Consider the following 144179-nt stretch of genomic DNA (forward strand, 5'->3'; position numbering starts at 1 on the left):
GGATGATAAATCACGTTGAAAAAACTGTAAGCGCGTGGTTTTGAGCAATTTTTGATATTCTCTATCACATTCCTTATACCGTTGCCAGGAAACAGCTAATATACTTTTGTCAGCTTGTCTGTATAATCTTTTCTTCTTGTTGTTTAGGCGGCGAAGTTTCTGTGAAAACCAAGGGGCAGTATTATCGGATTTAATAGAGATGACCGGGATGTACTTATCAATCAGATTAGTGAGGGCGTTTTTCAGTAGTAACCAGTTTTCTTCGACGGTCCGCGACAAGTTATCTGTTAGAAAGTCAATGGCAAAAAGTGATAGTTCGTGGTTAATACGATCGAAATTGGCTTTCTTGTAACATCGAATGAGCTTGCTAAATGTTTGCCGCTTGATAAGAGGAGGAACCATGCGACCGGTTAGCACGTCATGATCGGGTAAACCATTAAGATGTGTTATATCAGAGCATATATCTGCGTTGTTAGTCAGTACCAAGTCAAGAATATTCGAACAGTGGGTTGAACGCCGTGTTGGGCTTGTAACTAATTGGGTGAGGTTGAAATCAAGACAACATTGTAGAAACGCATTAGACTCGGATGGTGTGCTAGAAGATATTTGATTAGACCACGCTATGTCAGGGAAGTTGAAATCCCCAAAAATTATTATGCTTGACTGCGGAAACCGATGAGCAAGTTCGGCAAGAATACGATGGAATTCTGCAGTGAAACCGTGTGAACAATCTGGAGGGCGATAAAAAACGCTAACAATTATACTACTGGTTTTGAATTTTAAAGAAATTACTACACATTCCAGAAAAGTACTGATAATCACTGGCACAACCAAGTACTGTCTGCTTACCGCAAGAAGGACACCGCCACCCCGGCGGTTTTGCCGATCACAACGAAAAATGTTAAAGTCTGTTTCACACATGAATATGCTATTGCTAGGAACAGAATCATTTAACCAAGTTTCAGTTAAAGCTATAATGGTTGCAGATGTTGAGTCTATTAATGAAGATAATGCGACATTTTTACTAGTAACACTCCTAATGTTAGTGTATAAAAAGTGACAACTATGATCGGTACTAATATTGTTATTTGATGTTGCTCGTGGCAGCTTAGCTGAGGATGAAGGGCTTACATCACGTCAGTTTGCAGAAACCACAGGGGAAACAAGTTTTGCACAATTGAGTTCGGTATCCCATATGTAAACATCCTTGTTAATTTTTAGCTTATTAAAGACAAGGTTGACGCGGTCTTTTTCTTTCTTTATGGTCTTTGAAAACTGCCATAATTTTCTTCTCTTTTCACGAACTGCCTCAGAGTAATCTCGCGAAATCCCAAATTCTGTATCTTTCAACTTGTGGCCATTGCCTAATATTGTGTCAATTTCTTTTTCATTGAAAAACTTCACAATTATGGGTCGAGTGCGATCGCTCGAAAATCGACCAAGGCGATGAGCACGTGCAATTGATGCTGCTGTTACTTCCAGCTGGTCTTCGCAGAATTTTTTTACTATTTCCTCGGACGTTTCCCACCCTTCTGTCTCGCCCGTGTCTTGAATACCATAAAAAAGAAGATTAGAACGCCTGGAGCGGTTTTCCAAATCGTCAATCTTGTCATGCATTAAAGCAATGTCACGCTGGCTGCTGCTGGAAGGGGGAGTCGAAGCTCCTGATGAACACTTTGATTCTAAGTCTTTGATTTGGTTTTGCATTTTCGTAAGACTAGCATCCGGAGTCGATAGTGATGCCTGGGCGGTCAATGATTCTAATTTACCTTCTATTTCGTGTACGCGTTTGGTAAGCGATTCAATGTTGTTTTTAAGTTCAATGTGAGTGCATAGTACTTTGTTAACCGATTCCAGTAGGTTAACATTGCTTGCTTCCAAACGTTGCATAGTAGTGAACACCATATCAAGTTTTTCCTCTTGCGCTTTGGTCATGGGACCCGGATTGGTTTCGATGTCGCCCCCAAGCAACAAAAGGCGCCAAAAGTACACTGCTCTACGTGCCAACCCCGTGAAGCGGTTGGACAGGTCATGGGGCCACGACACCGCAATAAGGCAAACATTGTTGCTACGGTAACATGAAGTTTCAAGGTAACAAACCTGTGCAAGCGCAAGCGGTGAGTGCAACATCCCAACTGCGGTGGCGTGGCCCGAAGTGCCGAAGAAGGTTGCGCGATTAAATGCAGCCGGGTCAGCTGACATGGTTCCGGGTTGCCAACCGACTGGTCGAAAATCCATCACGCTTGCTGGCACGCCATCTGGTGGATCTCGTCCGCTTGTTATGGTCCGTGGCTCGGCGCTTGTATCCTTGAAGTCGCACCATCCGCCCAGTTGACAACCAAGCAGTGGTGCCGGTGATGATGCATACGGATGACCGAGTATCCACACGAACAGGACCTGTGCAAGTGCAAGCGGTGAGTGCAACATCCCAACTGCGGTGGCGTGGCCCGAAGTGCCGAAGAAGGTTGCGCGATTAAATGCAGCCGGGTCAGCTGACATGGTTCCGGGTTGCCAACCGACTGGTCGAAAATCCATCACGCTTGCTGGCACGCCATCTGGTGGATCTCGTCCGCTTGTTATGGTCCGTGGCTCGGCGCTTGTATCCTTGAAGTCGCACCATCCGCCCAGTTGACAACCAAGCAGTGGTGCCGGTGATGATGCATACGGATGACCGAGTATCCACACGAACAGGACCTGTGCAAGCGCAAGCGGTGAGTGCAACATCCCAACTGCGGTGGCGTGGCCCCATTCGATGTAGTCGATTATGACACGTAAGTCGGGGTTGGCACGCTGCTGGGCGGCTAGGTCGCTCTCCGTCACGACTCCGAAGAATGCGCAGTCTTCGTCAGTCTTGTCCTGGTGGGTCGACGGGAGCGCGGGACGGGCAGTCGGCGTTGGAGTATTTCCTGCCGGATTTATAGACCATTGTAACGTCGAACTCTTGGAGGCGCAAGCTCCACCGCCCAAGACGGCCTGAGGGGTCCTTGAAATTGGCGAGACAACACAGCGCATGGTGGTCTGTCACAACCTTGAATAGTCTACCATACACGTATGGGCAAAATTTCTAAATGGCCCATATAATCGCGAGGCATTCTTTCTCAGAGGCTGAGTAGCTTTTTCTTCCTTGGACAGGCCACGGCCGGCATAGGCGATAATGTTTGGGCCCCTGCTTTGCTTTTGGACGAGCATGGCACCCAAGCCTATATCACTGGCATCCGTATGCATTTCCGTTTCGGCGTTTTCGTCGAAATGCGCAAGCACGGGCGGGCTTTGCAGGCATTGCTGCAGCTCGCAGATTGCTTTTCCTTGGACGTTTTGCCATCTGAAAGGGGTGCAATCTTTTGTCAAGCATGTGAGTGGCTCTGCAATGCGAGGTCGCGGGTTCCATTCCCGGCCGCGGCGGCCGCTTTTCTGATGGAGGCGAAAAGCAAAAACGCCCATGTGTACGAGATTTCGGCGCACGTTAAAGATCCCCAGGTGGTCAAGATTAATCCGGAGCCCTCCACTACGGCGCGCCTCATCGCCTGCGTTGCGTCGGCGCGTTAAACCCTACAATCAATCAATCAATCAGCTCTGCAATGCGTGAAGATTGCGACGAAGCGCTATTAGTATGCGCACAATCCGAGAAATCTTCGCACGCCCTTCTTATCTTTCGGTCTTTGGAAGTTCGCCCTGGCTGACGTTTTCGCCGGGTCAGGCAGGACTCCCGCGGCGTTACCGACATGGCCCAAACCCTTAACCTCCTCGTGCGCGAAGCAGCACTTTTCAGGCTTCAGCGTTAACCCCGACGTACGGATGGCCTCGAGTACAGATTCTACGAACACCTTGCAAGGTGTTCGTAGAAAGTCCGGGAGAATGCCACAACGTCGTCGAGGTATACGAGGCAGGTGTGCCACTTCAGGCGAGCTAGCACAGTGTCCCTGACTCTCTGAAACGTTGCTGGCGCCGTGCATAGCCCAAACGTCATCACCTTGAACTCGTATAGGCCGTGCGGGGTTATGAATGCAGTCTTCTCTCGATCTCTCTCGTCCACTTCAATTTGCCAGTAGCCTGTCTTCAGATCCATAGATAAGAAGTACTTCGCGTGGCAGAGGTGGTCGAGGGCGTCGTCGATTCGTGGCAGGGGGTACACGTACTTTTTGGTGATCTTGTTCAATAGCCGGTAGTCAACGCAGAACCTCATTGTGCCGTCTTTTTTCCTCATGAGTACGACCGGAGCAGCCCAGGGGCTTTTCGATGACTGTGTAATGTCATCGATGAGCATGTATTCCACTTGTGTTCGGATGGCTTCCCGCTCGTGTGAAGACACGCGGTACCGTGACTGTCGGGTAGGTCGTGAGCCATCTTTGGTTATGATTCGGTGCTTCGCTAGGGGTGTCTGACGTAATTTTGAGTTCGACGAAAAACACTAGCTGTAGAGTAGTAGCAAATGCAATAATCTGTCCCGGTTTTCGTGCGGCAGCGCCGGGTTCACGTCGAAACGATGAAGCAGTTTGAAAGCATCTGCGCGTGCGCGTTCAAAGTTGTGGACCGCGATCACTTGACTTGTTTTTTGTGTTTCTTCGAGGAACGCAATTGCACCGCCTTTGTTTGATGCTGGTACTCCTCGGTGAACTTAGTGACCAACACGTGGGATTTGCATTGCTTAAAGCGCGCACTGCCTTTTGCGACGGAGACACCGCGGTCGAGAAGCAAACTTTGGTCACTCTCTACGATAACGTTGATGTCAGGAGCAGCATCCTCACAATAGACGGTGATCATCAAGCTTGCACGGGGCGGAAGGGTGACGTGATCATCGGCGATACTTACAGCAACACCGTTTTCGGAGTTCGGTACCGGCGCTGTGGAGTGATCGGAGGCAAAGGTTATCGACCTTGTTTGCAGATCAATTATTGCAGCGCTGTCAAAAAGTCCATTCCAAGAATTACATCGCGGGAGCAGTTAGGCAAAATGACGAACGTAGCAGAGTACGTGGTTCCACCTATGGTGACGCGCGATGTACACGTTCCACTTAATGTTATGAGATGGCCTCCATTTCTGCGTATGTGGGGACCACCCCATCTTGTCGTAAGTTTCTTCAGCTTGAACTCGAATTACCCGCTCATTACTGAGTAGTCGGCTCCCGTGTCAATGAGGGCGACTACGTCAAAGCCGTCGATGGACAACTGGACATCGGACGCCGCTTTCCTCGAGCTTCGGGTGCGTTGGAGAGGAGTATCTCGGCTTGTGCGTGTTTATGGTCGGACACTATGCGTCGTCATTGTCGAAGTCTTTTCAGCGGCAGACGCTGTCATTTCGGGTATACGTCGGTTCGTGTACTCGTGTTCGGGAGTCACGTCCGGGTTGGATCGGATCGTCGGGCTGAGGGCATGTCGTGAATGATGGTCTTCGGCGAGTCGTAACGTCGTTGTAGGATTTTGATTTTTCCGCCGTCATGCAACTTTACCTCCAGAAGTCGCTGCTTTTAGTTTCCCCTACGTGGGCTTGGGGAACTACCACGCCTGAAGTTTGCATAGCTTCTGCGGCTTGGTGATCGGTATGGGTAGGGTGACGGCAAACGGTCGAAGCGCGCTGGGCCTCGGTTGGTGTTTGACAGGTAATCTTCGATTTCAGTAGGGCGCTGGCCGGGTTAGGGGCGTTGAGCGTCGTCGGAGAACCCTCGCAAACCGAGCCTCTTGTAAGGGCAGCGACGGTATGTGGTCGGCCTCTCCGCAGTTGTAACACAGCGGACGATTATCTGGCGTTCGCCACACGTCGGTCTTCCTCGGGGCAGGGGTTGTTGCACCGCAGGTGGTCGGGCCGTCGACAGGGCACGACGGTATGGAGCCTGGGAACGATAGGGTGCAGGTGGGCGATGTAGACGGACAGCAGCCGCGTATGCCATGGCTTGCGGCTCGCGGGGTGCTTCGGGCGTCGTTGAAGTTCCCAGCGCTTGCTGCTCTTCTTCCCTAATGACTTTGGTAAGGGAAGCGACCTTGGGTTGCGGCGGCGTTGGGAGAAGTTTCCGCAGGTTCTCCCTCAATACGGCGAGGATAGTCTCGCGTAGGCTGTCTGCCGGTATCCGCATGCTGACGATGTAGTTTGCATTGGCCGCGGCAACAAAGTTGCGGTCATACTGCTTAGCACGCATTTCGAGGGCCTACTCAATTGTGCTGGCTTCGGTCACAACTTTGGCGACGGTTTTGGGTGGATTGCGGACAAGTCCAGCAAACAGTTCCTATTCGCACTGTGCTATAAGAATCGCAACTTCTTTTCTTCCGCAATTCAAGGGTCAGCACGCTTGAAAAGCCTCGTCTTCTCTTTGGCCAACACAACGACGCTTTCGTTAGGGTGTTTTGCCCGCGTTTGCAGCAAGACCTCGGCCCTCTTGTTTCGCACAACCGCGGTGAACGTTGTGAAAAATTGCGTTCTGAAATCGTTCCAAAATTCCAGGGAGCTTTCATGGGTTTCAAACCAGATCCGTGCTGAATCTTCAAGGTAGAAGAACACTTGCCTCAGTGTCTCAACGTCGTCCCATTAGTTAAACAGCCTGACCCGTTCGGCTTGCTCCAACCAGTCTTCGGGATCCTCCGAAGGTGAGCCATGGAAGGTAGTTCCCTGGGTTGCTGAAGAACGAGGGCAGGATTGGTAGCGCTGGTCATAGTGCCTGCGTTGATCATGGTGGTTTTCACGACGTCTTCTTTCTTCAGTTTATCCGGAAGCAGTCCAAACTCTGGCTGAAGTCCTTGCTGTCGGCGGCTGACACGAGTTGGGCTTGCTTGTCCGCTTGACGAGGGCTTAGGGTGCATGTACCCCGCACCTCCACAAGATGTCACGAAACCAAAGACCACGCAGTTGTCTTCAAGGAAAACAAGTTTATTGGAGCGAACTTGTGCTCCCCTAACAACTCAAAGAATACAAGTGGCGAAGCAGCAGTCAACAAAGTGACGTGCGAAGGCGAGCGTTCGACGATTCGAATGCCGCGGCATCTGCTCTGCGGGAATTTATCACTCGGCGCGAAAGTTTTTCGAATATTCTAATTGTATCCAGAACACTGTAGATCAAAGAAGATTATTGTACGCTGTTTACGTTAGTTCGGAACGCTGCCCCTGTCAGAAGAGGTAACACATACGGCACAGAAAGAAAGAACGGAACACGGGCCTCCCTCGGCACACAAACAACTTCGATAACACAGACCGCGCAGCCGGGCGGCAAAAGCAAAACACAAATAAACAAACCCAATGCATGTTTCGCGGCAATATAGTAAGGTGCGGGGCAGTTCAATCATGATCATTTTCAAATTGTCAGTACATAGTAGCGGTGCGTCGTCATTTCGTGCACGAAATCAGAGAAAAGAACTTTTGCTCTGGGCAAAGCATTCAAACAACACGAAAGTCGTAGTCCCAGCCCAGGAACAATTATTCCCGTTATTAGCAATTGCATTTCTTACGTCTCAATTCTAATACCAGAATACAGCCCAATGTTTTGGGCGTTATGTAGGAAGCCTAGTTTCACGAAAAAAAATGGCGCAGCTTGCACCAGTCATGACTGACTGCGGAAGCACTGGAGCTGGAGGTTCCTGTTCGACGTAGACCTGGCGGTTGCCCCTCACGGTGGTTGCACCTCACATGGGTTTCGAACTCGCCGCTGAAAGTTCTGCATGGCTGCCAAGCCCGAGTCGTATTATCCGCATGCTTTCACACGTCTCCCAAAGTGGACTGCGCAAGCACAGGCTAAAACTGGCGGCAACAGGCTTCGCGAACTCGGTGTCTGTCGCGCGAGGCGTTCTATGCGCCCAATTTCCTACCTGAACGCACGTGAGCTGGCGCCAATAAAAACACAAAATAGATCGCGCCCCGAACGCTGGTCAGAGTGTTCTTCAAGGTCAAGCGGTTTCGGCGTGCGGGATGACGCCATAGCTATGCGAGGCTTTGCTCCGCCTACGCGGCAGTGCAACGGTCGCGCCGGGCGTTGCGCTTCGGAGGAGTTTTTCTTTGTGCTTTTTTTTTTTTGCGAACTCCAACGGACCAAGCTAAAACTTAAACTCGGAACATTGATGGCGCTAGGCGGGACAAGGACGACGAATTACACACAAATGAAGCGCTTCATTTGTGTGTAATTTGTCGTCCTTGTCCCGCCTATCGCCAGCAATGTCCCGAGTAAGAAACCAACTAGCCCCATTTCAAGCTCTGGTAAAGCTTAAACAGCTCAGCTGTTTAAAAAATAGTGTGACCTCGATCTTTTTGCCTAACGCGGGTCCACTGACTGTCGTAAGTATAACATAATTCAGCATTTTTATTTATCTCTGGTGTTGGACGGAACGTGTATCTCGGGTATAGCTGCTGTTACTTGCAAGTGAGCAATTTCCCCTTATGTGCGGAAATTTAATTTGCGGGGAGCAGTTTTATACTCCTAGATCCGACATTTCTACGGGTATTCTTGTACACACATACGCAGAGTCTGCAGAGCGCTCAAGTCAGCATGTTTTGCCAACTGAGTTTCCAGAGCGCCAACTATTTGGACATCCCTGTTCACACTCCACTGCAACTGAGCCGGTGCAACGTGTTGGTGATCGACAGTGAGAGAACCACGCCCACGAGGAACGGATTGGTGCGTACGCGAATCTAGCTCCACAATAGCGCAGTTTTACACGGTACTGTGGCGTCCAGCGCCGCCGCCCCCCTTCCTGTTCCTACCAGGTTTATTACAGGGACTGAGCAATGTGCACGGGCGATCCTACCTTGTGTGCGGCAATCAAACAGTTCATTTCAGCCAGTAGACGCATTGCTTTTTGAGTGTGGCCCTGTTTCTTCACTTTCACCTCAACAACTACCAGTGCTTTGCAGTAAAGGGTACATTTACAGATAGCATGCTCTCGACATGTGTCTCGCCATCTGTGCACAGCCGTGTACGAAACAGCGTGTTTGTGCAATGTTACAGTGCATGCCCCGGTGAGCACACAAGTCCAAAAAAATATTTGTGCTACTTCGAAGATTCGGTTTTGGATCCTGAGCCCCTGTACTTCTGAAGCGTAAGTCACGACAACGTCAACCCATTTTGCGAAGTGGCGTGGGGCCAGAGATTTACCAGCTACTATTCAAAGTGTGCGTTATGTAAACTCTCCTCGCAAAATTCCTTTATTGCCGCTTCCTGCATGCCGCTGAACACCACCGTGGTGTTACCTACACATACAAGCGATGCGCACAACGTTATAGAACCACGAGAGGCGCTAACAAGGTGTCACTTGGTTGCGTGGAGCGCTGAGTGACTTACCGTTGCCATAGCAACACAGATGGACACGCGGTCGGCGGTAATGGGACTGAGGCTGACGGCGGTACCTGGTGGTACAGCGCGGCGGTGTAGCAGAGAAACGCCCATCGAACGCATCCGTGCTCCTGGCAAAGCACTATGCAAGCCGCCAGAGAAGCGGCAGCTACACTCGACAGGGCCTTCTCAGTCACATGCCGCTCGGAACTTGTTTCGAAGATTCTCGCCAGGTGCAAACGTCGTCTACTCAAAGCTACTTTTAACGACGGTACCTAGTGTGCTCAGTGTTTACAAGACGTAAGGATTATCAATGGTGATTTCAAGAGGATAAAGTAATTATTTGAACCATTTTTGGGCAAAGAAAAATTTCAGTGCAGTTGGCCTTTGGGCTCATAATCCAACAAGCAGATAAAAGGGCGATGATATAAGAGGTTGGGGACACTGACTAAGCCAATGTCTCATGGTTGTACCGGTAGAAGGAACCCGGAGAGAGAGAGGAGAAAGAGGCAGACGTATTTACCAAACACTCAATTTCACAGCTCCGGCAAGTGTTCTTGAGCAGTACACCACTAATCGGCACAAATGGCACTGTTGTCTATAGCAAGAGGACTTCATGTCACTGCGGACCATCACAAATGTGGCCAGAAATAAAACCAGATTCGCCATGCCATGGCTTTGAGTTTCTATGGAATGTCGAGTGTGTGGGTTTATGCTTTCTTGAACTTCGGGTAGGAGGTAGTGGCGAAAGGACCGTGTCACTGATTCTGGTTGCTAGGGGATTGTCCAAATTCAGTACATGTAGGTATCTTGTTATGACCGGCAATATAATGTGCAGTGTGCCTTGCTGTTCGTGGTCCCGTTATGCGTGTACAGCGGTGTCCCAACATGGTCGCCTAGTCTACATTTCCCAGATATCCCCACATGGATAACTCTGTCAGCAGTTTTCTTCCAAATAAAAAATTGTTGTCTCCCACTTAACTGGGAGAGGCTGGCGAGGCTGCATCTCGCGCCGATCTTTTCAATGCTTTGCGGTTAATGGAGCGATATGAAAGACAAATCTGAAGAAGAACACGGGTAAGTTTCTAGCGGCGATGTAGACGCCACATCCCGAAATGGCTCGCTGCAGAAACCGTTTGGTTGCAACCCTCCCTCTGGGAGTGTCACATGCTGCGAGATCGTGTGCTTGAGACCGTACTCCTACTCCTACTCGTATCCGTACTCCTACTAAATCACGTACACAAAACAAATACGATATGAAAATGCAAGTGAAGATGCTATATTGCGAGATAAAATGCTGTAGTGAATGTTTAGTAGCGTTGTCATGTCCAGTGGTCATTGGTCGCTTAGGAATGCTGAGCAGATTCTGTACCGGGGAAATATTATCCGGAGGGTTCCTCGTGTCTCATACGGGTCCACGAAGTTCAGTTATTACTTGTACCAACTGAAGAAGGGGCGGTGTACGTTTTTAGCGGCTACGTCGGCGCCAGATCCCATGAGACGTCTGTCAAACATCCGAGTTGAAAAAATGCAGTCGTAATCTGGCGGAGAAAAGTCCGAATTGTTTATTATTTAGACTGCAGAGGGTTAACGCCGAAGACATGCGCAGCCTTGATGACATTGTCGGTTTCGCTTTTATGGGTCAGCCAAAGCGACATGTTGAATGTCTCTCTGGATTTCAAGGATGTATGCAACCAAAAAACACTTTATTTATTTATTCAATTGTTTATTGAAGATACCATTATGGCTCCCAGAGCCTTGTTTGGGGGAGTGGTACATAATCAGTACAACTCAAACAGCCATAACAAATATAAGTGAACATCTCAATGCCTCCACAAGGCAAAAAGAAAAAAGGAAAAAGAAAGCAGAAAGAAAGCAATACAGCGAAAAATCTGAAAGCGTATCCGTACTCCTACTAAATCACGTACACAAAACAAATACGATATGAAAATGCAAGTGAAGATGCTATATTGCGAGATAAAATGCTGTAGTGAAATATGTTGCACATTGTACATTTGCGTTTATGAGAACATGGGCGGACAGAAAAAAAAATAAAATACGTAACAAAGCTGATAGATCGCAGATTATTCAAACGTTTTTTGTATTAATCAAAATCATATAAAAGCGCCAATGATACTTGTAGATCGTTCCCCTCTGATGACCCATGAAGGAATACACGGAAATTTAATGAAGATCTCGATCGACTCTTTACCATCTCTGAATTGTGGGCAGCCATAGATGCAAGCAACAAGAAAAGTGCCTCAGGAGAAGACGCTATTACATATATACTGCTATCAAATACGTGTGGCCGAACAGCAACGGAGCTACTGCAACATGTAAACAGGGCGTGGAAAACAGGAACATTACCGAAAGAATGGAAATCGGCAAACATCAAATTCATTCCTAAACCTGGCAAGTCACCATCCATCCAGAACCTAAGGCCTATATCCCTAACATCATGTGTAGGAAAGGTAATGGAGAGGATGGTCCTGCAGCGTCTTCAGAAACACCTGGAGGCCACGGAACAGATGCCGGCCACCATGTTTGGCTTTAGAAAACATCTAGAGACGCAAGACGTCATGATCCAGTTGAATGAGCTGGTGGTTAAACAGGCGACAAGAGCAAGACCGAGGGCCATCCTCGCACTCGACTTGAAGGGGGCCTTCGATAATGTAACACATGCCAGTATCCTACGTAACCTAAACACAACAAAGTGCAGATAAAGAACCCTTAACTACATCAAGAGCTTCCCGGAGGACAGAACCGCGGTCATCACCATCGGGAGAGCAAAATCGGACCCAATAACATTAGGAGAGTGGGGCACACCTCAAGGATCCGTCATCTCGCCCCTGCTATTCAATCTAGCTCTTCTGCCCCTTCCGAAGCTCCTGGGACAGATCGACGGCCTAGATCACGCTTTCTACGCCGATGATATTACGGTCTGGACGAACAGAGCAGGATCTGAGAGGTGGATGGAGGAAACTCTGCAGAGAGCAGCGACTACGGTGCACGAATACGCCAAGTCGTGTGGCCTGAGCTGTGCCCCCCAATAGTCCGAGCTCTTAGTAGTCCAGCCTGGCGCCAACAAAAAGACCAGAAGCCAGATCACGGTGCAAGTGGATGGAATCGTGATCAAGCCAATACAGCAATGCCGAATACTGGGCCTACTGCTCAGGAACGACGGTAGAGCAGACGCGGCCGTATCCAAGATCTTAACTTCATCTGAACAAGTCCTCGGCATGCTGCGACGAGTCGCCAGGAGAAACAGGGGAATCGAGGAGGATGACGCGGTACGCGTGGTCCAAGCTTTCATAATATCTAGGATCACATACTCCGCACCATACCTCCAAATGACCAAAACTCAGAAAGAGAAAATCGACACCACTATTAGGAAAGCCACTAAACAAGCTCTGGGGCTTCCCATCTACACATCGACCAAGAGACTGTACAATATGGGAATGCACAACACTTTGGACGAGCTCGTGGAGGCGCACCTCTCAGGCCAAAGAATGCGTCTCAGCGACACCGAGCACGGCAGGAGAATCCTTCAAAAGATCGGATGGAAAATAGAGCCCAGACCGACAAACATGCCCATAACCGACGAATGGCGGGACGAAATCATGACGAGACCCCTTCCACGCAACATGACACCGGGAGAAGATGAAGAAAGACGGAAAAAAAGAGCAAGAGCCCTAGAAACTAGACTGGAAGACAACCCCCACGTCCTTTACACAGACGCATCAACAGTACACGGAAGTGACAAGGCGGCAACAGCAGTCACAACCAAACACAATCTAGTCAACGCAGCATCAATCAGGGCCAAAGAAATCGATATAGCGGAAGAAGCGGTATCGCCATGGCGTTACTCCACACAGGAGAGAGGACAGTGGTCACCGATAGCAAGAAAGCGTACAGTAACTATAGAAGGGAAGTGATCGCTCCCTGTTGCATTGTCCCCGATCGTCCCACGAAGACCGATTATTGTCACATATTGTCAAATATTATTAGCAATTCGCTGACTTTGTTCTCTTTTCCTTAAAAGCTCCCCCTCCCTCCACCTACCACCCGATTTGCCGTCCAGCCCTCCGCCGTATCGGCTTCATACAACTCAGCCCTCCCCTCAAAATGTTGCCGACCCGTGAGCTATAGAATATGCAGCAGTACGACAACGCGGAATGCCAACCTTGTGTGTTTAATCAGTACGTCGTGAAGTGTAAGTTGGCACGCTTAGTAGTGCATTTTCAGGCCTTAATCTGGGGCTAAGTTTAAAAGAATAGGCAAAGACGTGCTACCTATAGGCGCAAAGCAAGATAGGCTAATGATAATGCATTTTTCAAGGCGGTGGCACTAGAGAAACAGTTATGACTACAAGAAATAAAAACAGCGGCACGGTTTTGAACAGCTTCAGGTGCTTCAGCTAGTGATTTAATGTGCGGGTCCGAAATTTGGGGTGCATAGTCTAATTTAGACCTTACTAAGAAAGTTCAAAGCAGAAGCTTCGTAGGGAACGTTGCAGCTTTGCAATTTCGTTTCAAATAACCTAGCAAGCGGTTAGGATTCGCGATAATGTGCGTTACATATTTGTTGCAGGAAAGATTAGAAGTTAAGAACACAACAAGATATTTATAGTAGGTAACTACGATACTGTAGTGCTACAACTATTGCTCCGAGATAAGCCAGGAGAAAGATGGCACAAGGCAACAAGCTAAGCGTATCAAAGATTGCAGGGCTATGTGGCTGGCTCATGACAGACATGCTCCTAGCGCTTGCCGCTAACGATGAAGAGTACGAGGTTCGGTCTCGTTTTTATCGCGGCCAGCTTGCCCGACCTGACGAGAGTCCTCCTGCTTACCTATTGTAGCCTAAATACCTGGAATACACCATCGTTCTCGCATCTTTCTTGTAATATCTTATGTTGGGTGTTGTACCGTGCTCCCCGTCGGCCAGCGTCCCCAACAAAAAGCTACGTAGCGGACACGACATCGGTCTTGAGACCATGTCATCCAACGGAGAATTGGCACCGGTCAATATTCTGTCCCAACCCCGAACCCTGGTACGTTCCATGCCACAGATGATGTTGACGTCGAGGATCGGCTTCGTATGTATAGGCGCATAAGCTCCCATAACCGCTGGGACTGCAGAGGGATGCTCGCAAACGTTTTCTGGTACCTGAGGGGCTCCGCCAGGGTCTAGTTCAAGACCGACGAGCCAGCTGTGACCAGTTGGGACGGCTGTTAAGGAGAAACTTCGCGACGTGTTCGGGCGAGCCATCAGTTACCAGACTGCTGCAAAAACGTAGCTAGCGTCACGCGTGCAGACATCCACTAAACCATATGTCGCCTCTCACAAGACGTCCTCTCGCTTTGCCATAAGATCGACAATCAGATCGCAGGTCAGTAAACTGTTCTCTTCACTGATCTCCACCACTGCCCATTCGACCTCATTCTCGGTCCCGATTTTCTCTCCACCCATTCTGCCCTGATTGACTGCGCGGTCGGGCTTATTGACATTGAGCTGCCATATCCTCACGTCGCTATTGACGAAAGTGATCGCGTGTTCCACTTCTACGCCGCAGACCATACTTGGTTACCACCCCAAGCTGCTACCTATGTACCATTGGTACCATCCCCTCCTCTTCCACACGGCATATACATGGTTTCACTGCAGTATTCGATGTACTCCGCTCCCGCAATTTGGTGCTCCCTCCCGCTGTCATCGCGGTTACTAGCAATCACGCGGTTCTGCCTTTCATGTGGTCTTTAGGACGGATTTTTTCTTGCCGCCCTCAGTTTTTTGTTACCCTGTAGCAGAAAACTGGAACAGAGTATGACTGATTGATGAATTTTGGTTCCTAAGCACGGCTTCTTCTGGATGGCATGTCTCTTGCACCGATTTGCCTTCTCGACGAGTACCGCGTTTCAGCCCTCTCCATCGACAATAACCCTGATCATTTCAACGACCATCCACCGATTCCAGCTCCCGACGACCGTTACGCTGTCATGATATCTACCAACCGGCCACCTGCACCAGCCAGTGCGCTCCTACAGCTCCTGCCTTCTTGATCAGACATTTTTGATCTCAACAACCGTTCACTAGGTAGGGCAAATACTGTAAAACATCGCAACAACGCCGGCGATTCCAGCCCCAATCCCCGAAAGCCTTACCGTGTGTGCCATGCTGAGCGTAAAATTATTCAGGACGAAGTAGACGTCATGCTCCGCAAAAACATAGTGATACCTTCTTCTACTCCTTGGGCTATTCCCGTCGTTTTAGTCCAGAAAAAGGAGGATACCGGCAAATTGCAATTGACCACCGCGACCGAGAGAACATGTCATTTATCAATTCCAAATGATGCCCTTCGGCCTCTGCAATGCGCCCGCTCCCTTCGAGCGCACGATGAACAGTGTGTTGCATGGCTTGAGATAGTACGCGACCCTCTGTTGCCTGGAAGATGTTCTCGTTCCGCCAACTTTAGGCAGTCACCTTCACGGACTTGTTGACGTACTCGCTGTGTTTAGACGGGGGGTGGGGGGGTTGTCTAGTTCAACTCGAAGAAATGGCGCTTTGCGCGCCGCGAAATAAGAATTCTTAATCACCTTGTTGACGCCAATAGCGTGAGACCTGACCCCGAGAATATTCGTGCGGTACAGCACTTTCATACGCCGCAGTCGAACAAACATGTGCGCAGCTTTGTTGGCCTGTGGTCCTATTTTCATCGGTGTATAGGGGGCTTTGCGAGTATCGCCGGCCCCCTTACCGAGCTTCTTCTCATAAAAACGACTTTGTATTGGGGCCCCGAACAAGATGGAGCATTTTTAACCCTAGTTTCACTACTCACGTTATCCCCTCCTTTGGGACACTTCGACCCGTCGGCCTCAACAGAGGTCCGCACAGACGCCAGCCGCCATAGAATAGGTGCTGTTCCGTCAAAACAAAAGGATGGTCGAGAACGCGTTGTTACATACACGAGTCTTTTGCTGTCCGCACCCAAGCGAAATTACTCGAGGACAGCGCGAGTGTCTTGCCTTGGTGTGGGCAGTCGCCAAATTCCGCCGACGGCCGACCTGCTCTGTTGTAACAGATCACCATGCACTATGTTGGCTTTCCTCTTTGAAAGACCCGACAAGACGACTTGGCCTCTGGGCTTTAACCCTTCAAGAATACACATTCTCAGTTACGTACACGTCTGGCCGTCTAGATCAAGATAGCGACTGTCTCTCTCGCAAACCCGTCGATCCACCTGATACGTCTACAGTTGACTTCGAGGCATGCGTCTTGGCAATATTTGACTTACTTCACATAGGAGAAGAGCAACGTCGTGACCCTTCGTGGCAACACATAATTGAAAGACTTGAGTCTGCAAATGCCCACCTTTAGCTTCACACCTTCTTCCTCCAGAATGATGTGCTCTACCGCCGTAACTTTCACTCGGATGGTCCAGCATTGCTTCTTGTCGTTCCAAAGCACACATCCGATACCACCAGTACCCCTAACACAACTCCATAACGAACTCACAGCTTGCCGCCTCGGGTTAACTCGCACCTATGGCCGCGCACGCCGCCGCTACTGCTGGCCTGGTCTCTACAAGTCCGTGCGGCGCTATGTAAACGCATGCTACTCGTGCGAACGGCGCAAACCTCCATCAGCACTATTGGCCTATCAGCACGACGAGCACTATCAGCACTGCGACTGATAGACATCCCAGCTGAACCATTCCATCTGGTCGGCGTTGACTTTTCAGATTTTCTGAATCGACGTTAGGAAACAAAAGGGTCGCAGTTGCTACGGGTTGTACATCACGTTTCGCCATTACTCATGCCCTTCCAACAAGTTGTGCGACTAAAGTTTCAGATGTCCTCCCCCGTGATGTCATTTTGCACCACGGCGGTTCTCGATGGCTTCTTACCGACCGAGGTCGGTGCTTTCTCTCCCTAGTTGTCAATGATATACTCCCCTCTTGCTCCCCTACCCACAAGATTTCAACCGCTTACCACCCTTAAAGTAATGGTCTCACGCAACGGCTTAAGTAAACACTCACGCTAATGCTCTCGATGTACGTGTCAGTTGACAACTGAGATTGGGACCATGCGTTAGCTAACGTCATCTTTGCCTACAACTCTTACCGCCACGACACAGCTAGATTCTAGCCTTCTATTTCGAAGCAGTATATGTCTAACCCCTCCTCGCCCCCTCCTCCCGTTTTATCCCGGTGAAGCCGATCTACTCGGCGCCGCTATGGCGCTTTTCCTCGCCGCCGCCGATCGCAACGGTGATCCTTTACGGTTATTACGCTCGCCACCACCGATGCCTCTTTTAATAGTTGCGCAGTGGGCTGACGCGTAGGTGAAGGTTTCATGCCCTTACTGATGACATGTACGTTGTGTCGGCGTGAAGAATAAACGTAGCCGTCAATCAGCCCAATGCGAGCGGTCGGGTATCCTCAGTGGTAGAGTGTATTAGTAGAGTGTTACACAAATAATATGACGCCTATAACGCGGGAGGGAAAAAGACAGCTCTACTTTTGTCCGCTAGGATAAAGCTAGGGTTTTTCCTAATTTCATTCAGGCTAGGAAGTAAGCTCAGTCGTAAATTACAAACAAACGTGTTTTGTTTCTTGCACTCTGTGGAAGGTGTGCAGCTTCGTAGGCCATCCGTTTTCACAGAGTGGAAGGGCGCCAATTTTATAATCTTTATTACGGACACGAGCCGACATTACCGATGGACACTTCGCTTCCTCCCTGCGCAGTTGCAACAGAATACGCCAATGAAGATATCACATGGGCCCAATTAGCACGGCAAGTCGCTTTTGTAAAACTATCAGCGCCACACACGTCCCACAAGACGCGTTACGATAGTTGCCACCGGAGCATTAGCTATTCCCCTGGAGCACTCGTTTTGTTATGGTCCCCTACTGGTCACCCGGGCCTGTCTCCGAGACTTCTTTCGTGTTACACCGGCCCGCACCGTATGCAGCGCCAGGCCACAGACGTGACCTGCGAGATTTGTCCAGTACTGCCATCGGATCCGCCAAGCCCCGACAAACAGATCGCTCAAGTTGCAAGGCTTAAGCCCTGTCACTCGCCCACTCCTCTTCCTGCTCTCTAGCACCGTGACGGGGCGTTTCCTCACAGAGGGTTATGTTTCGAGACATGCCAGGAGAAATATGGCGCACGGCCACAAGCTAACCGCATAAAGATTATGCGGCTATGTGCTTGGCCATGCCAGCCGTGCTCCTACCGCTTGCGGTGAAAGATGAAGAAGACGAGGTTCGGTCTCGTTCTTGCCGCAGCCGGCTTGCCCGACTTGTCGAGGCTCTTCCTACTTGCCTGTTACAAATACCCGGAATACACATTCGTTCTTTCGCCTTCCTCGTGACAATATTATAAGCGGGAGCTCTTGACGCCTCTCGACATGAAAAATTACACAACTTTGCATTTTGTTGAGTTAAGACCTAGTTTTTATTTGGCCGTGTCTGGAGTGCCATCCGAGGGTATTATAAGCAATTCGCTATATCGACGTCCACCGGCATTTTTAACAAAACTACCGCGTCTGGCACTACGTCGCCCTGGATAACGTAAAGCTAGGCAATCTAACTTAAACATAACATAACATAACCTAACGCACAAGAAGAAATCATTTAAAACACCAAAACTAACCTAAGTCATAAAAATTATAGTTGAATTTAAAGGCAAAAAAAAACGAGGCATGAGCCGGTCTCCAACCACCCTCGTTAGGATCAGGAAGCTTAGACGGATCCTCTGCACTACGACGACTTCTTGTTTTTATTACATGGGAGAATACGCTCATACGTTGCAGTACGAGGAATAAAAGCAAACATAAGACGCTGAAGTTATGAGATGCACATATACATCAAAATTCAGGCAAATACAGACAAGCGTTCAAAAGATGGAACCAGTCTGGTGGTTGGTCAAGCGAACTATACACACTGTGTACAAATGCCACAGTTTCTCGGAAATACGACTTAGTTGATCTTGGTGACTCAGCATGCCTATCACATAAGCGGCATCGCCACAAACTGTACAGACCAATCAACAGAAACATGTCATAAGGTGGCTCACCAGGATAGTCGAATGGCGAAAATCGGATAGAGAAAGGCGTAATATCCATGTCTTTTCTGAGCGTTCACTGTAAAATGTCCCAGAAAAAGACAGCATATCTCCAGTCTACAAAGCAGTGATCAATTGTGTCTGGTCGAGTACAGAGCCGGTAGTCTGTCGACCAAGCTATAAACAGACCCCGGTCTTTCATCCAAGTTTAAACAGGGAGCGTGCCGGTGTGTCCGAAGCCCGCGAGGTTTCCTCAAAGAAGTGGTTGACACGTTTCGCTTCTTACAGGCTCGGTATAGCCTTGAGTACATATTTACTGCTTCGCGCGAGTCTATTTTTGATGTCCTGGTTTTTGGGCATTCTCCCACGCCTTTATATCATGCTTCGTACCTACAGTGTCCGTACCCGGATGTCCTCAATAGAATGTAAAATGTGTGTTCCGCCAGGTGTTAAAACATTTTTCTTTAAATTACACACTGGTACGCTCCATGTTAATACTTGGATGGTAGACCGGGGTCTGTTTATAGCTTGGTCGACAGAGTGTCGGCTCTACGATAATTGTACTACGATAACTACGATAATTACTATTGTACTACGATAACAGACGGCTCGAACAGTGCTAGCCTAGTCTTAAATATTCGAATGTCGTAGGACGGCACTCTAGCCATGCCTGCAGCGATCAGCTAGAGTGCCGTCGGACGGCACTCTAGACACTGCGTTTTTATTTATTGCACGAATACTAGATGTGGAGAAGATCACCCTGTAGTAGAACAGTGCGAATATTAGTTTGGCTTCACCGTAAATTACGCATTCATCAGCAAAACGTCTAATTGGTATGGTAATAGCATTCGGTAAATCATTATTTTTGACTAGAAGCAGAAGAGGGCCTAATACCGATCCTTGGGGTACACCTGACGTAAGGGATATAAAAGAGGAACAGTGATCGTTAGGAAGTACATACTCGGAGCAATCAGTGAAAAAGTATTCTATCCACGTCATTGTATTGGGGTCAATATTCAAGGCTTTTGATTTGGCATGAAGCAAGTTATGCAGCACTTTATCAAAAGCTTTGCTGAAGTTTAAATAAATGCAATACACTTCCGAACCATTGTTTAAAATGGGTAACACATCATCAGTAAATGCTTATAGCTGTGTTTCACAAGAAAAAGACTTTTTTAAAGGCATTATTTAAATGTCGCTATTCTTCAGTAAGTGTGTCACCAAAACATGCAATTTTAGTTGCTTCATGCGCACAGGAGCCGCCACGGTGAAGAACCAAGCACTGGATGCTCTTTACCATAGAGTCGGCTTCAGGAACAGCGTCTTGACAGTGCACGGCCATAATCAGGCTAGCACGGTTAGAAGAGAGAGAAGGGGGAGGGTGTCATGAAAACTAGAATATAAACTAGACACAGCTGTCTCATTCGCAGTTTTATTTGTCTTCATATAACCGAGCGTTTGCTCTTAGCACTGTAATTATTCTTGAATTCGTCTTTTGTATTCCTTCACATGCCTTTTGTTGCCAATATGCAGGTCCACGCAGAAGTAAACGGAGCACGCGAGTGGTGGTGAAACGCATCTTGGCGCCGCCTAGAAACACCAACGGGAAGCAACGAGCGGTGTTCTGGGGATGCGGGCGCACTGCCCCCGCCACCCTACGTGGTAAGTTTAATCGTCGCTCTGCTGGCGTGTCTGACTGTGCGTGTCCGTTTTCAAGGGACAGCGCTTGGCTGTAGAATGGCGCTGATTTAGTTTTCCCTCTCCGAAATCAACGGCGCCCGAAGCCGCTGCTTTCGAGTCGAAGAAGCTACATACTTAAAAGCTTTCTTTGTGGCGCGCTATTAAGCGCAGCAGCCATGGATGACCTAGTCGCGGGCCGCATTCTGTTGGCTGCCTACCATCGGAAATTTTTACGGGCGCACGTATTTCTATTTACCTTTCTTCAAAACACTCCAGAGCTAATTACTGAGAGCCATTACATAGGAGCAAACGAGGAAACCCGAAATATAAAAAAGACCACCTAAGCAGCTAGGAATATTTAAAACAAACAAGGGATACATCCTAGAGATTTATTCTTAGTTTTTGTTGGCTGTATTCCGAAGCTACATTTTTTTGTCGGTTTATTTGCACTGCATTCCTATGGCAGGCAGATAATAAAATACCACCAGTAAGCAGAGCACCAATGGCGGCGCTGTATTGCCAGTAACAAGTAACAGTTTTCAAGCGTGCAGCTTCATCGAATTCCAAAGAGCGCATTTTGTCGCCGCTGATTGCACCGAGCGGCAATGTAACCAACGCCGTTCTACAGCGACGCGCTGCCCCTTGAAAACTGGCACGCACAGTCAGACACGCCAGCAGAGTGACGATTAAACATATCATATAGGGTGGCCGACACAGTACCCACGCATACCCTGAACGCCGCTAGTTCATTCCCGTTGGCGTTTATAGGCGGCGCCGCGATGCGATTCCGGCACCGCTCCCGTGCTTCGTTTACTTCTCTGCCGAACTGTACATCGTGCACTTCCTTCAAACATGTAATTTTACGTAGCATAACCCCTGATTTCTTTGTGAAATGTTTTAAAGCAAAGCTTTCTACCTCTACCAGCCAACGGTTCTTTCGCGTAGTGCGAGACAATAAAGTCCCAATGTGGCGGAGGCGGCGGTGGAGGGGCAGAGGGTTTCCCTCACGGAGCACACGGTAAATGGCGCGGCGATTTTACCCAGCGTTCCCCACGCGGAGGTGCCTGCTCGCCTGCGGGCGCGTCGGCGTTACGGCGTTGTCATCTGCTTTAGCGATGGTTGTTTTGGGCCTGTTTTGGCGCAGCCCCGCGTCCATTGCGCGCTTCATTCGCACGGCTTGATTAACTTGTTCGACAGAACCTCCTGGGTAACCCGAACCCGACGGAATTAAGTGGTCGTACGGGAAAAATACATTAGGATTAGTTTAAAGGGCGGAAAAACAAAATGTAGAGACTGCAGACAGACATCTGGCCCCTACTTTTTTGCGCACTGCTTGCGGCGAGTGGGACTCCGTTTTCTAAATTGATGAATACCAATTAGGTTGTGTTTAAGAGACATTACAAAAGGCGGCCGGTGCAGCTGGTCCTGATAAGTGGCGATTTTAAAGTTCCCTCAGCTTTCTCGCAATCCTCAAACTTGCTAAAATAGCTAGTTTAAATCGGTATAAACGGGAATCACTAAGCTAAACATGTCGAATTCTTTCGGGGTCTACGGTTATGTCGCGCCGTGGTGTGGCCCCGAGCTAGCACATCAGGGGGGCTAGGTTCCGCTGTCTAACACTTCGAAAGACGCTCTTCTCCGTTTTCTTTCGTTCGACGCACGGCCGTACTACGGCGGTAAACTCCTCCGCTATAGCCCGGCCGTAGACGACGCTGCTGCGTTCGGGACTCCGCCCTTATGAATTCTAAGCAAAGGCTGGCAGAACCTCTCGTTTCAATCTTTGTAGAGCAAAGTGTGTGAATTCAAGTGACGTCGCATGGGCAATTGTGGATGTCGTTTAAAGCTTTGCTTTCCAACCACCTACACAGCGTGGATTGGAGCCATTTTTTAATGGATCCATTACTAGCAAACAGGATAAGGATCGAGACATTCATGCATGTATTAGGTGTAAATGAAAAACACACAATAAACGAACTTCAACTTGAACGTGGTCATCAGCGATTTTGAGAGCAGTATGTCGATTAAAGCTCTAGTTCGGTACCATGGCGTGATCGACGGAAAAAGTCATTGACTTAGCCTGCAGAAGAATCACTTCAGCGTTGCGAAACACTAAGTGCAGGGCTAGAGTCACCGCAGAAGTTGGAAAGAATGGCTAACGCAGCAAGGGTGTTGTTTGTTGTGACACACAATGTACGCCTTCGACTTGGCATGACGAGCTGAACTTCTGCCGTAAGATGGGGCCGACCACCCCAACTTGTAACTTTTGTTCAGCTTAGACGCAAACGATTGATGGCAACGTCGGACGTTGTTGTCTCCGGCTTAAGGTGCGTCGGGACATCATGTCAGTGTTGGCTCGCGTTGCTGGTTGGTCGCTTCGTTTTGTTTTGTCTTAGTCATGTCGGGCGTGGGCATATTAGGTACGCACCGATACACGTAGTCAGGAGCTTGTTTCCGTGCACGTCAGAGCTATACCAGGGCGCCTAGCTGTGCGCGTGCCATGGGTGCTGTTATTCTGGGAATTGTTGCATCGTGGGGTCATACTGCATTTTGTCATAGACCGGTTTCACTTCCAGAAGCTGCTGCTTTCCGTTTATCCTGTGGGCGGTGGGCGACGTTGTTCTTTCTTTTGCAAAGCTATCAAGCCTTGCCGCATAAAAATTTAGGACCGTTGTTTTTCACTGCTGAAGAATGGAACTTCTAGTCGATCAAAATTATGCTGTTCAACGAAAGGACGGTTTCGCTTACAGATTGCTCTCTTTTCTCCTGGTGTAGGCAGTCAAATACGATTCGAGCAACTACACGTTCCGCCTATGGGCAAGGGACAACAAGTCGTCGATATGCGGCCAGTGTGGGATCATTCGGAATCAGGTCAAGCTGTACACCAAGCTGGACGGATTGAACCTGAGCGTGGGAGCAGTGCATGTATGTCTCGTTTCACTGCCCTTTTCGTATTTACTGTTCGCATGATTATACGCATAAGCAGCGTTACCTTAAAAGCGCGAAAGCCTGGTCCATGCCGCATCAGCGGTAAACTTGACGGCATGAGAGTAGAACGTAGGCATGCGGAGGAAAGCTGACGGTGGGACACCTATCGCATGAACTGCGGCCGTCTGCCTGTCAGAGTATTCCGCGTCGTACACGGAAACCAAAGCGAAGGAAAAGACCCGAACATGTTGTAGCAGCAAAGAAGTCTTTGATAACTTACCAGCTTTCGCATTCGAAGCACGTAAGCCGACGTATGCTGCTCCACGCTATCTTAGCCCTCAACCCAACGCCCCGAATAATTCTAAGGCATGGGCGAAATCCTCCTGCGGTGACGCTGGCGGGGCAACATTTAGTTTTAATTGCCACAGCAGCGTCGCCGCCATCTTGTGCTTGGGGGTGTAACAATTCTCCCCGCCACACTGCAAAAAGGCGCAGGCCGGGTGGAAGAGTGGGGGGGAGAGGAGGTGCTGCCTCTGTCCCTTCGCTTCACCACGCCCTTTTGGCACAGCTTCACCGGCTACTCAGACGGCTGTAGTTGTAGATGCACAGTACTTGTTCGGTTTGTTTTTGGTGGTGTTCTGAATCAAAGAGTGCATCAGACGTGTTCTGCCACGAACAAAGTGTTCTTCTTAAAGCAAAGCTTCCAACCTCGGTCAGCCAACGGTTCTTTCATGGCGTGGGGGACAAGAAACTCCCAATGCGGCTGAGGAGGCGGAGGGCGCTTTTCACTCACGGAGCACAGTGTAGACGGCGCGGCGATAGGGCTCTATTACCCATCGTTTCCCGTGCTCATCCCGTTGGGGGCGCGTCGGCGGGATCCTTCCGACGGGTTTGTAGTGTGATTTAGCGACGGTTGTTTTGGGCCTGCTTTGGCGCAGCTTCGCGTCCATTACGCGCTTACTTCGCACGCCGTGATTAACTTGTTCGACAGCACCTCCTCGGTAACCTGCCCCCGATGGAATTGAGTGGTCGCACGGGAAAGATGCGTTAAGTATTCGCTTGCAGAGCGGGAAAACAAAATGTAGAGACCACTCACAGACCTCTGGCCGCTACAGAAACGCCACCTTTTGCGCACTGCTTGCCACGAATTAGACTACGTTTTCTAAATTGCCGAATACCAATTCGGTTGTGTCTTAACAGGTATTACAAAAGACTAATGGAGCAACTGGTTCTGATAAATAGTGATTCTGAAGTTCCGTCAGCTTTCTCGCAAAGTATTCAGTTTAAATTTCTATCAATGCGAATCGCTAAGCTCACATGCCGGATTGTTTCTGTCTGCGCTTTTGTCGCGCGATGGTGTAGCCCCGCGCTAGCACGTCAGGATGGCTAGGTTCGGCTGTCTCACCCTTCGAAACACGCTCCTACCGTTTTCTTTCTGGCGACGCACGGCTGGGCTACGACGGTGGCCTTCTCCCTTCTAGCCCGGCCGTGGCCGACGCTGCTGCGTTCGGGCTGGCGGCCACGCTAATTCCAGGTAGAGGCTGACAGAATCTCTGATTTCACTCTTTCAAGAGTAATGTGTGTGAATTCAAGTGACGGCATATGTAGAATTATTGTGGGAGTCGTTCACAGCGTTGCTTTACAACCACCTTCACAGCGTAGATTGGAGCCATTTTTTTTTTCATCTCATAGTATCTGGTTACCCTTCGCGAACAGAATGCTCCACATTGGAGGCTGAGGGACTTTCCAAGACACCACGGCGCAGAGTCCCGCTTGGGCATTGAGCAGGCGTACGTCATCACATTGAGTCGGCACTTTAATTTCACGTAAGTACGACGCTCAGGCCGTAGCATGCTCGTGTTTGCTTTCAATGTGTTTATACGTGTGGGTGGCTGTTGTAAAGTTAGCATTGATTCATTTATTGAAAAGGCCCGATCGAATCTTTCTTTCTAAAAAGTATACTCTTCTTTGTGATACTGAAACCCGAAAATTTTTGTCTGTCTATCTGTCTGTCTGTCTGTCTGTCTGTCTGTCTGTCTGTCTGTCTGTCTGTCTGTCCCTCGATACAGCCACCTGGCCAAAAGTTGGCAGATTTTCTGAACTGAGAACTTTTTATAGCCAAAACATTCCAAACCCATAAATCTTGTACCAGGCTACGTCCTTGTCGAGATTCGAGCAAAAGGAGATAATGGTTTTTTTTTGCGGCATAACATCAATAAATATCTAGTATACGCAGTGTTCGTTTTTTAATATAAATGTGTGCCTGATATAAGCAATAGCAAAAAACCCGGCGTTAAAAACAATCTTGATTCGAAAACACGACAAAATTGGCGGCGTATCTGCGCACTACGGTGCAAATGTCGTCTAAAGACGATAGTCTTCTTCGCCTTCCACATAACAGCATCTCTTCTTTCCCGGGTCACATCTTCTGCTCCTTCTCGTCCGTCTCGCTGCTCCCACGATAAGCACGGTAGAGGTTTTCTCAAGTCAATTCAATTTTCTCGCGCGCCATTTATTAGAACCTTGCATCAGTGTTGGGCTTAGAATACCGCTACAAGGCATAGGTTCCGGCGCTAGATCTTTTGGTGTTGTTTGCGAGAAAAACGGCTGCCGACCTAAGGGACCGCCATGAAACATGACGGGGAGATCGTAGTGAGGTGTCTACTGCCGTTTCATTGTATCCCTTTAGTGCTAAAGTACGGTTGACACACTCTGTTTACTACTCCCCCATATTGCATCACTTATGTGACATTACGTAACCGTAGCTTGAAATTTGAGTTTCTCAACATTGCTTGCATTTCTTTCAGTTTAAAGACGCATTTTACGGGCGAAGCACGTAAGGCCGAGGTTTATCCGTCCGGCGTCCGGCGTCCGTGCTCACGGCACAGCACCGTGGAAATGGAAACAGCTGTGAAAAAATGTTCACAAAAGGTTAACAAGAACAAAATAAAAGGTTCACAAAAGGTTAGAGAGGGAGAGAGCGAGAGTGCTCCTGGAGAGCCGTGCCGCACATGCGCGAGGAGTATTGGATTGGATTGGATTGGATTGAATTGAATTGGATTTGATTTGAATGAATTGGATTGGATTGAAATGGATTGGGTTGGATTAAAATAAATTGTATTGGCTTGGATTGGATTGAAAATCTTTTTAGAAGCAGTAAGCCCTCTCACGGGTGATTTACGGTAAGAACGATCCCGAGAGCTTCGCCACTCGTTATAATTCACTTAGTGAGAGAGAGAGAGAGAGAGAGAGAGAGAGAGAGAGAGAGAGAGAGAGAGAGAGAGAGAGAGAAACGTTTATTGAAACAACAGGGACGGGGTAGCGGAGGAAAAGAGTTAGGAGCTGTGGGCGGCCATCCTATTCCGGTAGGCCGCTTGATGCGTGAACTTTTTTTGGCTGTAACGGAGCTTTATCTGAAAGGATGCTTCTTTAAAGTTGAACAAAGTCGAATTTTGCCCCCATGGCGGCTCATTAGTGCACTTACACCTTGCAGTTACTATGGCGGCTCCATTGTTGAGGGCACCGCCGGATTCACATCGTCGCTTGCGTGATTGGGAGCGCGCCCACTACTATACTCGGTGACAACTTAAGAACGGCACCGGAAGTTGCCGCTGTGTCTTACCACCGTAGCCGGATGTTCCTCCGCGCGGCACAAGTAGGGCGTCACTGGGAATATTTTGAACATGGCGTGAGCCGCTCCCGTGATTTTTTGGACTTAATATGCTTATAAACGACTCCAGTGACGACAAACAAACTGCGTGAGACAAGGCAGACGATATCACGTATTCATTGCAAACCCCTTTCAAAACGCGCGTGCACTGACGTCACGTGTCCGGCGCTTTAGCGGAGTGATACACTACGTGAGGTGGTGCCGTTCTTGAGTTGTAACCGAGTATAAGGCGAGACGGTGGGAGCGCCGCTGCCTTAGTATGTGCCATGATTCATCTGAGAAATTGCCACATACGCCGTCCCCGAGACGCTGTAGGGGCCCCCGGTGTACCCCACTGGTTCACCATTCACGTTGGAACAACCACCGGCACCCACACTGGAACCACCCTCGTTGCGCGTATCTCACACCGGCGCTCAATAAATTAAACCGCGTCGCATCAGACACGTGACGTTCCGTCACCACTCCTGTACAAAACAGAGAGAGAGAGAAATAGAGAGAAATAGAAACGAATGTTTACAACAGTAGTGAGCAGAAGGTAGCAAAAATTAAACATTACGGGTCAGCCACTTTGTACCGCACTCTAAATAGGACAAAAAATACAAGTTTTGAAATATTTATACGGTGGCGGATTACACAGCAAAGCTGTTTCGGTTTCGTGTGGTTGAGCATATTAACGCGGAATGATCATTTCCTCCCTGTATGCCAAGAATTGACGGATATAGAAGCTATAATACAGCATTTGAGTCTAAGACCCCATTGAAGGCACCATTAAAATTATACAAACCGTATATGAAGCACTGGCGGAAAGAATATTAAATTATAGCAGTAACCTTGTATGGTTACTCCTCGGATTATGAGAAACAGTGTATAAACCGAGTAATTAGGAGAACGGCAAATAGTATTGCCCATGAAACAAAGATTTAGTATGCAAAAATAGTGGACAAGTATGATTATTCAGGACTACTCGAGGTGCGCCAGCTGTTTCGGTACGCGGTATACAACCATCCGATATTATTAATGCGGCCAGTTCGCAGTTTTAGTTGAGGAAAGTAGAACGCTAAGAAAAACATACAGGTCAGTGAAGCCACTAGCGTACAGAAACTACGGGAGAAAAATGAGGAAACATTAGGTGCCGGACCTTTTTATGCTCACCAAAATGGTTTATACGATATAAAAACACCAAGGAAAATGTTGAAGAAAATTAGAGAATATTTTATTTCAGATAGGTAACATTATTTGTGCTGTTTACAAGAATATCTTTCTCGCTTTTTATGTTGTGTTGCACGGCATAATTCTGCTATGGGATTTCTAAGCTAGAAATATTTGTCACGTTAAAATTTGCGAGTATACTTACTTCATTTTTGTGTTTCCACCAGCTGCCTGGAAAGCCAACAAGCATTTAGTGCTTAGTCAGAGCAGGGACAAAGACTTCAACAAAAGTGGATAAGGCTGGATGAATGAATGAAGGAAGGAAGTTAGGAAGGAAGGGAGGAAGGGAGGGAGGGAGGAAGGAAGGAAGGAAGGAAGGAAGGGAGGAAGGAAGGAAGGAAGGAAGGAAGGAAGGAAGGAAGGAAGGAAGGAAGGAAGGAAGGAAGGAAGGAAAAAAATTAAAGCCGTTCCCCTCAATGTGAAAGTTGTCAGAAGTGCAGACAAGTGATTCGCCATAATGAGGGGTGGCGCCGTTATCCACTTACTGCTACCACCCCATGTAATTCAAATTTCCCGCCTTCGCAGTGCTGGCGCGCCCCCTGCCTGAAACTGCGCCAGCGGGAGTTTTGTTCATTTTGTGCTTGCTTTAATTTCGTATGCTGGAGCTGTTCTTGCGTCATTTGGAACGCGGTATTTTTTTCTTGCCGCCGCCGCTTTTTTTCGCTTACTATCGTAAAAACCAACCCAAAGAGCGTTCCTAACTGAATGAACGTGGGCGCTGCCGGTTAGTTACCTATATTTTGCCTGAGATGTACCTATAGTTTTCTTTGCGCTAAACAGCGAGGAGAAGTATGACAAGCGGCAGCGGTTCACGAGTTTCGAACGCTTATGACTTTATAAGCCGCTTGGCTTTCGAAGACTCTTGTGTACGCCGCGAACGACGGCGCTACCACGGGATGCCCCAGTTGCTCTACTTGGGTCCAGCGAGCGAGTTATGACGACAAGGCGAGCGCCTAAAGTTCTCTGCACTTAAGAGTTGATCGGTAAATATGAACTTGGTATAGGTTATGAATGCGAAAGCTGGAATGTCAAGAAGAACGTCTGAGACGCCTTGCTTCCTTATCTCACTGTGGAGCGTCTTAAGACGCTTTGGTTCCCGATCTGCTCGAAAGCTTTCGCATGGCTTCGATCTGTTTCTCAGGAGTTGCGCTGCTTCTCGTTACTGCCTCCGGGCGATGGGAGACGCGACAACAGCAGGTGAATCTCGCTGCTTGTCTCTTCCATCGCTTGGCTGCATTCTTCCGCTCCCTTGACCTTCAATGTCCTGCTGTAGACGCCACTTGTGGCTGCAGAGAGCTTTTATGCTGATGCAATGAAACGACGCATGCTATGAAACCTCACCGTGCACTTTGTCATAAGCTTGCACACCCTCCCCATACCCCGGGAACCCATGCGGCATAAGGGCAAGAAACTTCGCTGTAACTTTGAAACATTGAAAAAAGAAGCGTAATGTTTCATCGCCCTTCCAGGTACCACGTCGTTCCCGACGCTGACGGCAAATTCGGTGGCATGGACAGACAGGAGTGGATCGGCATGATTGGCCAAGTGCACCGCAAGGCAAGCTCACTTGTGCTTTACCTATACGCATACATACGGCATCGCAGTTTAGAGCCACGAGCCATAACGAGCAAAAAGCGTTGACTTAGAACGTCCGGCAGTGCTTGACCATGTAGTCATTGACGCGTCATTCAAGACGACGGCCGATTTCAAACTTCTTTCCAAGCGAAGGAGTTTGAACCTTCTTACGTAGTAGTATTGTTACGTGGGCCCGGCGCAGCCAGGCCGGGCTCGGTTATGGCTTGATGTAAATAGTTCTTCACCATTATGCAAATACATCGCTTCATCGCTACATGGTTCGTGCCATCTTCCGCCACGTTCAGTGTGCGGGTTCGTCATCCCCATCCTGGCCCCAGCGTCGCATAGCATCTGCGTGGACGCAGCCGCCAAGGACAACTAAGTCGCGCCGGGCCGCCCCAGTCCAGTCGAGACCAGACCAAGACATTGTCCCCCGCCCCGAGTTCCCCAGCCCGAAAGACCCGCATGAAGACCAGACGAAACGACAAGCCGCGCCCAGACAAGCCGAAGATGTGTTCCCCCGCCCTTCCGGCCGACGTGGCTCGAGGAGCGTTGGTGCTTCGCCACGGTTTTAGCCATTGTTGTTGCTGGGTCAGGCATCATCAACACCATCATCGTCATTCGTGGCGGAAAGTAATTCGTCACTGCATTTTTCATCTCAACACTCTCATCCGCCTTCAATCGCCGACTTCCCTCGGCGTCGAACGGGACCGTCGTCATCGACCGGGGAGGTGATGTCACGGGACTGTACCATCCCCGTTGCGCGATGACCCACCACGAAGGATGACGACGAAGAAGAGGTGTGGGCGCGGTGCAGCCAGGCCGGGCTCGGTTATGGCTTGATGTAAATAGTTCTTCACCATTATGTAAATACATCGCTTCATTGCTACATGGTTCGTGTCATCTGCCGCCACGTTACAATATTTACGTATTGCACTGTCAAACCAACCGTACTGGCTCGACGTGAGTGCGCAAGCGGCAACAAGGAGAAAACGCGGGATACAGCCGATGCCGCTGTCAGGACTTTCGTTTACGTAATATCGGGAAACACTGGCAAATTTATGTGCATTCTTAAACTGCTCTCGTCAACAATGAAGGTAAAATGGTGGAAGAATAATTGCCAGATTGTATGCCACGTTCCAATACATTCCGTCGCGTGTGCCGGAAACGCCAGGAACTTATATTTTCCGTGCCGATATCGAGAAGAACTGAACTAGGACACATATCTCAAGCCAGCACAGAATCTTCACGGCATCCGCTAAACCTGTAGTACCCTATCCTGCACTCAAATATTTTCTATGCTTGAAGTTGTCTGCAAACCCCGACACGCGTGCATTTCGGGAAATATATTTTTTACCGTGCTGGACACATCGGGCCATTGTTAAGCCGAGAACAGCATGCTGCTCACGCTCTACAAAAATCAAATGTCTCCATTACAACACACTGTTGGGCAAGTAGGTGCATATATTTGGTAAAAAATAAGAGCGCCACTCAACAAGGGCACCAGAAAAGCCACAAACACAAGCGCCCACACGCAACTAGTTTCATTGGATGCATCGTCTCATATATACAAAAACCTTCCCTGGTGCATACGTTAACACCACAAAAACACTGGTGAGATAGCTGCAATTAGAGAGCGGCTTCCAAACAATGAAATTCACTGGCACGCAGCAACACCGATGCCTCACTCACGCACTGGTCCGCCTTCCTCGTGATATGAAAGGCTTCTAAAAGCTCCCTGACAATTGTATTTTAAAGGGACCCAGCAACACTTCTTTCAACTTTTTTTGAAATCAAATGCTTTCAGAACGTAGTTACCCAACGTACCCAGAACTTAGATTAGGGGGTCACAAAGTATTTCAGCCAAAAATTACTGCTCTATGCACATCAGATAACTTGTAAACTGGCTCAAAAAATTTTTCTCTCTTTCCCGGTCTTGGCGTTATTCGACAGCTCGAATCACGTCACTGAGGCCACGTAGTGCCTGTTGGCCGCTTTTCCTTCAGTTGCACCAATGAATACTGTTCGGAGTAGCTTTTTGAAAAAAAGCCACAAAAACAAAGTAGAAATGGAAGGCGTTACTGGTCCGACGAGCAAATCACAGCAGTGCCGCTCCGTGCTGGCGATAACTCTAGCTTTCGCAGTGGTAACAGATGCGAATGAAAGAGTGAAAGCGGTTATAGAAACTGTTGCAGGGTCACTTTAATCTCAGCCTACAATTGTAATCTTCCCTAAGAAAGCAGAGGCGGCCGCTTTTCTGATGGAGGCGAAAAGAAAAAACGCCCGTGTGTACGAGATTTCGGCGCACGTTAAAGATCCCCAGGTGGTCGCAATTATTCCGGAGCCCTCCACTACAGCGCGCCTCACTCATCGCCTGCGTTGCGTCGGCGTGTTAAACCCTACAATCAATCAATCAATCGATTTCCTAAGAAAGGTCTGCGTTTGTACTGAAAGTCATGAGTTGTCCGCACTGATTCCAATCAGTGATTCCGCACTGATTCCAGTGCGCCTGTATGTTTGTCTAGTGACGAATTGTGCTCGAGCGCTTTATCACTGACACATCTGCCCGTCTGGCCGATATAGGCCTCCCTGCATGAAAGCGGTATCTCGTACACCATTCTTCCGCCACGAGGCACAAAACGCATAGCGCGCTTCTTTTCGCATTTTTTCGTTTTTGATTTGCCTGAAATTTGCCCACACAGGCGACCAAGTTTGTGTGCAGCGGAAAACACCCCAGACACTTTGTGCCTTTCTGCCTCCTTCTTCAGGTTGTGCTTGAGCCTATGCATATAGGGTAGGACAACTGGCTTCACCTCAGGCTGTTTTGACAGCTCCTGACGAGCTTGGCCTTTGGCTTTTGCAAGCAAAGCCTCAGAAACACAAACCAAAACAGACGTCGGGCAGTCGACCGATAGAAGTCTCAGTAGCTGAGAGTCATAGCTTTCAGACACTGTATGAACGCACGACTTCTTCAATGCGGATTAGGGAACCGAAGACGCTATGGCCCTTTTTCTGTCTTTGAATGGGCAGATGCATATGGTAAAAGCTGTTTGCGAGCACGTGGCCAAAAAATCTAACAAATGTGATCGAACGAAAATCTAAAAATTGATGCTTAAAAACTGCAGGGAGTTAGGGAAAGGCAATTCGTGCGTAAATGCAAGGCCCTTCCTGAGCCGACTAAAATTACTTAGGCGGAGCCCATGTAGTTAACATTGTTTCTTTACTACAACTGAAAAATCGTCTACAAATCTAAAATCACCCAGAATACTATCATTGTGAAATGTGAAAAGCAAGTCCCGATCGACACTGGCAAGAAAAATATTGCACAAAACTGGCGCGACACAGCGATGTAAGTCTATCAGTCGGGAAACATAGACGCGATACATGAATGCAATAAGAAAAATCGTAAGGGGGGAGCAAAATATAGAATTCCGGCATATCAGGATAATCGCGGGTGGAAGTTCGCTTATTATGGGCGTATTGGTTCAATAGGATTAATAGTAGGGCAGCGCAGCACTGCAGCCCATTCATGTCCATCAGCCCGTTTACGTCCGCTGCGCATTGCGGATGATAGTAACGATGATGATAATACGGCTCTAAGTAATTTATTATCGACGAAAACACAGTATTTGTAATTGCCATGCCGAGATTCAGGGTATTCAAGTGAACCCTGACGCTGCTCTGAAATAACTGCGACGCAAGTTAGTGGCCGCCGAACGCAATGAAAATCATTACGAACTACGATATCAAATGCTATGGCAAAACGTGGAACGTCTCTGCACATTTATACTCCGTATTGTTGAATCACTTCATTCAGGATGTTTCAACCTTATATCGCTTTATTGCCTGATATGTCCAGTGGCACCATCTGGATGTTCTACTACCCGCCGCGTTGCCTCAGGGGCTAAGGCGTTGCGCTGCTGAGCATGAGTTCAGGGGTTCGATTCCCGGCATAATAGAGGCCAAAAGCAAAAACGCCTGTGTGTACGAGATTTCGGAGCACCAGGCGGTCAAAATTAATCCGGAGCCCTTCACTACGGCGCGTCTCATCCCCTGCGTTGCGTCGGCGCGTTAAACGCTACAACCAAAGGAATCAATCATCAACGGACGTTCTACTAGAGTGTTTGTATTGATAGCTATGGCGGCCGCATTCGAAGCACTTGCGGTGTTGCTGGGCGCCCAGACCAACTAATCTGAGCACTGTCTGAGGCAGCAGACGTCACATGACCACGACAGCAAAGACGCAGGTGAGACAAGCGCAACTGTCGAAGGAGACCTGTGCGCTGATGTCTCGAGTGCGATATGCTGGGAATTTGAAGAACCTCAATTTAAAATGCCCATGATCATTCGCCGAGAGAACACGTGAGTTGAAATGAACCGAACAACACCATTCTTCACCGACGGTACTAGAACGGCTATATGCCTGCAAATAAGTACGCGCCGTGGCACACACGCGTGTACGTGATAAAATATTTCGTGTATAAAATTTAGAGCAGCCCGAAAACATGTCACCGAATATTAATTCCGACGCATATTGATGGATCCGTCGACCAGAAAACGACAAAGAAAAGCACCCACAGAAAAGTAACAAATTAAGCTGTACAGCAGCGGGGGGCAACCCGCCTTTGCACTAGAATGCAACAGCATCTTGCCCTCGAAATGCACAAGAGTCACAATATCGAGAAAAGTTAGACACATTAAAAATGTGTATTGAACGATCCGCCTCATTTGCGGGGTAGCCGACCTGCACCGCGGAATAAAGGATGGCGGCCTAATCGGGCTGCTCTAGACATTCATCATCATTCTAGTCACGTACAGCGCTCATCATAAACTTGAAGGAGGACGAGCGCAATGAAACCAACGCTTTAATAACAAGAACTCGTAACAGAGCAAACAAAGGTGGCAATGCGGGTGAGCAATGTGATGAGAATATATACAATGGTGTCCTTGCCGCCACTGATGATGGTGATGGTCGTGATGAGCACCGGCCAATGAGCACCGGCCATGGAAACAGCAGTTCCCGCCGACGTCACGAAGAAGCGTTCAATACCTTCTGAGACGTGCCTGAGATCTGGGTGGAAGAACGTCGTCGGCTTCTCGTCAGGTCACGTCTCGTCAGGTCCTCTGGTCTCGGCGGGTCATGGGCAGGGGACACGAGCTTGGAAATGGTCCCGTCCAGGGCTCACTGGGGATGAGACGGGCCGACGCTCTCCAAGAGCCAGGATGAGACTGCTTTTTGAGCCGAGACAAGGTGAAGCTCGTGCCAGGACAGGGATGGAACCAGCAACCTCCAAAAAAATGTTATGTTGCAGCAGAACAGAGATGAGACGAAATATGGTAGATGAGGAAAGCGAACAATCTACATTATTTACAAGCGGTGAAGACGCAGCCCGCGTAGGGTGCTCACCAGTCACTCCTTAGTTGTCGTCGTCACCCCGTTGTTGTGGATAGTGGCTATGACCTAATGAGGCATTGGCCGCTATACCCAATGACAATAGCAATAACAACCTAAAACGATGCATTGAAGCACTATATTGTGTAACAGCCTCGACAAGGAGGTAGAAACACCGCGGTCAGTGCAGCTGAAAGAGCTAAGCTGAAACCGAGCTGGCAGACGCATTCTCCAAACTGTACATGTCAAGTAGGAAGGAACACTCGGGAATAAACACGACACTGCAGCCAAAATCAGCGACATAGACACACCACACCAATTCGAAGGGTCTTCCACCCCGAGCACAATGAGTAACGCTGACAGGCCAGAGCCCAAGCAGCGTCTCATAGACCCAGAAGATATGTTTAACGTGTACGCCACAGATTATTGCGGTCGTGACGCCTTCGCCACAACGGGAGTTGATCAACAGAACAATTTGTTATCAAGCAATGATGGGCCGGGTCACGCACGGAGAATCACGAGCCTGAAGTCATGGTTACACCACAGAGCCTAGATATTTATTCACAAGCCAGACGCAGCTGAGATAGTATAATGAAGACGTTAGGGTAGAGTGTAAAGCGAGGTCCAACGTTATTGTGAGGCGGTAATTGAGAATGGTCCAGAAGAACATACAGGGGTGCGCTGTTAGCTCAGCTTGGCCGATGGCTGTTGACATTGTCCGCGCGGATTCCGCGCTCTGTACGTAGAGAAGCTCACACCGGCTTAATGGTACCGCGGCAAGGGACGTAGCGGTGGCCTATGGCTAGCGGCGGAGGGAAAGAGCTTAGGCCTACACTCTTAGCCAAAATGGGAGAAAATAAGACTAACTGCAGCAATTACGCCTCGCGAGGAACATTTAGTCCCCAAAAGACCAAACGCGCGAAGATTAGGGCCGTGTGCAAAATGAAGGGACCAAAAGTTGGTCCCTCGACGCGAGTGGGACCAACGGAAAGACTAACAGCGCCCTTTGCTCCCGCAACGTTGCTGTTGCTCCCCCTGGCGGGGGCCCTCCGACTTGTTTCTACTTTTTCGGCGGCCAGCGGGGACGGACGTGCGAAAGGTGAGCTGCGGCGGCGACGGCTTTTCCCCATTCGCCCTTTTTTGAAGTTCGTGAGCTTGCATCTTAGCGTCAGAGTGACAGCTATTTTTTAAAACCAACGCCAGTCGATTCGCTGTGCGTTACTGCCGACGGCGACCTAATTTTTATTTGTTTCGGTCAATATTTACCCAATTTTTTGCTTAACCCTAAAATAGTAAAAATGCAATTTCTCTTTAAACAAGTGGCCCAACCGCATAAATAACCGTCCCAGCAGGAGCAGCGTACAAAAAGGAAGCTAACCGCTAACTTCTTTTCTTTTGAAATTGCAGTTTTAATACATTTATAGCCAGAAATGTCAAAGCGTGGTTAACACGTGTCCGAGAATCTTGAAGGGCTCTAACTTTTTAGGCAAACATATGAACACTAAAATAACAACATGGTGCTGTTAGGACACACGAATTACTCGCAGACATATTAAATTTTAAATGAAAACGTGATATTTTAAGCAGGAAAATTACAAGAAGTCTGGCAGAACGCCGGAACTGCAACGGACGCGTACACTCTGAGGCTGAGTAGGGCAAAAATAGTTGCACCCTCGTAAGCGCAACTACGTCCAGAATAAAACTAGACAAAAACGGTTAACATCTGATGTAAATTGGCTGAGTAAGGCATTTTTTTCCATATTTTGCGGAACCCGAACTTGTAATCTGCCGGACCACAACAGAACGGCAAAATGAAGTGTTCCTCGAAGGCGCGGTCTGACCGCCGTAATAAAAATCTTCTAACAAAATCGTAGAATCTTTATGTATCTCACGGCAAGTTTTTTCTTTTTTCTTTTTTTTTGAGAATACTGTGTCATCTAATGGCCCCTTTTCCAGTACCGGCCCTCCTTGTGGCCGCCACGGCGAACCTCCTAACTGGCAGTAACGCGCCCCCCCCCAAAATTGTTTGGCTTTCGGGGAACTCGTTCACGAAACATTCTCGTCCTGCAGTCATTCCCGCACCCACCCGTCACCCGTGCCTTTCACATGAATTTCACAGTAGCAGGCGCACGCTCGCGTGACTCATCTAACGTGGCCGAAAGCTTCCTTCACTTTTTTTCATTTTCGTTGCTCCCTCACTGGTAGCCAAGCGCTCGCAGCGTGGTCAGCCTCAAACATTTTTGCCCCTTTTCTTTGAAAGCCTTTTTTTGTGTGCACGTACGAACTCACTGTGAACTGTCCGCAAAGAGGAAATAAAAACGTGCAGCCATTGCCACTCCCCATGCAGAAAGCTGAGAGGATGACGCCGTTTTGTTTGTTTCACCCGAGGCTATTTCTTAAACTTTGTTAAATTTATTAAACATTGAGAAAATTTGGCTCTTAATACATTTTTGAAATAAAAACGCATTCTTCGACACCGACATCTCAGCCAGAAATCAATAATGACCTTGTTCTATACAAACCCGCACCATCAGCGCAGGAAAGCAGGTTTTCTTCCAATAATTAAATATTTCTTCTTCTTTTCTTTTTATTTTTGATTGCAGTCTAACCATTTTGATTTAGAGCTGGTACTGACAGGAAGCGTCTCTTTCCCTACATGTCTTGTGAAAGAGGGGGAAGAGGCCCTTGTTTCATGCTACGTAAGCCTCAGAATGATAGCGAACCTGCATGCGAGAAATGAGCAATCTTTCTATTTTCTGTTGCCCTTATACAGTGGTTCAATGCGTTGAGTGAGGGAGCATGAGTCCCCAGGTTCTATTACTGGTTTGAGTGGCGTCTTTTCTGCTGGAGTCGGAAAAACAACAATGTCTGAGTTTCGCTTGTTAACTACCGTGGCCATGGTCTTAATTAATCCGTAGTCTTATACCCAGTGCAATTCACAGGCCACATCTGGCTGCACTACATAAAGCGTTGATTTTGCTTCTTTTTGCTTTCTGAGGTATTTTTTACGGATGCTTGTTAGGGCTGCTGGAAACTGCGTTTTTATCAATTTTGCGTCCTACCACGAATAACACTTGTTTTGTTGCCCTATTTATTTCCTGCAGGAGCGTGACGACATACGCCTATTGCCGACAGCGTCACGGAGGATGGCTGTCTCCTCTCAACGGACAAGTACCTCAAGAGAAGTGGAGCACGCTTGCGCCAAGGACAGCAGCCATGTATACCCGGAATAGCCCAATACTGGGCGCATCGCCTCAACAAGGTGTGCCGTACAGGCCTTCGAAATAGAGACTCCAACGTCAAGAGTAGAGTACGGTTTACTTTTGTGGTATATGTTGCTTACACAGTGTTGCAATAAAAAGCTCGAAAGTAACATTTTCTTTGTCGTGAGTACTTTGTCGTGAACCAGTGGCCAAGAAATACTGCTTCTGGTCTCTTGTGTTTACTCCTGTCTTCTGAATTGTCGGTCAATGGAACGACAGTCACTCATGGAGTACTTGCACGAGCCAGCACATCGTCTTTTAGTATGCACGGTTAATCCAGAGGGGAGCATTTGCAGGGATGAACATTTAGTCTTGAAAGCATCAATTGGTCTAGGGGGAGTAATGGGGAAGATTAACGATTGATACTCAGAGGACCAACGGTTGGTCTCCAGTCGACTAACAGGGGTGACTAACAATTGATCTGCAAGGGACCAACAGTTACTCTTTATGGCGGAGCAACAGTTGAACCATCAAGGGACTAAGTGTAGAGGGACTAACAGTTGGTACCCTTGCCGTTAGTCCCAAAAAGGACTAATTCTAGTGGCAACGCAGTTAGTCCCCAAAAGGACTAACGCCGATGCCCCGTTAGTCCTTTTTGGCTAAGAGTGTACAGCGAAACGAGACCTCTCTGCCGCACTCTGCGCCTCCGACACATTGCTCACTGGTCGGGTGGACACCGGCCTCTCCTGGTAGCGTTGATGGTGGACGCCGGGCCTATACCGCGACGGGTGGTCGTCTTCTTGTTGACAGCCGGGTGGTGGATCGGACGACGGTGTCGCCGATGGTCCTTGGTCCTACGCAGTGACCAGTACCGCCTTCCTACCGCCTTGTTCAAATTACTTATACCATAGTTTTCCCGACGTCCCACAAGGGTGGAAAAAAGGCAACGGTACAAACCTCGTTATTCTAATTAAAGTTGTAGTGACTCCAAGCCTTCAATTCTAAATCACACCAAGGAACGCATATCGTCAGAGGTCCAGAAAGTCCTACGGACCAGTTTTCACGGATATTAAGATCCGCGAATTCAAATTATAGGACCTCTCACTCTGGCTTCACGTAGAAAGAGCAACCGCAAGCCGCTTCTCGACGCTTCAACAATACGGCTATCTTCACTACGATGATCGAAGCATGCCCATTCCACCGGTCGAACATGAATAAGCGGTTCGCTTTCGGTACGTGCGTAACAACTACAGTAAAACGCTTGTATAACGAAGCGTGCGGGACCGTGGCAATTGTTCGTTATACACGTCACTTCGCTATATGCGTCGCGCACTAAATTGACACCTTATAAAGCAGATAAGCATATATAAGAAGCAGAAGTTTACTCAATCTTACAATAAGATGAAGGTTACAAAGCAAAATTATACAGACGAGGGTCCCATAGTCGAGACTGCACCAGGACCCTCGGTTAAATATTACATAGAAGAATAAAACACAGTGAAAGCAGCTAGAATCATATTATACAGTGGCATATTATAGAGCTATATGCATTGCAATGTAGTAATATAAATTATTAAAAAATATTGACAATATAGCAATACAAAATAAGTAGTATATTTAGGGCGGACTCGAAGGGGGAGAAAAAAAAGCACAAATAGAATAACAGGAAACTCAATATTATACATTTAAAACTATAGTAATATTCAAAAGAAAACTAAGGAATTTTCACGAGATCGAAAACACTAAAAAGCGCATCTAGGAGAAATTTCTAAACACCCTATGCCACAAGAAACAAAAGCAGGCATAATTACATTCACTCAGTATGAGAAAACACGATGAATCAAAAAGGAAAAGAAGGGATTAATGTGAAACGTAACATAAATTAATAAAAACCAAGTGCATCACTACAAACATACATTCAGCGAGAAAAATCAATACGCAAAAGTGCAACAAATAATACTCAAAAATACTCAAATGTGGCTGCACGGATCCGCTTCCTTGACGGGTCCGTTTTATGTTATGCCACTTGCTCCTGTATCTTTTCTTTGTCCTTAAGGAACGTCGACAAGGTCGATGCGCTGATACCGTACTCCTCGGCTACGTCCTTTTTTTCCGGCTGCTCTGCACGGCACTGATGATCTTCACCTTCTCATCGAGGCTGAATTGTCGTCGCTTTTTAGTCCCTGCACCTTCACCTACACTCATCGCGATTCCAAGACGTTGCAACACGAACACGGCGCAATCGAACAACCACGCTACAGACCAGATCAGGAACAGACTCGCTTCTCTCCGCAGTCAGGCAGGCGCGCATGCGCACACTTAGCTGACTCTTCTTAGGCCGTTTTTCTGCTGCCGCCTCCCCAAGACTAGCCCGAAAACTCTCCTCCAAATCGTTATTGCCCTTTGTCTCTTCCTTCTCGACCGTCCTGTCATTCTAAAAAAAAATTTCAAATACACGTTTCATCCCAAATTTGCACACCGATCGCCCTTTTCCTTCTTTCTTCTCGCTAAAAAGTTCAAGTGCTCCGGGAACAACAGAACAGCCAGTCAGGACTTGGGACCACGCCGGCGTACCGTGCCTGTTTTGTGCCATTTCACATTTTATTTATTACACTGTAGACCCTGCTGCGACGACGAAACTCGGTCCAGACTGCTTTTCGGCCGGCAGGAAAACAGTAAAGGGAGCGGAAGAAAAGGAAGGCCACCCAACCTGGAAGTTAAGAGGCGACATGGCAATTGTTTGTCGATGTCTTCCGCGCTCCTATTTTGTCTATTCCAACGTTACTAGAATGAGCTAGTAACGTTGGTCTATTCGGCGTCTGTCGACCCAAGAAAGGCCGAAGGTACAGCTGGTTCAGCTCCAGGCCAACGCCTTAAAAAGAGCGAGTAACCGCATTCGTGCCACGCCGCCATTCTGTGCAGGCGTTTGCGCCCCCGCAGTGATTGTGTTCTTCGCTCCGAGGGCCAAAGGCACAATTAGGCGAACCGTCCCCTCTCTGGCTGCGTAAAAGGAAACATGTGGGGTTATCGGGGAGGAGTTTTGTGGGAGGAAACACTAGCCCTCGCTTACGCGCGCTGCCTGGAAAATACTTCGGAAGGAGGGGGAAAGGTGGGGGGGCGGCGTCGAACTCCTTCCTCCCGCTGGCTACATCCCTGAGCAGCAGTGCAGCGGCAATATCGCCCTTTTTTATTTTTCTAGTTCTTTAAGAGATAGCCCGGGGTGACCTTGGTCTGGCCGTTTGCATTAGCGAGTACCATCGGCGGCAGCAGCGGGCCGCGGCGACGCAGCTCCGAGCCTATATCGAGCAGCCCGGTTGCTCGGATTCGGTTTGCTGCTGCGCGTTGCCACGTGCGCGACTAGCCGTATTCATTATCAAACAACAATTCAGCGATTGGGAACGCATGATTTTCTTCGTTAAACAGGCAAATTCGCTGTAGTGGTATTCGCTGTAGTGGCGTTCACAATACATAGGAAACACCGGAATCTGGCCAGGCCATATGGCATGCTTCGTTGTACAGGCCATTTCGTAGTAGAAGCGTTCGTTGTAGCGGCGTTTGACTGTATGCGGTTGGAAAGGTGTGTCACAGCACTCCCAGTAAGCTTTGCTCTCCCAGTAAGCTTTCATACGCAGACTCTTGGTATGAGGGTTTCGACACAGGAGCAACACGCGCGCGAGGCGGCTGTCACACACACGAAAAACCACACGCAGGGGGAGCATCAAAGGCAGACCTTCTGCAACCCAAAATACGGTTTACTACCTCCAAGAAACCGTCTGCATGAAAGCAGGAACTAGCAAATATTACTAATAGAACAACTCTTAAACCCAAACATGAGGAAAGGTCTTAAAACTTCAAAAACACACCCCGAAAAAAACCCATCAAAATTTCTGTGTGGTCGTCGGTTATTGACGCCACCAACTGACACCCCAACAGTAAAAAGATTCGCAACGGCTCCCGTCACAGCTCTACACAAACGAGGGCTGCTGGTCGTGCTACCCTTGATACACCTCTCTCAACAAAACGTTTTCGCGGACCGTAATCCAGTCAACGCCCTCCACTACGTAAACCCCGCCTCAAGAAAAATCTTATAATATCTTTTCTCTGCAGTTCAACGCCAACAAAGCTCGGATAAGACGCGTCGGCTTCGCCAGGCAGATTTTTCCCGCCGGTGTCCCCAGCAACTTGCACATGAAACAAGTTACAAGAGAACAGCCTCATGCTGGCCTGCGCACGACCTATCACTCCTTTAGCCCGTTCTACGTGGTGGGTATATACCTAGGAATTCGCAGCGTGGCGCAGCTTGTGCGGCCAACAGACCTCTCTTCCTGGCTTCCGCATTAACGAAAATAGATCGTTTTGCTGCAGGCGCTGTGCCGAAGGCGGGTATTCGCAGGTAAATACGCACCATGTAGAACTGGTTTGCCGCGTCAAGAGCGAAGAACAGCGGTGGCTAGGGCGGTTCCAACTTCCAACTGCTTCCAACTGCTTCTCGACGTCCTTCGTTCATTGCCTTCCCATTTAGAAACTCCTGAACCAGGTTGCGGGGCGCATGCGAAGCCCTGAAGCGACCTCCATTTTTCACTAGATGGAAGAAGAAATTTGCCCCATAGAAAAGGGGTTTAAGAACAAATAACAGTACCGACAAAAGGGCCACGCGGTACTGCAGCCGTTGTAGAATCGGCGTCGACAAATAAGCTCAGCGAGGTGGCCGGGCGATGGAGACAAGTGAAACGTTACGAGCCCCGAGCAGTAGATGGCGATGCTGCTCCGCTCGGACGCGGAGGAACAGCCCCGGCTGGTGGAGAAGGCCAAGGGCGCCGCCGCACAACAAGCACTTCTGGCCGCCCAGTCATATTAGGAGAGCCTCTCCCAACAATTTCTCTTCGGTGGCTGCCATCTATTTTATAGGAAAATAAATGCTTTCGATCCACGGCCTAATAAAAGAATGTCAAAAGAACCGCACTAACGTTGCTGTGGCCATTAGCTTAATTTGCAAATAGAGTAAGCAATCCTTAATTTTATAACGTGTCAGTTGCCGTTGGCTAGCCTGAGGAGCATAGAGTCAACGCTTGAATCCGTGGCTCCTTATAATCCATGACGGGGAAAGAAAATGGGGGAATTCCTGCGAAGCAGTTGCGCCAGCCGTGGGTGGGTCTGGGAACCGGTTTTTGCGCGGCGGAGAAACCTGCTCCCGAGAGAGCGTGACACGATATCAGGAGCGACTGTCGGTCGTCCGGGCCAGCCCTATCGCGGCTCCGAACTCAAAATAGAGCGGAGGGACCGCGTGCACAGGACCACGGAAGCAGGTTTCCCCGCGCGGCGGAGAAACCTGCTCCTAAAAAACCTGCTCTGCGATACCAGCAGAGACTGTCTGTCGTCCGGGCCAGCCCTATCGCAGCTCCGGAGTTCAAACAGAGCGGAGGGACCCCGTGCACAGAGCTGCCTTCGACAAGGTAGAGGGTGACGTCCACAAGAAGACTTCAGGGCAAGCTTGTCTCCTGTTTCCCAACCTCGCGCTTCCCCACTCGGAAACCTTTTCGCGGGCTTCAGGGCAGGGCGGTGTTCGCAAGAAGGCGCTACCTTGTGGATGAGCGGTCGAGCTAGGCTTCCCTACTGTTGTTTTAGGGGGGCGGCGGTGGCGATCGACCATAGAGCTACTGCATGGCCGAGTAGACGTCGAAAGAACACGAAACGTGCTCTACGACGACGGAAAGCCGAAACTGCTGAATAACTGAAGAAATGAGCTACTCGCGCATTCCTACCGATCTACCAACGGATATATTTCTTACATTTTTCTGTTTTCCGGTCGTGCACAAATAAAGAGCACCAAGTATACAAGCTGTAATCAAGTGCGGAACTGAAGTGTGGCGTAAAGCCTAAAAAGGCATGAATATTGGGGCTACGGTCTTAGAAAACAAATCTTCCCCTCGTAACAAATTTACGTTACGGGATCAGCAACGACGTAGGCGCATTTCCATGGTGGAAAGTTAGTAAGAATTAACGAACCGCGGCAACTTGGGCTTTCGTTGATTTGATTGATTGAGGGGTTTAACGCGCCGACGCAACGCAGGCGATGAGGCGCGCCGTAGTGGAGGGCTCCGGATTAATTTTGACCACCTGGGGATCTTTATCGTGCGCCGAAATCTCGTACACACGGGCGTTTTTGCTTTTCGCCTCCATCAGAAAAGCGGCCGCCGTGGCCGGGAATCGAACCCGCGACCTCGTGCTCAGCAGCGGAACGCCTTAGCCACTGAGCCACCGCGGCGGGTAACTTGGGCTTTCCTTCCTCACTGGTCAGAAACCGCCCTTGAGACGTGTAAAGCCCACACTAATGCGCTACCTATGGGTGGCCGAGGCAAAGAGATTATAGGCGTCCATAGTGGGCCTAATGAACGTTTTGATCCAACGTGCTCCATATTCGCTTTGCTTACAGTATTATCGGCGTGAAAATGTTGGCTTTATTGCTATACGAGCTCATCGGCGATGCCCTCTCTAGCGAGCCCAACAAATAAGCGGGCGATTTTTTACATCATGCTTAATAAATCCCGAGGGAAAGTTTCTGTATTGCTCGATTGTTTTGTAGATGCGCTGCTTGCACGCGAGGGGGCTAAACAACACCAACGTTTTATCATGGGGTCATGGATCTGTTGCCGATTTCCTTTCAGGGACGTCACACGGCCTCATTTGCCCCCGAAAGGGTCGTTTTCATAGCTTTTATCCAGTGCAATTTGCATTTAGCAATCTAAAACTTCAAAACATAATACGCTGAGCGTAATGGGCCACTGTGGACGTTCGTGCGCTTCCATAAAATGTGTTGTTGGGCTAGGTGATGCTATATGAATTACGAAATTTGCGCTTACTGGACATACAGAGAAAGGAAGACAAACAATGCGGAACTTACAACTATCTATTTGCAGGAAAAGAAGATGCTATCTGCTTGTATGGTTTTATGTTATGCTAGAAGCATATTTAGGGCATCTTCTTTTCCTGCAAATAAATAGTTGCGAGTTGCGCATTGTTCGTCTCCCTTTCTCTGTATGTCTAGTACGCGTAAATTTCGTAATTCATTTTACCGCTTCCTACTCCCCGGCGCTGTGTCTAACATCCGCGCGCGTTAATTTTGTACAGTGGGGATGGTTTCGCAATCCAAGATTAGCCTATGGTCCAAACGGTAACTATTTAAAGACTGTGAGAAAAAATTGTAGTTATGATAGATGATTCTGTTTAAGATGAGCAACTGATGATGGCATGCAAAGCTTGATGTCGCATCTTCAAGCGTCCAAAGCACCTCTCAAAACGCAGGACGTGGACTTCGCCCTGGGCGGCCTGAGCATTTTCCGCTTCCGGTTCCTGTTCATCGACTTCATCTACCCGTACATGGAGGACGTGTTCGCCTTCGTTGCCAAGGCGGCCGTGCGAATCCCGCTCACCCAAGCCATCCTGTCTCCTTTCCAGCTGGAGGTAACCGTGGCTTACCGCCTGCCTTCGAGAAATAAAACTCCGGGCCTCACCCTAAATACAATATAGCCAATCTACGGTCTTTATCTTACTATAGTAAGAAATAGAACGGCAGCCGGAACAGAAGTTTACGTAGACTCTCGATACGAATTTTTGTAGCGTGAGCTACACTGGCCGAGGTTCAGTAGTTTTGCGTGGCTCCTGGAGAGCCGTGCAGCGCATGCGCGAGGAGCAGTGACGTCTCACGGCGCACAGCTGGCGCGCCGGAACAGCCGCCGCCGCGATTGGATTGGATTTGGTTGGAAATCGCTTTAGCGGCAGTAAGCATGATAATCAGCTAATCCTAGACAACCAGGAAACCTAAGAGAAACCAGCTGAACCTTAGCTCACGCTGCGTATATCCTGGCATAGCCGAACAAGTTTATGTTTTTTTTGGCGTTTATCGCAGATTTTGAACCCTTTGAAGCGCTTGAAAATCCACCTGCTCGCATTACGCCGGTTTGTGCCGGCTCATAAATGGTTGCAGCCGTCCAGCTGTGGTAAAAACAAGTGCAGGGCTTAGATACTTCTGCAACTACCAGAAGCTGGGTAAAGACTGACGCGCACCTGTCTTCGTGATCAGTTAGCGTCGGACAAACCTATGGCAGCTATAAACATACACTCTAAACTTTTTTTCCTCCCATATACTCCCTAGAGGTTCTTTTTCGCCTGTCCTCTAGTGATCCTCCTTGTAGGAGGTTTTTTACTACATAGAACAGGGAGGTTTTGTGTACCTCCTCAAAACAGGGCGTTTTTAGGTGATAGAAAGGAGGTAGTTAGGGAGTGTTAAGGAATGTTTGGGAGAATTTCAGGAGATCAAAATGGAGTATTCTTTACTTCCTGAAGGCGTTTTTAAGTGATGTTTATGGACTTTTTAGGCGGTTGAATAGGAGCCTATTATGGCTCCCTTGGGAAGTACTTATGCTATTTTAGGGGCGTTTTTACGAGGTTCAAGGGAAGCATTTACTTCTTTTGCATGGAGGTCTACGTTTTGTAGGCCGCGCGATGGGAGTTTTTAGGAGGTTCAAGGGAAGCATATATTTCTTTTGAATGGAGTTTTTCGAAAGTTGGGGCGGTTCTGTAGGCCTTCCGAATGGAGTTTTGCGAAAGTTGGGGCGGTTCTGTAGGCCTTCCGAAAGGAGTTTTTTCAAGGCAACAAGGGAGAGTTTCTAGTTCCCTGCGGGAGTACTGATTTCACACGGTTTTTCCCGGTTTCAGGTTTATTTCAAACGAACTTTCGCATACAAGTTTACATGGTACATGGTGTACACAAGGAGGTTCCGAAATAAAAACTTAGGGCGACCTCCTATAAGAAAGCACAAATGGTACATTGCTAAATAACACGCCAGTTAAAAATAGAAGACAGCAATACAATGCTAGTTGCACAAACCGTAGAATTAATATTACTACAAGAACTGGAAATACGCGAAAAACAAAGATAGGCGCAAACACAACCGCATGGTAAGTGAAACCATTATATAATACTAGCGGATCGAGAACGCGTCAGTACTTATCAGGACTTATCAGTACGCATCAGCACTCAGTACACACAGTGAAAACAAATGGTTGCAGTGGTTTACAACAACAACAAAAAGAATTTCAGTTGGTGGTGAAATGAGCGAGCTGTGTGCTAGTTGAACAAACTCTGAACAAGGCTTGTGAACAAGGCTCCCGTGCGGGAGCCGAAACGTCTTTTAAGTTTTTCTTTTTCTTTTTCGTTACTTGGTCGGTGCCCTCTTTCTCTCTCAGTTGAACAAACTGTAGAAACAATATTACTACAAGAACTGGAAATATGCGAAAAACATATAGGCACAAACACAACGGCATAGCAAGTGACATCATTATATAATACAAGAGGATTGCTTATCAGTACGCATCAGTACTCAGTACACAAAGTGAAAAAAATGGTTCCAGTGGTTTACAACAACAAAAAAATTTTTCAATTGGTGGAGAAATGAGCGAGAGCTGTGTAACGATTTGATATTGAAAGGTAACGAGCATTTTGTAGATGGTAAAGGCACAAGAGATAAATGATGTAGGAGACAGACAGCAATGAGATGGCTATGGATAAATTAGTAATATAAAGAACGAGAAATATGCTGCGGAAAATACCAGTGCGTTTTGATAAAGACACAAATGCGCCAAGAAAAGTGACCCAGTCTGAGGGGTTAATTGCAAGGATTTAGAACAGAATGGGTGGTATCGCGACAGCTTCTTTAGAGTGAGAAGAAAAAGCCATGTAATTCGTGTTTTTCGGAGAATTTTTAGTTGATTCATTAAGAACCTGTTGCCAACATTATTTAGATAATTGATTCAAGTTAAACTAGTTCGTTAATATTATTGCTTCACTAAAAGATAGCTGTATTATCAGTATACCGAAGGGCTCATCAAATATCCCCTGTTCAGTATAAAAAAGAAGAAAGAAAAAGTCAGAAACATAATACGCAATTCTTTTAGACTACTATCCAATGATTACAGGGTTGAAAACAAATAAAATATTAGTGAGGAATATTGATGCGATAAACGTTAATTAGTTCTAAATCCTTCACACGTGGTTTGGTGCTGGCAAGGTCCAAAAAGGCATGTTCCACAAACATTAGAGCTCTGTGTGCCTTCTTGGGATATTGAATGTTGAAAACCCAGAACGATGCAAACAGACTACACAGTCCTCCCAAAAAAAAGGTGATGCAGTCAAGACACTCTGGCCATCGATGCGGAGGCTAACTTCCCCGTTCACGGAATACAGGCAGGGAGTCAAAGGAACATCTGCCTGAAAAAGCAAAAAAGAAAAAAAAATGTAAAATTCAAAACAGACACTATGGTTAAATGAACTTAATAATTCGGTACAGTAATAAAATTGTTAGGCCAGGTTCCCTGCGAATTTCAGTACTTAAATTAGGAATGCAAAGGCTTCATAAAACCAAGTGCCAGTACATTAACCATCGTGGCTTTTGCAGCAATAAAAAAGATATTACTTCCGCACAATATACTCGAGCACAACTTTAAACGTCAGTGAAGTTAAAATGTTAAAATGCAAGTCTCTCTAGGTTGATAGATTATCTCACGGAGAACACTATTATACCCCTCTTACACCTGGCTTTTTTTTTTAAATAAGGTTGAAACTAGCAAAAACACGGTTTCACCGGAAGGGCTTAAATGGCCTGACGCGCGCAACTTCTTTCTTGGCTGCCGCTGGATGGTGCTACTCGTCCATACTTGGGATGGCAGTACCGCTTTCCAAGGGAGCATGCGAGCTACGCACGAGAAAATCGTTCGACGCCAACAATTGCGGGGCCTCAAAAGGCCAATGTTTTTCTTCAGTGAAGCGTAAATACGGATCACGGGTTCAATGGAGAAATATTTTGCTTAGTGATCTCGAACGGCAAATGACAGGGCAGTTTGGTTCCCCGAAGCATGAGCGATTTGACCGAAACCGACCGAACTGCCTGGTAGGTGGTAATGTTGTATTCAGTTGCTTGTATACTGCTATTAATCACCGCTGCTTCACTTGCTTCCGGTTTATCCTGATGCAAACAGCGACTGCAGTCGTGTTTGCGTCACGTTTGATGAGCATTTGAACAGCGATTTCTCAGCACTTAAGGCATCTTGGCACTAAATCAATGCTGAAATGGCTATGCGGAGGTCCGACATCCGTTGAAACCAACTTGCTGGTTGCCTTCAATGACCCTTTAACAACAAGTTACCCTTATGCCTCATCACTGCAACCGATTGTTCCTCCGTGTGGTGCAAAGTGTGTTACTGTGAGTATTTTCAACGTGAAACGAACCGTTTCTGTGATTTGTAGGACTGATTCTGCTATTAATTACTGCAGTGACAACAAGCTATGAAAGAAAATCCCGCCATCTCCACGAAGTGAATGATGATGAGAGGGGCGAAGCTAAAATGCTTATCAGCAGACAATGAGACGCATTAAGAACAAGCTGCTTTCATAGTGTGTGCATTGACATTAGGATATGGCCCCCTGGCAGAATGATGCGCTGCGCGAGATTTTGCCGTACCTAAAAGGACAGGCAGCTCATTTTTACGGAGTATAGTATCTGTAAAAGGGTTGAGAGTTGGGCGAGTTGGTAATGATGCATCTCGAAAAACAAACTGCGCGCAAATTAACGAGGACAAGAACACATGAAGACGGCACAAGCGCAGACTCGCAACTAGTTTATTATTGCACAATTCAAAGCTTTAAATGGTGGCTCAGTGGCTAAGGCGTTGCGCTGCTGAGCACGAGGTCGCGGGTTCGATTCCCGGCCGCGGCGGCCGCTTTTCTGATGGAGGCGAAAAGCAAAAACGCCCGTGTGTACGAGATTTCGGCGCACGTTAAAGATCCCCAGGTGGTCAAAATTAATCCGGAGCCCTCCACTACGGCGCGCCTCATCGCCTGCGTTGCGTCGGCGCGTTAAACCCTACAATCAAAGCTTTAAATGCCCAAGCGCCCAATTGCCGCGCCCCCAATGCGTCACAGTTCTCGGCGCACTCAGCCGAAAATACTAAAAAACCGTAACAACAAAACCACAAAACGAACTTTGAGGCGCACGAAAGGCGAAAAATCAGCAAAGATAACCGCATCATACATGGATTAAGACCCCCCTCCCACCCCCAACACGCATGCCCAGAAGAGGCACCGAAATAGCGCTCAATGTGCGTCTAAATATGCGACTTCTTGATTAAGCAGGGCGATAGAGGGATGACTGATACATTCGGAACCAGCTTTTCTGATGTGGCTGGCTTCTACAATTTCTCGCGTTTGCTGGTTGTTATGTCGGAAAAGGATGGCTGTGCGCTCAAACACAGGGACACAGTCAGGTCTGCATGCGCGGCAATGAGAAGATAAGTGGCTCAGGTCACGTTGAAAAATGAAAAAAATATACGGTACTTTTAGACGTCGTACGCTCGAGTTTGTGACAACGTACCCGTGTGCGGCTCTGTCCTAAAGTTCGGAGAAACGCAGGCGGGTTGCGTTCCATTTCTCGTCTTGCATTACGCTTTCTTTTATATATTAGCGCCCTCTTTCCCGATCTATCTACCTTCCTTCCCGCTTGCGTCTGACTGCGCTGATTTTCGCCAGCACGAAGTAACCGTCACGTTGCTTTGAAACGACGCCGCGCGCGACAAACCATTTTATCTCGAATGCCCTGTTACAAACCGGCCTACAAACGAATGCGAATGCATACCTCAAAACCCACAAACAAGTAAAATAATACGAGTGTGCGCTTTTTTCTTTGCCCGTGCGTGTACGTGCTGTTAGCGGCACGGGTACCCGGGTAATGCGCGCTGTTAACCCTATCCAAATGTTTGACAAACGCATCGACTTATGACAGACCACTTACCAGCGAGCTGTCCACAGCTGTCGGCGTATCCAAATGCTGTTTGCGGCTGTTCCTCGTGTGACAGGGGCACATGAAAATCTTTCCACCAAATTGCACTACTAGTCCTTCACAAATAAGAAAAAAAAACGACGGCCCAAGGCGAGGCTTGAAGCTCCGGCCGCACCGAGTCACCGGCCGCGCTGCGTTGATAACACAGAGGTTGTTTTCATCCGGGCAGCCAGTCGTGCCGCCAGGGCAAGTTGAGTCGCTGCAGTCGGGTGCGTTGGCGCGCTGGCACGAGAATTTAAATCGTCTATGTATGCGCAAGCAAGCGAAGCAGATGAACATTGCAATTGTTTGCAATGGCGAGAACTGTCTCTTCGTTAGCAGCAGAGTTTGACAACACCTATCGCCAAAATAAACAGATTGAAACAACACGGCCGCGCTGTCTGCCTGTGATCGCGCTGGTTGAAGCATCTATACGGGCATACGTACGGTATCGGTTTTGTAGCTGCATGCGACCATCGCGTCCTGCTTACTCGTTCTAATTAGCATTAGGCCACGGTTGAAGTGCTGATACACGGAAGCAACACAAGACTAACATGGCGACCGCCCGCTTGAGATGATTACCTCTGATGGGGAGTTTATTGTGGACGTGGTGGTTTACAAGGAGCCGAACGCCATCTCACAAATGGTGTTAAGTGGTTCTAAATCCTCCCTTTTGCTACATGAATGGGCAAGGGTACTACCATGGAGGTTCGTCCACTTTTTTAGATCATGCCTAGGGAGTAGATTTTTTTGATATAGGTACTTTTCAGGGTACATTACTTGATTATAACTCCATTTCCGGCTAGTTTGCGTTTACAGTGTACCACTTATGGGTGATATATGCCCAAGCGAGCACCACGCATACTCGAAAATATTATCACGTGTAGCAGTACAATTGTTTTCCACTTAGGCCGTGTCTAGAGTGCCGTCCGACGGTATTATAAGCACTCCACTATATCATCGTCCACCGGCGTTTTGTAAAAAATTGCCGCGTCTGGCACTACATCACTCTAGATAACGTAAACCTAGGCAACCTGACCTAAACATAACATAACATGACCTAACGCACACAAAGAAATCACTTAAAACACCACAAATAACCTAAGCCATAAAAATTATAGTTCAATTTAAAGATGACAAAAATAATAGAGGCAAAAGCAGGTCACGAACCACGGTCTCTGGGATCAGGAAGCTAAAACGTATCCTCTACACTACAACGACAGACGCTTTGGCTTGCGATAGCATAGTCTTAAGTATTCGAACGTCGTCGGACGGCACTCTAGCCATGCCTGCAGCGATCAGCTAGAGTGCTGTCGGACGGCACTCTAGACAATGCGTTCAATTTATTGTACGGTGGCGATACTCATCGTTTTAGTGCACGTTGCTTTTTCTCTACTTCCGACTGTGTGATTCCAAGACAGAGCGAACATGCATGTACACGATCACTTTTTCTCCTCTTTCTTTTTTTTATGACATGTGTGCGCATCATGAAATACACTGAAGATGAAGTTTGTTCTCCCCTAAGGTGCGTAGTTAAGGAGAAAAAAAATGTTGAATGGGCCGTAGCGCAGCGCTGGTTCCTGCAACTGCGGATTTTCGAAGTTGCACCCTTGTGTACTTAAAAAAGTTAGTGTCCACCCAAGGTGTGGACACTGGAACACCTGCTGGTGTGGGGAAGGGGGAGGGGATGTCAGAAAGTTGGATAGGAGAGGCGAAGGAGAGAGAGACTACAATATATTAAAGATGATAGGAAAGAAATTAATGAAAACACACCGAACCCACAGACACATCAAGAGTCAGGAAAAAACGGAAAGTCACTGGGGTCCCCGCCCACAGTTTTTGGTGCATAACCACTGGGCCAGGAAGGGGAGTGCCGGGATGAGTCCCTATGCCTCTAGGTAGCAGCGCAGGGCCTCGTGGACTCTGCCCCGCTCCCTTACACAGCTCGGCGGCATCAGCATCTGGTCCAGATGTCTCACGACCCGCAGTGCGGCCAGCATCTCAGGCCGCGCTGCCGCAAACTACGGGCACTCGAAGAGCAGGTGCGGCAGGCCCGCCTTCCGGCAGTGCCGGAAGGCGGGCTGTATGCGACCTTCAGTCGGTGCATCCGCAAGGCCGTCCACACGGCCCCCACACGGAGGCACAGCACGGCCGAGCGCTGCTGCCGGGCAGACATGCGGCGCTCACGGGGGGAGGGGGGTGGCGCTTCTCCAGCGGCTAGACGTGGGTCCGGATGCTGGGCGCGCACATGCTGCTGAATGAGCAGGCTGCCATCGTTTGCTACTGCCTGGGCTGTCGTGGTCGAGGGGGGCAGCTCATCCTCCTGTTCATTGCCTTCGAGCCCGATGTGGCCAGGCATCCACTGAAACAGCAGCCGAGCACCCCTGTCGGCCAATCGTGCCACCTTCTCGCGGTCTCCCCGTACCAGGAGCGAGCGCGGGTCACCCTCCCTGATTCGCAGCAGGGCCAACCGGGAGTCGCACAGCACGGCATATCGTTGGGGGGCGGGCTCCAGCTCCAGCAGCAGGTCGAAGCCCAGGTTGACGCCCCCAGCTCGGCTGTGGCTGAGGATGCAGCGTAGGGCAGCCGGGACTGTCTGCTGGCCTCCCCCAGGATGGCGGCCGCTGCGGCCGAGCCCTGCCGCCGTCGCACCGACCCGCCCGAGAAGGCCAGGGTGTGGCCCTCCAGCTCACCATACACGACGGCCTGGGCAGCTGCAGCTATCCGCATTGGGGTATCCGCCTCTTAATGCGCAGGCCCGGGCTCCTAGCTGCATTTTGTCGGCCAAGCCACGAGAGCGACTGGGGGCACGCCGATTCACAGGAACCACCATCCGCTCGAACAGGACAAGGATGCGCCCCATGCGCGAGTGCTGGTGGACGTGCAGCCGCTGCAGTAGGGAGCCTTTGCCCTCGGCGCGCCGCAGCCGGCCGATGTGTCGCAGCGCCCGCTGCTCGGCCAACATCTCAAGCATCCATGCACCCGCCTCAGCCCGTGTCTTCTCACACTGAGAGTCTTCAGGAAGGCCCAGGCAGGCGCGGACGGCCTTGCGGTGGTCGAGCTACAGCTGCCGCCAGCTCGACTTGTGCAAGGTGACCAGCGGCAGCGCGTACATGAGGAACCCCACGGCTCAAGCATTGTACAGCCGCGGCTGCTGCGAACAGCCGCGTCTCCGGGCAGCCATTTTCCGCACGGCCGTGCTGGCCCTCTATGCCCTGGGTCGGAGCTTCTTGGCTGCCTATCGGAAGTTCTGCGGGTGGCCCACGGAAAGCCCCATGTAGCGCACCCTGGTTCTCGACTGGAGGTCCTCGACATCGATGGTCAGACGCCGGGTCCATCCGCGGGCGGCAGCGACAGTGTGCACCAGCATGACGTGCCTCTTGCTGGCCGACAGCTGCAGGCCGACGCCTGCAAGCTTGGCCCGGGCTGTGCCAATGCCCGCCTGCAGCTGCCGCACAATGGCTCTAACTTGACCCATGGGCCCCAGCACCCACAGGGCGATGTCGTCGCCTTACACTAAAATGTACACCAGGGGGCCCCCTCTTCTGGGCAGGCAGCCTGGTAGGGCTGACGACGGAACCCTGCGGGGAGCCCACATCCACCGGCCGTGGAGCCGACATGGCGTTACCCGCCAGCGCTGTCCAAATTCAAAAATCGAAATAGGATATCTCGGTATTGTTTTTCTTCGAAATTGTGGAAGCGAGACTCCGTTACTTGGACAACAAAACTGCAGAAAAACATGTTGCATAATTTTATTCAGAGCAATGTTTGAGGGGCTAAACTGTGCATCGTGTGACGCGTCTCGGCGCGTCGCTGCGAGTACCTGACACTGTTGTCAGACCTTGCGCGCTCATAAAAGAGCGTTAGTTCACAGCCCACTGTCAAATCTCGGAACGGTCAACCTTTTTCCGATATCCTAAAACATCTACTTTTCTTGGGTTCTTTTCCTTGCTTGCCTTTTTTATGTCATGTGCGCTAATTCGAGATTCGTCTCTGGCCGATACCGGCTGAAAAGCGCTCCTTTGCGGGCGTCACCCTTCTTATAAGTAATGAAATGTGAGATGGGAAACGCAAAAAAAAAACCCTCTGCTACGCAGACATTCGAAACTGACTATCCATGGGCGGTTACAACGGAGGAAATGGATTAACCTTCGGGTCCTAATCAGTTTCTCTCCCCGACGGGCGCATTCCCTCTGGAAGTGCATGATGCGCGCGACGGGAGACGGATGTGAAGGGCGACAGGCGGTGGAGACCAGTGTTGCGGAGTTACCAGTCCGGAATTGGAATGAATCCGGAATCATTCCACATTTTCGCGACCCCGGAATGGAATGGGAATGGAATGGCGACAATACTTGAAGGAATGGAATTGGAATGGAATTAAGCGCATTTTACCCGGGATGGAATAGGAATGGAATTACATTTATTTTCCCCAAAATAAACCGCACTTTTCCTTCTACGCGCTGTTTTTTGTCAAAATATGCAAAGATATGCAAAAGATCCCACCAGCCCAAGTTGAAACATTAGTAAGCCGGAGCCTTGAATTTAACAATAACTCAGCACTGTTAAAATCGATTGGCTGATTACAAGCACAATATATTTATAAGCAGCGATTGTACTACAATTATATATTTAAATACAGCGCTGCTACGAAGTTCGTCGCGATTCTCCGCCTAATAAACGCTGCTCTAAGCCGTTGGTATCCGTCGTGGGGAACTACCGCGGTGGCTTCCCCCCCTATCTCTCCCATCAACTTCGCCTTGTGGTTTTTTACCTTGGCGGCGCCTTCACCCCGGCTGCGAGCTGTCTCCCCACGCTTGACTTTTGTTTTTTGCGTCCGGACCGTCGGTGATCGCATCCCACCTCTGCGTCATCGGAACGCTGGCGCGCTGCTTGTGTTCACTGCGGAATTTCGCATATCCGCTTACGCCCCACCTCCCTTCGCGCTCCCTCCTCCTCCCCCAGGACGTTTTGCAATACTGGCCCTCCTGTCTAGACATTGGACGCCTTTGCCCGAAGCAGCGTCTACGAAGGCCTAAAATATTGGTTCGAGAATCCACCCGAAACAGGAGAGCCCATGTGATAGGAACTGCGGTCACGCCTGCGCCTGCAAGCTGCACGCTGCAAGCTTTGTTCCTAAATGGTTCCGACCTAACGAAAAGCGAACGCTAGCCACTTTCCCTTGCTTTCCCCGATCCGCAAGGGCAGTTTCCGTTGTAAATGTGATGTCAGCTGACGTGGAACGCGTATTTTCCATGGTATCTCTTTTAGTGACAGACAGCGAAGCGAAACCGGCTCTCAAACACCTCTTTTAAGCAGCTCGTTGGTCAAGCGCAACACGCAGGCAGAATGCAAGTGTATTAGTTTACTTTTTTTTTTAGAACTGATCGTTGAAGCAGCCGTCATTTACACTTCATGTTTTCAGAACTGAACAGCGAAGCGCCCATTTGGCTCACACCATTTTTTTATGTAATTTTGATGAATGAAACCAAAATAAACTTTTTTCGACCTTTCACGGCAGCTTGAGACATTTATTGCAGCATATAAAATTCACGAGGAGACCTAATTGCGCTGCTGAGCGCGAGGTCGCGGTTCGATTCTCGGCCTCGGCGGCCGCTTTCCTGATGGAGGCGAAAAGTAAAAACGCCCGTGTGTACGAGATTTCGGCCTAAAGTGGTCAAACAATCCGCAGCCCTCCACTACGGTGCGCCTCATTGCCTGCGTTGCGTCGGCGCGTTAAACCCTAGAATATATCAACGAGGACACCTACGCACTTTTTTCTGGCGTAGGGATTTCCACAACACTAGACTGACCGGCTGCCGAACGTGTCCTTCTATTATTATCGTTATCATTTTTTTTTACATATTTTCTTTCGGTTGATCGCCCAGACCAGAGGACACTTGGGGAACTTTCACTGCTACTCCATCCACTGCATGCAACTCCTCAAATTATTTATACAGGCCTCAGTTATGCAATTAGTCCTGCAGGCCTTGGACTCAGTTTTGCTGAGTCCAAGGCAACAACGCATTCTCTAAGTCCTTCTTCAGTTAGCTAGAGCCGAAGGTTGCGTGTTGCTAAAGTGTGAACAATCTCCCAATTTCTATAAGAAAAAAAAACAAGACGCAGATTAGTATACGAACCAATGCACTATCCCAGTATACACTAACGAGAGAAAAAATAATTCTCCCTTCGCATTGGTTCTCATCGAGACACCCATACAAAGGTCGCGCATACTCTAAGCACAGCCTGAACTTTCGCTCGTGCGCAGTGGATGATACCTGACGCACGTATTTAAGCTTTTCGGCAAGGGCGACATTGCATACCTGCGCACACGCAAACACAGGAAGTTCTGAACCTATCCGTGCTTTCAAGGCGCGCTTGACATGCGTGAGTGCTGACGACCTGTGCGGCCCGTGATCCGTATTTGGTGCAAAGGGAGGGCAAGGTGCTCGAGCGGTAATTCTTCCAACTGATACCACCAGATCCGGAGGTTCTGTTCCTCGTTAACAAAATTATAGTTCTAACCATGCTCACGACCGCTCCATACGCGTGTTAACTGCTTAAGGAATATAATGTCTTCTTCAACCATACTTTTGTCAGCACAAAAATAGAACATGCCATCGCATTAGCATTAACACATTCACACTTAAACAATATTAAAGCATCACAACTCGTAAAGACGTGCTGACCATGCAAATACTATAATATCTACCTGGAGAACTGCCCCTGTGGGAATTAGTAGGGTGATTGCACTGAACGAGATATGCCACAAAGCCACTATCCCTCGACCTGGGTTACGTGTTTTGCGTATTTTAACAGTTCTTAACGCGTGTAATAACATCAGCTTAATGGTGGGTTCATTGGTAACTTGATAATCACCGGATAAATAGTTGAGGAATTAGAGGAATGGAATTGAACTGCCCGGCAATTCCCGGAGTGGGAATAGGCGATGTTCCGGCATTCCGAGGAATTGAAAGGAATGGAATTTAGGCAATATGTAATTCCCCGGAATGGAATTGGAATGGAATGGGGACGCCCATTCCGCAACACTGGTGGATACAGAAGAGGCGACGGGCACAAGCGCTAACTATCAGCTTACCTTTATTGAAAAAAACTCCCCCCATCTCCCCGAAGGGGATCGTGCTGAAATGCGAATGCATTGGGTGCACCGATGAGTGCGCTGCGGCAAGCAGTAACGGAGAGAGGCGTGCGCTCCACTGCATTTATATACATTTTCCGAGCGCAGCGAGCGGAGAGAGGGTACGCGGAGAGGAGAGAGAGACCCGCGCAACACGCCCGCCCCGCGCGCGAGCTCTCTCTCCCGCCGAGCTCCGCGATGCGAGCGCCCTCACACGCCCGAGCGCGCTCCTCCTCTCCACTCACTCTCCGCTACTCCGCCCGAGCTACCACCGGCTAAGAAATGCATTCGCATTTAAAAAGAGTGTAGCGGCGCGGGTCCGCCGCGCCGAGACGACGACGTCGACGACGAAGGCAGAACTACGCGGCGCGCGCTCACGAGCGCTCGCGCTGGAGGAATGCAGGCGCACGCCGACGGAGCACGACAACGCCCGACTAAGAAATGCATTCGCATTTAAAAAATGCCCGATATTAAATACTGAGGCGGAACATTATCGCGAACGAACAAAGAGAGAAAAGCAGAGAACAGAAGCAAGGCATCATGAAATTTAGACAAAAAATTATTGGCTCAATGGTGTGACGTCGACTAAAGGCAGCACGAGGCATTGACTAAGGTGGAACCCACTCCTTTTTTAAATACCTAATCTTTTTATCACAGGCCAAAAGGCCAAAAGGCTACGATTGTGATGGGAGAGTGACGCAAAGGTTTGTAAGAAGCAAATGGGAGAAACGTCTGTAGCAACATCCGCAGCAGCACTATCGCCACGTGTAGACTGTGGTGCTGCACGAGCAAAGAAAAGAACGAAGTTTTTGCTTCCAGGCTGGAACGCCAGCACTGCGCCTGCGTCTCCGTTCTCCGTGTCCCTGGCCCGTCGGCCACAGGCGCTGTGCAACATTTGTGGGTGCGGGCGGCCCGCCTTGTTACGCGACGGCCGGCCCTGCCTACACGTCGGTGGGAAACAGCGGTATAGACAATAGCAGCAGCCGAGTAAATGCACTGGTTGGATTTGCACAGAGAAATAACCTGAAGTTGATAAACACCTTCTTTTACGAACGAAATAATCTATACCTATAAAAAGAAGTGCCCGACTGACTGACTGACTGACTCATCAACGCCCAGCCAAAACTGTTAGGCCTAGAGACTTGAAATTTCACTAGTTTATTTGCGTCATTGAGTAGGTGCTCACTAAGGCGGGTTTTCCAGAAATTTCCCTCCGAACCGAAGAAAAGGGCGAATTTGTGGTTTTGAGAATTCGTGATTTTCTCGGTCACCCATTCACATATCGAAGCGCTTTCTGCTGATTTAAGTAGCCCTTAAGAATACCTAAGAAGTAGTTTTTGGATTTCGCCCTAACCTACACCAGCGAGGTGATTCCGCATTTCGGATCTAAAACGGTGTTCCTAAAGATTCTCAAATAAATCTTTCACCGATTCAGTAATCCAACTGATTTTTGCTAGAATATGTTACTCATACAAATGCACAGAAACTTTTTTAAGGATTTCGCTATGCGACGCCGCTAAAAGGGTCAAATTGTTTTTTTACAAATTACACGGCTGATGAGCCAAAAAGGCCCGACAGGTTATGTACACGTCTAGCCAAACTGCTCTTTCAAACGGCTACAGATTGCAAGGGCAGGTTCTGATTACGGTGTTGGAGGTCAATATTTCTTAAAATTTTAAAACTTCCACCATGGAGAGAGTGAAAAGCGGTAAAATAGTTTTTCACATATTAATTTTTTTACCGCCCGCCATCGGAGATATCGAACTGGTTTTTGTTGAGATAGGCAACTTACTCACTTATCTCGACACTGTTATACAACATTTTTCAATGACACCCTCCCAATAGGCAAGCGGTATTTCGGGAAAACACTGTGTTTTTACACTTTCACAAATAATCACCCAGCCAGTCGATATCTCCCATTCGTTTTTCCTTGAAAATGCTTCCCATTTAATTGCCCGAAAACCACTTTCAGGATTTTGTCCTAAGATGCCGATTAGAAGGCCAGCGAGATTTTTTTAATCTGCATCCTTTTGGACGTAAAATTCAGTTGAGTTTTCCCGCGTTCGCTTAGCGGTCGCCATTTGTTGAAACCTTCGGCAAGTACGCGTCTCCAGTAGGAGCAGGTGTCATCTATACCTATAACAAGAAGTGCCCGACTGACTGACTGACTGACTCATCAACGCCCAGCACAACTGTTAGGCCTAGAGACTTGAAATTTCACGAGTTTATTTGCGTCATTGAGTAGGTACTCACTAAGGCGGGTTTTCCAGAAATTGCCCTCCGAACCGAAGAAAAGGGCGAATTTGTGGTTTTGAGAATTCGTGATTTTCTCGGTCACCCATTCACATATCGAAGCGCTTTCTGCTGATTTAAGTAGCCCTTAAGAATACATAAAAAGTAGTTTTTGGATTTCGCCCTAACCTACACCAGCGAGGTGATTCCGCATTCCGGATCTAAAACGATGTTCCTAAAGATTCTCAAATAAATCTTTCACCGATTGAGTATTCCAACGGATTTTTGCTAGAATATGTTACTCATACAAATGCACAGAACCTTTTTTAAGGATTTCGCTATGCGACGCCGCTAAAAGGGTCAAATTGTTTTTTTACAAATTACACGGCTGATGAGCCAAAAAGGCCCGACAGGTTATGCACACGTCTAGCCAAACTGCTCTTTCAAACGGCTACAGATTGCAAGGGCAGGTTCTGATTACGGTGTTAGAGGTCAATATTAAGTGCGAATGCACTTCCTAAGCGACCCTGAATCACGCGTCCACCGCCGTCCGTCCATACGCACCACATACCCACTGAGGGCGATTGGCCAAAAAGAGCTCCTAATTTCTTTAGCACATACCCACTTAGGGCGATTGGCCTAGTCATCCAGCGCGCCACCGCGCCCGCCGCCGCGCCCCGAGCCTGCCCCCAGGCCACCGACGCCATCGACGACTGCTGCTTCGCTAGGAGCGGAAGTCGGGGCGAGTACTGCGGCGTCTACCTCGTCGGTCACGTCTACGCGAACCTCGTGCCGCACGCCGTGTCCACCTCGCCGGTCAGGGACGAGTCGCCGTACAGTGCCGTCTACACCGACGCGTACTCGGGCGACGGAATCGTGGTCGTCACCCTATACCTTGCGCCGAACATCTCGCGCGACGACGTCGTCGAATACGTGGACGCGGCGATGGAGAGTGTGGCCAGGCGCGTAAAGCCCTCGGACCCGGTCGTAGTTGTTGGGGACTTTAACGTGGACGTGCGAAAGGGCGGCGAGTGGTTGATGGAATACATGCTCGCCAACCACTCCATGACGTGCCTACCGCTAGAGGCTCCCACCACCATCAACGGCAGCTACATCGACCTGGCCTTTGCGAGGAACTGTCTGATACTGTCCGTGTGTGTGATCTCCTCGAACATACACTTTAATTCACCAAGATTTCCAGAGAACGACTAACGGGGTGTGTGAATCCCCACTTGATCACGCGGGGGTGTTAAATGCAACTAACGGGCGAATGCCAACACAGTTCAACATAACTCCCCCTCATAGCATCACCCGTGCATTCGCACTTCCCCATGCTCCCCTTCGGGGAAATGCGGGTGAATTTTTTCTTACAATTTTAAAACTTCCACCATGGAGAGAGTGAAAAGCGGTAAAATTGTTTTTCACATATTAATTTTTTTACCGCCCGCCATCGGAGATATCGAACTGGTTTTTGTTGAGATAGGCAACTTACTCACTTATCTCAACACTGTTATACAACATTTTTCAATGCCACCCTCCCAATAGAGGCAAGCGGGATTTCGGGAAAACACTGTGTTTTTACACTTTCACCAATAATCACCCAGCCAGTCGATATCTCCCATTCGTTTTTCCTTGAAAATGCTGCCCATTTAATTGCCCGAAAACCACTTTCAGGATTTTGTCCTAAGATGCGGATTAGAAGGCCAGCGAGATTTTTTAATCTGCATCCTTTTGGACGTAAAATTCAGTTGAGTTTTCCCGCGTTCGCTTAGCGGTCGCCATTTGTTGAAACCTTCGGCAAGTACGCGTCTCCAGTAGGAGCAGGTGTCATCTATACCTATAAAAAGAAGTGCCCGACTGACTGACTGACTGACTCATCAACGCCCAGCCAAAACTGTTAGGCCTTGAGACTTGAAATTTCACTAGTTTATTTGCGTCATTGAGTAGGTGCTCACTAAGGCGGGTTTTCCAGAAATTGCCCTCCGAACCGAAGAAAAGGGCGAATTTGTGGTTTTTACAATTCGTGATTTTCTCGGTCACCCATTCACATATCGAAGCGCTTTCTGCTGATTTAAGTAGCCCTTAAGAATACCTAAGAAGTAGTTTTTGGATTTCGCCCTAACCTACACCAGCGAGGTGACTCCGCATTCCGGATCTAAAACGATGTTCCTAAAGATTCTCAAATAAATCTTTCACCGATTCAGTATTCCAACTGATTTTTGCTAGAATATGTTACTCATACAAATGCATAGAACCTTTTTTAAGGATTTCGCTTGCGACGGCGCTAAAAGGGTCAAATTGGTTTTTACAAATTACACGGCTGATGAGCCAAAAAATCCCGACAGGTTATGTACACGTCTAGCCAAACTGCTCTTTCAAACGGCTACAGATTGCAAGGGCACGTTCTGATTACGGTGTTGGGGGTCAATATTTCTTAAAATTTTAAAAATTCCACCATGGAGAGAGTGAAAAGCGGTAAAATTGTTTTTCACATAATTTTTTTACCGCCTGCCATCGGAGATATCGAACTGGTTTTCGTTGACATAGGCAACTTACTCACTTATCTCAACACTGTTATACAACATGTTTCAATGACACCCTCCCAATAGAGGCAAGTGACAATCAGCGATCTGGATGTCCTGACAATACTTGCTCCAGAGTGAAGGCTGCCCACTCGTCACATGGCTTTCTGAAATAGGGAACCACTCCCACTTCGCCGGCCCAATAAAACCTTTTTCACTCACTGACTCATTCGCTCAAACGCGCCATCTTGGTGCAGTTTGTTTAGCGAGAGTTGGAGTAAAACACGAGTACCAGTCGTTTCACATTACCACGACGCGCCTGCAGTAGGAGCCTATGTACTGACAGCAGGCAGGCGCTACCGAGTGTGTACCACTTCCCAATGAAGCAGCCTAATATGGCGACTAACAAATACCAATTGCTGTCCTTAATATAATGGCCCACCCGGGCACCGCGGGGTACTACCGCTAGTAGGAATTGTAAATGGAAAAGTCCCAATGGTACAACAAAAAAACGAAATTGACTCCATTTTAAGTGACAGCCCAGGTGCTATACGAGACGTAGAGAGGCTAAGTAAGTTACAGAACCGCTATCAAAGGATGATTAGATGCAGCCTAAGGATTCATTTCAAAAGAGAAAGGAGAACACTGGTGAACCCCCGCATAGAGTCAGTCAGAGCCAGATTGCAGGTGTCAAAAATACCTCTTCAAACAGATTCACGCTTCTAGACGAGCACTACGAGGTCACTGCATATATGTTAAATGAGAACCTAACTTCGGAAATAAGTGAATCAGCAGTAGGTGCGAGAGAACCAATATGTGGAGAAAAAACTAGAAAAGTAAGAAAAGGAAGGAGCGAATTGCCAGACATGTGAAAGTGAAAGTGTCAACTGAGGTGCATCGCATTCAATTAGCGAGCTTTCGACACTAATTCACAGAATTAAAACAAACGAAATTCGTGCATACAACATGGCAGTCATCGTGGAGAAGCTGCAAATAGGTGGAAGCTTCAAAGCCACTAAACAAAGTGAGCTATCTGCAATGACAGGATGTACGCACTCAGAGATGGGCAGGGAAGCTTTACGCACAACTTCAACGAGATAATATGAGGCTGTCGGGAGCGTAGGTCCAGGTGACTTAGAAGTACGCTCATCCTTGGTGGCTGGCAATACACTGACCTCAGCACCCGTGTCTACAAGGAAGCGCAAACCAGAAATGCGATCTGTGATCCGGAAAAGGCGGCAAGGTTGTAAGGCGAGGACACATGCCGCCATCAGTGATCTCGCGTCGCGTTTCCCGACCAGCTGCATGGCGAAGTGTAGTGATGGGCGCGGTGCTGGGAAGTGCGATAGTGCCAGCAAATAGACGAGCTTCGAGGGCTGCGCGATCAAAAACAGCCCGGCGACTAGGACGTGGGGAGGAGCCGCATCGGCGATCAGAGGACGTCCGAAGCGCTTCAATAGAAGCGGCGAGTTGATCGATCCAAGTCGCTAGGCGGGACACGGCCGATGACTCTGCTGTCAAAGTGAGGGTGGCGACTGAGGGAGAAGTCGCGTCGTGAACTCTATAAGCAAGCTCGGCCGTGTGGTCGAGGGTTAAGTCCCCTGCAGCAGCTAAAACGATGCGAGTGGACTGTGGCAAGCGCTGCAGAAAGAGCTCCTTTAAAAGTGCACCGTTCGAGTCCACGTTGCTCGCGCCAACGAGCTGTCGCATGGTGTTGAGCAGCTGGGAAGTGCGGTGATATCCAACCTCTTCGTGGGTGAGCAGGTGCCGGAGGCGCGCGCTCTCGGACGCCGTGGTTCAGTCCAGAATACTCTGCTTGAGCCGCTGGTACGGAGCATCGTTCAAAGGTGCACCGATGACGTCTGCCACTACGTCAGCCACCTCAGGAGGCAGGTTGCAAAGCGAGTGGCGAAACCATGTAGTCTCCGAGGTGACGCGGTGCAGATCGCAGACGGCTTCGACCTGGGCGAACCAAACGTGTGGGTTTTTGCGCACGAAGTTTGGCAGACGGAGCTGTATGACTGTGACGTCCGGCAGTCGCGAGGAAGCGTCAGGCCAAAGAGTGCCCGAGGGCGCAAGGTTGCGGGTGTTGGTCATGTTTTAGTCCGCAGTCACCACTGTCGGGAACCGCGGGGCCGCAGCGCAGCGCAAGAGAGACAGTACCAGCGTGGCAGGCTTTCGGAATCGAACTGCCCGTGCCGTGCTGACGCACCAAGCACGCGCAGCTCGTTTCTTTATTGTCCTCGTCTTTCACAGCAGACGCCTTGGCTAAGAGCGCCGACCAAAGGGCGCTACAAGGTAACAGAATGATTCTATAGAAGGCTGTATTCCAGCGATGTTAGACCAAGGAAAACTACTGAGGGTACAAGCTCAACTTGTTGTTATGTCAAAAAGTGCTCGTAGCCCGGAAAAACGAAAACATTATCCTGATTCATCAGAAGGGAGATCCTAAGGACTTCAAAAATTTTACACCCATCAGCCCACTCTCAGTTCTTTGCAAGCTGTTCAGAAAAGTTATAGTTAGCCTTATAGGTGACAGCCTGGATTTACACCTCTTCAGAGATCAGGCTGGTTCAGAAAAGGGTGCGCAACCATGCATCACATTCATGTTGTCAATCAAGTTATAGAAAAAGAAACTAAACCCCTTGATATGGCATTTATAGACGGTGAGAGCGTTTGATTCGGTACTCACCGAAGTCATGCTAGAAGCACCAAAAAACTAGGAAACACAGAAGACGTACTTAAGATATGTAGAATACATATATAAGGAACGCGCCGGCAGGATAACCCTCCACAAGCAAAGCGATAAATTCCCATCACGAAAGACAATATGACAAAGAGACGCCATCTGGCCAAAACTATTCACAACATGTTTGGAGGCCGTATTTAGAAAGCTTGAGTGGGAAAACATAGGATTAAGGATAAACGAAGAATACTGGAGCCATTTGAGGTTCGCGGATGGCATAGTCTTGCTGAGTGAGACTGCATAACATCTGTAAACGAGGCTTGAGGAACTACAATCAGAAAGCACGGCCGCAAAGCTATGAATCAATGCGAATAAATTTAAAGTAGTGAACACGGTCTTCAGCTTAGGAAACGAAACTCTAGAAGAAGCAACAGAATGTAACTAAATGGAGAAATGGTTAGTGCTGACTCCAAGGACGACAAAGAAATCCGGCGCAGAATAGATACGGGCCGGGAAGCACTCGGCAAGCGCTCCAAAATAATGAAGGGTAAAATACCTCTGTCACTCAAAAGAACAATTTACAACCCGTGCATACTGCCGGTCAAACCATACGGCGCTGAAACTAGGTGCCTTAGTAAACAACTAGAAAGCTAGCTTAGGTCGGCTCAACGGGCCATGGAACGAACAATGTTCGGAGTAGCACTCAAGGACAGGAAACGAGCTACCTGGATCAGGTATCAAACTAGCGTAAAAGATGTCGCCGCTCAAATAAAGAAAAATAAATGGACCTGGGCTGGCCATATAGTGATACGAACCGACAATTGGTGAACAATTAGAGTAACAGAGTGGATACCAAGAGGTGGGCATAGAAAAAGCGGAAGGCCATTTTTCCGCTTGATGGATGAAATACGAACTTCGGGGGTAAACTGTGCACTCGAGCAGCGCAGGACAGGAGTGGTTGGAGGCAAATTGGACGTGCCTCCGCCCTGCACTAGACCTGAGAAAGGTGCTGCTCCTGGTGATGATGTAACGGCATCCACGAACGATCTAAATATACATCTCCACGTGGTTTATCAGATATTCTACTATAGTGCTCCTTCATGATCGATGCGCGTATTGCCTTATGGGGAAACGCGCCTTTTTCGCGATTTTCAAGTAACCGTTTTGACACAATGGAATCCTGGTTTCACGCACGCTCCGTGTGTCCAGATATCTTAGAGCCTTTCAGTCAACCAACCGCTCTACGTAGAAACGCATCATAAGAAAGCTTTCACTGCAATATATATAGATATATATATATATATATATATATATATATATATATATATATATATATATATATATATATATATATCAAGTCACTATATAAACCCCCGCTTTAAAGTCGAGAGAGAAGCCGCTGTGGGGATAGCGTAATGGCGAACGCACCGCACCGGTTATGCGGAGATGTGGGTTCGAGTCCCGCTCCCGGAAAACGGCGGATTTTTTCTCGACTTATATTTTCGCTTATTTATCAATGAATCAAAAGAAACGTGACAAGCACACGTCATTCGGCCCTATTAAATATTTCGAAAAAAAGCCGAATAGCACTGGCAATGACGACTGCAACTTTGATATGTATCTTTACCGAGTCCCTCGTCCCGTATCTCCCTATATATATATATATATATATATATATATATATATATATATATATATTGAGATGATGTTTATTGTGAGGGCATATAGGGGTACGACGATGCGCTGGGCCAAACCAAGCGGTCGTTTCAGCCGGTCGGAACAGGGCGAGCACGAGACGAGCGGGTGCGATAGGACGTGACCAAAACTGAACCATGATAGTGCCCTGACCCTGGTGCATGCCCACAGACGGAAGATTGTCCGTTGCACCGTCCTCGCACTGACGCATACCACCAAACAGGAGATTGTCCGTTGCATTGACTCGGTGACTATCTTCTTTACAATCACTCCCCCGCTGAAGAGCAGCCATCCTGGCTGCCTAGGGGCACGATAAGACGAGGGGGTCGTAGTAAGGCTTCAGGCGTTGCACACGGACTGTCTCTTTTCCACGTCGGCGTTGGTCGGGTGAAGGCTGTACTAGCTCGACAAGGTAATTAACGGGCGAGGCACGCTCCAGGACCCGGTATGGGCCGTGATAGTTAGAGAGAAACTTACTGCATTGTCCAGAAGGTGTGGATGGTACCCACAGCCACACCAGTGAACCGGGGGAGAAAGACACATCTGGGAGGTCCTTGTCATGGCGATTCTTTTGCGTGAATTGACCGTCGGATGTAAATGAGCGGGCAAGTCGACGGCATTCTTCGACATAAGAGGATACCTGAGACAGTCGAATACTCAGCGGCGTCGGCTCTGTACGGGAGAATGGTGTCAAGGGGGCGAGTCGGTTCGCGGCCGTACAGAAGAAAAAACGGCGAGAAGCCGGTAGTAGACTGCGTCGCGGTATTGTATGCGTACGTGACAAATAGGAGGACTAAGTCCCAGTTAGTACGGTCTGAAGAAACGTACATGTCGAGCATATCACCAAGAGTGCGATTAAATCTCTCGGTGAGACCGTTGGTCTGCGGTTGATATGCCGTGCAGGTGCGATGAACAATGCGGCATTCAGTAAGGAGAGCTTCAGCAACTTCGGACAGGAAAACGCGGCCTCTATCGCTGAGTAATTCCCTAGGGGCACCATGGCGAAGGATGAAGCGATGTAAAATAAAAGAAGCCACGTCCCGTGCTGTAGCAGCAGGTAATGCGGCCATCTCGGCGTAGCGTGTGAGATGGTCAATGGCGACAATGACCCAACGGTTACCGGCAGCGGTACAAGGCAGTGGGCCGTACAAGTCAATGCCCACACGATCGAAGTGGCGCTCTGGGCAAGGCAAGGGCTGTAATGGGCCGGCCTGATGATGAGGCGGCGACTTGCGGCGCTGACAGTCAGGGCATGAGCGGACGAACTTGCAGACGAAGCTGTACATCCCGCGCCAGTAGTACCGTAGATGGAGGCGCTGGTACGTTTTCAGCACGCCGGCATAAGCGCATTGGGCGTCGTTATGGAAGAAAGCGCAAAAAAGTGGAACGCAAGTGGCGAGGTATGACTAGTAGCCACTGGCGGCCTCTGGGGACGTAACCGCGGCGGTAAAGCAGGCCATCGGCGATGGAAAAGTGAGAGGCCTGTCGGTGAAGTGCCCTGGACATGGGAGCAGTAGCTTGGTTGGAAAGATATGCCAGGATGGAAGCTATACAAGGGTCCTTGCGCTGCTCGTTGACCATGTCCTCGAACGAGGGGGCGTTCAGGTTGCCATCCGAATCGTCGAGCGGAGCACTATCAACGGATAGAGGAGAACGTGATTGGGCGTCGGCGTCGTAATGTTTGCGGCCGGAGCGGTAGACGATGTTAACGTCAAATTCTTGGAGGCGAAGAGCCCAGCGACCGAGCCGGCCAGAAGGGTCTTTCATCGACGCCAACCAACAAAGGGCATGATGGTTCGTAACCACATCGAAACGGCGGCCGTAAAGGTACGGGCGGAATTTGGTGATGGCCCATATGATGGCCAAGCACTCTTTTTCGGTCACCGAATAATTAGATTCTGGTTTCGTAAGGGTGCGGCTGGCATATGCAACAACGTATTCATCGATTCCCGGTTTACGCTGCGCGAGAACAGCTCCCAGGCCGATACCGCTAGCGTCGGTGTGGAGTTCGGTCGGTGCTGAGGGGTCGAAGTGTCGAAGTATAGGTGGCGTTGTAAGCAGTTTGCGCAGTCGGGCAAATGCATTGTCGCAGGCTGGCGACCAAGCAGTGATGTCAGTGCCACTCCCGAGAAGGCCCGTCAAGGGGGAAATAATAGAGGCAAATATCACGAACGAAACGGCGGAAATAAGAGCAGAGCCCAATAAAACTGCGCAGCTCCTTCATAGTTCTCGGCTTGGGAAACTCTGCGACGGCTCAAAGTTTAGAAGGATCCGGTAGAATGTCTTCTCTGGAAACCACATGGCCAAGGATGGTAAGTTTCCGGGCAGCGAAGTGGCATTTCTTTAGATTAAGTTGAAGCCCAACTGAAGTGAGGTATTTCAAAACTTGTTCCAGACGTTGGAGGTGCGTGTCGAAGTCGGGAGAGAACACGAAAACATCGTCTAAGTAACATAAACATAACCACTTCAACCCACGCAAAATGCTGTCCATCATCCGCTCAAATGTAGCTGGAGTGTTGCAGAGGCCGAACGGCATGACGTTAAACTCGTATAATCCGTCAGGTGTAATAAAAGCCGTTTTAGGGCGATCGGCGTCCTCCATAGGAACTTGCCAGTAGCCAGATCGCAGGTCTAAGGATGTGAAAAACTCTGCGCCTTGCAAGCAGTCCAGAGCGTCGTCTATACGCGGTAAGGGATAGACGTCTTTGCGGGTAATTTTGTTGAGGCGTCGTTAATCGACGAAGAATCAAATGGAGGCGTCTTTCTTTTTGCCCAGGACAACCGGGGATGCCCAGGGGCTGCTGGATGGTTGAATAACATTTCGTTGCAGCATATCGGTCACTTGCGCTTCAATGACATTGCGCTCAGTAGCTGAGACGCGGTATGGTCGCTGACGTAAAGAAGCATGGGTCCCGGTGTCAATGTGGTGACGAACATTCGAAGGACAGCCCAAAGAAGTTTGCTCATGGTCGAAGGAGCCAAGGAACGGATCCCAAAGAGCGATGAGGCGATCGCGCTGCGAGGAGGATAGGCCAGGGTCGATGGAAGGTAGGAAAACGCTTGATGTCGATGCACAGGTTGGAGTAAGAGCGCTGACAGCAGGCGCAGGGGTATCATCAGACACGTCCACGATGAAAGAGTTGTCTATAACTTCGACGCATCCTAGGCACTCTCCGGCAGTCAACGTCAGTGGCGATACGGAAGTATTGCTGACGGGAAAGGTGGAACAACCATTCTTGAGGCAAAGAACAGCAGTAGGAAGTGTAAGATTCTTGCGTCGTGAGAATAGTTCGGAAGGCGTGAAGAGGATCGTTGAGTCGGGGACAGAAGCACAAGACACGGGAACCAGAACGGCAGACAAAGGCGGTATATCTGTATATGTAGCGGCGACAAGCTTAGATGGATGAACAAGTGGCATATCGGCCAATGGCGCTGTACACAATGGAAACAGTTCAACTTCCGCGCGGGCACAATCGATGACGGCTTCGTTACGCGGCAAAAAGTCCCAGCCCAATATGATATCATGTGAACATGAAGGCAACACTAAAAATTCTACAAAGTAAAGAACGTCTTGAATTACCAATCTGGCCGTGCACGCAGCCAAAGGAGCCACGTGTTGAGCGCTGGCAGTGCGCAGACGAAGGCCAGGTGCCGGAGTTGTTACTTTTCGAATTTTGCGGCAGAGCTTCGCATGCATGACGGACACGGCAGCTCCTGTATCGATAAGGGCATACGTAACGACTCCCTGAACATTGACTTCGATCGCATTCGTAGGAGAAACAGGAGGACTTCGGTAGTTCGACGATGCCGCAGTTCTTGCCTCCGGAACTGCGCTCATCAGTTTTCCTCGGGCGGTGCGCTGGGACGACGGTGCATCGGCGACAAGGAACGGCGACGGGGCGAAGGCGATCGGTGGCGGCTGTTTTCGTCAGAAGCAAAAGAACTACGCGGCTGCCCGGGAGACGTGGGCGCGTAGGGTTGGTGCGTCACATAGGGATTGCTGTCATAGACGTCGGTAGGCGTAATCGGGTGGATGAACACGACGACGGCAGAAACGAGCAACGTGACCGGGGATGCGGCAAGCAAGACATATAGGGCGATTGCCCGCACTGCGCCAGGGGTTAGGGTTGGCGGACGTTGTGACTCGAAGGGGAAGACGTGCTGGGGCCGGGGTAGAGCGCACCAAAGGGGGGCCGGTGTAACGAGGTCTTGCGATGACTCCATCATAAGCAATAGGCGTTGACAAAGGGTATGGCCCAGAGAAACCTGGGTGGCGTGGTGCACATGCAACGTCGAAATAAGAAAGGGGCGCCGTCACAGTTGTCTGCGGACAGGTCGAAGGAACAGCCTCAGCGACTTGTTCCCGAATAATCTGATGAAGCGGTGAAGCCGCGCCAGGAATTTGAGTACACGAAGTCGGTAGTGTACACGAGAGAAGAGAAAGTTTCCGGGCTACCTCTTCGCGCACGAGGTCCTTAATCCTCTCTTATACTGACGGGTCGTCGAAGGACAGCGCTGAAAGGGAGGCGTCGGTTGCAGCTGGGCGGTGGCGAGTGTAGACGCGCTGCTTTCGCAGCTCGTCGTAGCTTTGACATAAGCTGACGACTTCACCGATGTTTTGTGGGTTTTTCCTCAGCAACATCTGGAAAGCGTCTTCTTCAATGCCGTTCATGATATGTCTGATCTTCTCGCTTTCGGGCATTGCGTCATCGAAGCGCCTGCACAAATCGACAATATCCTCGATGTAGCTGGTGAAGGTTTCGCCAGCGTGTTGTGCCCGTTCACCTAAGTGCTGCTGTGCGAGAAGTTTGCGCAGGGCTGGTCGGCCAAAGACTTCCATAAAATCGGTCTTGAATGCCTCCCACGTGCTCAGCTTGGCATCGTTGTTGTTAAACCACCGTTCGGCGACTTCGCGAAAGCAGAAACCGACGTTATATCGCTTCATCGCGTCATCCCACCGATTGTACGCGCTTACCCTTTCGTAAGAGGTAAGCCAGTCTTCGGCATCCTGGTCGCCGGTACCTTTGAAGATTGCAGGATCACGCTCTCGAATCGCCCCGGAACAAACGATCGCCGGTGGCGAAGGCGGTGGTGCGGTTCTGCTGTCAGCAGGCATGGCGGGAGCAGAGAGGGCTGGTATTATCCGGTTTCGCAGTTCCAGGCTTGCGGATCGAGGGGTGTTTACCGCGAAGGTGCCAAGCTGGGGTCAGGATGGGGTGAACCCGCACCTCCAACAAATGAAATTGTGTTTATTGGGAGGGCAGATAGGGGTACGACGATGAGCTGGGCCAAACCAAGTGATCGTTTCAGCCGGTCGGAACAGGGCGAGCACGAGCCAAGCGGATGCGATAGGACGTGACCAAAACTGAACCATGATAGTGCCCTGACCTTGGTGCATGCCCACAGACGGAAGTTTGTCCGTTGCATTGACTCGGTGACTATCTTGTTTACAATATATATATATATATATATATATATATATATATATATATATATATATATATATATATATATATATATATATATATATATATATATATATATATATATATATTATAATGGGGTTTATTAGCAAACGGCTAGAGCGTGGTAACGGGGGCTGGTTGTACCAGAGGCCAAGCTAGCTCGGGAGTCCACGCGCAGGTCTCTCAGCAAGATCGTTCTCGATGGGGCTGCTCCGATGACTGAGCCTTGCACATAGACCCAGTTGGGGGATTGACGCCACCTGACAGTCAGCCTCGGTCTCAGTTGAGCACACACCCCTTTGGCCACACTGGGGCGCCTGCTAACGGCCACTATCTCTGTTACAATTACCCCCCGGGAAAAAAAGGAGCCATCCTTGGCGACTCAAGGCGAGGTGAGGACGAGCGGGTCGTAATACGGCTTAAGGCGCTGAATGTGAACAGTCTCGCGGCCACGGCGACGACGATCTGTAGGAAGAGTGACCGGCTCAACGACGTAATTCACGGGTGAAGTTCGCTCGATGACTCGGTAGGGTCCCTCGTATTTAGCTTGTAGTTTGCTCGAAAGGCCGGGGGTATTGGACGGTGTCCAAAGCCAAACTAGTGAACCAGCAGCGTATGTAGGAGCGCCGCTGGAAGCGTCGTGGCGAGCCTTCTGGCGACCTTGGTCTGCAGTTGTGAATGATCTCGCCAGTTGGCGGCACTCTTCTGCTTGCTTGGCGATTTCCGAGACGGGTGCAGACTCGGACGCATCCGGGTGGTATGGAAGGATAGTGTCCAATGTACATGATGGCTCACGTCCGTATAATAAAAAGAACGGCGAGAAGCCCGTAGTTGTCTGCATCGCCGTATTGTAGGCGTAAGTGACGAAAGGCAGAACTAAATCCCAGTTGGAATGGTCGGGAGAAACGTACATCGAAATCATGTCGCCTAATGTACGGTTGAAGCGCTCAGTCAGTCCGTTAGTTTGCGGGTGATAGGAGGAGCTCTTTCTATGAACGACTCGGCATTCGGTCAGCAGGGCCTCCACAACGTCTGACAAGAAGACGCGTCCCCTGTCACTCAACAATTCTCTCGGCGCTCCATGGCGAAGTATAAAACGTTGAAGGAGGAACGATGCAACGTCGCTGGCGGTAACAGCGTGTAGTGCGGCTGTTTCTGCATACCTCGTGAGGTGGTCAACCGCGACGATAATCCATCGGTTGCCTGCAGTCGTGGTGGGGGGCGGACCATATATGTCGATGCCGACATGGTCGAAAGGGCGAGCCGGACATGGTAGCGGCTGCAGCGGGCCGGTTTGGTGTTGAGGGGGACACTTGCGACGCTGGCAATCTGTACACGAGCGAACGTACTTGGTTACAAACGTGTACATTCCACGCCAGTAATAGCGCAAACGCAAGCGCTGGTACGTTTTGAGCACCCCAGCGTGCGCGCACGTTGCGTCAGCGTGGTAGTGGGAGCAGAAATCAGAGCGCAGATGGCCAGGGACGACGAGTAACCACTTCCGGCCCTCAGATGAATAGTTCCGGCGGTAAAGAAGGTCGTCCCGAAGGGCACAGTGCGAAGCCTGGCGGCGCAGCGACCGAGAGGCGGCAACTGTTGACGGACTGGACAAATATTGACGGACAGAGGCGATCCACGGATCTTTACTCTGTTCCGCAGCCATGTCAACGGAGTCTAGAGACGCCACGGTACCATCTGGCATAGATGAACTGTGATCGTCCGACCCCACGGGTGATCTGGACAGGGCATCAGCATCCGTGTGTCTGCGTCCGGACCGGTATACGACGCGAATGTCGTGCTCCTGCAGGCGAAGAGCCCAACGACCGAGTCTGCCAGAAGGGTCTTTGAGTGAAGACAGCCAGCAGAGGGCGTGGTGGTCCGTAACGACGTTGAATGGACGACCGTAGAGGTAAGGGCGAAACTTGTTGATTGCCCAAACGATCGCCAAACATTCTTTCTCTGTTACGGAATAATTCCGTTCCGCCTTCGTCAGAGTGCGGCTGGCGTATGCGACGACGTATTCATGGAAGCCAGCTTTCCGCTGGGCGAGCACGGCGCCAAGACCGACACCACTCGCGTCAGTGTGCACTTCAGTAGGTGCAAGCGGGTCAAAATGGCGCAGTATTGGGGGCGTCGTAAGCAGGCGCCGCATGGTCACAAATGAGTTGTCACAAGCAGGCGACCACTGGAGACGTTCGTTGTGTCCGCTGAGGAGCTGCGTTAAAGGGGCGATGATGGTTGCAAAGTTTCGGATGAATCGGCGAAAATAGGAGCATAAGCCGATAAAGCTTCGGAGGTCTTTCAGACTGGCTGGTTTGGGAAACTCTGCCACGGCACGAAGCTTGCCCGGATCTGGAAGGATGCCCTCTTTGGACACAACATGACCCAAAATTGTTAGCTTTCGAGCAGCAAAGCGGCACTTCTTCAGATTCAGTTGCAAGCCGGCTGACGTGAGGCAAGTCAACACTTGCTTAAGGCGCTCAAGGTGCGTGTCAAAATCCGATGAAAACACAACAATGTCATCCAAATAACAAAGACAGGTTTTCCACTTAAGGCCCCGTAAAACGTTGTCCATCATTCGTTCGAAAGTGGCTGGCGCATTACAAAGCCCGAACGGCATCACGTTAAATTCGTAAAGACCGTCAGGTGTAACGAACGCTGTTTTGGAGCGGTCGGCATCAGCCATGGGCACTTGCCAGTAACCCGACCGCAGGTCCAAGGAGGAGAAAAACTCGGCACCCTGGAGGCAGTCAAGAGCGTCGTCGATACGGGGCAGCGGATAAACGTCCTTGCGCGTAATCTTATTGAGGCGGCGATAATCCACGCAGAACCGGATCGACCCGTCCTTTTTTGTGACCAGAACAACAGGAGAGGCCCACGGGCTGGTAGAGGGTCGGATGACATTACGGGTAAGCATATCGGACACTTGCTCGTCGATCACGCGGCGCTCCGTAGGTGACACGCGATATGGTCTCTGCCGCAGTGGGGCGTGGGAGCCGGTGTCTATTTCATGTGAAACTGCCGACGTGCGTCCCAGGGTGGTTTGTACGCAATCAAAGGAGTCGCGAAAACACTGAAGGAGGGCGATGAGCTTGTCACGTTGTTCAAGGCTAAGGCCCTTGTCGACGGACTGCAGGAACGCATCCGAGCTTGACGCACCCACAGGACTATGTGTGCCAACAGTGAGCAGCGATGGTTCGTCGGGCACAGCGTTCACGTGAGAAGGGTCAACGGCTTCCACACACCCTATACATTCCCCATGGAACAAGGTAGTCGGGCAGGAAGATGGGTTACAGATGACGATTAAGCTGCAACCGGACTGGACGTCGATGGCAGCAGATGGTAAAGGCAGACATTTGCGCGAGAGGAAGGACCTGGACGGCGTGAAAACCACAGTCGTGTCGTCCACATTGCACAAAACGGGCACTATGAGGGAAGATCTCGGGGGAATGTCCGTATCTTCGGAAACAGTTAACTTGGTCGACAGCTCGTTCGACGGCGGCTCGTCGAACGGTAGAAGTTCAACTTGCAAACGGGCGCAATCGATTATGGCATGATGTCGGGATAGGAAGTCCCAGCCGAGGATTATGTCGTGGGAACATGATGGGAGAACAATGAATTCGATGACGTAGGTGACGTCTTGGATGAGAACCCGAGCGGTACACATGGCCAACGGTTTAATCTCTTGCGCGCTCGCAGTCCGAAGGGTAAGGTCAGAGAGAGGCGTCGTAACTTTACGTAATGAGCGGCGTAGACGTTCATTCAACACAGACACAGCGGCACCAGTGTCAATAAGCGCGAGGGCGGCGACACCTTCAACAGTCACGTCTATAACATTGGCGGGTGAGAGAGGAGGGCTTCGGAATTTCGACGGGGCTGCAGTTCTTGCCTCGGGAACTGCAGCTGTTAGTTTCCCTCAGCGGTCGGATTCTGGCGGGGACGCATGGGAGACGGCGAACGGCGACGCGGAGAAAAGGAGCGACGGCTGGAAAAGGGCGGACGGTCGGCAGAGGACGAATTCGGTGCCTGACCCAAGTCTCCATGGGTGTAGTACGGTTGCGGTCCATAAGGAGGCACTCGATGGACGTCGCTAGCAGGCGGTGGCCGCCGACGGCACAACCGAGCGACGTGTCCGGGCATGCAGCACGCGTAACAGATAGGGCGGTTGTCAGATGTGCGCCAGGGGTTCAGCGGTTCAGGTGGTAGCCGAGGATAAGGCGTCGCGCGCGGGTCTCTCACATACTGGTACGCTTGGAAAGCACCGGGCTGCAGTTGCCGGACTACTGAGGCGTAACTGAAGGGGAGCGCTCCAGGAATGGCGGGGGGCACCGCCATCGTCACTGGTGGTGCGATGGGCGCTGCCACTGGTTGTTCGAGGGGCACTGTCACTTGCGGTTCGAACGGGGGCGCCACGGGTGGCGCGACGGTCGCTACCACGGGGGCCGGCACAAGTGTAGGTTGGCGAACTGGAGGAAGCGCCTCGGCGACTTGCTCCCGGATTACGCGGCGTACAGTCGAAGGCAGTGAAGGCGAAGGCAGACGCTCATGAACACTGGGAAGCAGAGCCAGCTGTCGAGCAATTTCTGCGCGCACGAACTCCTCGATGTGCGGCAGAAGAGAAGAAAGGTCATGCGGCATCGTGAGAGAGGAAAGGCATCCCCGTGAGCACTCTTCATGGGGCGATGTACGCTGGCGAGTAACGACACGCTGCTTGCGCAGTTCATCGTAGCTCAGGCACCATGTAGTGATTTCGTCCACAGTCTGTGGGTTCTTGTTTAGCAACATCTGAAAGGCGAACTCTTCTATCCCTTTGAGAACGTGTCTGACCTTCTCGCTCTCCGGCATCGCAGGGTCAACGCGCTTGCAAAGGTCTACAATGTCCTCGATGTAGCTGGTGTAACTTTCATTGTCCTGTTGGGCTCGGACGCGCAGACGTTGTTCGGCGTTTAGCTTGCGTAGAGCGGGGCGACCAAACGCTGCCAGGAACCTCGTCTTAAAGGCCGACCAAGTCTGCATCTTCGGTTCATTGTTATGAAACCAATATTCAGCTAATTTGTCGAGGGAGAAAGGGACGTTGTTGAGTTTGGCAACGTCATCCCAGCGATTGTGGGTGCTCACCCTTTCGAATGTTGAGAGCCAATCTTCCGCATCGATGTCGTCACTGCCGGTGAAACTGGGGGGGTCGCGCTGACGCAGTGACCCGGAGCAGATGACGGGCGCAGGCTGCGGCGGGGTCATGTCGTGCTCGAATCCTCGGGAGACGGGAGGGAGCACTCGCTTGCTTCGTAGTTCCAGGCCGGGGACCGTGCAAAGACTACGACCTCCACCAAAATATAATGGGGTTTATTAGCAAACGGCTAGAGCGTGGTAACGGGGGCTGGTTGTACCAGAGGCCAAGCTAGCCCGGGAGTCCACGCGCAGGTCTCTCAGCAAGATCGTTCTCGATGGGGCTGCTCCGATGACTGAGCCTTGCACATAGACCCAGTTGGGGGATTGACGCCACCTGACAGTCAGCCTCGGTCTCAGTTGAGCACACACCCCTTTGGCCACACTGGGGCGCCTGCTAACGGCCACTATCTCTGTTACAATATATATATATTGCAGCGTGGTTTATTGGTCCACTAACGAGCAGTTAGAGCTGCGGAGAAGCCGAGGTTCTACGTGTTAAGCAAGCAAGGTCCGACGCGATACAGGATCGGCCCGTGCACCAAGCGCTTCTTCTGCCTTCTCGTCGTCGTGCGTGTACCACACCGAATATCCCCAACGGGGAATTGTCCTTGCATAGACGACTGTGCCAATTGCTGATATCACGTCCATAATCAACGCTACAACATTCGCCCCCGGTGGAAAAGGAGCCATCCTGGCGACTCAAGGGGACGAGGAGACCACAGGATCGTAATACTCTTTCAGCCGGTTGGCGTGAACTATCTCGCATCCACGGTGTCGACGGTCGGGTGCGGGTGCAACCGGTTCGATGAGGTAATTCACTGGTGAAGTTTCCTTGACGACTCTGTAGGGTCCATGATATTTCGCAACAAGCTTCGGTGAGAGACCGGGTGTAGGGCATGGCACCCAAAGCCAGACAAGTGAATCAGGCCTATAGGTGCGAGCCGTGGTGGAAGCGTCGAGATTATGCTTCTGGTGTAGCTGGTGTTCAGATGTGAGCGAGCGGGCGAGCTGACGGCACTCTTCGGCATGCTTGACTACTTCCGAAATGGGTGCGAACTCGGTGTGATCTGGGCAATACGGCAAAATTGTGTCAAGGGCGCACGCCGGCTCCCGTCCGTAGAGCAGGAAAAAAGGTGGGAATCCCGTCGTCGTCTGCGTAGCCGTGTTGTAGGCGTACGTGACAAAGGGAAGTATCACGTCCCAGTCAGAATGGTCCGACGCCACGTAAATCGAAAGCATATCACTCAAAGTGCGGTTAAATTGTTCGGTGAGTCCATTCGTCTGCGGGTGGTAAGACGACGTAGTTCGGTGAACAATTAGACATTCCCACAGGAGGCCTTCGATGACTTCCGACAAGAAGACGCGACCTCGGTCACTGAGCAGAGCAGATCTCGAGGAGCACCATGGCGAAGTATGAGATGGCGAAACAGGAAGGACGCGACGTCACGTGCCGTGGCAGTTGCTAGAGCAGCGGTTTCTGCATAGCGCGTAAGATGATCCACTGCCACAATGACCCAACGGTTGCCAGCAGCTGTGCACGGTAGGTAGCCGTAAAGATCTATCCCAATGCGATCGAACGGTCTTTCGGGGCACGGCAATGGCTGCGGCGGGCCCGCCGCGGGAGCAGGAGGGGATTTGCGCCGCTGACAGTTGATGCATGACTGGATGTACTTGCGCACGAAGGTGTACATTCCCCGCCAGTAATACCGCAGGCGAAGCCGCTGATACGTTTTTAACACACCGGCGTGAGCGCGGCTGGGGTCAGCGTGGAAGGATGCGCATATGGCCGTGCGCAAATGGCGAGGTATTACCAGTAACCATTTGCTACCTCCTGATAGGTAATTGCGCCTGAAGAGCATTTCGTCGCGGAGTGCAAAGTGGGCAGCTTGTCGGCGCAGCGCACGCGATTCTTCAGCAGAGGACACACCAGAGAGGAAGTCAATCCAGGGGTCCTTGCGCTGCTCAGCTGGCATGTCCGTGATGTCGAGGGACGACAGGCCGGCATCAACAGAAACGGAGCACGAGTCTTCCGCCGGTAGGGGGGAGCGAGACAGAGCGTCAGCGTCTGAATGCTTCCGGCCGGAACGGTACAGCACACGGATGCCATGCTCTTGAAGTCGCAGAGCCCAGTGACCAAGGCGGCCAGACGGTTCTGCACAATGCGTGATGGTCCGTTACAACGTCAAAAGGACGGCCGTACAAATATGGTCGAACTTTTGTAAGCGCCCATACGGTGGCCAAGCACTCCTTTTCCGTGACCGAATAATTCAACTCAGCTTTTGTGAGCGTACGACTGGCATAAGCGACGACATAATCGTCAAAACCAGCTTTTCGTTGGGCAAGCACTGCACCGATTCCGGCGCCGCTGGCATCCGTGTGGATTTCTCTTGGCATGGTCGGGTCAAAGTGTCGCAGAATAGGCGGGGAAGTAAGGAGTCGCCGTAACTTTGCGAATGCTTCATCGCAATCCCTCGACCAAGCGCCAATACCGCTTTCCTTGCCGAGAAGCGCCGTCAAGGGCGCAATTATGGCGGCAAAGTTGCGAATGAAGCGGCGTAAATATGAACATAGTCCAATAAAGCTCCGTAGGGCCTTCATGGTGGCCGGTTTAGGGAACTCGGCGACCGCGCAAAGTTTGGTGGCGTCGGGAAGAATTCCCTCCTTCGACACAACGTGGCTCAGTATGGTCAACTTTCGCGCCGCAAAGTGGCATTTCTTCATGTTGAGTTGCAATCTGACATTGGCAAGGCAAGTCAAAACCTGCTCCAGGCGCCTCAAGTGAGTGTCGAAGTCGGGAGAAAAAACGACTATGTCATCGAGATAACAGAGACACGTTTTCCACTTCAGGCCGCGCAAAATGGTGTCCATCATCCTCTCGAACGTGGCAGGAGCGTTGCACAGGCCAAACGGCATAACGTTAAATTCATACAGGCCGTCAGGAGTGATGAACGCCGTTTTCGCGCGATCGGCCTCCGCCATGGGTACCTGCCAATATCCAGACCGCAGATCAAGGGAAGAAAAAAACTCGGCGCCTTGTAAACTGTCAAGGGCATCGTCGATCCGTGGTAAAGGATAGTCCGCGTGATGCTGTTGAGACGGCGATAATCTACGCAAAAGCGGATGGAACCGTCCTTTTTTGTTACAAGCACCACGGGAGACGCCCAGGGACTGTTGAAGGGCCGAATTACTTTCCGCTTGAGCATATCGTTCACCTGTTCGTCAATAGTGCTGCGCTCCTTCGGCGACACGCGGGACGGTCGTTGGCGCAGTGCTGCATGCGAGCCGGTGTCAATTGAGTGAGCTACAGCAGATGTTCGGCCCAACGGTGCCTTTGCGCCGTCAAAAGAAGAGCGGAACCGATATAGCAGAGCGAGGAGCCTCACTCGTTGGTCTGATCTGAGGGCAGGATCAATCGAAGCGCCAATGTCCGGAGGCGACAGGTCTGGTTCTGACGGGGCAGGACTCAGTCCCGCCACTGGAACACATGATGGAGAGTCGTCTGGTACGGCAGTGACAAGCTCTGGCCCAATAACTTCGACGCAGCCAAGGACCTCACCGTGCAGGAGACGAAGGGGCTCCAAGGACTCGTTGTTGACTACTATGGCGCTCGTGCCAGCATGAACTGTCAGTAGGGTGAATGGCAGGGACAGCGATTTTCGGTGGAGAAATAAGCGCGACGGCGTGAAAAGAACTCGTGCGTCGGTAATGGAAGAGCAGCAGAGCGGGGAGGAATGTCCGTGTCGTAAGCCACGGTGAGCTTTGCAGGGGCAGCGGACTGAAGTTCGGCGTAAGGCGCGTCCAAGGGAGAATCAAATTCTACTTGTGCACGCGCACACTCGATTATTGCGCGATGGCGAGATAAAAATTCCCAGCCTAAAATGACGTCATGGGAGCAGGATGGCAGCACGAGGAACTCGACGGGGTACACGACGTCCTGGATCGTGACACGCGCCGTGCAGGCTGCCAAAGGTTTTACACGTTGCGCAGTTGCGGTACATAACGAAAATTGCGGCAGCGGCGTCGTAACTTTTCTGAGCGAGCGGCAAATATCGGCGGTAATGATGGAGACGGCGGCGCCTGTGTCGACTAGTGCGACTGCACATACACCCTCAACAGATACATCGATTACATTTGTAGGACTTTTACAGTTAGAAAGTAGCGCAGCTCTTGCCTCCGGAACTGCGGCGGCTAGTTTTCGTGTTCAGTTGGGCTTGAACGACGTCGCATAGGCGATAGTGAGCGGCGAAGTGGGGAGCTTGAACGGCGGCTATCGGCGTCACGACGGCTGAAATCGTTGTAACCGGAGGCAGGTAACGGCGACCTGGGTGGCACGTCGGTCATCAGCTGCGAAGACCCGTGTGGAGAGCCAAAAGTGTGGTTTGCAGCGTCATCATTCATTGCGAACACGCGGCGGCGGCAGTAACGGGACACATGGCCTGGAAGTCGGCAGGCGAAACAGATGGGGCGATTATCAGCCGTGCGCCACGGATTCCCCGGTGGCGGATTCCTGCGCACCGCAGAGCGTGGTGGGGTTGGCGGCATGGCCCGAAAAGACGTCCCAGCTGGCTGTACCGGTCTCCCCATGGCTTCGGCATACGTGAGGGGTGCATAATACAGAGTGGGTGGCAGTACCTCAGCCACCTGCTCCTTGGTCATGTGGCGAAGCGCTGGAAGCGTCGGCGAGACAACGGAAGGAGTTACTTCGGTAAGCTGCGGTGGCACTCCGTATCATGGAGATGGGCCAGGAACAGACGGTGGCATAGTAGATCCAGGCTCCAGGGTAAGAAGTGACACTTGCCGAGCAACTTCTTCGCGAACAAACTGTTGAAGCTGCCGCATCAAGGATGCGTCGGCCCCCGCCTCTGTCAAGCTCGATAGCGGCTCTCCCTGTACAGAAGAGCCCCGGGTAAGCGCACTCTGCCTTCGGCGTTCTTCGTAGCTTCGGCACTGGGTGATGATGTCAGCAACGGTTCGCAGATCTTTCGCTAACAGCATCTGAAAAGCGTCATCATCGATTCCTTTCATCAAGTGCTTAATTTTCTCTACTTCAGCCATAGCTGAATGAACACGGTTGTAGAGGTCCACAACATCTTCGATATAACTTGTGAAGGTCTCTCCAGGACGCTGTGCTCGTGTGCGGAGACGCTGCTCAGCAAGAAGCTTCCGCACGGCGGGACGGCCGAAGACCTCGACAATACGGGTTTTGAATTCAGCCCAAGTAGCCATGGTGGCTACGTTGTTGTGAAACCACTTCTTGGCTAGGTGGTTTAAATGAAACTCAACGTCATTAAGCTTCATGCGATCGTCGCATCTGTTGTGCGTGCTCACTCGTTCGTACTGCGGCAGCCACTCCTCCACGTCGTTGTCATCCGTTCCATCGAAGTTAGGGGGGTTTCGCTGGCGAAGCGTACCCGAACACATGATGGGCTGCGGTGAGGATGGTGCCATGTCTCGGTCGGTGTTCAGCTGCATCACGGGCTGTAGCCGTCTGCTTCGTAACTCCAGGGTGTGTTATCGGAGTCTTGCGATGCGAAGGTACGGTCACGCTGGGAACGAACCCGCACCCTCCACCAACCTTCAGCGTGGTTTATTGGTCCACTAACGAGCAGTTAGAGCTGCGGAGAATCCGAGGTTCGACGTGCTAAGCAAGCAAGGTCCGGCGGGATACAGGATCGGCCCGTGCGCCAAGCGATTCTTCTGCCTTCTCGTCGTCGGGCGTGTACCACACCGAATATCCCCAACGGGGAATTGTCCTTGCATAGACGACTGTGCCAACTGCTGATATGGCGTCCATAAAAGAAATACCGGTAGTCTACAACGCCAAAGAAGGCATAGGGGAATGGTTAGACTATTTTTTACCGTTAGTGACGTTACATGATTATTTTTAGTAATTTCGTGAGAAAGAAAGAAAGGAAGAAAAACACGCGCCCAAAGTGGGGACCGAACCCACGCCTTTCGATTAGATCTCGAATGCCTTTCTCACGTAATTAATAAAAATAATCATGTAACGTCACTAACGGTAAAAAATAGTCTAACCATTCCCCTATGCCTTCCTTGGCGTTGTAGACTGCCGGCATTTCTTTCTGTATATATGTATATATATATATATATATATATATATATATATATATATATATAACACAGAAATAAGGGTTGGCAGTCGAGAAAACCTCGGAAAGCAAAGGGGAGGATGTGGTAGATCATTGAAACAGATTAAGAATTTGGAAAGAAAGAAAGAAAGTGAAGAAAAAATGCCCGCCAGGTGGGATCCGAACCCACGACCTCCAGAATACCGGTCTGGTGCGATAACCACTACGCTACCGGCGGGGCGATTTTCCCATTCACTTTCTGGGGTATTTATGTTAGGTATCTTTGTTTCCTGTGCTTGGGGGTGGTAGCCAGCGCCATTCGGACTAATCGGGGTGAAGGGGACCTTCTTTTTAACCCCCGGGTCGTGACTCGAGTGTCTACGACATGTCCAGAGTGGTCGACCAGCTTTGAACCCTCTTAAGCTCCCTTTGGCAACAAGACTGCCAGAACAGAGGCCCTCGCTATGCATATAGCGAATCAGAATAGGAAATGAGGGGCTCGTTGAAAATAACACAGAAATAAGGGTTGGCAGTCGAGAAAACCTCGGAAAGCAAAGGGGAGGATGTGGTAGATCATTGAAACAGATTAAGAATTTGGAAAGAAAGAAAGAAAGTGAAGAAAAAATGCCCGCCAGGTGGGATCCGAACCCACGACCTCCAGAATACCGGTCTGGTGCGATAACCACTACGCTACCGGCGGGGCGATTTTCCCATTCACTTTCTGGGGTATTTATGTTAGGTATCTTTGTTTCCTGTGCTTGGGGGTGGTAGCCAGCGCCATTCGGACTAATCGGGGTGAAGGGGACCTTCTTTTTAACCCCCGGGTCGTGACTCGAGTGTCTACGACATGTCCAGAGTGGTCGACCAGCTTTGAACCCTCTTAAGCTCCCTTTGGCAACAAGACTGCCAGAACAGAGGCCCTCGCTATGCATATAGCGAATCAGAATAGGAAATGAGGGGCTCGTTGAAAATAACACAGAAATAAGGGTTGGCAGTCGAGAAAACCTCGGAAAGCAAAGGGGAGGATGTGGTAGATCATTGAAACAGATTAAGAATTTGGAAAGAAAGAAAGAAAGTGAAGAAAAAATGCCCGCCAGGTGGGATCCGAACCCACCTTCACTTTCTTCACTTTCTTTCTTTCTTTCCAAATTCTTAATCTGTTTCAATGATCTACCACATCCTCCCCTTTGCTTTCCGAGGTTTTCTCGACTGCCAACCCTTATTTCTGTGTTATTTTCAACGAGCCCCTCATTTCCTATTCTGATTCGCTATATATATATATATATATATATATATATATATATATATATTTAGCGAATCAGAATAGGAAATGAGGGGCTCGTTGAAAATAACACAGAAATAAGGGTTGGCAGTCGAGAAAACCTCGGAAAGCAAAGGGGAGGATGTGGTAGATCATTGAAACAGATTAAGAATTTGGAAAGAAAGAAAGAAAGTGAAGAAAAAATGCCCGCCAGGTGGAATCCGAACCCACGACCTCCAGAATACCGGTCTGGTGCGATAGACCGGTATTCTGGAGGTCGTGGGTTCGGATCCCACCTGGCGGGCATTTTTTCTTCACTTTCTTTCTTCCTTTCCAAATTCTTAATCTGTTTCAATGATCTACCACATCCTCCCCTTTGCTTTCCGAGGTTTTCTCGACTGCCAACCCTTATTTCTGTGTTATATATATTTATATATATATATCTAGAGAGAGAGAGAGAGAGAGAAGAGAGAGAAAATGAATTTACGGGTAAAATCCAGGTGCGCGGGGTAATTTGGCTGAGCTTACTACGCCATATGAAGGGACAAATACATGAGGGATTTTTAAATAAACACATAAATAAGCACGTAACACAGCTAAATAAATAAGACAATAGTCTAAATAAGACCATAGAGAAAGTAAGACAATATCACAGCTTCACCTTCGCAATTACGTGTCCGCATGCTCTGTGCGTGCTTCAAGCGTATGTTTATAATAGCTTGAATAAAATACTAGAGCCCAACTGAACTGTCAGTGTCCAAAAATAAAACCGCCGCCTTGTGTTTAAGGCTTTAAGGTTATAAGTGTTTTTCATCAATCTTGTGCACTACACAATGCGTAAGTGGGGTTAAGTACAGAAGCAGGTCTTGATGTAAACATTGTCAGGGGAACCATTTGATTAGGAATGCTGAAGATATATGCTAAGTATTATGAAACGGAAACTGAAAATTATGTGGTCAGCGCACTAAACTTTCTTACAACCTTTCTGGACGAAAAGGGTGTGAGAATCTTGTCCCATGGAGAACACCTTTAAAAGGTGTTTTGGCTAACAAAGGGTGTAAGCATGAAAAACGGGTGTTCGTGAGAACACCTTATTAAAAGGGTGTAAGGTTGCTCAGGGCCCTAAAGTAAGGGCGTGGGCAGCGGAGCTATGCCTGCTGGTGTAGACGGGCCGAGAGCGCAGCACGACATACAGACACACTCAATACGCACGAGTCACACTAGACCATCAAATGAATTGAGCAAGAAAATTAACGGGATGCATGGGGCCAGCGAGTGCATAATTACTTAGCAATAAATCTGCTATTCTTGCTTACACAGCCAGCACAGGAACGTGCTCCAATAGAGTAGGTGGGCTTGTCGCAAAAATAAGATATTTTAACGCTAATTTTGGAATTATGGATTTAAATGTAAGTCTATACAAATCAGCATTTGGATTTTCAAAAACTTTCTAATCGCGTTAAGAAGTGTGTTCCATTAAGAAGTCTGCTCATTATTTCAACCCCCTTCTTCCCAAAAGGGTGTAAAGCTACAAAATAGGGTGTTCCGAACTAAGAAAAATGGTGTAAAGAAAAAGGGTGTAAGAAAAAGGGTTTAAGAAAAGACCGCCACCTGAGAAAAAATTGGGCCCATCTCCCCGCGAGGGGGACTCGAGTAAATGCGTCGCATAGGGGGTGGGTGTATTGCGTTAACGTTTAGTGTTTGGGGAGTTGGTGGTAGTGAATGCGTTGTATCAGCAGCTTCTTGACGTAGTTTGAATGAGTCAAGGATATTAGGCGCGTTCGTAGCCTTTCATTCTGTGTCGGTTTTGTGGCGCAGTGGGAAGAGCACCATGTACCTCGCGTTCCACCCACAGGCAGTGAATGCGTTGTATCAGCAGCTTCTTGACGTAGTTTGAATTAGTCAAGGATATAAGGCGCGTTCGTAGCCTTTCATTCTGTGTCGGCTTTGTGGCGCAGTGGGTAGAGCACCATGTACCTTGCATTCCGCCCGCAGGGTCGTGTGATCAAAACCAGGCGCCGATAAGTATTATTTTTTTATATAGTGTAGGGGGAGGGGTGCGGACCTGTTGTTGAGAGCGAGGAGGGTAGCGTGATGCGGGGAGGAGGAGTGGGGGAGAGGGCGCGCCTGCGCGCTGAGCTGTTGCGGACGCACGGAGGACGCTACATGTGAGTTAAAGAAATGCTCTGCATTTAAAAGAATGTAGGATACCTCCAACTTTGGAGCTATTTCATGCCCGTCTACACCTGTGGACAGAACATTTTCTACAAGTGGAGCATGTTTTGTAGCTCAGGATGTTTAACACTATATAAGTTGGCATAATTTGTTAGAATTGAAGCTGTTTGAGCTTGCCCTACCTTCGGTGGCGCTAGCAAAAAAGACAGAAAAATAACTGCGCCCCTCTAAATGGTGCATCACCGTAGATAAAGTATCAATACAGGGAAGCCGGTTTAGAGCCTGTTCGATTGTGATACAGAAGACGAAAGCGTATGCGCACCTCTTACTCCACCGTTTCGAAGGTACTAGTTTTTTTGTAATTCCAAAATGCAGGAAAATCAGCTCAGCTTGTAATGGTGGTGCAAGGCTGGAGAAACACCATAGCTCCGGGTAGACCTAGCTTATTTCCTTCTTGGCCCCGCTGTCAGTGTGGGGGACACACTGCAACAGCCTTGTAAAATCCGGTTAAGCTTGGCCTCACCCCTCAGCGCTTATCTTGCTCAGCAAGAACATCGCAAAGCCTAGCAAACGTAGCAAAACTTAGCAACACCGGAAGAAACTTGGTCGACCTCCAGCTCCGCTGTTCTTTTTTTGCAACTGAACACTTATTTCGCACCGTTTCAACACCCTACAGAAAACCAATCCTGTTGCAGTGGGTCAATACCTGTTCCGCCACGCAACTATAGTCTTTTTTGTAAATTTTGAATGTTGAAATGGAAGATTCACGCGCCAAAGCTAAACTGAGGGCGTGAGGCGCATTTTTTATGGAAACGAGCGATCATAGCAGAGGAACATTTTGTTTTTTTTTGCTTTTTAACATTTCTTACGAGTAGAGGAGGGGATGAGGGAATGCCTTGTTCTTTGCAGTGGAATTATACATGCATGCATGGCCTTATTTAATGAACAGCTGAACGCTTTTCCACACTCTTTCTATACCCTAAGAAAAACCAAGGATGTTCAAGTTGATCAACACCCTTTTTTTCACACCAAAAGGGTGTAAAGCTAGGAAAAGGGTGTTAAGATTACAGAAAGGGTATTAGGGGCTTGAAACACCCTTTTTCCACTTATGCTGCACCTTTGTTTGGCCAAAAAGGGTGTAAAAACGTTTAGTGGGAGTGCTATCATTCACGTCACGGTCAAGTCAAAATAGGCCATGGAATGCTCAAAAATTAAAAACATTGTAAAGCTATGTACTGGGCAGATACCCTAATACCCAAGTTATACAATACTAGACAACTATTCAAGCCATAGAAATCAAAATTACGGGAAATTAAGAATGGTCTTACTCCCATGTTTACCCGAGACGTTGTATAGTGATTTCGGCCCAGCGCTGGAAAGGCGATTATGAAAGTTCTATTCAGCGGGGTGGGGATCGCCTGCAAGGAGAGAACGTGGAGGAATGTACGCTGAGCGACCGTTGGTTTTACGGTTGTGTTACTGTATCCACAGTCATCATCATCGTCAGCCTATCTACGCCCACTGCAGGGCAATGGCTTCTCCGATAGATAACGGGTTCCCTACACATAAATCTCCACTGTAAATGAATCAAAGTGTATCGCTATCTGTTACAATAATAACATATCTGGGTCATGTGGAAATACAATGAGCTGTGTTATACTAAGCAACCATCACATTGGGAACGGCTGTGTTTGGTACAGACCTAGAAATTAGAAGTTCAACAATACACAGAAATGATGCAATCATAAGAGCAAACGCACAACAAAATTTTAGGATTTAAGGAAATATTTGGGTACAGTCATGGACAATTCAAATGGACAATTCAATACCTGTTAGCGGCTGTTAAAACGCACGGACATGCGCAGTTGAGATGACGGGAGCGAGGCTGCGTGTCCCACTGCGATATGTTGCCCTCTCCTCGCTCGCATGCTTGCCTTGTCGCCATGCCGAAAGAGCGCCGCAAGCACTGAAAGTACTACCAGTTCTACCGCCGCTGCAGCTGAGGGTGTTGGTCGTGTTGAGAGCAATGCGGCGCGTAATTGCTTGCGGATGCGGCCAGTGCTTGCGTGGGAAACGCGTGCACGCTCTCGCAAGGCATACTGTTGAGCTCTTCATGCTTTCTTGAAGAAAACCAGCGCGCATAAGTGGAGACAAAAATAAATGCATGCCGCCTAACTTCTGATGGCACCGCATTGTTTTTCGTTCGTGGTGCAGTGGCTCGGGAATTGAACAATGAGCTGGCCGCCAACAAAAATACGCCTTTGTTCGACGGAGTCATGGCTGAGTCACTTGGCGGATTCAGTGCTTGTAGCAAATAGATATACCACGACAATTCGTCTCCAATCATATACACTAACTGCAAGCATTGTGTGGGCTGGAAAAAATAACTAGCAGAGTTCTAATATTCACAAAAAGTAAGAAGATATGTAGGTCCCAACCATTCTATAGGCCAGTTGCCCTTGGACGTCAATTTTGGTGGCCCGGTTGTTTTCGTTTTTTTTTAATGCGAATGCATTTCTTAGTCGAGGCATGTCAGGCGCCGTGCGGCGTCCACGCGCCCGCAGGTGTTATCTCTCCGCTCTCACCCCCTCTCCCATAGCAACAGCTGCGAGCGCACACGCTCCTCCTCTCCCCTAGCAACCGGAGCAGGGGGTGCGTACGGATCAGCGGTGAGTGAGTGGAGAGGAGGAGCGCGCTCGGGCGTGTGAGGGCGCTCGCATCGCGGGAGCTCGCCGGAGCTCCCGCGTGTGTGGGAGAGTGTAGGCGAGGGTAGGCGCGGTGCTTCGGTGCTTCTCCTCTCGACGCTCGCCCCACTCTCCCACGCCCGCATGCTTCTCAAAGACCCTTTGACTGTGCAGTTTACCGACCACAAGGCAGTGATCGTGGCCGTCAAGTACAACGACAACACAAACAGGTGTTAAATAAATGGTTACGCTACAAATCACCGTCTCCTCATTAATTATAAATTCCGCGCACTCTCGCGCAAACGAAATGCATTCGTATTTCCTCACGATTCCCTTCGGGGAGGTGGGGTGAATTTTTTTGGAAGGCACCTCACTTCTTGTAGAAATCTGAGGAGCGGGCATTACTGAGCATGGTGTGGGCGCTACGCAGGCGTCCATCGTTATTTGATCAAGTTACTTACTTCCACATGCAAAGCTATGTCGGCAATGTGACGCCGGCACACACTTGGAGCAGGCGCTCGTGTGAGCGGAGCATACAGTCGCCGCAGATACTATCTCGCGCCGCATCACTAACAATTGTTTTCAGCGCTCTGGCGCCATGGCGACAAGGCAAGCCTGCGAGCGAGGAGAGGGCAACATATCACAGTGGAGCACGCAGCCTCTCTCCCGTCAAATCAACTGCGCATGTCCATGCGTGCGTTTTCCACGGCCGCTTCCAGGTGACGGCACCGGTATCTTCGGCCATGCGCTCCGCGGTTCGCATTTGAATTGTCCATGACTGTACATGTTGAGCAAACACATTTTAAACCGCTGGAAAATTTGCGTCAAAATTGCGATGATTTGATTGATACTGCGCATGAATTCCGCAACGTTATGGCTGGAAAGGTCAGCCTTACCATAGTTTGTCTTAGCTGTCAGAAGGAATACATTATGCTGTTCAGAAAGCCCGGCAACGTCTGTATTCATAGGTTAAGGTGTACCGAGAGTTCCAACAAAATCAATATTTTGGCGATCACGACAAATACCCAAACCTCTTGTTAGCTCAGATCAACATGTCAGAGGTAGGAGGGTGAGGTTTTCATAGATGATTTGAACCTTGTCCTAAGGGGGCTAAAAGTTATTTCACGAACCGCTTGATTTGGAAGCTTTTGGAGACATGACAAATAAGTGAACTATCTATTCCCAATAACCTCAAATTGTAAGCAAGATGACTGTTGTTTTAAATGCGTAATATAGTGATCGAAGGACTGCCGCTGGAAGCAATCTACTGTTCTAATTCGAGCAAGTATCTCGAATGCAAATCTCTTGGCAACTCATTTTGGCGTGAAGTGTGTTTTCAATGTGCGTCAGCCACAACACCCGGAATGACGAAGGGCAGGGCACAGGAACGGCCTGATCACCAAGATTGATTTGCGGGATGGGATCGATGAGCCGCTTGTTACGCGCATGGAAAATCGCGATGTTTGTTGTTGTGGAATTCATGCGCAGACAGTTGCTTTCGCCACACGACACGAGGCTTTCTAAACCACGGATTATTCTTGTTATTAAATAAATAACGCCTTTAGTGTACAAACATAACAATCGTGTCATCTGCGTAATTATTATTTATAATTTCGAAGATAGCACAGCGTTATTGTATACAGTCGAACACGGATATATCGAACTACAAGGGGATCGCGAATAGTTTGACGTATCGATAATCCGAAATGTAACATATGCCGCACTGAAAGATTATCTGATAACTCTGCACATCTCTGAGAGATTTCCCAGATTCTGACAGTCGATAGAACACCGACTTGTTCCTCACAGCACGGAAAATACTAGCCTTAGTGCGACGACCAACGCACTTTTTTCAACATGAAAAAAAAAACAAATCTGAGATTCGCTTGTTTCCCTTCTGCGTCATCAAGTTGGCCAGACTCTCTTCTATCTTACAAACGCCGTCCAAATGAGAAAACTCGTCGTTGTACACTCTGCCGCAAGTATGGCGAATCTGAAAACGTATGAGCTTGGCTGCAATAGTTGGTTGGGAATGTTCGGTTGGGTTCGGTTGGGGAAAGTGAATGGGAACCCAATCAATCCCCGCATTCTCGCTTCCATGCGGCAGCCCCCCCCATGCTAGCCTGCATAGAGGAAACTAGTGTGCGAGCTGCAGGTGTTGCAGGCTATCGAAGCAACGCGATGCCGCCTTCTCGTCACCTAGCCCGGCAGGGCCCTCGAGAATTCATCATAATGGCATCCCCCGTCAGGAGAAGCGCACTTGCAGCGCAGCGTTCGATTTGTCGAATGTGCCCGCGATCTGGAGTTTGATACACGCGTACAACAGCGCGATACTTTTGCATGTGATCGTTACGGGGGATGTTCAGGCTGTTCGATATAGGCAATAATTCGATGTATCCGTGTTAGATATATCCGCGTTTGGCTGCATAATGACGAAATGCTCCTAGAATGAATCCTTGGAGAACAGATCGAGTGATATAAATATTTATTCCCATTTTTACCACGCACAGCTTGAATCGAGTGAGAGGCAATTTTGTTTCACATTTGTATAGGCGCCACATGAACACTGCGCCACGTACAGCGTGTTGTTGCGCTAGTTGGTGAAACAGTTTTAGGGTGCAAAAACTGCGCATAAAACAGAAGCGAATAGGGAAGACAATAACTGCGGGGCCGTCCTGTCCGTTCCTTATTCTCTTGTCTTGTGCGCAATTTTTTTTCAACCCTAAACATATCGCTGTGTCCTTGGCATAAGCTTTGCAATTTGGGTCGGTTCATTTAGTCAGCAAAGGTCCTTTATTCCGACAATGCCGGGCACATAATGAGTTAGTGCTGAAAATGCCTCGAGACGACGCTACATATTATTGAGTAAAGTTCTGATTTATTTAGCTTAACAGAACTTTGAGGTTTTACAGTTTTTTCTTAGCTGGAAAACATGGCCTTGCCCGCTTCTCGTTGACTTTGCTGAACCTGAGCATGGCGTTGAAAGAGCTTAGGAGTTACACATTGCAACAATTTGCAATTTAATGTCACTACAAATAACTATCTCCCATAACACGTAGAATAAAGCTGTAGACGGGGTTGTGCAGGCGTCAGAGCAATTCAGGGTGTCATAAAATTCATTTTGAGATGCTTTCGGTTAAGGCTCAGTTGCCGCCGCTGTATGAAAGCCTTCTGTTCCCATAGAACTAGACCAGAGAAGAGAAGTGAAAAATGATTGACTCGATTATGAATAAATAATGAGAACCAGTACACAATGTTCGGCGCGATTTTAAAGTCGTGTTGGCAATTAATTTCGTTTTCTCTGGTAACGCATTCTAATATACAAATCTTTTACAGAAAAGTGCCCTTTGCAGCCAATGAATTTTCTCCGGGGTGATAAAGAAGAATTCCCACCAACGCACCACTAACACTTTAACAATAAGAAGTAAGGTGTGCTTTTGACTGATAAATATGCTATTTGCTATCCTTTTAACGTTTTTCGTCAGGAAAAGTCATCATGGCCTAAGGTGCCAGAACTTAGAAAATACTACTTTAGATTAGACGATAGAAGAGTTAAGAGAAAAAAAAACTGTGCTTGATTCTTCTGTCATAGGAATAGGTGAAACACGAAAGTGAAATGGGCAGCGAAATCTGCAGCTGAGCATGGTTTGTGGGTCGGCGGCTGTCTTCTAGGTGTGCTTGGCGAGCAACGTCCTGCTGGCGGGTCGCTTCGGCAAAGGTGTACTGGCGCCATTTCCGTGACGGATATGACGTCAGTGAAATCTTGGGGTATTCCGGCAGAAAACGATTTCGAGTGTAAATATAAAACCAGAAAACGAACAACCCGAAGTCTACCGTACTCTTTAGTACTGGAGGTTTCTTCCCCGAAAGAAGACCGTGTGCAGAGGTGCACGGGTGTAGCCTGAAACAATCCATTCCCGTTTGAATCCGTCCGGCTTGAACCCATTCTCTAAACGCCCTTCCCGTTTGGCCCGTCCCGTAGGCGCCCGTTCCCAAAACGTCCTTCCTGTTTCAACCCACTCACAAAACGCCAACCTCAAATAGTTAAGATGACTTTCTGAGCTCGCAGTGCGCTTTTAGCCACCAAAATTGCGCTGGGCAAGGTAGTGTAGGTTATTGAGTAACTACTACAACATATTTTGCTCATTTCTTGCCTAATTATTTAGCGCGAGGGCAAATTCTACTTCACCTTGAATCTAACTCTACTCGGTAGATGGCGCCAACAACACGGTTTCTTTTTATAGCTCTACAGGCGATGGCTACAGTATTCTCCAAACAACTACAGTTATTGTGAACTACAGCAACAAAATTATGCGTGATTTACTTTGAATCTAATTCATCAGATGTCGCTACTTGCGCCGCGGCGGCCGGAATACGCAAACCGCAAATGGGATGCTAACCGGTAACGCGATAAATGGTGGCGCAAACACGGTAAGGATATGCTGAAACTCTCTATTATGGGAGGATAACTGCCTACATGTTTGCTTTTGCTTTTCCATGTACTGCGTGCCCGCCTACGTATTATCCGTGAAAGGTACACGCAAGAGAATACAGCTTTGGGTGTTCTTAACGCCTGGATGAAAAATTTGTGCGAACCATTTCCTCCAAACAAAAATTTTAGCTTTGGCCTTCAATGGCCATTCTTTTACAGATATGTGCATATAAAGTGATTCTTGGCCACGCATTAAAATTGACCGCACCACTGGCTTTGTTCGTAATAGTTACCGCGTTCATAAAATACGTTTTTTTCTGTAGTCTGCTACATTTGGCAATTGTATTTTGCGAGATCTTTTCCTGCTAGAAATAAAACAGTAGCCCTGTACTACCCCTGATAAGTTAATAGTTGCATTTGTTAAAATACCCAACTTCATTTTCGGCAAGAGGTTCGGACGCTAAAAACTGGCATGCGACCGCGGAAAAGTTCTATTTTGAAAATGCTCGCCCTTTCTTTTTTTGTATGTGTTGCATACAAGTGCATGTGCATTCGTATATGCAACTGGGGGGGCTGCAACTATAACCGCTGCCGCGGAGTACGCATGCGAGCAACACGTTCCAGACCGCTCGACCAACGCAGAAGCAGGGGCAAGGGTGTAGTTTCAGCTGTACCTAATTCACCAACGCTGTACGGGGTCGGACGTAACGCAGCAACGTACGTGTTGTTTTTTAATTGACGCCACGTATCGTAAAACGGACCATTGTGAAAGGTTGGAGGTTAATAGGGCGTCTGCATACTTTGGCTCCGCCAGCTGTACCTTTTTTTTTATACCGTCGGACGTAAGTATAATTACGAAAATCGCACTCCTCGGACCGAGTCACCCGAGTCAAAACTGGGTTCGTTATTCCGGGAAGGGGCTAAATGGGAAAATACGAAACGGGAAGGGCGTTTTGTACCTGGTTGAAGCGGCACGGAACAAACGGGAAAGTTGAAATGGGAATGGGTTCAAATGGGAACAGGCGAAATGGGAAAGGGTGAAAGGGGAAGGTCGTTTTGCGCGGGGTTGAAACGGGAGGGAACAAGCGGGAAGGATAAATATGGAATGAGTTCAAACGGGAACCTCCCGGGTGCACCCTTGCTTCGTTGTACTGGCGTCGCATCTGTGACGAATATGACGTTAATGAAATCTTCGTCAATGCTGGATTATTCTTGTCCTTTCCAGCACGACAGTGATAACGAGTACGGATAATAGCATTGCTAATAAGAATTCACTCTGCGTCATGCGACTAATTTGGTGACGACCTCCAATGGTGCAGGTGTGGCTGGCGCTGATGCTCTCCCTGCTGTTGGCCTGGACGGGCCTCGTGGTGCTCCGCCGCTGCACACCGCGGGACAAACTAGTCGGCACGGAGCCCGACGCCTGGTTCCTCATGTCCACGCTAATTCGTCAGGGTGAATATGCATCGCATTCTGTTTTGTAGCGTGAGCTACACTGGCCGAAGTTGAGCAGTTTCGCGTGCCTCCTGGAGAGCCGTGCTGCGCATGCGCGAGGAGCAGTGACGTTACATGGCGCACAGAACGTTGCTCTCTGCCCGGCGTCTCTCACACACCCCACGTGCCCAGTCTTCGCCGACCTCCGTTCCTCACGTGGCGGCCCGGTGCACTTAATGATCCTGGGAGGGGTGGTCGGGTGTGGAACCGATGGCTCGTGCGTTGCAGCAACATCGGCGTGCGCCTCTGGAACCAGCTTAGCTCTGGCGTTATTAATGGCGCTGCGCCGGAGCCGCTTGATAAATATACATGTGTCACATGATGCGTATACGATGTGTGTGTCATTGAAGCAGCACTATGCATGATAATCAAGCTAATCCTAGACAACCATGAAAGCCAAAAATAACCAGCTGAATGTTAGCTCCCGCTACGTATATCCTGGTATAGCCGAGCTAAGCCACTGCTAATTTTTTTAGGGGGAAAGCTCTACTGAAGTATACCTTTCGAGGTCATTCATCGCGCCAGAGGAACGGACGTTCAGCTGCTGGCGGGAAAGCTGCGCCTTTCATTCTTGTGGGTTTGCTTGCTCGGAGCTCCGCCGCTGGGCACCACGTGACTAGACGAGGGCGAAACGGCTGCTTCGTGTCCGGCTCATCTACAAACGGCGGCCGGGCCACCTGTGCTTGCGGATGAACAAGAGCGACCCGCGTGAGTGTGGGAGGGTTTAACGGCTCGTATATGAAAACACTGCGCTGAATGAGTCCACAGGAACAACTACTAGAGAAACACACAATGCACGCACACGAAAGCGCCGCTTTGCCGGCGCTCGGTTCCTCAGTAACGCCACCGATAGTGTGATGGCTGGGCTGTCAGAGCGGAAGAGTCAATACAACCAAGCAAATAAAGCTTGACGGCTGGCTGCGATATCTCAACCGAAGGCACTTCCACAAAACACTGGCCGCATAATGTTTTCTGTCGTCATAATCAGGGCTATAAATGTAAACCAGGGCTATTTTGCGTGTGTGTGAAGCAGGAAACACCAGTTGCGTAAGCTAGTAGAAAAAAATGGCCAAGCAGTCACTAAGTCGCGCAAGGCTTGAACCATACCGAAGCTGGCTGATGTCTTCTATGTAAACACTAAACGACACACGACCACCCATGGCATTAGGTTTGAAATTGTTCATTTATATGTTTTGGATGCCACCTGCGATCGAGGAAGATCAACATGTGTTCCGTAGGCTCCGTTTTCAAACTTCGGTAGCGCCAAACATTTTGAACTAATCCTCTTTTTTTCTTATCATATATTAATACTGTTCCGCATTACAGTTCTTGGCACGTTGCATTTTAAAAACATTCCATCTATAACAGGGCACAGCATGCTGCTGCTTCAATGGCATATACCTAATCTTTTAAAAGTGCATGTTTGTTTACTTGGCGTCATGTAGCGATGTTCTTCACCGTTTGCCCTTAGAAAGAAAGGGGGTTGCTACTCAAACAGATGGCATTTTGCTCCGTCCGGTCTTTCGTTTTTTCCAACTGTCTTAGTTTCTGTGTGAAAATGTTTTTTGTATTGTAATCACAGTAAAAACAGTATTTCTCTCATTGCGCAAAGGAGGAGTTAATTTATTGCTCACATTTATACATACATAATAGGATTGTGAATACTGCGCGCACTGCGGAAGTGGATATGAAGCGGGTATAGTTAGCATGATACTATTCTGTAGTTATTTAGAGAATTGTATAACGTTTTAATTAAAGCTGGTACGCCTGTTTTGTTCCCTGTTACAAACTGCTGTTTGAGCTGCCTGGGGCTAGGGACCTGGTCAAGCGAATATAATTGTCACCTTTCCCCATAGCCGCAACTCAATCTCTTGTATTTCCTAAATAAGCACCTCAAAACAATAACTTTTTAAGTGCGAATGCACTTCTTAAGCGAGCCTGAAGCGTCCGCCGCCGTCCGCATTCCGCCGCCGTCCGCATAGCAACAGCTGCGGGTGCGCGCGCTCCTCGTCTTCCTTGGCAACGGGGGAAGATGGGCGCGCGCTGCCTGGCCGCTGACATGGCACATACCCACGTGGGGGATTGGCCAGGAATCTCCTCGTCTTCCTTGGCAATGGGGGGAGATGGGCGCCCGCTGCCTGGCCGCTGACATGGCACATACCCACGTGGGGGATTGGCCAGGAATCGGGCGTGAGAAGGGCTAATGCACCCGCTTAAAGGAGTACTGACACGAAATTTCAAAGCTGAGATCCGCTCTAGCAATCAAGTACAACGACAACACAAATAGGTGTCTGTGAATAAATGCATCTTTCTTTCTTTGTAGTTGTGTGTGTGTGTGTGTGATCTCTCTTTCGCGAACACTACCGAACCGCGCAAATTCAACTCGTGCATTCGCACTTTCACATTCTTCGCCTCGGGGAAATGCGGGGAATTTTTGTGTTTAGTTTCGGAATTTAGGTATCAGCGCTGTTTTTACACTCAGCTGACAAATGAATTGCTGTCAGTGGGAAAGGAGTACGTCACTTCTACCTGTGCTTGTTCACGACACGATGATCCCTCGCAGGCGAGTTGAAGTGCGAGTACCGGACTCTGAGCTTCCGCGTCCTGTTGGCCGCTTGGCTGCTGCTGTCCCTGGTGGCGTCAAGCTCGTACAGCTGCCTACTGCTTTCCTTCATGACCGTGCCCACCTACTCGCCGCCCGTCGACACGGCCCAGAGGCTGCAGGCCGCCCTCAAATCGGGAGAGTACGGCGCCGGAACGGCCAAAGCCACCGCCCAGCACACGCTCATCGAGGTGCGCGCTGACGTCGCCTCTTTATTTGCACGCGCCCCTCCTAAATTTCACTTATGTCATTTCATTTCATTTTATTTCAGCACTCTTTAACAATGAACAACACGAATGCTAGGGCAAGAACAAAAAGCTGCCATGCAGCAGCTTGGCAAAGGTCCTTGCCCTGAGTTTGGCAACGGGCACATTGGCAACCAGCACTGAACACACACAAAAAGCCAAAATTTCTTATTACACCACTAGAAGCTAAATACACAGGAATACATAGTTGTACGCTAACCGTGGTACCCGGATATACAAGCACAAATGGAATTTCACATCAAGTTCCGCAATTAGAATTACACTAACTCTAACTTTTGGCAGCAAACAAAATTAACGCTTTAACAACCCACCGAACGCAATGTGCAATAAATTAGAGGATGGATAGCCAAATGCTGTAGAAAAAAATGGTTATAGCTTACAAAAATGTTTTCTCAATTCTTTAATGTTGTAATTTATGATATGTTTATATTCATTAAGAATGTATGGCAAGTTGTGCTGCAGTGACTGTAATTTATAGGTATTAGGAAATTTAGGTATGAACCAATTATCACTATTTCGCGTACACAACCTGTTTGTTCTATGCTGAAGGGAGGCCACGGCCATCAGAAAATGTTTAAAAATTGAACTCCGCCGGTTTTAGAAAAAAAAACCTTCTGCCAGAGTTACTCCAGTGCCACAGCGATGGAAACGTGAAACCAGCTACCTCTATTGCAGAAATTCTAATTCCACTTATTGCTTCTAAAGTGCAGTTTCTAGAACCCTGACCGATTAAAATAATGGCATTGATTGAGTACAAAGCCGAGCACATGGCGCGCTGTCCCAAAATATCCATGATGACGCCGGCGGCTCCCGTTATAGCCGCCATTTAATCAGCGACGCTCAGGATGATACCCTAGTTGCATGAATCTTTTCCGCAAGACCGTGTCGGTAGCGCTTTCTCCTCCACCCCCTAACCTCATCGTCCCCCCTTTAACATCCAACTTGTCCTAGCCCGCCATGCCCAAACTATCTTTACCACAAAATTCCCGCATCTATCCATCGAGTCATAGGTATTCCTCTACTTTTAGCAGAGCCGTTAGTGACACACAACGTTACCCTGGTGGTTCTATTACTAGGTGATCCTAGTGGTCTAGCTTGTGTCCTTGCAGGCAACTCCTGTTGACCTTTTGCGACTGGGCTGCAGCTCTATCCTCCTTGGCTGTTTAAGCCCGTTTTTAATGATTCCCTGATCAGTTTGAGACCACTGCAGATACGGTCTTCATTTCGAAGCCTCCAATATCTTACCGTTCGTTAAACTAAACACACGGGCACATCTGGTGTCCACGGTGCTTGCGGGAACTTCCTTTTGGGCCATTGTGGCTGCTGTTTGCGATGTTGCTTTATGATGCAACGACCGCCAGGTGCCATAGCTAGTAGATTCTGCTGCGCTATATGCCTGTCGGAAGTGAGGTCGGCAAGGGTGTTCTTGCCAGCCCCTGTGTAGAGGTCCAAGTTGGGAGTCTGGGCTGGAAGGCCGAGGACTATTTTTATGTCCCGCCTGTTCAAAAAATACAGCTTACTAACTTGGGTCTTAGTACGGCAGAGGCACGATAGTACGTATAGTGTCCTAGATTGAATGAATCATCGGTGTGGGTGAAGGAACGTCTTGGTATAACAACCCCACTCATAATCTCCTCCCCGTTTGAGTATGTCCAGAAGTCGTTGGCAGGTATCTTATAGTGCGCCAACTTTAGTTTGGTTGCGAAGGTTTACCTCTTCTACGAGGCCCAATATGCGGCCTTTAAAACCTCTGCGCACACCTTCGTCATGGAGGTGCAGTTGGATGTCCGGGGGTCCCCGCTAACATGTACATACCATTTACGTCGTTTTTCCTGGTGAGAGTTTAAGACCACGATTTCGAAAAAACTCCACTGTGAGTCAGTACCTTGCTGGACGGTACGTTGTTGTGTCCTGTTACCTCCTTTTGCCATCTAGAGCGTCGCGTGATCGGTATAAATAGGATTTCTTAGCCACGGAACCTTGCGAAGCACTATGGGAAGTTCAACCACCAAGATGTTAAATAGTACCGGGCTTAAGACGGCATCTTGGGGCACACCTCGCTCAAGCACTCGAGGGCTAGAGAACTGTTCTCCCACCAATACCTTATAGGAATGTTCCAGCAGAAAGCCCTCCAGAAACCTACTTAGCCACCCACCAAGTCCCCTCTCTCTATGGTTGTGCATTATCGAACGCTTTCTTAAATTCCATAAGGAGCAAAATGCCGAGGCCACGTGGCTGAGTTGCAACCAGAAGTGGGGGAGGCATTCGTCGACGAATGTTGTAATCATTTGTAAATAGACTGCTAATGTACAGGGACTGTAAATTGTTCGCATCTCCATCGTAACAATACTGTAACCCGGCGACAGTGCTACTTAGGCGAGGAGGAGGAATAAATGTGTATCTGAAGTTGTCAGCCCTGAGGAAGAGTCATCATTCCAGGACCCCTTGCCGGCTTTCGGGTTCGCTGCACCAACCAAAGCTGGTCGTCAGGATCAGAGCTGGACAGTGCTCTCTCCCAGTGCTCAGGGGAGGGGAAAGGCAGGGGGGGGGGTAGGTGGGGTTCTTATCACAGCCCCACAAAATATGGTAGAGGGTGCCCAGAGCCTCGCAGAAGCGGCATTGCGAGGAGTACCGGGTGGGGGCCAGAAGGTGGGCTCTAGTGGGGTGTGGAAATGTGTTTGTCCGAACGCCTGGGAGGTGGCACTCTTCTTGTTTGGTGAGGCGTTTGTGCGCAGGAGGATATAGCATGCGTTCCAGAAGGTAATGCTGAGCGATTTCGTGGAACGACAAGAGAGGGGAGACCTGCCACTGCTCGCCGAACTCCTGGCTTGCCCGGTGGGTCAACTCTCGGGCACGTTGATGGGGAGCTTCGTTGCCAGACACGGCGGAGTGGGCTGGAGCAGAAATAATCCGTACGCGATGTCCAGGAGGATATGCAACCGCTGGAGAAGGTTGTACAGGCTTGTTGGCTGTCTGTGATTATTATTTCTGCCGAAGTTTGTGCAATCGCTAGGGAGATGGCCGCTTCCTCCGCCTGCAGAGAGTGGATGGTGGGAATTGATGCGCATGTAACGAGGTTTTCGGTAGTAGAAACCACAGCGGTCATAGCTCTTCGCCCGGGATATGAAGCGGTGTCTGTATAGACTGTGGCAGAGTTTCGACTGAATTGATTAAGAATAGCTTTCGCTCTGGCTTCCCTACGAGCCTCGTGATGTGTCCGATGCATGTTGCGTGGTAGTGGGGCTACATCAATGAACTTGCAAACCTCATCGAGAAGCTGAGTCGCATCCGCCTGCGGGTGCTTCAAAGGAGAGCGCAGGTGTACTTGAGACAGAATGGCTCTACCGGTAGGGGTAGAGCTCAGGCGTAAGAGTTGGGTCAAATGCTGGGCTTCCAATAATTCATCTAAGGTATTGTGGACTACCAACCGCAAAAGTTTCTGCGTTGAGGTGGTAACAGGTAGCCATAATGCTAGTTTGTACGCCTTGCGTATCAGGGCTTCCACCTTGTCCTTTTCGGTCTTGGAGAGTATGGCGTAGGGGAGGGAGTAAGTGACCCTAGACACGACGAAGGCTTGAACCAGCCTGAGCACATCCTCCTCTCGCATACCCCTCGTCTTGGTACTAATCCTGCGGATCATGTGCGATACTTGCTCTGTGGTGTTCTTAAGTCTGTTGAGCAGTTGGGTGTTCGACCGATCCGCTTGGAAAAGCGTGCCCAAAATTCTGACCTGGGGAGTCGGAACAATTCCATGGCCGTCCATTTGTAGGGAGATGGTTGGCAATCGAGGAGAGAGTTTCTTCCTTTCTGAAACGATCAGCAGCTCAGATTTCTGTGGCGAGCATTCTAGGCTACACTGCCGTGCATATTGAATGACTATGTCAACCGCCTGCTGTATTGTTTTCCATGTCCGCTACTGATCCATGAATGGTCCATATGGTAATATCGTCCGCATATAATCCATGGCGTATGCCTGGTACGGCAGCCAGGAGCGGAGGGAGACAAACTAGGGCTATGTTAAATTGCAAGGGGATAGAACGCCACCCTGGGGTGTGCCCTTCTTGCAGAGGAAAACGGGATCTGATTTCAAGTCACCCACTTTGAGAATAGCTTTTCGGCCTTCGAGGAAGTCTCGAACGTAGGTGTAGGTACGTTGCCCGCAGTTTAGGCCGTTAGGTGATTGAGTATGGCTGTTTGGCTGACATTATCGAATGCCCCTTTTAAACCTAGGGCTAGTATGGCTTTTGGGTTGTCCCGGGAGGATATATCATGGTTGATGAGGCGATGAAATATAAGGTGGTCATAATAACTTGTGTCGGGGCTACGCGCCGCACTCCAATTTCGCCTCTTCAGACGTTCTGTCTGGGTGGTGTGCGCCACTGCCCATTTCTGCCTAGTCTCATTGCATAGTATCCGGTTCAATGGCGAATGATATTTTGTTCCAAGATGCAACCCCGTCCCTTCCGGGGCAATGGTAAACGTATTAAAACGTTTTTTTAGCGTGAGCTACACTGGCCGAGGTTGAGCAGTTTCGCGAGGCTCCTGGAGAGCCAGGCCACGCATGCGCGAAGAGCAGTGACTTCACATGGCGCACAGAACGTTGCTCGCTGCCCGGCGTCTCTCGCACACCCCACGCGCCCAGCGTCTTCGCCGACCTCCGTTCCACGCGTCGGGGCCCGGTACACTTGATGATCATACGAGGGGTGGCCAGGTATGGAACCGATAGCTCATACTTCGCAGGAACACCTGCGTGCACCTGAGGAACCAGCTTAGCTATGGGGCGATTAGTGACGCTGCGCCGGAGCCGCTTCATAAATATACATGTGTCACGTAATGCGTATACCGTGTTCGTGTCATTGAAGCAGCAGTAGGCATGATGAAGAGCCAATTCTAGACAACCACGAAAGCTAAGAATAGCAAGCTGAACCTTAGCTCACGCTACGTATATCCTCGCACAGCCCAGCTAAGCCACTGGTAATTTTTCCTTTAGCGCTCTTTGCTCTTTGCGGTCCTTGTGTCATAAAAATCCTCTCATTATCATCGTATTTAAACGCGTTTATATGCCACGCCCCGTTTTTAAATCGACATAAAAGGTGAGACCACAGCAACACAGATCGCGAATAAAAAGAACAACAATGCATCATTGTATTTCTTTCTTACACGTGGCTTTCGCTCCAAAATCGACAATTCTATCCCTAGGCTACTGAGGCAGAACGGTGAACCTCTATTAGCTGTTCAATAAAAGCAGTGTTCTTTGCGAAGCACTAGATGCTGCTGGGTGCGCACAGGAAATGCGGGCCTGTATACCCACAAGGGAACGGAATCTCACAGAACGTGACCATCCAGGTCGAGGCCGCAGCCGACGGTCGGATGATGAATAAGAATGATGTGATTACAACGAACAGTGCTGAAGTTCGTACCGCCGCAGATGGCAATGATGGGCAAGGTGAACTCTGGCTTTTAGCAGGGATATTATCAAGGTGATGAATAAACGTCCAAGGCCCTTCAAGGCGCACCGGGGTACTGGGCTGGGACGATTAAAACTAGTGTTCATGCCATGGTGCGTCGTATACGTAAGTCTGCCATCGATGGGAAATGACTGGGGGCACTCGCCTGGGGTCATGGGCATGACCATGGAGCTCCGGGGCTGCCCCTTGCCGGTGCGGCACAGGCACCTTCATCAGGCATCTTCCTGCTCCGAGAGGGTGTGATGCGGGAAGGCGTGATTGAAGATGACTCGGCGTCTTCAACCAAGCAGGTTAAGGCGTCAGGAATACTGAGGCCAACAATGGTGGATGAGACGACGATTTAATCGGTGGTCATGGGAACAGAAGCCTAACACTACGTGCTAGTCTCTCTGTGACGAGAAAATCCCGAAACGGGCAGTGGCGCACACCACCAAGCAAGACCCTCTGAATACAAGAAAGTAGATACCGCTCATCATTCTTAACGATTCCTCGGGTCACTTATGTCCTTCCGCCACGTAATAGTATCATAGAAATCATCACTTCATCACAATCACCGTTTGGCGATGCCGACATGGACGCTGTTGACTAAATAGAGCAGCAAGCCACGTTACTTCTGCCAGCCTTTTCTGTCTAAACAAAGTAAATTCTACCAGTGTTTCCTGAAGTCTTTCTTCCATCTCCCATTAACTATTTACTGCGGTCACGACCAACCCGTGGCCCGTCGCTACGGCGCTGAACAGCACTGCTAAAGCTTCGGAAGCTTCGGGCTTAGAAACCCTTCTTTAACTAATCTGCTTACTGTAGTTTGAGTAATGTTCGGGAAGAATCAGTTATTGGTCATTCACAGTGATTTGTTACAAATAAAGAATAGCGCTAACCTTTATCCGTAGGTTTTGCTCCTTTTCTCAATTAAAAACCAGAAGGTCGCATCCACTGTCCAGCAGTGGCCTATAGATGGAAATGAGGCGCTCGTCCAGTACAGAGTTGGAACTCTTTGCCTTAATTCGTACCTGCGCGACGCTATTTTTAAATCGCGCAACGCCTTTTCGGTCGGGTACAGACAGGGTCACTGTTTCCTTAAACCTTTGCTGTAAAAAGCATGGTTATACAGATGTGCCCAGGTTGTGTACTGTAGTCATCTCTACCCGCAATACTGCAGAAAGATGATCCCCAGTGGCGTGCAAACTGACCTTCCTTCCATTGATACACCGAGCCATTGCCGACGGTGGCCAATGTATACCCCCTCAAGATCAACCCCGCCCACTTGGTGGCTACATAGAGAATCTCGATCATTTAAAGCAAACACGCCGTATACTCCCACCGCCACACTGGCGCCAATCCAGGCAGGAAGGTACACCTTGGTTGCGGCTCCAGATGCCTACCCACATCCCACCCACCTTCACCTTATCTTCCTCACCCAACAACCTTTCCGCTGTGCTTTCCCCAGCCTGGCACGCGCTACCATATGATATGGGAGTAGTAGCGTACTCCTGACTTGCCCCCACTTCCCAACCAACCCTTCGAGCAGTGGAGGGCTTCCCTGGCCAGTGCAGACCCGCATATCCAGCTCAATCTGGTGACCACAGCACGGACGGCCAGCCGACGTCAAGGCACCCCGGACTATGGATGTCTTCCACGGGGCGAGGCACACCTATCAGCCTCTGCTCGATAAATAAAAATATTTATTTTCTCTCTCTATCTATTTATCTCTCTCTCTCTCTCCCATGCTTCATTTTCTTCTTTCATTCTCATGCACTGTGCTCTGCAAAACTGCATGCACAGTAAATGGTACGTTGATTACATCTAGTAACTCTTTAACATTTGGAATCACAGGTTTGTCTGAGAAATAAAATCAGGCTCCGGCACGCTTGGCTTCTATGGCACTGCCAAATTCTTAGCCATTTTGGCACAGCTTGAACGAACGGTGACGTCTGAGAATTCAATTTAAATTCCGTTAATTCAAATATAGGCAGCTAATCAGCCTTCCCGCTTATGTAATGGTTTTTCTTTTACTGCAGGCTACATGTTTTTTTATTCGAAGTTAGTGCCAAAAATCCGCCCGTCTGAACAATATACTTCGACAAAGGACAAGAGATGGCAACCGTCATGGCATGCACGCAGGCGGCTCCCGACGAGATGTTCACGTTAGTGCGAAAGTCCATCGCTGCCGGACCGGACCGGCTGGTGCGAGATAAACAAGAAGGGCTCGACAAGGCGCTCCGCGAGAAGTACGCCTACATCGACACCTTCCGGGGACTGCGCGCCGCCCTGCATGACCGGGACGCGAAGGGCATCCAAGTATCATCGGGCCACCTCGGCACCACCATCATGTCGCTGGCGATGCACAAGGGCTGCTTCTACAGGGACGCCTTCAGCGCTGCGTAAGTACCACATCTGTGAAGGTTTTTAGTGTCCTTTGCCCTTTGCTGGCTTTGCGCCATTAAAAAGGCAATTATTGTCATCACCACATTCACAAAAAGGCCCATATGAACGTTCATGTCGACACGAAAGTATGATAATTCCATATCTTAGCCGGACAAGTAAAATGGTCTGTGATGGCGCATCCGATTTTATTGTGTGGATTCTTATTCGTGCTTTCACGCGCTAAGGTTTTGCCCAATAATAATTGAAGCTGTAGTCTATAAATGTTTGCTCACGCGCGGAGTGGTGACTTGTAATACTTCTTCAAACATGGAACACAGAGTTTTACAAACTCAGTCAAATCCGGTGAACTGACATAAACATAGAACTTTTAAATGGTAATACTCCGCAAAAAACGCTAATAAAAAACGCGTATTGCCGGTGATGAGAGACAGGGCACGAGATGTGCGCCCAACTGAACATCTGCACCCGGTGCGGTGGCTCATTGGCTAATTAGTCGTTCTGCTGAGCCCAAGGACGTGGTGTCTATCACGGCCACGGAGCCTGCTTTCCTACTGGAGGCGAAAAGCGAAAACGCCCATGTGTCGAAATTTCGGCGCTCGTTAAAAATACGCAGGTTGTCAAAATTACTACGGCGCGCCTGATTGCGCAGGTCCACGAAGCGAGGGAGCGTTAAACCCAACAATCAAGATTTAACACCTACAAAAAAAAAACATTCAGTCAGCCAAGCACACCATGGAACAAAAGGTGATTTGAGAAACCTTTATATTCAGAAAACGAGCGTCTCGGATAAAAAAAACAACTCGGGCGGTCGATGGAAAATAAAGAAACAATAGGCTTGGGCTCAACTTGTAACGAGGTGAAATGGCAACCACTACGGCAGCGGGGTGGGTTCAAAAAGAGGGGACTACAGGCAGATTAACACCATTCACCTGATAGAGTGACAAAAATAAGGAAATTCGGTAGCAAAGAATGGACTCGGACCGCGCAGGACAGGATCGCTTGGAAGTCCATGAGAAAGGCCTTCTTTATGCAGTGCACCGAAATAGGCTGATAATGATCATGGTAACGATTTAAAATCATGCGCCCCTCTGTCTCACGAGGACGATGGTGGAACGCGAAGCTTTCTCGTGATGGATTCTTTGGTTTGCCAATCCCACAGTGCGAGTATGTGCTACTCTTGAGGTACACACCCCTTTTCCAGAAAAGGAGGAGGAGGATAAACATTTTTATTGAGGGAAAAGGTTGCGGGGACTCTTCAGGAGGTGAAGTCCTCAGTCCAGGACCCCATATGCCTTGCCAGCCGCTACAGCCCGCTCCACCAGTCGAAGTTGGTCGGACAGGCATGAGCTGGACAGGGCGCGCCTCCAGAGCTCGGGAGAGTTGTAAGGATTCGGCTTGGGGAAAGGGTGAGAGGGGCATCCACCAACCATGTGGAAAAGAGTGCAGTCTGCTCCACAGAAGGGGCAGCTAGGGGACGTAATTTCTTCGGAGCAGTGGCAGACTCTTTCTGGGTGGGGAGAGGTGGTTGTTTGCAAGGAACGGTAGTGGTGTGCCTGCTCGATAGATAGGTGTCGGTGGGGTGGGGGAAGGGTGCGTCGGGCTAGACGTAGATGTTGCGTCATTTCTGTATATGTCAGGAGGGGAGTAAATCTCTCCGAGGCGGTGTCTGCAGTCCTCGTGCGGCGTGTCATTTCTCGCGCGAGGTCGTGCGCCATCTCGTTCCCATTCACTACGGAGTGCACACCAGAGAGTTGCTGTGGGTTTTCTGGAAAACGCATGCTTGGTGTTCGTTTTCCAGAAAACCCACAGCAACTCTCGGGTGTGCACTCCGTAGGCCTAGCGTTTGGGTTTGGGGTGTACGGCGCGAATCGCTACCGGCTTGGCGTTTAGTGAGCAATTTTTCGAGCGGGTGTGGATTTATGGTGTCAAACCCCGAGATGTGATGTAAACCTCAAATTGGGAAGTTAGGCCTAACATCTCGTGGTTCACAGCCTTACGGCGCGCAGAACAACGCCATTCTCATCCTGCGTCGGCTTGTGTGTAAGGGCTGCCGATTTTCACCTCACTACATGGCGTAAGGCCTAACGTCATGTTCGGCGGAGGGGGCGTAGCGGCGCTATCGCGAAGCCCCGCAGGGAAGCATTTTAATTTTGCTAAACTTGACCAACAATCATCATCGTCGTCAGAGAAAGTTGGCCTTCCTGCAGGGCGCATTATCGTTACAGACGCCATTAGTGAAAACACTGAAGCTCTGCTTTAATATTTACTTGTTTAGGTTTCTTGTGCAGTTGATCTACCTTTTCCAAATTGAGTTCGCGAAGATTGCGAACTTGCTCATACCGTCATTGATAATCAGCGCTGCATGACGAAACAGCCGCTTCAGCATATCGAGTGGGTTGCCGTACTTTTCATCCGTCCTTGGAATCACGCTGTTTGTATTTCAAATGAAAGGATATGAGGCGCTTGGCCGCTGCCATCGTGAAATCCGAAAGCTATGTCCTACGAGGTCATCGTCTTTTTGAAGATGATAGTCATTCTTCGGCTACCCAAACACAAAAAAGGGCCTGTCTGTCCACCTTTCCTCTGTCTGTCGGCTGTCTGACTCTCCCTCCATTGCAAAAGTTGAAAAAATTCTTGGACTAGAGGTATGTATATGCAACACCATTCAAAACCACTAATACCATTCGCATTGTTCATGCGACTTCAGTTTATCCACCGCCAAAGAAGCATCAGGCGTGTTTCGTGTAAGATGTCAGTACATAAGAGACATAAGTGACATAAGCAACGTTATTTTAGTTCCCAACACACGTTCCAAAGATTTTTACGATAGCAAAGGAAAAAAACAACGAGTTAAAAAAATTGGCTCCAATTTACACTTTGGAGGGGGTTGGAAAGCAAAGCTCTAAACGACACACACAACAATTTCCCATGCGACGCCACTTGAATTCACACACGTGGCTCTACAAAGAGTGAAACCAGAGATTCTGCCTGCCGTAACCTAGAATTCGCAGGGGCGGTGTCCCGTACGCAGAAGCGTCGGCCACGGCCAGGCTAGAGCAGCGGACCCCGCCGCTGTAGCCCGGACGTCCGTTGGCAGAAAGAGAACGGCGAGGAGCGTCTTTCGAAGGGTGAAACAGCGGATCCTAGCCATTCTGGTGTGCTAGCTCGGGCTACATCACCGCCCGACACAAGCGCTGACACCGAAATAATTCGGCATGTGAGCTTAGTGATTCCCATTTATACCGATTTAAACTAGTTATTTTAGTAAGTTTCAGCATTGCTATTAAGCTATGGGAACTCTTATAATCGCTATTTATCAGAACCAGTTGCTTCTTTCGACTTTTGTAATACGCCTTAAAACACAACCGAATTGGTATTCACCAGTTTAGAAAACGGAGTACCATTCGTGGCAAGCAGTGCACAAAAGGTAGTGTTTGTTTAGCGGCAAGATGTCTATATGTGGCCTCTGCATTTTGTTTTCGTTCCCTGCAAACCAATCTTTGATGCATCTTTGCCGTACGACCACCTAATTCTGTCGTGTCCCGGTTACCGAGGAGGTGCTGTCGAACAATTTAATGAATCTGTGCGAAGGAAGCTCGCAATGGGCCCAAATCAACTGTCGCTAAAGCAGATGACAAAGCCAGGTCGCGCCGATGCGCCAGCCAGCGTGTGCGCGTGGGGAACGCTGGGTAAATTCGCCGCGCCATCTACAGTGTGCTCCGTGAAGCGGGATTCACACGACGGAGAACCCCTCTCTTTTTGGCCCTCGGAAGCCGCTCACGTGACCGGTTTTAGGCTCCGCCCCTCGGTGGGGTTCGCCCGCGGATGCTCCGGGAAAGAAAATGCCACCGCATGTTTTCGCTCGGCGGCGGCGGCCCTCCGTAGGGAATGGAACCAGTTTTTGGCACACAGGGCGAGGCTCGCGTGGAGGAAGCGAGCCTCGCCCTCGCTTCCTCCGCGCTGTCGTCTGCTAGTCACTCCGGGCAGCTCCGCACGTGTGGATGCGCCACCAAGACGGAAAATAAGGTCACGTGGTGTTGACGTCACATATCCGTCCGCCTCAGTGAGAGGGTTTCTCCGTCGTGTGAATCCCGCTTGAGGGAAAACCGCCCTCCACCTTCCCATCCGCGTTGGGAGTTTCTTGTCCCGCAGGCCACCAAAGCACCGTTGGCCGGTAGAGATAGAAAGCTTTGCTTTAAAAAGAGGCCGGTGGTGCGTTTCCTCGCCAGATGCCACGCGAGCAGTGTGAGCGCGGGAACATTGAGTTGGATTGAGAAGATCGGCATTATGTCAAACCACTGATCTCCACTTAGACCCGCCGCGGTGGCTCAGTGGCTAAGGCGTTGCGCTGCTGAGAACGAGGTCGCGGGTTCGATTCCCGGCCGCGGCGGCCGCTTTTCTGATGGAGGCGAAAAGCAAAAAACGCCCGTGTGTACGAGATTTCGGCGCACGAAAAAGATCCCCAGGTGCTCAAAACTAATCCGGAGCCCTCCACTACGGCGCGCCTCATCGCCTGCGTTGCGTCGGTGCGTTAAACCCCACAATCAGTCAATGATCTCCACCATGGAGGAAAGAAAAGCTTAGGAGAGGCCCTGACGTCACACCCAGCGCAGCCGGAAACGCCATTTCTGTAAGTCGAATGGCGGACCATTGGCCCTCCATGCCATTGGCGGACTCTTTTTGCCTCTCTCTCTCTCGGTGCACCTTCTCCGCCTCCTCCGTCCTGTATCGCCTCTCTTGTCGTCTGCATCTGCCAGCGCCGAGCCGGCGGAAATCAGCTGATAGGCAGGTAGAAGGCCGTTTTGCAGCGCGTGACCGTGAACCTAAACGCGCGGTTACACTGTTACACGTCTTCAGTGCGGCCGCAGCAGGTTTGCGAAGCGGCTCGCTCTAACAATGCCGCAATGCTCGGTGCCAGGCTGCAAGTCGCGATCGGTACCCAAGGAATTAGGCGTCACTTTCCACCGGTTAGTGCATCATTCCGCTGACAAGTATTGCTGTACATTGGTGTGCATTCATCCTTTGTTTGCAATCGCCGCCGTTTATAGGTTCCCAAGCGATGGAGAACGCCGCAAACAGTGGGCGAACGCCGTGCGGCTACCGGACTGGAAAGTGCCCAAGTTTGCGTTGCAGTTTCACTGGCAATCCCAGAGATGACTAGTCAATTAAACGGCCGTTCTATATATATAGGTAAGCGTACTTCATGCAGATTTCACGCTAAAAAATTGTGGAATGTTTTTACCGTTGTTCGTGTGCCTTCGATATAATTTTTTGCGAAGGAGGAGGAGCAGGAGGAGGAGGCAAAACGTTTTATTGAGTAAAAAAAAATGAGAGGGTGGGTGGCGTCAATAAACTTTTTTCGCCAAGTTTCAACTTGTCTCAGTGTCAATAAATTCAAGGTGATATCAGTTGTGGGGATCGCGACTTTCACGCGAACCCCTTTTCTGGCTAGCTTCCCGTTGCGGCCGGCGTGCACACGCGCCTCGCTCACGCGACGGGAACCATACGGGAGGGCGCCAGCGACCGGACGGTTTGTTTGCGCCCTGGTGGAAGCGTTGACCCTTTTCCCCTCTGCCTTACCCGAGAACCAGTTCTTCCTCGATACTAGCGCCACCGTAAGGCGAAGTCTGGTGGGACGTAGCATGACGAGGGGACGCTCTCTTGTCTTCGGGATCCGGTAGCGCGCGGACGTTTCGGCGCGCTGGTCCTGACCTGGGGGAACGCGCCACAAAGGACGCGTCCGGACGAGCTGGGAGACTGCACCCGCGCTCGCACGAGCAGCGCTCCGCTGCTCCGGTATGCCTTGGGTGAGTCGAACCATCTCGATCTCTAGCGTTGTTTAATGCCTCGCTCCCAGTGTTACCGTCATGGCCTACGATTAGTCTGTATGCAGTGTATTTGATTTGCACTTTGCAATAAATGCTGCCATTGATGCTTTGCCCTCGCCGCCTCCTGCCTTTGTCTGTCTCCGCAAACAACGGACCCGTCCGCAGCCGGCGCTCGCAAGGCATGTTTGCTGAGCGCGGATGGCTGCGTGGTGGGAAATCACTAGTGTGTGAAATGTAGAATCCCACATCTGGCGCCCCAACGTGAGGCCTTGTTTGCGGAGACGAGCAGGAGGCACGGCAGCATCCTTTGTTCTGGCGTCGGACGATCCGAGCACAGACAACAGACTTCAGGCCTAACTGATTGGAGCGAGTTATTAGCAGAGGCGAACTTTCCTGAGAGTGAGGCGAATTATTTATTGCTGCGGCGTTTTTAATTTGTTAAGCGCCGAGTTTGCAGCAATCGTGTATATGGCAGGACATCGCTGCCAATTAACACGTGGTCTCCGAATTTTTGTCGGGACGTTGTTGTTTATGGAAACGGGGGTTTCCGAGTTTGCATCCACGCGAGGCCGGGAGCCCGCGCCGTTGTGTCAGCCCGAAGTGAGTGTGTACGGAAGCTGCAATTTGGGTCCGAGTTTTGTCGACTCCGGGAGTCGAGGCTCTGGGAGCCGTGTGGCCGGGCCACGTGTGCCGCAAAAGGCTAGCTGGTATTGCAGCCTGGCACGGGCGCTCCGATACCGCTGAATGCGGTAGGCGCCGTTCGCTCATAAGCTGCTTGTCTTGCAGCGAGCGAGTAGGACCCTAACAAAGCAGATGTCTCCTCACGGCTGCACGTACGGGCACGTTCAGGGTTTCTTTCGTTTGGTCAGTTTTATTTTGGTGTGTTGTTGGATGCGGGTCGTTTGCCGAAGTGAGTGACCCGAAGGCTTTCACAGCCGGTCCTCCCGGAGAAGGCACGACCTTGGGAACAATGCGAGTGCGCATGGAGCGCTCCCCCTCTTTTGTTGATCGCCTCGCGCGAGAGAAAGGAATCTCTGCCGCCTCAGGAAAGACTTGCTTTGACCCATCGCTGCTTGAAAAACTGCTTTCCGCAGCGTAGTTGTTTTTGTTGTCGCGCCACGCGGGCGACGGGACTGAAGGGGGGCCTCATCCCTCTTCCACTGACGGGGAGAATTACGCGAGGCAAACTTTGCGCCCGCTGATTGTAACGTCGCAGGAGCCCTGTTGTTCGGCTCGAGAGACCAAGCTCTATTCACGTAAACTAAGCGCCACTGTGTTGAAACGTATTTCAGCATTTTTACGCAAGCGGCGTTCATGTGTGTGAACATAGGGCTGTCGTTGGGAGCAAATACTGTTTCCGCGTTCATGTGTATGAATGAAGTGTTACTGATGCGAGCAAATACTGCTTTCGCATTTGTGTGGTTAAGCATCGCGCCGGGCGGTCGATACGACCGTGTGTGTTCTTTGTGCCCTGTACCGTATAGGGTTAGAACAGGTTCTAGCTCTGTGGACATTTCCAGAGCGGTTGCATTGCTGAGAAACTTAGCAGCTGAACCATCGGATTGTGTCACGTTATCGATGCAATCGAGTTCGTATTTTCCCTACCCTGCACGCTGCAGGGTTAGGACAATTTGGCGTGCTTTGTTGACGCGAACAAGCTGGCAATTATGCCGAAGCCTTGGCAGTTGTGATATTCGACATCGAACCACATGATCGATGGGATCAAAGGGCTACTGCAGCCTGTTTTTTTCCTACCCTATACATTGTAGGGTTTGGACTATTTATTGGGCTTTGTTGACATTAACAGAGCGATGGCAACGCTGACAACTCGGCAGTTGTCGTTAGGATCGCGCCACAAAGGCGGTGCGATCGGAGAGCTATTTTTCTGCCGTACACTGAAGGTGCGGGGAGTTTCTTTGTGCAGCTAAGCCACCCGGCTTGGAACGCATGACGGAGCGTGTTTATGCTGCTGTCTACTGTTCCGGGCGAGCTGCCGAGCCTGCTGAAGCGGTGCGGTGCGGCATGCCGCCACCAGCCTGGCTGAGAGAGTCGGCAGTCTCTGGTCGCTCGGCGGCCACGGGCCATCACGGATGTGCCGCCACTTGAGCAACGCTTGCTTGGGTTGGCTGGTGCGATTCTTCCGGGAGCTACCCGCCTGCAGACATCAGTGAGCGACGACCGGGCCTGCTGGTACACTACCAGCGGTGGCATTGGACGAGTGGAAGCCGGCGTAGGCAACACGATGCAGTGACTAACGATTTAATCGACGAACGAACTTTTCGTCGCCTATAGTCCTGTAGTCAGCTCTCACCGGCGTACGCAAGGAATTTAGGAGGGAGGGATGTGGGGATCGCGACTTTCACGCGAACCCCTTTTCTGGCTAGCTTCCCGTTGCGGCCGGCGTGCACACGCGCCTCGCTCACGCGACGGGAACCATACGGGAGGGCGCCAGCGACCGGACGGTTTGTTTGCGCCCTGGTGGAAGCGTTGACCCTTTTCCCCTCTGCCTTACCCGAGAACCAGTTCTTCCTCGATACTAGCGCCACCGTAAGGCGAAGTCTGGTGGGACGTAGCATGACGAGGGGACGCTCTCTTGTCTTCGGGATCCGGTAGCGCGCGGACGTTTCGGCGCGCTGGTCCTGACCTGGGGGAACGCGCCACAAAGGACGCGTCCGGACGAGCTGGGAGACTGCACCCGCGCTCGCACGAGCAGCGCTCCGCTGCTCCGGTATGCCTTGGGTGAGTCGAACCATCTCGATCTCTAGCGTTGTTTAATGCCTCGCTCCCAGTGTTACCGTCATGGCCTACGATTAGTCTGTATGCAGTGTATTTGATTTGCACTTTGCAATAAATGCTGCCATTGATGCTTTGCCCTCGCCGCCTCCTGCCTTTGTCTGTCTCCGCAAACAACGGACCCGTCCGCAGCCGGCGCTCGCAAGGCATGTTTGCTGAGCGCGGATGGCTGCGTGGTGGGAAATCACTAGTGTGTGAAATGTAGAATCCCACACAGTTGAAAACGTTCATACACTAACCTCGCAGTATGAAGCGTTGAAAAGCGAAATCCAGAGCGAGACCACAAAAAGATCCAGATTCCAGATCCAGCACTCTTCCAGTCAACAGACGGACACCTACTAAGGTAATAGGACGATGGAATTATATCAACTGGGAATCTACCTTGTAACAGTTGCAAAAGCACTGCCGCGCATTGCCGGCCTAGCAAACTATATATTGCAGCGGCGATAACCAAACAATTGAGTTGCGAATCGTTCGGTTGCAAGTCGCCTACGTACTGCACACCGTGTATCACTTCCCGAAAATCTACCGGACGGGTGTCCGCGCGTACGACGGGACGGCGCGTTCACGATATCTGCACTTCAATAGGCGCGTCGTGATCGCGACCGGAGCAATAGCTTGACGCGGTACAAGGTGCACTTGCAAGTAGAAATTAAATGACATATTCACATCGGCGCAGCTGTCGCAACTCGCAGCATCCTTTTCGAGTTCCGCAAGACCACAGCGCAGCAAAGCGAAGCAGCAATCTTCGCAATCGGACGACAAGGCAGGCACTGCCTTTCCTCCATGACTGGCGAACGGCGGGCGGGCTGTTGCTAGGACGCCGTTGCTAACGCGACTTCCAATGGCCGCCGAAAACACGTGACTTCCTCCACACTTTTGCCAATGCGCGGGGATAGCTGGGGGCCTCTCCTAAGCTTTTTTTTCCTCCATGATCTCCACTTAGTTGCTGGATGGCGCTTCGCCGCTGTCGCGGCAAGGCGCGCGCACGGCCACCGGAAGTTATATGGCTCGTCCCGGAAGTCGGGCGTCTGCTACGCTTCTCAACCGCCGATAAGCGTCCTCATTGGCGCATTTTGGCATTTTGTTCTCACTTTATTGCATTTTGGCTATACAGATCGCGTTCAGATTGCAACTTATGCTATACCGAATCATGCGACGTTAATATGAAGCGGAATTTAATTGAGAAGGAGAATGAAAATGTCACTTGTGTCTTGGTTTGAGAGGAGACGACGCAGCTCGAACGGGATTTATGCTAGAAATTTATGCTAGGGATTTAAAGAAAACAACGTGGGCACGGCGTCAGGCTGTAGCTGAGTTCGTGCGCCCGTTCTGTCAAAACAGTTGTCTGTAAAGTGGTCACTGCAGAGCCTGCTGCCTGGGGATGGAGCCCATTTGTCCCTTCCTGATACCACAGTTACACGGGCACAGTTAACCACGGTTGAGCGAACCGCGGTCAGACAAAACCGCAGTTTGCTGCGTTACACGACAGACGAAACTGCGGTTACGTCGCTAACCATGGTTAACGCAAACTGAGCTTGGCCACCTCAGTTCGGTCACGCTAACCGCAGTTTCCGCAGCCGCAGTGCTCAAAATCGCACAAGACAGTTCGGGCGCAAGTGGCGGCGCATCAGCGGAGGCAAACAAAAAATAACCTGGCGTTCGGAAGAGACGAAGGTTCTAAAATAGCGGGCGCCCCAAAGCTGTCCCCACGGCGCGCTTGCGTTCTTTGCATCGCTCTCGCATTCCGCGCGACTGCCCGTCAGCAGCGGCTCGCTTCCCAATCCGCCCAAAAGCCGCGCTAAATTTGTAAATTCCGCGCGTCGTCCGCCAAAAATGGATATTGCAGGCAATCCTGAAGCGTTTTCAGCACTCGGAAACGATCGGCGCCCGCGCCGGCCATGCCTGAAAACACGCCGGCGCGCCTTCCCGCACGGCGCTGGTAGCAGCCCGAACAGGCCCAGACCACGGCGGCAACAGTTTATCGCCGCTCTTCGAAATCAATCTGATCGCGGAAAAGAACTTCCACTTGCGAGAAAATGGATGTTAGTACGGTGAAAAATTGGGGTATGGATGGTAATTCACAGATGTAGAGATAGCGGCGGTCAAATATCAACCGCAATACTAAGCCGAACGTTCCCAACACCGAACAGACCTAAGCAAACCAAGCCGGTTGCGAGCTTTTGGGGAAGCCCCTCTCTTCGCCGCGCGCGAGTGCATTGCGTTTGGGTCAGAAGCGACTGCTTTGAAGATAGTTTTTTGTCTACACTGCTTCTCTTTTGCTTTTTATCGTGAAGTTAAAAGTGTGGTAATTTATTTTTGTTACGCTCACAATCAAGTGACCGCGGTCACCAAACTTGCAATTTCGCGTGGCATGCAAAACCGCAGTTTGCAATAACCACGGTTAAAGTTTAGTAACCACGGTTAAACGTAACTGCGGTTACTTTCGCCGTGTAACTAGGGTATAAGTTTGCCACCCAACGCCGGTATAAATCCGGTTTAGAGCGAGGGAATCTGTGTAACAAGAGCCGCAGCTTAAAGACGACACTGATATGGCATTTGCGTTTCGCTGCGTATCACGCACGTCGTACAGAATATAGTAATACTTCCAAGTGGAGCGTCTTCCCAGACGACTTCTCTCGTCTGCTTGCTCAGTTGACGGCGCAACATGCAGGCATTTTTGGCGGAACGCGCGCGAAACCAGCCCATACGTAGCATGCGCTATGCCGGAACGGCGGCCATTTGCCCGACTTCCGGGACGAGCGCTCGAACTTCCGGCGGCCGTGCGCCGGAGAGCTCGAAGCGCACTCCAGCAACTATAGTGGAGATAAGTGTGTCAAACATGAGAAACGCGAGAGGATAAGCAAAGAGCCTGAGAAGTCTGTGTTGAGGGTATCGCCCCAGCGCCCCTTATCCAGTGCTCTTCCGCAACCTTATTCAACCGCTGTTCAGCCCGCAAAAATATTCCCCGGCATTCCCCGAGTGATGTCGCCGGGGGCCAGAGGGTGTGCGGGGTCCGCGAAACGATACCAACGAAGGAGAGATGTTGCGTTAGCAGTGCGCTGTCGCTGACACACGACGAGGACAAAATAGAGTTGAAGGCAGTGGTATCTTGGTGTGATCCGGACGGGAGACGATGGAGACAGCCATAACGTCAGTAAAGGAGTTATTTAAAAAACCACAGTGCGTCTCAGTTATTTGGCATGCCGTATTTGCGGTGAGCGCGACTACGAGCGACGCTGTGAAGCGCGCCTCCTTGACGTCGGCTTAGGGATTCTCGCATTTGTCGTCTGCTTCACTCGGGCTCACTCTCCCTGCTGTTCCTTTGCCCTCAGTGGATGTCTGATGCTTGTCCGCACCACACTTTGCATGTGCGTCTCTTTAGAAAATTTCTCCTCTGTCAGCCAACAATTCCTTCGTGGCGTGCGGGACAAGAAACTCCGAACGCGGGTGAGGAGGGCCAGGGCGGTTTTCACTCCCGGCGCACAGTGTAGATTGCGCGGAGATAGGCGCTATCACCCAGCGTTCCCCACCCGCAGCTGCCTGCTCGCACCGGTGGGGGCGTTGGAGGGACGGCTTTCTCGCCTGCTTTAGCGACCGTTGTTTTTGGCCTGTCGTGGTGTGCTTCGCGTCTATTGCGCGCTTCCTTCGCAAGGCTTGATTAACTTGTTCCACAGCACCTCCTGGGTAACCCGGACCCCACCAAATTAAGTGGTCGTACGGCGAAGATACGTTAAGGATTGGTTTGCAGGGCGGGAAAACAAAATGTAGCGACCATATACATACAACTGGCCGCTTGAGAAACGCTACCTTTTGCGCACTGCTTGCCACGAATGGTATACTCCGTTTTCTAAATTGCTGAATACCAATTCGGTTCTGTTTTAACAAGTATTACAAAAGGCGAAAGGAGCAACTGGATCTGATAAATAGCGATTATAAAAGTTCCATCAGCTTACTCGCATTTCTTAAACTTACAGCAGTGACTAGTTTAAATCGGTATAAATGGCAATCACTAAGCTCACATACCGAATTGTTTCGGTGTCTGCGCTTCTGTTGCATGGTGGCGTAGCCCCTAGATAGCACACCAGGATGGCTAGGTTCCGCTATCTCACTCTTCGAACGACGCTCCTCTCCATTTTCCGACGCTCCTCACCGTGGCCGACGCTCCAACGTTCGGGACACCGCCCCCGCTAATTCACGGTAACGGGTGGCAGAATCTCTGGTTTCGTTCTTTGTAGAGCCACGTGTGTGAATTCAAGTGACGTCGCATGGGCAATTGTTGCGCGTGTCGTTAAACGACACCCTGAACAATTGCCATTGGAAAGCAAAGCTTTACAAGCTTAGCTTTCCAACCACATTCACAGCGTGGATTGGAGAAATTTTTTGTAGCATGAGCTGCACTGGCCGAGGTTAAGCAGTTTCGCGTGGCTGCTGGAGAACCGTGCTGCGCATGCGCGAGGAGCAGTAACGTCACACGGCACACAGAGCGTTGCTCCCTGCCCGGCGTCTCTCACACATCCCACGTGCCCAGCCTTCGCCGACCTGCGTTCCGCACGTGCCGGTCCGGTCCGCGTATTCCCAAACCATATCCCGTAGGGGCCCAGGCCGACCACACCCCCTAAGCAGGAGCGCAGCCAAGGAGGTAAAAAAAATTGCAATTTTTTAACCTCCTTGGACGCAGCACCGTGACGTCTCTACCTATATGTGCGCAACTTCATGCGATGTGGATTTTTTTTCTTTTTTCCCCATCCCATCGTTTCGGCTGCTTTGCGAGCGGCCGATGGTTTCGCTCCGTGGGCGGGGCTGGCCTGCGGCGCTGGGGAAGCTGACGCACATGTGATAGAAGTTAACCTTTTGTACCTGAGCCCCTGATCTCTCCGCGCTCTTCTTGTGCGCCTGTAAGTTGACGCTGACCTCCGATCGTGTTCCTAGATAAGCGCTCGGCTCGGTGCTCGAAGTGCGCGCGCGCGGATGGACGCTTTCACGTACATGTGGCAATTATACAAGTCCCGGAAAGTAAACACTCTCATAAAGATCAAATGCACAGCATTTCCGAGGGGGTGCGCCGCATGGAGGAAAAAAAAAGTGGTGCGCCGGCAAGTCGTATCTCTCGATCGCGGGACCCGTGTCGCCATCTTTCGGAGGCGCGGGACAACTTGTGGCGCTTTCGAAACAAACCAGAAATGAGTGAAGGATATAAGGCGCGTTCGGTGCATCAAAATACCCCGGGGCCCGATGGTTTGAGCGGAGAGTTTTATCAAAAGTTCTCTGATATCCTTGCTCCCGTTCTGTTAGACATATTCACAGCAGCATACGACCATGATGTTTTGCCGCCAACCTTTTATTTAGGACACACAGTTTTAATTCCGAAAACGCAAGATGAACAAAAGCTGAAATCGGTTGACGGCTATCGGCCAATATCTCTCTGCAATGTAGATTATAAAATTTTCGCAAAAATTTTATCTAGGCGCCTTCAACTTGTCATCACTAGTTTAGTAGGACCTCATCAAACTTGCGGTATTAGAGGTAGGAGCATTCAAACAAACATACATGTTGCCCGTTCAATATTGGAGTGTGTGTCTGATTCGGCAGAGCAGGTGGCCCTTATCCAAATTGACCTTTCAAAGGCATTTGATCGCGTTTCTCATGATTTTCTATTCGCACTATTGGCAGCGGTAAATTTAGGGGATGTGTTGTTAAAAGGCATTCAGCTTTGTTACAAACAGTGCACCACACAACTGGTCGTCAACCGCGTTCTGTCTAAGCCAGTTTCGATTAAGTCGCCTGTTAGACAGGGCTGCCCCCTTTCACCCTTGTTGTTTGCCTTATACCTCGAACCTCTGTGCCTTAGTATTCAGCAGAGTGAAAGAGTACGGGGCTTTTCATCGCTATCCTGTGAGGTTAAGGTCCTTGCTTACGCGGATGACATTGCCTATTTTTGTGCTGATAAAAAAAGCGTTCAAGAAGCCCTTAATCTCACCAGGCAGTTTTGTGGCGCGTCTGGAGCAGCTGTGAATATGGAAAAAACAAAGGGATTTTGGTTTGGTGAATGGGGTGCGAAACCGTCCTTATTTGGTGGCATTACTTGGGATAAGGACGCACTTCAATACCTAGGTGTACCTTTGCACCAAATACGAAACACCGGGCCTCATTGGTCATTGGCACTCCAAAAAGTCAAGCGAGCCTCTCAGGCATGGATGGGGCGAGAACTTTCTGTGTTTGCGCGTGCGCACGTTTGTAATGTCTTCCTTGTCGCAAAGCTTGTTTATGTGCTGCAAGTACTCCACTGTGCGCGTTCTAAAGTACAAGCTCTACATAGAGTTTTTGCAACATTTGTGTGGGGGTCCCAATGGGAACCTATGCGTAGGGACAATTTGTTTCTTCCATTAGTGTCTGGGGGTGCTGGGCTGATACATTTGTTTGTACACCAGCTTGTATCTCGGTTTTTCTTCTATAAGGTGACGCATCATCCACTTCTGCTCAACGTTATTCAACAGCGCATAAGTTTTCATTTACCGTTTTTGCTTGTCTCCACTGGTGAAGTCAGTACGAAGCCGCCATGGGGGTTTTTAAAGGAGGTGGTTGACACCTTCAATTTCCTTACTGCGAGGTTTTCCCTGCAATATCTGTTTACCCTTTCCAGGAAGGCTTTGACGAACACTTTATTAGATAGTCTGTTCCCAGTGCCGGTTTATCGCCAGCCTTACATTGTCCACCATAAGGACAGTGTTTTGAAGCGGGTCACACGTATGTGTCTTCCTCCAAATGCAAAAACGTTTTTCTTTAAGCTGCATACATCAACACTCCCAGTGAAAACATGGTTGCGCGAGAAAGGAATGTCTATTCCTTGGTCTGACAATTGCCGTTTATGCAATCAACCTGAAACCATTGATCATTGTTTTGTTTTGTGCCGGGATGCGGTGTTTTTCTGGGATGTGTTGCAACGAACTCTTAAAAAGGACGTGGACTTTACCCCTTATACAATTCGGTTCTTGCCTTTTAGAGATGTTACTGGAGTGCCCTATGATATGTTTGTTGTGATCGGATTGTATTGGCGGTGAGATGTTTGAGTGGCGCCCCCTGGCTCTGACGTCGGCTTAGGGATTCGCGCCGCTGTCGTCTGCTACACTCCGCTTGTGAGGGGCACCAGTGCCCGGGCTAGAAATCACCCGCTTCGTTGCTGTAGTGCGTTAAAAGGCGTATTTCTAGCGACTCAGTTATTTTGCCAGCTTCTGACGCATCTGAATAATTTGAAGCTGTATCTCCCACAAGTTTGCCACACACGAAGAGATAGAGAACAACTTTCTTCAGAGTATCGGTCAGAAGATCGTGTGTAACTCGTCCTTTCTTGTTTATTCGCGAGGATCAGCGATCAGAGCTTCTCGATAAGTATTCAAAATGCGCAGGCTTCCCTGCAGTATTTTTGAGATGCTCCTATGAAGACTCAACAGTCTAATACTACGTACCAAGCAGCGGCCTCTACACGCTCATCGCACAGCAGGAAATAAAGCGGCTTTCTTCTGTTTCTTTCGTTGTTGTCTTGTATCGGATTAACGTTTCTTGCTTTTTTTTTTCTGCACAACGCATTAATTTTTCTGCGCCGTCACCAACTTCTTATTAGGAGGTTTCGGGATGTTTGGGAGCCTCACAAAGGTCGTGTGGATATTTCCTTCATTTTGTATGGCATACATTCCCTTCTTCACATATTGGCTTTAATTACGGCTGCGTGCAAGAAGGTGCATATCCGTAGCGTGCTTTGTTAATTCACATGCAAATACAATGAGAAGGTTTGTGATACGCCACCGCGATCGCGCCCTAAACAACGTGGTCCACAGGACTCGAAGGCGTCTTTTGTGCTCCGAATTTCTATCGTAATTATATCGTTATCATAACGAACTGACTCGATTGATTGATTGGTTGTAGGTTTTAACGCGCCAACGCAACGTAGGCGATGAGGCGCGCCGCAGTGGAGGGCTCCGGATTAATTTCGACCACCTGGGGATCTTTAACGTGCGCCGAAATCTCGTACACACGGGCGTTTTTGCTTTTCGCCTCCATCAGAAAAGCGGCCGCCGCGGCCGGGAATCGAACCCGCGACCTCGTGCTCAGCAGCGCAACGCCTTAGCCACTGAGCCACCGCGGCGGGTAACGAACTGACTCTCAACTCGAACAATGATGACATGATTACGGGGTTTAAGGCATGATATACTCGCTAACTAACGTAATAAATAGTATACCTGCATATATTACAAGACTCGAAACCGAAGAAGAATTCCAAGTAGCTCTTTATTGCTTTTAAACCCTTCCAGGCGCGAAGAACAAATCCTATTCTACTCGGGATGGCGTTCTATGATTTGAAGAAAATTACTTTTACTCTCTTGTCCTGGACTGAGGACCCGGCCCACTAACCAGATCAATTTAATTGTCAGACAAAGTTTTCCCCTCCTCCCCTTACTCCTCCTCCTCCTCTTGAGTACAGTTTTCCTATAACGCATATCCGAATATCGGGAAGATATGGCTGTGCAAAATGCTCCGAAATATCCCTCCAGGTCTTTAAAAACATATATGTGTTACTATAAATTTAACGAAGACGTGACTCGTTTTGCTCAATAAACCTCCATACTGGTTAGATGCCTGGTATAGAATCAGCACGCGCGTATATACACACTGGGTTATTTGGAACTCAACCTAACGTTTTTGCAGTCTATAGTGCATGTCGGCAAACTTTCATGCCTTGACAACGTAAAGTGATGTGAGAAAACGCGTTCGAGCGTTCGGCAAGGTTGCAAAAAGTGTTTTACCTTACATATGATTACCGGGAATCGTGATGCCTTCTGCCAAAGCCGACAGCCCTGAAGGCCTAGAATTTGTTTTGGTCTTCCATTTTCGCTGTTGTCGGTTATTAGCACCTGACTGTTCCTTTTGTTCGAATGCTTACATGAGAAGCTGACGCCTAGCTCCGACTCTTCGCGCTCTGCACAGGACCGGCTTCGCAAGGAATAGGGTGGCGCCGGCAATGTTTTCACCGTAGCGGTATCCAAAACTATAATTTAATTGACACCATGAGCTAGTGTATGTGATTTTAAGCCTATTATTATGATAAAAAGTTACCCACACGCCAATTCTGGCGCGGAAAAGCATCAGACGGTGACCGAGCGCAAAGAAACAGCAGGGAGGGCGATCCTGAGTGAAGCAGACGACAAATGCGAGAATCCCTAAGCTGACGTCACGGAGGCGCGCTTCGCAGCGCCGCCTGTGTTCGCGCTCACCGCCAATTGCTTGTGGAAGTGCCGCATGACGGACAGGCACGCGGAACCCCCTCGCCCAACGAAGTCCATTTTTCGGGAGCAAACTGCGTTGGTGCAGAGCATTTATGCGGCGCAAAGTGACCCACCAGAATGGCTGTATCTGTTGGACGCGTGCGTCTGCTTGCCAGAGTTTTAACGGACGGCTTATTTTAGCTGCAGTGATGTGCATCTTGTTGGATGACTCCTAACTTTTGTAGGCTGTATTAAGGGCAGTTTTCCATGCAGTAAAGAAAAAAAAAAGTCGGTTTCGTGGCTCAGTCGGTAGTGCGCCGGGCACCTTGCGTTCCGCCCGCGGCGTCATGGGTTCGAAACCGGGCGCCGGAAACTGTTATTTCTTTTATAGTGTACACTAGTGGCCTGGCTGCGGACTACGACAAGGCACGCCAACGCCGCGTGACATTATGACTTACTAAAATGCTATGCATTTAAAATGAAGACAAAAATTAGTTTTGATCTTTTGTGAACGCGCTGCTTCGCGGCGGCCGATGGTTTCGCTCCTAGCACAAGCCTGACGTACGCGCTTGGAAGATGAAGCTCGCTCTCCGCGCTCTCTTGTGCGTCGTCAGTCTCTCGTCTCCCATGCTATTCCTAGTTAAGCTAGCGCTCGGCGCGGTGCTCAAAGTGCGTGCGCGGATGGATGCTTTTGCACGTACATATGTAGTTATTGTTTACGTTCCGGAAGACAAGCACTCCCAATAAAGTGAAGGCAAAAATGTTTTTTTTTGGTCTTGGGTGGTCCTTTGGACTCCCTACCGAAGCGCAGAACGTTTGCTCTCATTCGGTCGAAAGCACACGCGTACGTCGGTCGCACGTCTGCTGCGAACATCAGCCAGCGTGTTATTCGCCATGCTCGTCTGTGCCTCGCACTCGCGCAGAACTGCCCATCACAGGGTCCGTTATCATATTTGTGTGCGCCACGCGCGTCCCCCGCGCACTCACGCGATGGTCGCGAAGCTTTTAACTTCTGCTTCATGAATAAGCACGAGCAGCCGTTAGAGGTCGTCAGAGATGACCTCGCGTCAACAAATCATGAGTCTGTGTTCCGCGCGAACCTGTCTGACGAAGTAGCAGTCAACGCCTTCATGTACACGTAGAGCGGGTGCACCAACACAACCTGGATTGTCCAAAAGGTACAGAAACGGGGCGAAAGGTATGTTTTTCGATACGAAGCGTTGTAGTACGCGAGGCGGCGCTTTGCAGCTTGTGTTGTACTATTTATATTTTTATTCCTGCCATTTCTTGTTTATACATTTGTATACTTTTTTGCGTGTGTGTGGCTTACAGTTGAGGCGCGAGCTGTGACACAATGCTGGCGAATTAAAATGCCAGACACTACAGAAATCTATATATGTGGTAGCTAAAAATGCGTCGCAGGAAACAGACACAAACTGCTCATCTATACCGATGAGTGGATCTCTAAAAGTGACAATTTTTTGCCGCTATTTGGACTCCGAGATCACTATCGCAAAAATAGTGCGCCAAGGAGAAAACTTTTTTACTTAGTTTTATCTCTGCTGCGACTACCATGACTTCAAGCTCCCGGGTAACTACTGATTAGTCCCAGCGAAAAGAATATACGTATCTGAGTGAGTGTAACACTGTATTAAATGAGAGGCCATGGGGCCCTGGGGGAGCAAGGATGAGGAGAAAAGGGGAAGGTCACAACTCGCACAATGAACACAGTTGCAGTCTTGGGGTCCTAATCGCAAAATGAACACATTAAAGTCAGTCAGTGGCAGCAAAACGCACAGTTCACACTTAAATGTACAGTTCACACTGTAGACAATGCGGTTAAAACTGAAAACAGTGCACGCTGCAGACAGTTCACATTGTATACCGACCGGGAAAGTCGGCCAGGCTGCTACACCAATTTGTAGTCTGTTTTCAAGGGCGTACTCGGTAATTGCTTCTAGTGCGGTGGGATCGTCATGGACCCGCCTAACATGTTCCTGTTCAGTCGCAGGGGCGGGACCTAGAGTTAAAAGCTGGTGGCGATTACGGTTGAATAATGGACAGAGCCAAATTAAGTGGTAACGATTTGGTGTGCCTTCCCGATTACAAGGGGGGGGGGGGGGGGCATCAGCGCCATTCGGATCCTACTGGAGCTGTCTATTTATAAATAACGTATCTTATGCAGCAAAATCTCTGTGTGCATGAAGCACAAATTGTTAAAAATAACTAATCGACATTGGCAACAGTGTGAGTGGTAGCACGCATGTTTACTGATATCAAACTCGGCCTGATGGCTTCAGTGAAGAGACTGTGGTCAATAGCTCTGTACAGAAGACATATATCAAACTCCTCGAGTACTTCAGTAGCTGTACAATCCAACTATTTCTTAGCCCTTGGTTGGTATATATTTTCGATATTTTTTCCCTAAATTGTTATGACGAGCAGTGCAAATTATGCAGAATTTATGACCGAGTGTAAAACGTGTACGTTTGAGCTGGTGTCTTTCTTATCAACGTATCACCCTTGCAAGAACGATTCACACCTTCCATTGCTGTTAACAAAATGTCAATGTTTTCCTTAGTGGCACTGTTTCTGATCACGAATAATGGAATGAAGTTAATGTTAACGAAATTTAATGTAATAGTGCTTATGAAAGTGTCCGTCTTATGAACCGTCGGCCGCCTGCCCAACAGCCGAAACGAGGGGAGGGGGAAAAAAGAAAAAATTCACCTCCCATGAAGTCGCGCACATATAGGTAGAGACGTCATGGTGCTGCGTCAAAGAAGGTTAAAAAATTGCAATTTTTTTAACCTCATTGGCTGCGCCACTGCTTAGGGGGTGTGGTCGGCCTGGGCCCCTACGGGATATGGTTTGGGAATACGCGCCCGGTCCACTTGATGATCATGGGAGGGGTTGCTGGGTGTGGAACCGATGGCTCGTGCATCGCAGCAACACCGGTGTGTGCCTGTGGAACCAGCTTAGCTCTGGGGTGATTGGTGATGCTGCGCCGGAGCCGCTTGATAAGTATAAATGTGTCACATAATGCGCATACGTGTGTGTGTGTAATTGAAGCAGCAGTAAGCATGATAATCAAGCTAATCTAAAAAAATAAGTTAAGCTATGAATAACCAGCTGAACCTTAGCTCACACTGCGTATGTCATGGCATAGCCAAGATAAGCCACTGCTAATTTTTGTATGACAGTAATAGACAAAACGGCATATACTAGCTCAGGGCGCGAGTTAAAGAATAGTTTCCGATACCGCTACGGAAGAAACGTTGCCGGCGTCGCCCCATTTGTTGCGAAGCTGGTCCGGTGCGGAGCGCGAAGAGTCGGAGCTAGGCGTCAGCTCCTGTATCCAGCAATCTTCCGAACAAAGGGAACAGCCAGCTGCTAATAACCAACAACAGCGAAAATACGAGACCAAAACAAATTCCAGGCCTTCGGGGCTTTCGGCCTTAGCAGAAGGCTTTACGATTCCGGGTAAACGTATCCAAGGTAAAACAGTTTTTGCCATCTTGCCGAACGCTCAAAAGTATTGTATGACATCATTGAACGTTGTCATGACATGAAAATATGCCAACATGCACTATGGCCGCGCAAATACTGCAGGTTGAGTTCCAAATAACCCACTGTGTGCTTAGCCGCCTGCTGGTTTTATACGGGCTTCTAACCAGTGTGGAAGTTTATTGAGCAAAACGAGTCACGTCTACGATAAAAATACAGTAACACTGTGTTTGTTGAAACCTGGAGGGATATTTCGGTACATTCCCACCGCCATATCTTCCGAATATTCAGATATGCGTTATAAAAAAACGGCACTGCAAAGGAGGAGTAGGAGGATGATTTAACTGTAAAATCGATATGAATGGTCCGCCGGGTCTTCAGTCGAGGACAAGAGTCTGAAAGTTTTTTTGTTCAATTCATAGATTGCCATCCCGCGTAGACCAGGATTTGTTCCTCCATCATCCCCCCTCCCCGTGAGGGATTGAAAACAATAGAGAGCTGATTGGAAATATTCATCGGTTTCGATTCTTGTTGTAGGTATGCTATTTAATGCGTACGTTAGCGAGTGTATCAAGCCTTCAACACCGCAATTATGTCATTACTGTTCGGGTTGAAAGTCAGTTCTTTATGATAACGATGGTTACGATAGAAATTTTGAGCACAAGAGCCGCCTTCGAGTACTCTCGACAACGTTGTCTAAGGCGCGATCAAGGTGGAGTAGCACAAACCTTCTCATTGTATTTCCATGTGAATAAACAACGCACAGTGCGGATATGCACCTTCTTGCACGCAGCCGTAACGAAAGCCAATTTGTGAAGAAGGGATTGTATGTCATACCACCTGAAGAAAATATCTACATGATCTTTGTGAGCCTCCCAAACATCCCCAAACCTACTAATAATACGTTTTTGAGGGTGCAGAAAGCTTAATGCTTGATTGATTGATTGTAGGGTTTAACGCACCGACGCAACGCAGGCGATTAGGCGCGCCGTAGTGGAGGGCTCCGGATTAATTTTGACCACCTGGGGATCTTTAACGTGCGCCGAAATCTCGTACACACGGGCGTTTTTGCTTTTCGCCTCCATCAGAAAAGCGGCCGCCGCGGCCGGGAATCGAACCCGCGACCTCGTGCTCAGCAGCGCAACGCCTTAGCCACTGAGCCACCGCGGCGGGTAGAAAGCTTAATCCGTTGGTCACAGGAAAAAAACATTCATCTGATACAAGTCAACAAAAACGAAAGAAATAGAAGACAGCCGCTTTATTTCCTGCTGTGCGATGTGCGTGTAGGGGCCAGCTGCTTGGCACGCAGCATTAGATTGTTGATTCTTCACAAGATTAAATCAAAAATACTTTAGGGAACCCCACGAGTTTTGAATACTGATCAAGAAGCTGTGAGTGCTGAACCTCGCGAATAAGCTAGAAAGAACGAGTTACGCACGATCATCTGACCGATACTCTAAAGAAATTTCTTCTTTAGAGCATCGTTCTCCTTGTGTGTTTCAAACTTACGGGGTTGCAAGCGTGAAATTATTCGTGCGTTGCAAGCTTCAAATTATTCATATGTGTCAGAAGCTGGCAAAAGTATATGAATTACTAGAAACACGCTTTTTAATGCACTAAAGCTTCAAAGCGGGCGATTTCTTGCACAGGCAACGCTTCCCCTCACAAGCGGTGTGTAGCAGACGACAGCGGGTCGAGTCCCAAAGCCGACGTCAGAGCCAGGCGGCGCCACCCAAACAGCTCACCGAAACACGTACCCCTGCCCTCTCAGGCTGGTGTGGGTTAGGCGGAATACGCTCCCTTGTCACCCGCCGTATATTCCTCCGCCGCTGCCAGGGTTAACAACCAGTCCGATAGAAAACTTTCTCCAATGGAAGGACGATCTGCGTCGCTCCACACGTGCCCTCATCCCCCCGTGTGGAACGGACCTCCCCAGTCGACTTGCCCGATGGGAAGAGGTTTTGCTGCGCAGACTTCGCGTTGGAGTGGCGCTTTCACCTGCTGTGACCCGGGCGTGGCGTGCACGCTACCATGCCCCGTTCGACGACACCTGCCCCTTCTGAACAGCTCCGGTCGCACAAGCTGATGCGGACCATCTCATGTGGGCGTGTCCTTCACTGGCCTCATCCAGAAAGCGACACCTGAGAGGCACAGGCCTCCATCCTAGATGACCCCCTGACCTTCAGCGGTAGCTCTGGAGACCCCCCCCACCGCTCCCTTCTTGACTTCCTTCGAGAGACGGGTGCCCATGTATATTTGTAAATAAGTTATTTTTATGCCAACGGGCATTCTATCGCAAAAAATAACGTGCAGGGAAGAGATTGAGGTGTTACGCCGCAGAGGCGGTACGTGTCTATCGTCTTTTGGTGACACTTGCAGCTGAGAAAACAGATGCGCAGGAAATTTTAACGTGAGGGGCGGAACATGGCAGTTCTTTCATTGAACTCAATTCGGAGCAAATCTTTTGGAATTGCATATACACATTAGGTAGAAAAAAGCATCTCACCGGGAATTATGTTTCACATTCGATAATTTTATCTCTGGTAGCCTGATTTCAGCACATTCGTGAGGTATCAATGTAACCGCCTGGCCAGCTCTTGGTGTGGTGGCACCTTTAGAGTACAAGCTAATGAGGGCAATCAAATCATGATATCGGTATACTGTGGTCATTTTAGGTGTAATGCTGCCGAATTACTACGAAGAAACATCTCCAGAACTTCACCGGACTTCCTGTACAATTAGCTGCTAACAAACTACAAGCGACGCTTCTTTCACCTTCGAAAATCAAAAATGATCGTTCAGCACACCACTATAGCCTGTGTTAAACAAAATGTTCATTCCGTCGACGGTTCCGGGTGACACTCGGAGAGGTTGACGCTTTTTTTTCAGAGGAACTTTAAGAGGGTTCGACAAACCGCCGCAAATTGATCCATGGAATCGACTTGGCCTGGCTCTGTTTAAGGGCCGTGCAGTTCCCTAGAAGCTTCAAGTATACAGTTCGTATGTTGTGATTCCTGCACCAAAATGTCAAAGAGCTGATGGCGTTGTCACCAACCTCACACTTTCTACCACGATAACATGCCTAACGCACTGCACTTTACTCAATATTTCTTAACCAAGCATTTTTTCACTCCCCCTGCATTCCCTCTCATATGGTGCGGTAATAACCAAGCAGTGGCGTCAGGTTTCGCTTATGTACAAGCTCTACACATTTGGGGCGTTGTCTTGTAGTAATAAACGTGGAATCACTGTGTTGTTGCTGCTGCTGCAGTTGTTGTCAAGGGTTTGGTCATTTTCTGTGTCGTTATTGCTGTTGTCGATAATGATGATGACGATGACGACGATGATGATGATACATTTATTGTTATTATTGGACGCTTTAGGTTCATAGTGGAAGCGCGATTGTGGTGGCTCGAAAACCTCCCGGATAAATTTGTGCAACCATTTGCAACGGCTCAAGTTGAGTACTTATGCGGGCGCAGTTTGCGCTTTGCGGTGACCGCTAACTTGACCAGGCCGCTACATTCACGTTGCACGTAGAAGGGGGCTTTCATGGGAGAATTCAGCTATGGGGCTATGATGGTATATCATCATCATCGTCATCATAACCAGCCTATCTACGCCCACTGCAGGGCAAAGGCCTCTCCCACTATTCTCCAATAATCCCGGTCCTGTACGAACTGTTACCAATTCGTCCCCGCAAATTTCTTGCTCTAATCTCACTATCTGACTTTCTGCCGCCCCCTTGCTACTCTTTCCTTCTCTAGGGATCCTCTCTCTTACCCTTAATGACCAACGGTTACCTTGTCTTCGGATTACATTGCCTGCCCAAGACCATTTCTTCTTCCTAATTTCCATTAATATGTCCTTAATATGCGCTTGTTCCATGGCTCACTCCCTTCTTTTCCCTTAGTGTTACACCTATCATCTTTCGTTCCATTGCTCACTGAGTCGTCCTCAATTTAATTTGAACGGTCTTAGTGAGCCCCCAAGTTTCTACCCTGTGGGTGAGTACTTGTAAGATGCACATGTCATACATGTTCTTCTTCAGGGACCATGGTAGGCAGCCATTCAATATCTCAGAAGGCCTGCCGAATGCACTCCACCCAATTCTTATACTTCTAATTGTCTCTGCCCCGTGTTTCGTATCCGGGGTCACAACTTAGCCTAAGTAGATATATTCGCTTACAACTTCCACTGCCTCACCAGCTGTCTCAAATCGTTGTGCACTCCCGAGGTTATGGACCATTACTTTAGTTTTCTGCATAATACTTTTCAGGGCCACAGTTCTACTCTGTTTGTCCAGTGCGGTAAGCATACGTTGCAATTCGTCCCCAGAGTTATTTAGCAAGGCAACGTCGTCAGTAAATCCGAGGTTGCTCAGGTATTCTCCATTAACCGTTACTCCCGCCTGTTCCCAATGCAATGCTCTGAATACTTCTTGTAAACATGCTGTGAATAAAATTGGAGAGACTGTCTTCTTGTCTGACACCCTTCCTTATAGGTATTTTACTGCTCTCCTTATGGAGGACAATGATATCTGTGGACACATTGTAGATATCCTCTAGTATTCTTACATAATACTCGTCTACACCCTGGTTCCGTAAAGCCAGAATGACTGCTGAGGTTTCGACGTAGTCAAATGCTTTCTCATAATCTCTGAAGGCTATATATAGGGGTTGAGTAGGGGTTGAGTCTGTTCTCTCTCTCTATCACCTGATTGATCCTGTGAATATGGTTCATTGTTGAATAGCATTTACGAAATCCTGCTTGTTCTTAAAGTTGACTTAAATCTAAGGTTGTAGAAACTGTGTTAGCGATTACCTTGGTAAGTACCTTGTAGACGACGGACAGTAACCTGATCGGCCTGTTATTTTTCAAGTCCTTGATGTCAACTTTCTTATGGATTAGAATGGTGTTCGCGTTCTTCCAAGATACAGGTACACTCGCGGTCATTAGGCATTGCGTCTACAGGTTTTCCAGTTTTAATAGTACAATTTGCCTGCCATACTTTAAGAGGTCTGCTGTTATCTGACCTTCACCAGGTGCTTTGCCCCTTGCATTTCTTTCAAAGCCTTCCTTACTTCTTCTGTCGTTACAGGTGGGATGTCTATATCTTGTGAACTACTTTCTCGTTCGGTATTGGTATTATCCTGGATGTCCTGGCCAGTGTACAGATCTCTACAGAACTCATCGGATACTATCACTATTTTATCCCTATTTGTGGTGAAATTGCCTTGCTTGTCTTTAAGTGCATACATTTGATTTTTCCCCATGCCTAGACGCCTCTTCAATGCTTTCAGGTTACATCCGCTCTTTACAGCATGCTCGATCCTCTCCATATACTTCTGTATGTCAGCTGGGGTGGAGATTGTCATGCTTTGACGTTTCCTAATCAAATCTTTCGGCTCCTAGGAACATTTACCAGTATCCTGTCTCACCATCGTGCCCCCGACTTTTACTGCACATTCCGTGATAATGCGTGTAAGATTGTCGCGCTTCCTGTGTCGTAAGCTCTGCTTTCTCGGTAAGAGCTGCATATCGGTTCTGCAGCGCGATTCAGAATTCTTCAACATTACGTCTTACTGTTAGCTCATTGATCGGCTTCTTGCATACTAACTTGTTACGATCCCTCCTCAAATCTAGCCTCATTCGAGACCTAACAATACAATACGCCTTATCTTTCCGAGCACTTCCACATCCTGCACGACGCCAAGGTTATGGCATAATATTGTTACAAGGCATGGTTATGTTGTTGGCAAACAGGACCCATGATACAAGGTGGACAATCTACGCGCCTAACTGCGATCATCATCATTTGACCCTGTCTTTACCATCACGGCTCTCTCTCGCACTCAGCCTTGTTCGCCTAGCCCGGTGCTTGCATCTCGCTGTACCAAGCCACCAAATATAGCCTCTTCCCCGTAGCATTTTGGTGGAGGTGCTGGGTAACGCTTTACGCACAACGGAGCTTCGCAGCGGTCGTCCCCTTGCTCAACCACCAACGATCATGGCCAACAATGGGGCCACCGGCTCAACCACCCCACTTATCGCGGTTTCTCAACAACATAACCATGCCTTGTAACAATATGAAGTCTATTTCATTTTTATGTTCTCAAATTCGTGCTCTTCCACTTCCACTTGCGGCTCTCCCATTTGCAGAAGGTGTTCATGATGCGTAGATTATTCCAATCTGCGAACCCGACTAGTAGGTCCCCCCTGTTATTTCTACAGCCCAGACCATAGTTCCCAACTGTCTTGTCTCCAGCCTGCTTCTGGCCTATTTTAGCACTGAAGTCTCCCATAACTACGGTATACTGTGTTTTTACTTTAGCCATTGCCGATGCCACATCTTCATAGAAGCGCTCAACTAGCTGGTCGTCGTTGCTGGATATAAGCGCTTAGCCCTGTACTACCCTAAATTTGTACCTCTTATTAGGCCTAATTGAAAGACACCCTACCCTTTCTTTAATCCTATAGTATTCGTCTATGTTGGCAGCTATGCTTTTATTCACTACAAATCCCATTCCCAGTTCTCTTCTTTCCACTAAACCATGCTAACATAGGACGTGTCCGTTTTTCAGCACCGTAATGGCTTCACCTGTCCTCCTAATCTCACTAAGCCCTATGACATACCATTTATTGCCCTCTAATTCCTCGAACAACACCTCTAGACTCTCCTCGCTAGAGAAAGTTCTCGTGTCAAACGTGGCCAGCTAGGTTCAGACTCCAATGGCAGCCTAGTAGATGATGGTATAGAATGGTACATAAGTGGGCCTACATTTTGTCAATATGGAACATTCATGACGCCAAAAAATTACCCCCTGCTTGCTTCTTGGCCCTTGTTACATACGTGGCGGCGGCCATGGTGGTGGTTGTGGTTGTAATGGTCAAATGGGTTCATTTTGTGGACACACATGGTAAGCTTCAATTTTCGACACGCGGTTTTCTTTGGAGATCACGGATGACCGTGGTGTGCTAGCACGCCTGAGCACATGAAATGGTTCTTTCTACGACACATCGGCCGACAAGCATGCGATAAATTAAAGCTACATTACACCATAGTTCAGGAAAAAGAAAGGTCGTGGTAGTGACGGTTGATTTTTCACTTTTGAGTGTGCCTGTGCTCTGAAAGCTCCCTACATCAGGCAACTAGCGCTTATTTTATGCAGCCGCTTTTCTTACGGAGTGAGAAGTCTCTGGAGAGACAACTGCCGGAAATTAGCTGCCCTGGTGACGTTCATGCAGGTCAAGGCGACTTGTCGAATCCGGGCACTTCCTCAAGTGGGAAAGAGAAGACCAGCCCCCGTGGCCCAAGCAAAAGCAAGCCGCTTTCAAGACCATCGAGCTATCGGACGTGTTCAGCGGTGGCACCATTCTCGTCGTTGGCTACAGCTTCGCGCTTCTCGCCCTGGCAGCAGAATTTGCACGCCACCGATGTGAGTAATGATAATTGCCTTGCACAGCTGAATGGAAAAGTGGGGGCAAGTTCCGGGGCTCTTTTGTCCTCGCACCGATATTCTTTATCCTACGCATCCTCCAGGGTTTCTACTTGTACGGTATACGACTTTCGTCAGATTGCTTCCAGCTGGCCTCTTAAAAGCCCTGTCGACAAGCTTCAGTTTAAGCAGTCACTCGTATGTTCGGAGGCCTTCAGGAAGACATGAGTCGACTGTTTCCTAAACGTAACTATATTCGTTTTAAAATTTCGTATGCCTTAGTTTATGAGCTTCTAGCTAGGTCTTCGCTATTTTCTCGTCCTAAGGTTGAAATTTTGAAATGTTGAATGTTTATGTTGAAATTTTTTCGCAAAGCTTTATTTATTTATTTATTCAAAGTACACCTAAAGGCTCTCACGCAGGCGGTTATTACATAGGGGGTGGTCAATGCAGCAAAAACAAACACACGAACAAAGATATACACTGGGAGATATAGAACATAAAAAGAACAGCGCATGCGCGAACACAAATATGATAAATGTAATATTAGCTCGAAATAGCGCGTAAAAATAAACACAGAAGAAGCAAAAACAGACAAATCTCTGTAGAAAAAGAACAATCTGTGAGAAGTTGTGCAAAAAAGAGATAGTTTTGTTTTCAATTCACAACTTCCGTGAGTAGTAGTTGATTAAAATTTAACAGCATCAATGATGGCTGCTATGTGTGATGGCAATGAGTTCTAGTCAACAATTGTACGCAGGGTAACTGACCGTGAAAAGTTCAAAGTGTTACGTGCTAAACGCTTCACTTTGAAAGGATGGTCGTGTCTGGGAAGAATGGAAGCTGGTGAAGAAAATACATCGTCATGAAGCAATTGGTGGCGATAAAGTTTATGAAAAACTGATAACCCTGACCCTGTGTGCCGTTGCGACAAGTCGAGCAGTTCTGCATCAATTTTCAATGCTGTGACACTGGAATGACGGGAGTAGACGGAAAAGATGAAGCCAACTGCGCGGTTTTGAAGGGATTCGGTGTTCTTGATTATGTAAGCTTGGTAAGGGTCCCAAATTGCTGTTGCTTATTCGATTTCTGGCCGTATAAGTGTGATGTACGCGAGTTTACGTAGGTGCTATGGGGAATGCTTCGAGCTATGTTTTAAAAGTCCTACTGAGCGGTTAGCCGATGAAAAACTTTCCACACATTTGACGCTTTTTTGACCCATCGCTGCAAAGCGAGCTTGAATTTTCTTGCACCATTATCATGACTTCATTTTGGTGGTCTTTCGAGTTTCTTGTACCGCTTGTTTATTTTTTAAGGCTAATTTGATATACATTGTATTTTACCACGGCCTGAAATCAGTCGCCGAAACATTTGCAATACTTTTGACGGTTCTCTTTTAAACTGTTTGACCGTCAAAAGCCGTTTCCTAGCTTCCCCAGACCATTAAAATACCTGATAACTCAGAAATGCACAGCATCAAACAAACCAAACGAAGTCGCTCACCCTATATTAAACAAAATTTTGGCGCTCAACTGGCAACCATAAAGGTAAATTTTAATGGAAAGCTTGCTTCCAGGCAAAAAAATAAAACCCACAAATATTGTTGATTTTGTAAAATCTTACCACTCGCTGGGAATGCCAGATATTTCTCGTTTTATCCCGTATTAAACCCAATTACACAGGCTAACCAGAATTTATTCGCGACTATTTTATTTATTTAGACTTTTCTCCACGATAAGGCGACGCAGAATATCAAATAACATAAAGTAGGAGTCAATCGAGTGTGCTTCTCTAATACCTCAACCAAGAAAAAGACCAAAGTAAGTGCTTCCACATAATCTATCAATCCTAAAGCGAAAAAACAAGTGGAATGGTGGGAAGTTTTTACCAATCCCTGGCAATTTGGTCATTATTCAAAAATAATAAAATAGGTTTCACCTCAGATTCCGCAGTGTGTGCGATGGTATCTACATATCTTGCCTTTATCTCGTGAACAGTACTCGGCTTCAGATCTCCTTAATTTCTGCCACCCTTTAAACTTTAAAACAGCTATTTCATACCGTATTAGCTGTGAAGCAGCATTGACTTAGACTAATAGGCATTACGTTATGTTTGATTGCTCCCATTCTTTTACAATCTTCTTCAGTTTTTCTACTTAAGCTTATCTATATTATGTCGACGTTTATTACAATAGATTACTGCATAATAAGCTCGTGTTCTTCTACATATCCCGCGTATCTCTAGCCCTCATTAAAGGATCTACATTTCGGAGATCTGGGATTTTTAGGTTTTTTTTTGCATTCATTTAAAAAAGTGTTTTGTGAGCATTGCAGCCAACTGAAGTTTTTCCACCGTGCTCATAGAATGACTATTCCGCATGCTTCCTACGTCCGCCGTTCGGTATGTGGAGCCATAAGCAACGTTTCGTGCTATTTTAAGTATAATGTTATTCAAGACACTTTATTTTTATTTTAAACCTCACCCATAAATCGTTACCCCTCATCTCATTACTGAGCCACCTAGAGATTTGTATACATTTCGTAGGCTGACGTCATGAACAAGCCATAGTTTACAACTAATACCGTGAACTGCTCTCAGTTTTTGCATGACGTTCTCAATATGACGAAAAAAACAGAATTTTTCGCCGGACTAGAGACCTAAAATATGACTTGTGAAATAATTGAGGGATTAGCATGTACAATTTGCGCAGGGTCGCATGTAAAAAAATTCAAACGTGGAATCAAATTTTTGTAGGAGCTGTGCAAGCAAATGAATTGCAGTTTCGCACAACTAAGAAAGTTTCTAAGAAATCATAAAATAATCTGTAAATATCCCCTTGCAATAAATATCTATTCAAGTAACTTTCCCTTGCAGCCAAAAGTGCCGTATCCTCCACTTACTGGAATATTTTAAAATTCAAAGATTACTATGCCAAATCTTTTGCGCAGCAATTGAATTCAAAGATTACTATGTCAAATCTTTTGCGTAGAAATTGACCAATAAAGATCACAAAGTTGAGCCTTGCGGAACGCCGTGCTTTACTGGTAGCAAGTTACTTTTGGTGTAATTAATCCTTACCGCTTGGTATCATTCCCGGCACAGTGGTTTAAAAATAGCTGGTCATGAAGCCGGCGGGCTCCTAAGCAAAAGAATAATAATGAAGATTTATTTGAGGATATTACAAACATTTATTATAATTAATAAACAATGCATTAACAAGATATATTGATAAAGTATGGTCTTTCGTGTGGAATTTCTGCTGCAGTACTAAAAAAGGCCGGCTAACGTTTCGTATTTTTTGGTTCAATCTTATGCAAAGCCTAAAGGTCTCCTAATCATGTGGTGGTGCGTATACCTTCACAAAATCACTATTGAGTATTGGATACACGCTTGTATTTTTTTCATAAGGAATCATTAAATTACGAAGAATTTTAGTCGAGTTGATAGGGCTGAAATATTGCCATTGGCCTCTAATTATCATAATGTTGTTTTGGTCTTCTTTGTATTGGTGTTAGGATCAACCCCGTATTTATTACATTAATTAAAATCTAATACAAGTGCTTTTTTATTTTTGTAAACGTATACAAGTAGCCCTAACTCTACTCCACTGATGTTCAGAAGATATTTGCAAAGACAAAGTTGTCAGCGCGGTTCAAAATTACTTGACCAGCTCCTAGATATATGCATAGTGAGTGCAAATTTGATTTCAGGGTCGATTTTCAACTCGGCGCTACTATGCGTCTGTACTTCACAATCTAACAGCTGTATTAGCAATACACTATATTATTTAATATTGTATGTATATTGATGACCAGAAAGGTGGAAGTAATAGTTTCATTAATAATTGATTTCGTTTGTCACCTTATGAGTTCACTATGTGGCAGGTTTTCTTCGGATCTCGGTTACCTATAGTTATTTCGTATTTGTAGTACGAATTTTTTGCCACCATTACTTTGTGGTAAATCTATTTCTGAACTGCCGTAATTTCTCTTTTAAAATCATGCAGGATGGGTCTTCTTTACAACTACGCCTCAAACGTTCCTTTAAAAAATTATTTCAAAATTGTGGCAAGATATTATTGCCTTATTCTGCAGGGTTTCTCAACCTTTTGGTTTCTAAAGTGCTGTTACAGTGCGTTGCCGGTGTATTTTCTGGCGCTAAGATATAGTTGACTCTACGTCAATGAATGATCATTCTGAAAACGAGAGTTCCAATCAAAAGCATTCTCTAACTTGTTTACTTAGCTATTATCAATTACCTATTCATTGTCCACGTGTTATATGGAAATGTCGATGGCGCATAGAAAAAATCATTACAAAGTAACGGTACACAACATTTGTGTTTTAATACCAGAAGTAAATCACCGTCTTCATTACGCACATATATATAATTTATGCAGAAGCGCGAAAGCTCCCCTCCGAAGGATCTACTCGTGTGCCGCCCGAAAGTTATGTGTTCGGAGCCACATTCAAATGTGAAAGCTATATAGTGAGGGACGCAAAATTGTGTGGGTAGATTTTATCACTGTGAATGTCTCACATTAATATAACTATATTATGTCTGTCCAGATTCAACAAAGCACATTCACGTTCATTTGGAAAAACTAATACGTTCAAAACTCGATTTGACTAAGTGGAGGGAGCTGCGAATTATTTTGTTAAATCCAGAACTTCGGTAAATCGAGCTAGGCATTTCTTGGTGCCTGAATTCGTTACATTCTATTATACAGGGTGTCCCAGCTATCATGCACCAAGATTTAAAAAAAGAGCGTTAGAGTTACTCGAAGAAAACCTAGTGCATAATGTTTGCGGTACTGTGGAGAAGTGGACAGTAGTTTTTTCGTTAATTATAGTTAATTAAATAATTGTAATTAATTATCTAACTCGGTAATTACTGTCCTGATCCCCAAAGTGTCAATGAAGCACTTGTAGGTACCTGCGAGGGGCATCCAACGGCGGTATTTTCAGCGAAGAACTATTTGCGTACTCATTTATTCTGGCTGATAAAGAAAACCCGCGAAATATGAAAAATACCACGTGACCACGCTCCCGCGCGTATCGCAAAGCAGCGCCCCCAAATAAGTTGATTGAAAACAACTACTTCGCCTGTCACCCGCCCGAAGAGACAGCGTATCACCTTGATAATGGCATGCATGGAAGGAGCAGCAACAGCAAGATTCGCGGGGCGCGTGTGCAGATAAGGCACAAACGCGGTCGCGATTTCTCCTTTCTTTTGTTTATTTCGTTCTGGCTAACTCAGACTCAGCCTGTTTGAGGGCATTGCTTTACGAAGCGCGCTCACGAGCGCGGAAGCGCCGTCACGTGGTATTTTTCATATTTCGCGGGTTTTCTTCATCATTCAGAATAAATGAGTACGCAATTAGTTCGTCGCTGAAAATACCGCAGTTAGATGCCCCTCGTGGGTAACTACAAGTGCCTCATTGGCACTTTAGTGATTAGGACAGTACTTCTCGAGTTAGATAATTAAATACAATTAATTAGTTAAGTCTCATTAACGAAAAAAATGCTGCCCGCATCTCCACAGTACCGTAAACATTATGCACTAGGTTTTCTTCGAGTTACGCCATTACTCTTTTTTTAAATCTTGGTGCATGATAGCTGGGACACCCTGTATACGGTGCGGCATCCAGAAAGCTTATGCGGTATCGCAAGTAAAACTGCGGCCCGCGCGTATGAAAATCATCATCATCGTCAGCCTGCTCAGGTCCACGGCGAAACGAAGGCCTCTCCCACTGACCTTAAACCGCTCCTGTCCTGGGCTGCTCGAGTCCAGGGTGCACCCCCCAAGTTCCGTATTTCATCCATCTATCGTGTTATTGGCCTTCCCCTTCTTCTATACCCATCCCTTGGTATCCACTCGGTTACCCTAATCGTCCACCTGTTGTCGGTTCGTCTCAGTACATGGCCAGACCAAGTCCATTTCGTTTTCTTTATTTCAACTTTGATATCGTCCCCTCCAGCCTGTTCTCCAATCCAGGCAACTCGTTTCGGGTCCCTGAGTGCTCCGTATTCGTTCCATATTCTTTCTATAGCTCGTTGATGAACTACGTTTGCTTTGTAGTTGTTTAGTAAGGCGGCAAGTATCAGCTCCGTATGTCATCACTGGTCGTATGCAGTAGTTGTGGACTTTTCTTTTGAGCGACAGAGGTAGCTTGCTTTTCATCATTTGGGAGCGCTTGCCGAGTGCTCCGCAGCCCGTACCTATTCTGTGCTGGACTTCTCTCCCGTTGTTGGGGTCAGCACTAACCATCTGCCCGAGGTAGTTATATTCTGTTACATCCTAATTATATGTATATACTTCCCATTTATATTCAAATTTATTTTTACCGCACAGCCGTGCTCTCTGATTGCAGTTCCTCAAGCATTGTTTGCGTGTGTTCTGCAGTCTCACTCAGTAAGACCATGTCGTTCACAAGCCTCAAATGGCTCCAGTATTCCCCATTTATTCTAAACCATTCCTTTTCCCAGTCACGCTTTCTTAATATCCCCTCCAGACATGCTGTGAATAGTTTTGGAGAGATGGTATCTTCCTGTCTTACTCCCTTTCGGATCAGAAATCCATCGCTTTGTTTGTGGAGGATTATCCTCCACATGCATCCCTTATATATGTCTTCTAGAAGTATTAAGCAGCTTTCCTCTATTGCCTGGTCTTTTAGTGGCTCTGGAACGGTTGCTGTGAGCTCGGAATCAAACGCTTTCTTGTAATCTACAAATGCCATGAAGATGGGGCCTGTACTGCGCGCATTTGTCTACCACTTGGTTGATTACGTGCATAGGTCGGCAAACTCACTCATGAGTGCACTCACCCCCCCCCCCCCTCACCACACATGACTGAGTGATGAGTGAGCCTCACCGTCGTTGTGCCCTGGTGAGTGCGAGTGCGAGTGAGTGCGACCGCCACTCACGGTGAGCCCCGTTCACCCCTCGCGAGTGCGAGTTTCGCTCGCGGCGAGCCACGCTCAGCACTCGCGAGTGCGAGTGCCACTCGCGGCGAGTGGAACTCGCCACTCGTGAGTGCGAGTTCAACTCGCTGCGAGCCACGCTCAGCACTCGCGAGTGCGAAAACCGCTGGCGGGGAACCTCACTCACCGCTCGCGAGTGCGAGTTCCACTCGCGGCGAGCCCCGCTCACCACTCGCGGTGAGTCCCACTCACCACTCGCGGCGAGCTCCGCTCACAACTCATGAGTGACGAGTGAACGCGCGCTTCTTGCGCGATGTGCGGGGCTTACCGCGGTGAGCATCACTCGCTGTTGGCATTCGTCGCAGGAGCCGCTTTCTGTGGTAATTGCTGCTGGCGATATCCACTCATACGCACAGCCACTTGTTAATAGAACGACTGCCTTTAGCTTCGGGAATATGTGGCTACTCCCCTTTATTTTATAAGGCACCGTGGAACCAACTCTCCAGTGACCTGTTGATTGAGGAATACGATTTGGATGGACGTCTGACGCCATAATGCGCTGATACTCTCACTGTCATGACTCATTGAGGAGCTCTTGCGCGCACTCTCGCCGAATGATGTTTCTGGCTCGCGGCGTTTTGTGTTGGGATTAGTGTCGGTAACGTCGTCGCAATAAAGCGATTGCACTTCCCTACCGCTGAGCGCTGCGATGGAGGCATTAGGAAGCACCGTGGTCTAGTGCCGTAGTACTTGGTGTACATAATTGGCCGGCTTGCTGCAGCTGTCAATTGGCCGGCTGTTCTGAAGCGCAAATTCTGAGTGCCCGTAATCGTTTGA

General features: G+C 49.0%; 1 protein-coding gene across 1 annotated transcript; it reads left to right on the forward strand.

The window, feature by feature from the left end:
• The first annotated feature begins 43717 nt into the window (after positions 1-43717).
• On the forward strand, positions 43718-105552 carry LOC144180136 (glutamate receptor ionotropic, delta-2-like). Its single transcript, XM_077708528.1, has 5 exons — positions 43718-43795; positions 46267-46425; positions 96698-96833; positions 99436-99665; positions 105412-105552. The coding sequence occupies exons 1-5, from the start codon at positions 43718-43720 to the stop codon at positions 105550-105552; spliced, it is 744 nt and encodes a 247-aa protein (XP_077564654.1).
• Positions 105553-144179: the final 38627 nt, after the last annotated feature.

This window comes from Haemaphysalis longicornis, unplaced genomic scaffold, assembly GCF_048455015.1.
Source record: "Haemaphysalis longicornis isolate Haplotype H1 unplaced genomic scaffold, Haemaphysalis longicornis Haplotype H1 scaffold_4, whole genome shotgun sequence".
Classification (NCBI taxonomy): domain Eukaryota; kingdom Metazoa; phylum Arthropoda; class Arachnida; order Ixodida; family Ixodidae; genus Haemaphysalis; species Haemaphysalis longicornis.

Excerpts from the sequence above, each read along its gene's own strand:
- LOC144180136 (XM_077708528.1), top strand. The coding sequence starts at position 43,718 with ATGGCGATGCTGCTCCGCTCGGACGCGGAGGAACAGCCCCGGCTGGTG. Across the intron at positions 46,426-96,697 it reads TGTCTCCTTTCCAGCTGGAG|GTGTGGCTGGCGCTGATGCT; the intron begins GTAACCGTGGCT and ends CCAATGGTGCAG. Across the intron at positions 99,666-105,411 it reads CCCAGCACACGCTCATCGAG|GCACCTTCATCAGGCATCTT; the intron begins GTGCGCGCTGAC and ends GGTGCGGCACAG.